This window comes from Canis lupus, chromosome 33 (assembly GCF_011100685.1).
Source record: "Canis lupus familiaris isolate Mischka breed German Shepherd chromosome 33, alternate assembly UU_Cfam_GSD_1.0, whole genome shotgun sequence".
Lineage (NCBI taxonomy): Eukaryota > Metazoa > Chordata > Mammalia > Carnivora > Canidae > Canis > Canis lupus.
In genome coordinates this window covers 17,407,199-17,551,377 of record NC_049254.1, presented here as the reverse complement: position 1 = coordinate 17,551,377, position 144,179 = coordinate 17,407,199, and the positions used below count along the sequence as shown (strand labels likewise).

The window sequence follows — 144,179 nt, the reverse complement described above, 5'->3', positions numbered from 1 at the left end:
AGGCAGAGACACATGGAGAGGGAGAAACAGGCTCCATGCAGGGAGCCCGATGTGGGACTCGATCCCTGGACTCCAGGATCACGTCCTGGGCCAAAGGCAGCCGCTCAACCACTGAACCACCCAGGGTCCCAATAATAATTTTTAAAATGAATTTTAAAACCCCCTAAACTCATAAATTTAGAAAATCAGATTATATTAAGTATTAAACTGCAAATGGGCAAAAATGGGTAACCCTCCCAAATATTTCAGTTAAAATACTTTGTTAACTGTGTTAGTTTCTCTTAAATGTCTTTAATATAAAGAATGCACAAAGCAGTAAAATTATTTTTAAACTTGCTATCTTTGCATAAAAATAAATTTATACCAAAAAAAAGCACCATATCTATTATTTATCATCTCTTTCTCAGGTTGTCAAAGTTATTTAATCAACAGTGGAACAAGACCATTATTTCAGACCCAGTACAGTAACTGAGATTACACACTTGGAGTCGTTGGTCAGAAATTTGACACCAATGCCAAGGACTTGGGGTTCTGTGTCATTGATCAAGGATTTGTAAAACCTGGAAGATGTTAACCAATACAAAGCACACCCCAAAAAGAGTCAGTTTGGGTGTAGAGAGTAAGGACTTGTTTAAGGGTTCTTCTATGTCACTGGAGAACCTACTGGTATGTCAATTAGGTGAATCACATAAGTCTTTGCCTTCTTCCCAGTTTCATCCTTACCCAAACTTTTATCATATTTGCTTACAATCTTTTATCTCTTGATTTGGATAGATAAATACTGTAACATATACTCAGATTTCAATCTCTCTGCCTCTTGATTGGAGCGAGATTGTATATTCTATTGTATCAGCGATCACCATTATTTCAGCTGCGCAAGGCAGCAAGAGAGGCCACAAATGGAGTAAAGTTTAGTGAAACCACAAGTATAGCTTCCCGGGGCCACCATAACAAAGTATCACAACCTGGGTTGCTTTTTGTGTCCCAAAGGCTAGAAGTCCCAAATCAAGGTGTCAGCAGAGCCATACTCTCTCTTCCTGGCGATTCCTCCCGCGCCTCTTCCTGGCTTCTGGTAATTTCCTCGCTATCTCTGGCATTCCCCGACTTGTAGGTGCATCACTCCATGTTCATGTGGCCTTTTCCCCTGTGTCTCTAGATCTCCACATGGCATTCTTTTTATAAAGATACCAGTCATTGGGTGAGAGGCCCAGCCTGCTCCAGCATGAGCCCATCTTAACTAATTATATCTGCAATGACTTAGTCTCCAAATAAGTTTACGTTATGAGGAATCAGGGATTAGGACTTCAATATTTCTTTTTCAAGGACACAATGCAATCCATAAGCCCTAGAAGAATCAATATATTGAGGATCCTGGTCATATTAAGCAGAATACCTCAACCTTGGCACTATTGACAGTCGGGACTGGATAATGTTTTGCTGCGGAGGGCTGTCTTGTGCACTGTAGAATGTCTAGCTGCATCTCTGGCTTCTCCTTCTAGATGCCAAAGGCATCTTCTTAGCATCCAGCTATGACAACCATCCATGTCTCCAGACATTTCCAAGTGTCTCCTGGGGTTGGGGTTGGGGGTCGAAATTGTCTTCCACTGAGAACAACAGATAAAGAATAAAGAAAACCACAGACAGGGATGCCTCGGTGGCTCAGTGGTTAAGCATCTGCCTTCAGCTCAGGGCATGATCCTGATGTCCTGGGATCAAGTCCCGCATCAGGCTTCCCATAAGAACCTGCTTCTCCTTCTGCCTCTGTCTCTGCCCTCTCTCTCTCTCTCTGTCTCTCTGTCTCTCTCTCTATCTCTGTGTCTCTCATGAATAAATACATAAAATCTTTAATCTTTAATCTCTCTCTGTCTCTGTCTCTCTCTCTATCTCTGTGTCTCTCATGAATAAATACATAAAATCTTTAAAAAAGACAAGAAAACTACAAAGTTTAGCTGGAGTTGGGGTAACTGAGGAAGTAAATGGGAAAAAATAGGGTGTGGCCTACAGCAGTAGGAGGTGTGAAAATGGGGTCATGAATGAGTAGCAGTGTCTGTAAGAAACAAGATTAGGACATGAACATAGGAGTGAGTGCCTGAAGGGCGCTGGGGGGCTCAGTCAGTTGAGCATCTGACTCTTGGTTTCAGCTCAGGTAGTGGGATGGAGCCCCACTTCCAGCTCCATGGTCCCCAGGGAGACTCTTGAGACTCTTGAGACGCTTGAGACTCTCTCCCTCTCCCTCTGCCCCTCCCCTCCTCTAAAATAAATAAATAAATAAATCTTAAAAAAAAATGAGTAAGTGCCTGAGGTAGGATAAAGACTGGGGCTCGTTTAGTGGAGGAGAAGAGGGATGGGAATTGAAAAGAACCGTCTATGTACATATAACCAATAATTATGACCGAAGTCATTTTGGAGACAGTAACAGTTAGCCAGGGACTAAGGTTGTCAAGGGATAAGGAGAAGGACCTGGGGAGGTAGGTGACTCTAAGAGGACGGGTTAGTAAATTATTTGACCATTTGAGATTCAAAGAAAGGGCTTTATATGGAATCAGGAAGAAAATGGCCTCAAAGTGTCAGGGAGACAAAAAACACATCTCCCCACACCATTCCCAGGTCCAGCAAAACCCACTGCAGGGGATTCTGGGGGACTCTGTTCTCGAGGGGGCATGGGGTTCAGTTAGTGCAAAAGATGAAAGGAAACATTTAGGAAACTGGTTGAAATAGATAAAGGGGATTAAGAGGTACAAACTTCCAGCTTTTTCCTTTTTGTCCTTCAAAGATTTTATTTATTTATTTGAGAAAGAGAGAGAGAGAGGGCGCCTTGGAGACTCAGTGGCTGAGTGCCTGCCTTCGGCCCAGGACGAGATCTGGAGTCCTGGGACTGGGTCCTGCATGGGGCCCCTCGCAGGGAGCCTGCCTCTCCCTCTGCCTGTGTCTCTGCCTCTCTCTGTGTGTCTCTCATGAATAAATAAATAAAATCTTTAAAAGAGAGAGAGAGAAAGAGAGAGAGCACAAGCAGGGGAGGGGGCAGAGGGACATGGAGCAGCAGACTCCCTGATGAGTGGGGAGCCCGATGTGGGGCTCCATCCCAGGACTCTGGGATCCTGATCTGAGCTGAAGACAGACACTTAACTGACTGAGCCACCCAGGTGCCCCTAAACTTCCAGTTATAAAATCAGAAAGTCACAGAGGTGAAAAGGACAGCATAAAGAATATAGTCAATAACATTGACATAAGGTGATAGGGTGACTACACTTACCTTGGTGAGCATTGAGAAATATATAGAATTGTTGAATCAATATGTTGTGCCCCTGAAACTAATATAAAATGGTATATAGATTATACTCCAATCAGTCCATCAATGCAAAAAATAGAAAGAGTTCCAGGGAACAGAGGTGAAGGATTCCTGGAGCTGGGGATCGGTGGGAGGCAGGGTCAGGAAAGGGGAGCTCAGTGCCTAGAGGAATGAGCACTTTCCTAGGAGTCACTCCTGGGCTTCTTGCAGTGATTGACATAAACAGGGGTAAAGATATGCCAGGCAATGGTGACAAAGATGTGGTTTGAGAAATCGAGGGGGGCAAGGTCTTGTGAGGAGTGTGCAAAAGTTTGAGACTCCCTCTTGATCTCCAAGGTTGGGTTTTCAGTATCGTTTTTCATAATCTGACTGGCAGTTCTCAGAAAAGCTGCTGCTTTCCTGGGAGGTGGTTTCTATTGAAAGATAGAGAAAAAAAAAAAAAAAGAGCTTGGACTTTAGAACCTGCTCACCTGGGTTTGTACCGCAGGTCTGCTACTAAGGAAGAGGGGTGACATTTGTCTTTGTCATTAATCTCAGCCACCATATGTTTATCTGTCAATATTAACCCCCCCAGAAAGTGACTGTGTCTGTAGAATCACTGGGCCCCAGGAGGCTCTCAACACATTATCTGAAATTTCCTGCGGGTAAGGATAGCTGTGTGGGTCAAATATTGACAGGCACACTTGGATTTTTAACCAAAATATTACCAAAATACATGCTAAAATGTCTACTGAGTTTTACAGATATTAAGTACTCAGTCATGATTTAATTCAATGCTTTTCACATTTTCAATTAACCCACAAGAAGAAAGACATCTGCTGTGACCTAGAAATTCAGGCTCCTGAGCCTCCCAGGAATCAACAGTTGTGCCTTTACATGTAATACATTCAACAATTTCCCTTTTCCACCTATTGTTTCAAATAGAAACAAAAAACAAAAAACAAACAAACAAACAAAAAACAAATAGAAACAGCATAAGTTCATTTCATGATCCCAAATTTGAAGCAACTTTAATGTATTCTACAAACATTTACTGAGCACCTCCTATGTGCCCCGGGTTCTGAGGGCCACAGGGGATACTTAGGAAAAAATAAGACATAGATTTTGTTCTCAGGACACTGAAGGAAAAAATTAAGTGCTATATTAAGCACTAAAATATAAATCTGTAAACGTACCATGGGATCTTAACCTGGAAAATCTGAGAACATTCTTCCAGAGGAGTAAACTGTACCTTGAAGGGGAGAGCAGGATTTGTTTAGACAAGGAAAATATTCTGTGGGGGTGTATATTCTGTTCCAAATGGTTGTTTTTTAGAGAAAGCCATATTACAGGGCTTGGGGTTATGTAAACAGCACTTCACCACTTTTCCAAGTCTTGGAATTGTGGAAGAAATCTTTTGTTTATGTAGAATTAGCTTGCTCTTGGCTAACTAATCATAGCCCCACCAGCAATCTTCCAAAGGGAAGCACAGGAGACAGTAGACTTGACCAACGAAATGATAAATTAAAGAACATTCTGGAAATATACCGTAGGATATGCCAGGAGAGGCACCCACTGAGCCCGTGAGACCTACTCTGCTTGGCCAGCTTCGCTCATCATTTTGACGATGCTGGAGCCTGTGGGGAAGTCTGCTTCTCTACAAACGTGGAAAGCATCAGATGAATCCACCTCAGGGATGTGACTGCACGGATGTAAAACCCTGACAGGTATTCCTAAATCTATTTGCCAGTTATGGTCAACATTGGCTTCCTCTGGCCCTGGAAACTAATCTTCCTGTTTGGATCTAACTGTATTATTTTTAAGCCAATCAGAGATCATGGAAAAATGAGGTGAGTAAAATCTGGGGATTTTTGAGGAGTGATTCCAGAAACTATCATCAGAAATATGTAAATCAGAGAAAATAAAAGCATAACCAATTTTAAAAGACTCCCAATTCCAGTCCCTGAACCCGGTCCTCCTGACTAGTCAACCACTAAACCACCACTCCAATTGCCAGAGGCCCATGATTTCATAAGTCATGCCCCTTGCATTCCTGAACAATGCCAATAATCAGTTCAAGTTTTTACTTTTTCTGGGGACTCCTGGGTGGCTCAGTGGTTGAGCGCCTGCCTTTGGCCCAGGGTGTGATCGAGTCCCGGGATCGAGTCCCACGTTGGGCTCCCTGCATGGGGCCTGCTTCTCCCTCTGCTTGTGTCTCTGCCTCTCTGTGTGTATCTCTCATGAATAAATAAATAAATAAAATCTATAAAAAAGAAAAGCAAGTTTTTACTTTTTCTGAACTTGTTCTGGCTCTGTTTTCGGGATCAAAGTGTTACTTTCCTAGGGCTACCATAACAAATTACCACAGATCTGGTGGTTTAAAACAACAGAGACTTCTTCTTTCCCAGTTCTAGAAGCTAGAAGTCCAAAATCAAGGTTGGCCACGTGGCTCACTCCTTCTGACGTCTCTCTGGGCAATCAGTTCTTTACCTTGTCTAGTTTTTGGCGGCTCCAGCCATTCTGGATTAAGGCATGGACCTCATTCTCCCACAAAAGAGTCAAGTGAACTATTTAGTAACACCAAAGGCTGAAATGCCGCGGTGGTGCCTTTGCATAGGGTTGTTGTGCCTGGCAAAATAGCAATGTACTCAATAAGCACTAGCTGTTTTTATTATCATTATTTTATAGTACTTTGAAATTTTCATTGTATAACCAGATGCATCTGATATAATCCTCATAATCTTGCAGTCAGAAAGGTGTTATGCCAGGAAATGCAAACTTGGCAATCGTTACCCGGTATTACCACCATATTATTTTAAGGATTAATTTTTATTTGCCCTTCTTCTTCCCCAAAGTGATTTGAAACACTTTCAAAATACATATACTTAAAAAGTAGTAAATTGGGAAAATCAGAACCGAGTCAGAGGTGAGCTCTCACATCAACCATGATGGTAAGTTCAATTCCATTAACTGGCTGTCATATTTGGGCTCTTACAAAAAATGTTAATGAATTTTCCTGATGATGGGATAATGGGTTAATTCTTTGATGTCTCTCTTTCCCTTGTTTTCGGTCCTTTATAACTTTTCTATAATGAGCATATATTATTTATTATCTTCATAATTGGAAAGTAACTTCTTAATTGGACTTGGCCTTCTTGATAATCAAGGTAAGAAGAGTAAATCAGTCATTTAGATAATTAGAATTAGAGAAGAGGTAGTAGGTCAATTCCCTCAAGAAAGTAAGTTTTTACAGTACTGTCTTTTACTTGAAGCCCTAAACAATATAATGCAGTCTGATCTGAGAATCATTTCTCAGCAAATGCATGGACAGCACCCACAAATGCTTCTTCACTTTTCAAAAACAGCAGAAGTCATAAGTGATTCTATAACAGGCTAGGACCAGATGTCCATTAAATGGATTATGTATCCTTAGTCCACTACTCTGAAAGATTGCTGTGAAATGAGCGCATGCGTGAGTAGATACACATGCTCCCTGGATCTGGTTTGCAAATGTGCTCAGAGCTGGCTATAGTAGCTTGGAGTATCTGAGGATGAGAAATAAAATATGTGTTTAAAGTTTTATAATAATATTGGATTTTCATTGATAAAAGTCTAGAGTAAGGAATTCAAAGTTACTGACTAAAGACAGATTTTATTTGGAAACCACATGAAAAGGCAAGAGAGATGAATAGATAGTGAAAATAGAGGAGAGAATTTTCTTGCTGAGAGAAAGGCCACCCTCAAACACCCAGTTAGTAGCAAAGTCGGAGCTCAGTTCTTTAAACTTTGGATTATGAGATTTTCAAACATTTACAGAAAACTAGAAAGAAGAGGGTAAGGAACCTCAGTGTCAGCACTGATCAACATGTCAGTGTCACATTCCCTATCATCCATATTCAAGACATCACATGCCATCAAAGTATAAACTGAATTATAATCAGCATATTTCTAAATTTTATTTCCCATTCATGACATCACTTCATGATATTTCACAAGTTGTTTTTAAATACATGCAGATAGGGGCAGCCCCAGTCACTCAGTGGTTTAGCGCCACCTTCAGCCCAGGGTGTGATCCTGGAGACCCAGGGTCGAGTCCCACGTGGGGCTCCCTGCATGGAGCCTGCTTCTCCCTCTGCCTGTGTCTCTGCCTCTCTCTCCCTCTCTCTGTGTTTCTCATGAATAAATAAATAAAATCTAAAAAACAAAACAAAACAAAACATGCAGATAGGTTAATTTGCCTGTCATTAAGTGTCAGATTTCTCCAGGAAAATGTTTTTACTAGTGCCTCCCTCTGCAACTATCTCTCAGGACCCAGTACAGTGGGGCAGCTAGAACAGTGCTTGCTATAGATGCTACCCTCCATGAGACACATGCTGATCACCATAAATGCAACTCACAGAAAGATGTAAGATGGTAAAAAGAAATGTCATGTCTCTCTCTAATAATCGTATGGTAAGAAAATTATTATATACTTACTTGTTGTAAAAACCAATCATTACAAACTTCATTGAATGACATCATCACTCTCGTCCATCCCTTTGTTCAATAAGCGAAGCCAAACATGAGCTCCAACTTGTGAAATCATTTCTTTCTATTCATCTTTTGCCACTGTTGAAATGTTCTCTGATATGTTTAGGTTTTGGAACCTGATGAGGGTGAATGGAAACTCATTCAAGTCTGGCTTTATAAGTGTTCACTTCATAGGGTGATTCTTGGTTTTCTTTGTTTTTGTTTTTAAATCTACTTGGAGAAACTTTCCTCTCCCTACCCAAGAATGTGTTTCCGTCCCGCCATAGTCAAGATCCAAGGCAAAAAACATGTTTGCTGAAGATAGTCAAAATTACGACAGCCAAAGAAAAGAATTCTCCAGAATGTAACCTCACATATGTATCAAACCAGATGTTTACCTGTTCACTGTGAGAGGAGCTGGAAGTACATCAAAAACCAGTGATGGGAATAGCTTTGATCCTCATGCAGAGGGAGGAGTTCAGGAAAATTTGGGGTTCCAGTAAAGCTCTGACCTCCTGAGGCTATATTTAAACTTAGGAAATGGTTTTTCTTGGCTGAGTCAATGCCCCTAACCACTTCTATCAGGCCACAGAAGAGTCTTTGAGCTACGTTGGAAATTGCTACTCCCTACTTTTGTCTCTCCTGGTAAAGGAATGAGGCTTGAATGGTTTCAGAGAGTCACTTGACATCTCTAGGACTCAGTTTCCCCATCTGAGATTACTACTAATGCTGACTTTCTGTGATTCCTACTCGGTCCCTTGCATAGAGACTCAAAGGGTGCTGTTCCCTTGGCATACAACAGGAAGTTTCAGCTCACCCAGAAGCATCATACCAATCAGCTCTTGACACATTAGGTCTCAAACTGTTGTTGTCCATGGTTTATACAAGATGGTGGCTGCTGGTAACACTTTGGAGATAGAACCTGGTCAAATCAAATACATCTTGACAGACCTAGAGTTGCCTTGGACAATACATTCTGTCGTTCCACGGGATTTGTAGATTAAAGTTAGTTCTAAGACAGAGGAGAGAGAATTATCTTCTCTGCCCAGCTAGTTCCAGCTATGTCTAGACAGCTGTAGGATTGCCTTGGTTTCTCAGAAAGGACAAATGGAAAAGGAAGATAAAATTCTAGGATCTCTTTAAGCCAAAGGAATTCTCTGGAACATTTCAAGTTCTGGCAAGGTCCTTGGGTCATGACATAGTATCAGATCTGCCAAAACAACATTAAGTCTAGGGAGAGAATCCAGGAATTCAAGGATGTCAATTCTGGCATCGTTTTTAAGGGTTTCGGAGGGCTCTTTGCCATCTCTGATGGTGGGTCGTGGTTGTTAATACTATAGAGCAAGATGGCAAAACCACATTTGGGAAGCCAATGCTACTTTCCCTCCACCACCACTGCCACCTCCTGCTGCTTACATTCCAATGAGTTATTTTGCTCTCACTGTTTAACAACAACAACAACAAAAAAGAGAACAACATAAAGGTTTTTGCGTACCTTGTTCAATTGGAGAATTTTATTGTTTTTCATTTATCACTGTAAAACCAAGGACAATTTTATGGCTTTTTTTTTTTAATAGTTGTTACATGTAGGGCAATCTGTCTGTAAGTAGAGCTAAACTACTCTAAAAGAAATGAATCCTACATGGTTTCCCCCTCAAGTCAAGTGTCTTGTTTAAATAAACTTGGTAAAGAAAAAAAAGAAAGAGAAAGCCAATGCTAAACAGAAAAGACTTTAACTTTTGTATGGTTTATTCCCTTTGTCTCAGCCTCAGAGCAAGGAGAGGCCAAGTCATCCTGGATGGCACACTGGGGCCTCTGCTTCTGTTGGAGACAAGCCCAGCTGGATTTTTCTTTGCCCAGCAAGAGGACGGCTCCCACTGCCAGCAGTCCTCCATCGCCCTCAGCCCCCCACGTCCACTTCTGGACAAAGGTCGGGCTGGCTGTGCAGATGAGGAGGGATTGAAGAACAATTGAGGACAGACATGAGGCCGTGCTATTTCGATGGGAGTTCTGAGATCACCGGGGGCAGACATGCCCCAGCACTTGGGCCTGCTGAGAGACACACGGCTTCTTGAACCCTACAGCCCCTCTGTTAGAGACTCGGTACACACTCCGTTTATAACTGAGGAAATGTAAATTCAGAGAGATGAAGCGACTGGCCCAAGATCACACATTATTAAGTGCCAGGAGTGAAGTTTATTATTATTTTAAATATTTTATTTATTCATGAGAGACACAGAGAGAGACAGAGACATAGGCAGAGGGAGAAGCAGGTTCCCTGTGGGGAGTCCAATGCGGGACTCGATCCCAGGACCCCAGGATCATGACCTGAACTGAAGGCAGACACTCAACCACTGAGCCCCCCAGGTGCTCCCAGGAGTGGAGTTTAAAACCCCCCTTTTGGCTCTAAATCTATTATGTTTGTCCCTATGCCTCATGACCACCAATTTCTAAGAGTCTTCTTCCTACATTCTAGGTCAATCACACTTTCTCATAGAACAGGAAGATGTTCCAGTGCCAAGTTATTTGAACCAGTCCTCCTTCCCAGAATGTATTACCATAACATTAATTTGTCCAAAAAAAAATATTTATTGGCCACCTATACTGGTTGCTGGGAAAAAGCAAGGAAGCAAGCAGATAAGAATCTCTGCTTACTATCTAATGGGAGAAGACACCTAATAAATGAAATAAATAAAGCATAGAGTATGCTAGATGGCAGTGGGTGCAGTGGAGAAAAATAAAGCAGGAGAGAGTATTTGTTGGGGAAAGGGCTTATGTGGCTATGTGGAAGCATATTCCAGGCAGAGAAGAGTAGGTGCCAAGACCCTGGGGTGGAAGCATGTCCAAATGGTGGCAAAATGAAGGAGGCTGGTGTGGTTGGCAGAGCTTGATCAGGAGAAAGAGGGGCAGATGAATTCAGGGAGTTGTCAGGCATAGCCTGATCATGGGCAGCCTTATAGCCCGAGTAAAGACCTTGGCTTCTAAAACAAGATGGGAAGTGTTTGGATATTTTGTGCAGAATGACATGATTTGTATTGACTTAGATTTTTAAAGTTGTGAAAATAGACCAAACAAAGGAGAAACAGCAGGGAGGCTAAATAAAAAGAAAGCTATGGCAACAGCCAAGGAGAAAGATAGCGATGGTTTGGGCCGGGTGGAAGGATGGGGGGGAGGAGTTGGATTCTGAAAGTATAGATAAGAACAAACAAGATATGCAGATAAGTAGGGTGTGAGCTGAATCACAGGACAAGTGGAAGGGACAGAGGGCACTGGGCCAGAAGCCTGTGATTCTCAGTTGGGAGTTTCAACCCATCTCATGTTTACAGTTACCTGAGGAAAATCACTGAAAAATTGGGGCCTCATTTTTCACACATTCCTGATCACACAGCCTCAGATGAATGTGATGTCTGTGCCCAAGTTCATTTGCTCAGAAATGAATCAGTTTTGTGTGACCTCATGCAAATTCATCAGCCTGAGCAATCGTGGCAGGGAGACCGAGGTCAAATCTGGAATGTTTTGGGAGCAAATATAAAAACCAAAACCCAGAAAGGAGCATTATAGCTGTGAGAAATTAATTTAGGGAGGTTTCTTTCTCAAAAAAAAGTTCAATCTCGTTCTTGGTAGGCTAAGAATGAATAGCCACAGAAGAAAATTTGTTTGTAAAAAAGAAAACTGTTTTTGCCAAAGCTTTATGATCTCTAGGTACAATATGTATTTTGTACTCTTTGAACCTGTATTTATAATATGTTACCTAGTTGGAGATTAATACATTTTGACACACTCTCAAAATTATCTTCAGTTTTAGTTTTGTGTGAAAAAGGCTTCTTTTGGTTTCCCTTGACTCTGAGGCAGGTTTATTACCACCTTGGAATTTTTCTAAATTTTTACCAGCAAGAGAGCTGTATGATTGAATTATTCTAAGTGACTTAAATGCTTACAACTTCCCCAATCTTATGTAAACACGCAAAGCCCAAGCTGCCTCTTTCCAATTCACAAATTCAGAGAAAGCACCCCTAATTGTAACATTCTGGATAAGCGTGGAGCAGTTGGTGAGCTCCTCCTAGGGGTGAAGGGGCAGGAGTTAGAGCAAGACAGGTTTCTGGGTTACCCCTTCCTCCTCCTACCTTCATTGGCTAATACCCTCCCCAATTTTTTCCATCACAACCTACTATTCTAATTCCAAGTATCTTGATATCCTCCAAGGTAACTGATAAGCCATTTCTTAAGCCAATTTAATTGAATTTCAAGTGTATCTCACAGAAACTGTGGTTTTTTTTAATAAATTGCAGGTTTGTGGCAATCCTGCCCCTAGCAAGCCTATTGGTGCCATTTTTCCAAAAGCATTTGCTCACCGCATGTCTCTGTGTCATATGTTGGTAATTGTCACAATTTTTCAAACTTCTTCATTACTATTCTATTTGTTAGGTGACCTGTGATCAGTGATTACGAGTCACTGAAAGCTCAGATGATGGTTAGGATTTTTTAGCAATGAAGTATTTTTTTTTTTAAGATTTTATTTATCTGAGAGAGAGTGAGAAAGAGAGAGCATGAGATGGGGGAGGGTGGAGGGAGAAGCAGACTCCCAGCTGAGTGGGGAACCTGATCCTGAGCCTGGGACCCCAGGGTCATGACCTGAGTGAGCTGAAGGCAGATGCTTAACTGACTGGGCCACCCACATACCCCACAATAGAGTATTTTAAAACTAAGGTATGTACATAGGTTTTTTTTTTTTAGACATAACATTAATGCACACTTAATAGACTATAGTATACTGTCAACTTAACACTTTATATGCACTAGGAGGCCAAGAAATTCATCTGAGTCATTTTGTTGTGATATTTGCCTTTTTGCAGAGGTCTGGAACCAAACCCACAATATCTCTGAGACACACCTGTATTAGTGATGAAGAAGGACTAGTCCTAGCTCCCTGCACTGTTCTGATGAAATAATGGAACGCTTAGGCACTGAAAAGATATCTGTTTAATAAGGAGTTTCTTTGGGAGACTCACAAAATCTCCTCATAAGGTGGTCTCCTTCCTTGCATATACTTTAAATCATCCGTCTTTAATATTGTCCCTGAGGCTGTTTCAGAGGGTCTACAAAGTCAAAACTATTGTTGTCATCATGCCAATACATCATTTGCCCTTTTCACTCTCATCTTCTCAGAAGTGTGCTGTGGAACTTGCCAGATGCTACGTGATGGGTAATGTTGACATCACGCTGATGGTGATGCTAACAGGACACATGCTTGTATAGTTTTGTTTTTAAAATTTATAAGCTTTAATTACAAATGTGGTAAATTTGTAGATTTACTTCTCTTTACAAGAAAGCTCCTTGGGGTCCTCAATAATGTGTTTGAGCATGTTCTAAGTTTTTGAGAACTGCTGCTATAGTTATCCCGCCTGATCTGGCAGCTGAGATACCAGGCAGAGTGGAAGGAAGCTCCTATTAGATTTGAAACTGTGTAACCTAATCAGTTTTTCAAAGGTTGGTATCTAAAAGCAAAATCAAAAGACTATATACAAGGAAGTGCCCCCCAAATGACCAGGTTACGTCAAAAGGACACAGTTACCAACTTTATGGAGCTCCCACTGGCCTGACTGGGGATATCTGATTTGTGACTTTGTGACTTATCAGAAATGTTAGTGGCATCTTTTAGCAGGTGAGAGATAGAGGGGAGGGGAGGGTTTCACATACAGCGGGAAAATATAAAGATTATCATTAATGTCCACATTTCCCAAAAAAGTATCACGAACCAAGTATTTAGACTTGACATTTATAATCATTCAGTATCTTAATACAAATATAATAATACAGAATTAAATAACATATGAAAAGCTTACTAAATTAAATATACAAATATCCAATTCAACAGTGAACACAACTTGCGTTTTAGTTCCTAGGTCACTGAGTAGAGACAAAAGGTACTGAAAAAGTCACTAATTTGGTCTTGTGATTAAGAGTTCAAAATTGTAAAAAAAAAAAAAAAGAGTTCAAAATTGTTTCACTAGTTAGAACAATATATTTAGGACAAAGGCATTTGTAAACCCATACATATTTTCTCTGCTATTATGAGAAGTTAACTCATGGGAAAAGAAGCTAGGAGGGAAAAGCGTTTGAATGGACTGTTATTCAGGAAACTTCCTAAATGCTTGTTTTTGTTTTATTATATATTTTCATTATACTAAATTGAATTCACAATGACTAATATAGAACTCGATCATATTATAAGTCAAATGGGACAGGAAATGCTTTTTTTAAAATGTGAGCTGCTGGACCAAGAATACTTCTTCTTCTATATAAGTAGATAAGTCAAGTTAAGGTTGTCAGCGTTATTCTGACTAGTAAGTAATGAATTCAGTTCCATAGTCATTGTGGTCAACATCACAGAAGAACATGAAGAACAGCAGTGAAACCAAGGGTTCTAGAAAGACCTGTGACTAACCAGGCAATGAGTTACCTCATAGAGTGACTACCATCACCAGGTGATGAGGAAACAAGACTCCTGGACCTAAGAACAATATGGAAGAAGAGATGGAACAGCAACAGAAAGGTAAAAGGTGGTTTCAGAAAAGTTCTCTGGTCCTTAACACCTTCTTGTGTTCTCCGTTCTTTTTTTTTTTTTTTTCCATTTCTTTATTTCTTTTTTTCCTGGTATTACATCAGTTTTTAGAGCAGAATGGCAAACTATCAGGTCCAGATTTCTAATTTTCTGGATGCAGCTGTGAAGCTCATTGAGCTACAACGATGAACAAAGGGCCATCAGGTAGAGCCCGAGTCAGCCTCTGAGTTGTGGCTACTGATTCAAAATCCAGTATCCTTTCGACAGCACAACGCTGCATTGCTTCACATAATCAAGTCCTACAACAGACTTGAGAGGTAAAATGACTTCCTTCTGGAACTCCCAGAAGCGCTGGGTAGCTTAGATGGCAGTAGAAAATCTTGAATTCTTAGGTCTTTTACCCCTACCTCTTCTGTTCTTTAGGTCCCTTAGAGAAGACCCTTTTCCTCCTGCCTTCCTCTTAAGTCAGATTCAAGTAGACCAGGGCATAACTTTCTGGGTTCTGAAAACTTTCAGGGTGTGATTCCTCTAGGGCTCTGGATAAAAGAAAGATCAAGATATTAACTTCAAACATTTATAATGCCTATCCTAATACATTTGAGGATAAATAACAGAAAGGTCAGTAAGCATAGAATATACCTGGGCAAAGATAAGGACATTCCTGACCCAATGTGATATGGGAGACTGTGACTGTTTCTAAGGACATAGGTAATTCTAGGAAATAATGTTTTGGAGAATCAAGACTACAAGCAAAAAAAAAAAAAAAAAAAGTCAAAAATATTCCAAATAATCTACACGTGTCTCATTTATAAGACCTTGAGCTTTGTTTCCTGTAGATACGAACTTGCTGGACATTGGGCTGGGAGTGGTCACATAGTGGACATATGGAGGGCCTTTCAGGGCTACCAGATTTCTAGCACATAAACTGAAAGGATGTAGACCTCCCCACAAGGCATGTAGTCAATGAAGGAAAAGACCCGGGATTTTTATCTTGGTGCCACCTCTCATTCTCGGTGTAACCTTAAGTAATTCTTTACCAGAAACTGTAATGTTTTAAACCTCCCAAAATTCCAGTATCCACTAATTGTGGTAAAAGACCCAGAACAGCTCAGGCAAGATTGCCCAGGCCTAAGGTTCTGCTAGTAAGTGACTTTGTAATCAGGTCATGACAGGATATGACGGATGGCATCTGCACCCATTCAAGGGTAAACTCTTGTAGAAAAATATGTTGGAACGCAAGATTTCTTCCAGCAATTTTGGCCTAAGCAGTTCAATAAAGATTGCCTCACACTTTTCTCATCTAAAGCACCACATTTCAGGACACCTAGGTGGCTCAGCAGTTGAACGACCTTCGGCTCAGGGTGTGATCCTGGAGCTCCGGGATCGAGTCCCACATTGGGCTCCCTGCAAGGAGCCTGCTTCTCCCTCTGCCTAAGTCTCTGCCTCTCTCCTTCTGTGTCTCTCATGAATAAATAAATAAAATCTTTTAAAAAATACATTAAATAAGTAAAGCAGGGATCCCTGGGTGGCGCAGCGGTTTGGCGCCTGCCTTTGGCCCAGGGCACGATCCTGGAGACCCGGGATCGAATCCCACGTCGGGCTCCCGGTGCATGGGGCCTGCTTCTCCCTCTGCCTGTGTCTCAGCCTCTCTCCTCTCTCTGTGTGACTATCATAAATAAATAAAAATAAAAAAAAATAAATAAATAAGTAAAGCGCCACATTTCTTCTGCTTGGAGCTATGAGGAAACTGGGTTAGGGGTGCGGGCTGCCACCCATGCAGCTTGCGTCAGGGAGACATAAGTACACTTATTACGCAAAGATTCTTATTATTTTCGAAACAAATAGTCTTTGTATTGTCCTTCCAACTATTACCAATTTCACCATCACAAGCTATTTATTGGGCACTTCTGTTCTTTGTTATAGCACTAAGCTTAAAATAGAAGAAGTGACACGATTCCAACCAGGACATAGAGTTTTAGTAACACCGCCACTGTTACCTCCAAAAGAGCCCATTTCCAGATTACATTATTACAAAGGGAAATTAATGAATTCAGGGTAATTACACAGATGATGAGGATGAGGAAAAAAAACCCCTCTAGACACTTGAAGAAAAAGTGAAGTTTGGCATATGCATTTCATATGAGAGTCTAAATTTTCTATTGTTTGCCAATGCTGCCTTGACTCAATCAAACAAAAGAAAACTGGTACTCAAAATAAAAATTTCAAAAATTGAGGTGGTTAACCATCTACTAAGATCTGCCCCCAAAGTGAGGTTAGTTTCTGAGAAGCAAGTGATCACTGGTGGGTTGATTAATGAGAAATCAAAGGCTATTCTCAATTCCAAACTTAACTTCATTGTAGTCTATGTGGAAGGGACAAATTTATGACATCAACTGGGTTTTAATAGAAAGAACTATTATTATAGAATGGTGGAAAATTTCCCTAGGAAATTTTATTTTATTTTTTCACTTTCTATTTTAGTAATAAAGAACTAGATTCATGAAAGAAAAAGAAAATAGGATGTTCTTTGAAGACGTATCAACCTATTATCTTACTGTTGTTGTCTCATGGGCGGTAACCATGATGATCCCATCAGGAATGGCACAGAGAGAAACTGCCTCTATCTCATCATAACCTTCCTCCAGCATGTACCTTTACTGGTGAAAAGAACACCACCATTCTCTCTGGCATTAAATAGAATCACAATAAAAAGAGAGTCTACTGTTTCTACAAAAATAACATCACCATTACAGATCACTCCTCTATCCCAAAACTACAAACTTGCTTGTGCTTTTGTGAGCAATGACTAAGGGATTTTGTTCTAAAATAGACTTTGTTGTTGCTGTTCTTATTTATTTAACAAAGAGTCGAACCTTATTTAACTAGATTTGTCTTCCCACTGGCTGGCTTTCTGGAGATGATTCTTTTCTACTTCAGTAAATTCAAGACTTAATTCAGCCTCCCTCTCCTCATGTCTCTCCATGAATTTTGAACACAGGCACATACACGTTCACACACATTCAGTTCCCCTTCTTCACTTCCTTATTTCTAAACACAGTGCCATTTTCCCAGTCACCAGGCTCAGAAACTTGGTGTCATTTTTTTTATCATGTTTTCCTGTCCATTCAAAAGTTTTATGTGTTTGGGTGATGATGGAAAGAAAAAGAGAGGGAAAAAAAGAAAACCCAAAGTAAGGTTAGGAAAGATAGGAAGCAAATGTCATAGGACCACCCACTTTCATCACAAATTGATAATCAGAATTTGGTACTTAAAGAACCTTAAGGTGTCAATATCTTCTAGGGAAGGGTTTCCTTCCCTTTCTCCTACTTTTTTGTATAATTTAAGTTTTGTTCTTGAGTGTTTAAGTCTCCAGTATTACTGGCACTTAGTTTTACTAACTATTTAAGTATATGGGACCAAATGATCTGGCTGTTTTTTGTTTTTTTTTTTTTAATTAGCAAATTTTTGAAACTAGCAAAAAACTTCAGTCACCCAAAATATGCCATTGAACATCCAATGTGATTAACTAGGTTAGTCGTATGTCATGAAGATATCACCAATAAATGGCAATCCCAGTGCTTGCAAAATTCTATAGAGGTTCAAGTGCTTATTTCATAAATGAGAAAAGCCTGAGAATAAAGAGAGCTGACTCCCTTTGCTTCAGGAACTGGAAAAGACCTTGAACAATTATATTTCCCAGGAACCCAAGACTTACTTAATGAACAAAGGACAATTATTTTGCAAATGCCCCACTCTAGTGGAATTTACCTTGGACTTGAATAGATTGTATTATTAGATTCTCCTCCAACAGGGACTTTTTAAGATGAATTTGAACACTTCGTGCTTTACTTTTCAAAAGAGTATAGCAGTAGCAGCAAGCAAGGACTAAAATCAATGCAGCCCAATAATGCCTTTCAAGTCAGGACTCCAGGGCATCATAGCTGGAAGAACATTCTGGCAGAGGTCAGCAGACCAAAACCGGGGTTCTAGTCCTAAGCTTCTTGTTAACTAGCTGTGTGACCTTAGGGAAGGAAGTCCATTTCCCTCTCTGGATTCGAATCCTACTTGGAAAAAATGAAATGTTTGGATAAAGTAGAATCAAAGAGCCTTCTGCCTTTGACATTCTGCAGAGCACTAATGAATTCTAGGGCTTATGTTTATATGCAGTAAAATGATCTGATCTGTAATCTTCTCTTCCCACAGAACAGATACTTTTATCTACTTTTACAAAAGGGTTGTTGAAACTGAAGATTTGTCGCCTTTTTTTTTTTTTATAAAATCACAAGAATTAATCTGGTGTTTATATAAGGCTTATATAAGGCAAAATTAAGTGTTCAAAAAACCTAGAACATGAAAGATAGTTGAAGAGACACAAAATAAAAAGGGAAAAAGGGTAGCGGTTGAGTGAAATTTTTCATAGAAACTTAAAATAACACTCTAAACCAACAGGTTTTTTTTTTTTTTTTCTTCTCTACAGGAAAAAACTCTCTTATCAGCCTTTCACCCTTGGAAATCCCCACCACAAACACCATAAACTGCAGGTTTCCATTAACTTTAATAAATTATGCACTGCCTTATGAAAACAAAAACATTAATTCTCTCTCTCTCGCTGACTCCTCTTGTTTTAGAGTGTCTCATTTTATACTATCTCCCAATGTTTCAGACTCTGCATTTATGAGATTCTGAAATTACAAAAAGAAAAGAATTGAGGGACACCTGGGTGGCTCAGCGGTTTAGCGCCGCCTTCAGCCCAGGGTGTGATCCTGGAGTCCTGGGATCGAGTCCCACATCGGGCTCCCTGCATGGAGCCTGCTTCTCCCTCTGCCTGTGTCTCTGCATGAATAAATAAAATCTTTAAAAAAAAAAAAAAAGAATTGAAAGCATCAGTTTGAAAATCCATTCATCCCATGATTCATTCACTATTTTAATTAAACCTTCTTGAACATCTAACATACATGAGACACTGTGATAGACATTGTAGAGACAGAGAAAATCTATAGTCTATAAGGACAGAAATGACATGACATATTTATTTATTTTATTTTATTTTTTATTTTTTTTTAAAACATTTTATTTATTTATTCATGAAAGACACATACACACACACAGAGAGAGAGAGAGAGAAAGAGAGAGAGAGAGAGAGGCAGAGACACAGGCAGAGGCAGAAACACAGGCAGAGGCAGAAGCACGCTCCATGCAGGGAGCCCGATGTGGGACTCGATCCCGGGCCTCCAGGATCACACCCTGGGCTGAAGGCGGCGCTAAACCACTGAGCCACCCGGGGCTGCCCGACATGACATATTTATAAGTACAGATCACCTGTATGCTATCTATAGTGTTTGAGACATAGCGAGAGTATAACAAAGAAAATACTATCTAATTAGTGAATATACTGGACTATCTCAGAGTCTCTTACTGGAGTAGCTGGCCTGAGGAGTGCTATCGATAGAAAAGAGATTGTCCTCGTTAACACGGATTGGAACAAGTGTGTGTACTTGAGACTTCTTTCTCTAGTTTTGCCATCAGCTGCAGTGAGTGGATAAACATTTTCCACATTTCCTCTCATCAACCCTTCCTCTTAATTTAGACATAATTAGCCATGAAATGATCTTAGCAAATGAAAAGCAGAAGCATCCAGCTTAATGTCCAACTACAAGAAAATGACACACATCCCGAAGTGTCCTAAAATACCAGCACACAACAAACAAAACACATTGTTGCCATCCTTACTTACCATCTTCCTGTGTCCCTCCCAAATTGCTATTAAAAAATCATTTGTTTCCTTGTCTGTATGTCCTATAATAACTCACCTCTGTCCTGGTTCCGACGACGTTTCCAGTATAATAAGATTGAGATTAAGACCAGAAGAATTACCAGGGAAACAATACTTAACAACAGCGGAACAGAAAACCAAAAACCTATAGATGGTGAAGGGGGGAGAAAGGAGAAACAAAGTCATAAGTGGAAACTGTGAGGCAAAAAGTGATAAAGCAACTCTTGTGATGAGTTTTTCCTTAAATTGAGCTTTCAATGAAAATTATCCTTGAATATATACCAACTGAGATCTCTGTTAGTGGTTCCACATTATTTCAATAACAACCAGTTAATAATAGTCTAACTACATGTTTTATGTGGTTACTATCTCATAAGAGCTTTGAACATGTAACTTCATTTAATACTCAAGACAGCCCAAGAGTTAGGTATTATCACCTCACATAAAAAAACAACAACAGAACAAAAAAACTGAGGCTCAGAGAAGCTAAGGAAGCCCCAAATCAGCATCTTAAGTGTTAGAACCAAGGCTTGCTCAGGGATCAGTTTGCCTCCAAAGCACACATTCTTTGCCATACAGTCCATTAAAGTAATATATTTATTGAGGAAGCTGTGGAAAATATAGAGAAATATGAAGGAAAAAAACCGTGAATTTCAGGATTCCAACCCCAGGAGTAACTCATCTCAATGTTTTTATTGTATTTCTTCTAATCTATGTCTTTGTTATTAAATCTCTTTCCAACAGTCAATAAATGCAGCTCCTCAGTGTCACTGTGCACTACTAAGGCAGGGGGAGAGTTTCCTGATTCAGGAGTTTCCAGCATCTTCCCCATACTTCTATAAAGGGATTTGCACATCACAATTCAATGGAGCACCTTCAGACAGAGAGATGTGTCTAACTTCCATTCTTCCAGTGCTTAATATGCTTGAAGCATCGAAGACTTTCAGTGATGTTCACAGAACAAACATGGGACACCTGGGTGGCTCAGCGGTTGAACATCTGCCTTCAGCTCTGGGTGTGATCCCAGGGTCCTGGGATCGAGTCCCGCATTGGGCTCTCCAGAGGGAGCCTGCTTCTCCCTCTGCCTGTGTCTCTGCCTCTTTCTTTGTGTCTCTCATGAATGAATGAATGAATGAATGAATGAATGAATAAATAAATAAATAAATAAATAAATAAATAAATAAATAAATAAAATCTTTAAAAAGAATTTACAAACTATGGAAGTTGAGTTTGTCATTCTTGGAAAAGAAGACATGTGCCTTTTCAGGTGTTTGTTTTCTGGGGAGATTTACCCTCTGCCTTGGCTGAAAATGAGGATCTCTTCACAGATGTCCAAATCTAACCCTGCAAATCTCTTGACTAAATTTACCTAAATGTCGACTTTTTGATTAGTCTGTTTTTTTTCAAGGACCCCCCCCCCCCCAAATGATAACCGGAAATGTTCCCTAGAAGCTACACACCAATAAGGCATGCAGGGGAAACCAATAAGGCATACAGGGGAAACTTTTTCTAGGCTTCATTGCTTAAAATGCTCCCTGGGGAAAAAAAAAAAAAAGCACCAATATCTTTTTAGGAGGCTTATTACGGAGAGCCTCACCCAGACCTAGTGCTTCCAAATCACACAGATCAAAACTGTGGCTATTCCAAAAGCATCCTGCCTAAAACTGCCACTCCCTTTAGTTTCCTGCCCACAACACTCATTTCTTGTATCCATGAGGCCCAGAGACAGCAGCTTAAAGAGAAACACAAGAAAGCAAAAGGGGTCTTGCGCAGGAGGCAGTCTGTTTCAAAGGGATGCGGAAGACATCGTCAGGTCAATCCCTTTCTTAAAAGCTCAGTGGCCCCTCTTCCACAGTGTAGATTATGCAAAGCCTTCCTCATAGATGTCACCTCTTCCAGGAAATGCTCGTGGATCCCTCTAGACTGAGCTGATGCTCTCCTCCCAAACCCTCAGTCGTCCCGGGGGTGCACCGGTGTGCACCGTAGCTTTCTTATCGCACACAGTGGTATAACTGCCCATTCTGTGCTCCCATTCTGGGATAGGAGCTTTGTGAGCCTAGGGCCTGAGTCTCGCTTACTGTGCCAGTTCAAGAGTCCCAAAGCTTGCGACAGTAGACACTCTGGAAGTGTCAGCAGCATGGGAAACAACAACAACGACAAAAATGCATGGGTGGATCTCAGCAGAAGTATTTGGTATGTGGCCAACCTACCACACTTACTAAGTAAAACTTTCTCAACTCTGTTTTTCTTTCCTTACTTACTCCATTCTCTCCCTCGAGCTCCTCTGCTAAGTGGCCAAGAGGCTTTGCAGAACATTCAGCACCTTCCAGGTGCTGATGGCAGACGCACCCACAGCCATCTTTGCCCACCTTCTCTTACCTTTATCCACAGTCTGCCTGAGGCTGGTCACTGTCCCCAGGTGCAGAACCTGGCAAACCACTTCCTTCCCCACTTGTCTCTTGGGATCTTTGACGTGGAGGATGCTTATGACTGATGTGGTCCCATTGGGGTGCAAGAGAACCTCAGTACTGTTTTCAATCCCTGACCCAGCGACCTTCCAGGAGATCACAGGTGCTGGGCGGGCATTGGCAAAGCACGTGATATTTAGCTGGTCTTCGAAGAAGTTGTAGTGAAGAAACACTGTGGGCTGTACTGGGACAAAAAAAAATGATGGTCTACCATGAATTAAGCACCACATGCTCCTCAGAGGCTGAAGGAAGATCTTTACAGAAAGACACTGGTGAGGGGGAGGCCTCAAGGGATAAGGTGGCCCATCCAACTTGAACTGGGCCTTCTCGGTTCTTCCTGTGTCTAAGCAATCGCCTGGCCAGAGGGATGGAAACTGGCCTAGTACAACCCTGTAACAAGAAAAATCCTCTCTGTAGTTTGTCTGCAGGGGAATTAGCTCAATGGACAGAGGGGGTCTTCTTTCCCAAACAGTCTAGAGCCTACTTATTCTGTTCTCCTTTTCCATGGGCAAGGCAGCCATCTCTGACTTCTTCTGGGTATCCCTCTCATAGTCTGACAATGGTCAGCGCTTCCAGACAGGTAGCCTGTGCTTCTCGGAAGCCCCAGGGCAGCTTCAGAACAGAGCCCGTGGATGGGCTGCTGCTCAGAAGTGGGCCTTGGTCTGCTTGGAGCTGGACCAGGGAATGAGATGCAATGGAGGAGACTTGAAAAGTCCCCACTCAGAATTATCTATAGAAAATGTAAATTAGAAATTCACTGCTGATAACCAGAAAGTCACAGAATGACAGCTGGAAGGACCTTGGGGATCACCTTATGGAGTTAAGAGGAAAATAATGAGCTTATGAGAAAAGGATATTACGTTAGTTCAGCTGCAACCCTGTTCCCTTTCAAAAGTCCCTTGACTAGCGAAGTCATTATCAGTGTGTACTTTCAATGTGTAGTTTATCTCTGCTAAGCAAATGCAAGCCAGCTTTCCTGTGGTTGCTCTGGAGCCTACAAGATAACTAAAGGGCAGGAGCTAAATGAAAGCCTGGTCTGTGTTTAGAGGTTCAAGAGGCAGGTAGGTGGCAGTGGGCTGGAGGAAATACAGAGCCAAAGGACTGTGGCTTTTTTCCATGAGATTACTAAAGTCACTGGGCTTGAGGGGAAGACAGATAAAAGTGAAGAAAGGCGAGTATGGTTGGCATGGAGACTGGGTGTCAGGGCTCTCTGGTATATCAAGAGATGACTTCCATGAAAGCTCTAAGGTGTGGCTGGAAAGGCTCAGTGTGGAAAAGAACTGGGTTACTAGCCAGAAGACGCAGGGGAACCTGGTTTTCAGGCAAAAAATAATACAAAAGGTTATAAGTAAAGGAGGGGCAGTAGAAAAGAGAAAGATGAGGAGAAAAAAAAGAAGAAAGGAGAAAAGAAAAGGTAACAGATGGGAAGCTAGGGGGGCTAAGTGGTTGAGCACCTGCCTGTGGCTCAGGGGTCCTAGAATGGAGTCCTGCTTCTCCCTCTGCCTATGTCTCTGACTCTCTCTCTGTGTCTCTCATGAATAAGTAAATAAAATCTCAAAAATTTTTAAAAAGTAACAGAAATGAGTAAAACATGACATAAGAAGAAAAAAGAAAAGTGAAGAGGTAGGAGGAAGGATGAAAGGAAAGAAGGGAAGACTGGAAGGGAAGATGGGGAAAGACAAAGAGAGACAAAGTCTCTTTGTCTTCAAAGAGACAAAGAAAACAAAAGAATTAGAGTCAAGAAGAAAACCTGAGGTAATATCCTGCAGAGAGGACTCTTCATAGGCAAAATAAGCAAGGGAAACCTTTTTCCAGTGTTGCCATCCCCCCCTCTGCACTCTTGTCTACTGAGCCTCCTCTTACCCATGTCCAATATTCTTGGTGGGCTCGCACTCTCACTTTCACATTCCTGATAACTCTGTCTACATTTCTCTTTCCCTTCTAAAACACTCACCAGCTGTGCCATGGTCCAAAGTTGCCCCTTACTCCCACTTCTCAGTTCCCAATCTCAGCTATGTGTCAGTTAAAAGTAAAAGAATCTTCTCAAACTAAGCCTCTTGGATTGTAAAAGAATGCTTATTATCCAATTAAATCCCTAGTTGGCATCAGGTTATGAAGAGCCTCTGCCATATGTCCCCTTATCAATCCCGAGAGAATTTTGGTGAGACAAAATGAGAGGGACCACTGTAATTGGCTCCAGGTGAGCCCAATCTGGCCAACATGTTAGATCCAAAAATGGTAAAGCTGTTAGAGATCCCACACATGATCTATCAGATAAATAAACTCTGGTTCAGAGCGGACAGGACTCTTCCAAGGCCACGTGATGGCTAATGGCAACGCTAGGTCTGAATCACATCACATTTACGGAGAACCCATCATCCTCACCATGGTACTTAATTTACTCTTGCTGACAACATGATTTCTCAGAGCAAAGGTCCCTCCACGCAGAGATTCAATGTAGCCCCCGTGAACTTTCCAAAATAACCACAAGCACGGTCATAGCAGACATGAAAGGCTAAGCATCTTCTCATGAACCTTTCTGAGGTTAGGATCCTGAAAAACTAGGCCTACCACCACGTTCCGAACATTGTGGAGCATAACACGTCTAGCCAGAGACAATGTATTCTCGGAGATCCTCACCAGAGAGGGTGAGGCAGGCTGTTCCCGAGATCTTCCCAGAACCAAAAGTGTTGAAGAGGCACTTGTAACACCCTTCATCCTCCAGGGTGGTATTCCAGAAGGTAATGGTTGAGTTCTTGAGCTCCAGCTGGGTGACATTTATCTTGTCCTTGTAGGCAGGCTGGACCACGACCCCATGATTCTTGCTGAAGGTGACCATGTTTTCCAGGCTCACAGGCTTGACTTTTTGCCATGTCACTATCAAGACTTCCTCGGGATTTTGCAGAGAGCATCTTAAGGAAGCGGGTGTATTCAGCAGCCTTTTTTCGTCTTGGGTCACCACTTACATGGAATCATAAAAGAACATTTATATTTTAAAATTTAATACATGACATACGTACTTTTCTGATTAAAAAATGCATGTTCAAAGTTCAACATAGAAAAGATAGCGGATAGTGCAAAAAAAACATTTACCTACATGCCTGATGCTGCTAGAGAAATGTAGGTTCAAATATGTTTAGTCGGTCTTTAAGAGTAACAAAGTAAAAAAACAAAAACAAACAAAGAAAAAAAACAAGAAAGTAAACTCTCAGTGACTAGAAGTTGTGTGAAGAACCCCTGTAAACTGGAAGTAGGTAGAATGAGGTTGGAGATGAAGACTGCCAGAGAGAACAGAAGCATCACCAAGAGGGCTCATGCCCAGAGGGGTAGAAGCAAGAAAGGGCCCATGGACAATTGGCAGAGTGATTAGTTTAAGTGCAGATGTAGCAGCTCTTCACACTCTACACATACACTCTACAGAGGGGGCGTCTGCCTCCAGAGAGCAGTGGTGAACACAGGGACATAAGGAAGAAAAGTGTAACAATAAAATATAAAACTATGGGCAACCCAGGTGGCTCAGCGGTTGAGCATCTGCCTTCAGCTCAGGGCATGATCCTGGAGACCTGGGATCGAGTCTGGAGACCTGGGATCGAGTCCCATGTCGGGCTCCCTGAATGGAGCCTGCTTCTCCCTCTGCCTGTGTCTCTGCCTCTCTCTCTGTGTCTCTCATGAATAAGTAAATAAAATCTTTAAGTATATATATATATATATATATATATATATATATATATATATATGAAAATAATATGCTTTAGGAACCCTGCACAGGACCAGATGGCTTTGACAACCAGTAACAGTCTACCCATTCCCACATTTTTACTTAATGCAGTGAAGAATATAAGGCGTGATAGTAATTTCTTCCCCCTCCAATGCTTGCTGTTCATACTGATACAACAGATGATTCAGTGGGAAATCTTAATATAATTAGGCAGACATTTGAGAAAGCTGACACAACGAAAGAAGAAAAAGCCTCTACAAACCCAAGAATTCCTACCAAATGAATAAAGTTACCATAAATTGATAAACACTTTGATACGAGTAAATGCAATATCTCAAGTGTAAAAAGAAGCCAGCATTGTAAATAGTAGAAAGTAGAGTTGCAGAAAGTGACAAATATAAAATCTTAATGATTTGGCTGACTTAGTAGACTGGACGTCACTGAAGAGTAAACTAAGTAGGAAAAGCAGGTCATGGAATTCTTCCAGAATGTAGCACAAAGAGATAAAGATATGGAAAAAAAATTAAAGAAAAATTCAAAGACCTGGGATGTTCTGGCATCAGACCGTTGAGACTTACAAAAAGGCAAAAGGAAGAATGGGAGACAAAAGCACTGTAAGGGACAAAATGTATTTTTCAAAATAATAAAAGGAGCAATCTAAAATAAGATATATTCATTATAAGCCTTTATGATGGGAAGCCTGGGTGGCTCAGTCAGTTAAGCATCCACCTCTTAATTTTAGCTCAAGTCATGGCCTCAGGGTCATGGGATTGAGCCCCACGTTGGGCTCCAGGCTCAGCGAGGAGTCTGCTTGAGATTTCCTCTCCCTCTCCCTGCCATGTTCTCTCTCACTCTCTCTCTCAAATAAGTAAATAAATCCCTAACAAACAAAGGTTTATGTGTCTAACAACCTAAGTGAAAAATATAAAAGGCCATAGAATTGCAAAGAAAAAATTTTAAATGCACAATGATAATGGGAGAGTGTTTCGATAGTTTGCTCAGGGATTTTCAATTCCGTATATTAGATGCTACATATAAAGCAAAAAAGTCAAATATAAGAATGAGAAGATTTGAAAAGTGAGGATTTATACATAAATCATTACATATATGTTTAGGTTTTATATATGTGTGTGTATATAGGAATGTATTTATAAACTTTTACCCAAAGAGAACATATAATCTTTATAAATATTCCCCTAGATTGAACTTGAAATAGTGTAAGAAAAGCTCTTACCCTATGACCTTGAACACTGTCCGCAACGCAATCAACAAAAAATTTGCATACTTCTTTGAACTCTAACTATACCAGATACCATAGCAAGAATAACCAATTCCATCAATTACTATAAAAGACAAGGAGATATAATGTATTAAAATCCATAGAAATTAATAAAGCCATTTTCAGAGGAAAATATTCAATCCTAAGGAAGCAAGAATGATGGAAAAAATGAATGCACACATATATCCAAACATCTCACTCCCCCAAAAGATAAAAGGAGTGAATTAACATAGATAAAGGCACAAATTAATGAAATGGTACACAACATGTAGACCTAATCAAAAATACCAAAATCTGTTTTTTTTTTAAATGAATAACATAGAGAAAACGTTAGCTAGTGTGATTAGAAAAAAAAAGAAGCACAAACAAATAAACAATATCCTCTCAATGGCGCTTCCACAACGTCAGGGATGAGAAGGTAGGCAGAGCAAGAGATACAAATTGAAGCCACGAGTGCCACGGAAGTATAGTTTTCGGGAGGTGTACTCTTGGTAGATGTGAAAAGTTCTAGAGTCTATACCTGTTGTTGGGGTTTTCTGAAGGTTTGTTGAGATTTTGCAGAGCAGAGATTTGAAGAAATTGCTGCTCTTAGAATGGAGAGTAGAAAAGGAACCAGAGCTAGGGTTTTCACTTCTTAGGTGATTGTCCTACTTGACAATGGAAGAAATAATTTAGTGGAAAGTTTACAATTCTTGGATGCTTCTATGGAATTCCATTTAGATTCCATTCCATTCTCCCCCACCCCTCGCTCCCCACCAGTCGGTTGGTAAAGGCTCTGCCGTGGATGGTGTGAAGCCTGCCCTGTCTCTACCCGTGAAGGCTGACGGAGAGCAACATCACATGCAAGGTGATAAAAGGTCAGTGGCAAAGTGAGGGGTGGCTTCCCCTGGAACAGAGAAAGGCCTGGCACAATTAGGAAACTCAACAGATAAGTGGACAGCACAGGCATATGCTTATATAATAGACCGTGAACCTATGTAACCTCTCTATTTCGTTATTTTCCATTGTTTTCTGCAAAAGAGGGGTACACCCAATTTAAAGGTTTACTGCCAGCTTATCTTCCAAGAAGGGTATGTTCATCCATCCTCCCCAAGCATTTCCAAATCTTTATAAACATAGAGAATTACATTTAGATAATATTTCTTTTTTTTAACTTAAATAATATTTCAAACTTATTTGATTTGACAGGTGAAAGACATCTTAATCGAGAAAGATATCTTAATCGAAATGAATTTTTTCATGTCTGGTTTTAGCTATGGAAACAGTTTCTAAATATTCAAAGTGTTTTTCCACTTTGAAAACAAAAAATGTGGAAAGCAGAAAGAACCACTCCCATTCCTCCAAGCAAATTACATGTTTAAATAATTCACGCAGACAAATGAACTAGCACAGCACAAAACAACAGTAGCCAGATGTCTGTCTCCTCTCCAGAAATTATGCTTTCTGGACTCCAGGCAGGGGAACTGGTATCTTTTTACCTTGCGCCCTGCATAGCATCACTCTTGCCAAGAGCCAAATCAGTCCACAGGTAGACAGTTGACAGAAGAGCCTCCTGAACACCTGAAGACAGAAAGCAAAGCACAGAAATGGGCATTTGCATGTGGATCAGAAGCTAAGGAAGCTTCGGTCTCAGGGCTACTTGAGGGAAATGCTGCAGCTGACGTTTTAACCACCAGATGACTTTGGTTTTGTGGATGCAGAACCAGAGACTATAATGGAAGAAATAAAGGAGTGTGCTCAGGATGTGGGAAGAGAAAAGCATGACTCCTCTGTAATGGCAATCCCTAGCAATTTGAGGTCTTGATTTAGGGCCATTATTGTCTAGGGCAAGGCCTCAAAGATGGGGGATGGCTGGGGGAACAAATTGCCCTAAAAACACGGAGAAAACACAGAGGCTATAAATGCTAAAGAGCACCCACTTCCCAAATAATCCACATCTGTTAACATTAAAGACATAATTCAGGGGCAACCACTTTCCAGAAGATAATGACTGCCTTGACCTTCGCCAAAGTAGATTCTCCTGCAAGTTCTGCAAACTTTATGTGAATCACTCCTTTTAAAAAATAGTAATGTCCAGGGGCACAGCTGGTTAAGCATCCAACCTTTGCTTTCAGCTCAGGTCATGATCTCAAGGTCCAGGGATCAAGCCCTGTCTCAGGCTCCGCACTTAGCACAGAGTCTGCTTGAGATTCTCTCTCCCTCTCCCTCTGTCCCTCCCACTTGTGCTCATTCATTCTCTCTCTCTCTCTCTCAAGTAAATAAATAAATCTTTTTAAAAGTAGTATTTATTTATTTATTTATTTATTTATTTATTTATTTATTTAATTGCTTTATTTTCACGTGTCTGGGCAGAAATCCTTGGTATTCTTACATGGTAACATTTAATGCCTATTCTGGGTATCATTTATTACAAAATGAGAGGATGGGAAGCAGATAAATTAACTTCTCTCTATAGTGGCCCCCATGGATCCATTTACTTGGTCTTCGTGCATGTGTTCATGAGGGTAGAGGCAAGAAATAGAACTTTTCCCTATAGTTCTCTATGATAGAGATGTGGAAGAAATGTGGGTTTCTCTGTATTTTTCTTTAACTGACTTTCATATTGTCATTTCAGCTATAGAGGTAGAGACTTCATTTCAGCCAATATCTCATAATCTCTGTCAGTTGAGCCCCTACCACTTCAGCACCTCATAATTGTCCCAATCTCTGGCACTGCATCTCCAGGCTTAGAGGCTCACACATTGCCAAGCCATCATGGCACAGGGCTACTAACCCTTGGTTGCAACCATCTATCCACAGTAGAAGTCCCTGAGACAGCTGCGTTCCCCTCAATATATCAGTGTTACTATCTTAGGCACTGTATTAAGTGGTTTAAATGCTTAATTCTCATAGTAACCCAATGAAATAACAGTATTTATTTATTTAGCGCTTACTTACGTCACTCACTAGTCTTGGGCACATTTGTGCAATTAAACCTTGGGTTTATACAAAGTGTCTTCTCTTATTCTCTTTTGTTTTGATTCCATGCTCCCAGGTCCTCTCTGTGTTAGGCCAAGGAAAAATCTACAAGCTTTCTCTGCCTAGACCCCCATGTATCTACCCATCTCCAATTTATGCTTTCCTTGTCATGATGAGAAGGCCAGTCTCTTCCCACAGTCGTCCCCCACCCCCCCCCAGGAAAGCAAGGTGCAGGTGTTTTCCATTCTTGGATTTCAACACCTCCTTGTACGTTCTATTTACCAGCCTCCTGAACTCCCTCCCCATTCACAGAGACCGGGCACAGGGCTGCCTTTTCAGAACACAAGATCGTGTCTGAATTCAGATTTTATTTAGTCCCTCTTTGCTCTCCCAGCCTAGAAAATACTTATTTCCCTTAGGATCAAGAAAGCTGGTTTCTCCATTCCCTGCATTCTTCCCCTCTGGAATAATGTATGTCCTTGGGTTTTCCAGCATTTAGGCTTTAAGGCTCAAGTGCTCAGGCTCTTGGCTTCCGAAACTAAAAAGCTTTCTTTGGCACTCGAACTCCATGCCATTTTTTTTTTTTTAACCATATGCCCCTCTCTCACATGGAAACCCAAATCCTAGCAAAGATGATGAGGAATGCAGAACGGATTGGCTCTCATAGTGAAAATCTGTGTTTTAGGATAACAGAGAAAGCAGATGCACACCTAAACACGCTGGGTAGGCGGGGAGCAAAGAATTTTTAAGAAAGAAAAGGAAAACACCGAGGCTCCTTCCACAGTTTGGCTATCGTGGCCATCGCTGCTATAAACATCGGGGTGCAGGTGTCCCGGCGTTTCATTGCATTTGTATCTTTGAGGGTATTATGCTGAGTGAAGTACGTCAGTCGGAGAAGGACAAACATTATATGTTCTCATTCATTTGGGGAATATAAATAATAGTGAAAGGGAATATAAGGGAAGGGAGAAGAAATATGTGGGAAATATCAGAAAGGGAGACAGAACGTAAAGACTGCTAACTCTGGGAAACGAACTAGGGGTGGTAGAAGGGGAGGAGGGCGGGGGGTGGGAGTGAATAGGTGACGGCACTGGGGGTTATTCTGTATGTTAGTAAATTGAACACCAATAAAAAATAAATTAAAAAAATAAATATGCACCTCAAAAAAAAATAAATACCCTCAGTTCCAAAAAAAAAAAAAAAAAAAAAAAGAAAAGGAAAACACAACGATGGTGGAAGGGAATTAGAAGGAAAGCCTTGCTATTAAATATATACATAATTATTGTGGCTGATGAGCCGGAGTTAGCACAAATACCAGATGTGTGGGCTCCGACAAACGACTTCACCTCTCCAAGATGCAGGCAAAAATAAAATCACCAATCCTTCTGTTAAAAAAGACTAAACAAGACAGCACATGATATGCACCCAAGACTAGTGAGTGATGTAAGTAAGCGCTAAATAAATACTATTGTTATTTCATTGGGTTACTATGAGAATCAAGCATTTAACCCACTTAATACAGTGCCTAAGATATAGGAACATTGATATATGTGAGGCAACCTAAAAAAAAAAAAAATTTTTCAAAAAAAAAAAAATACCATTAATCAAATCACGTATAGGGAGTCCAAAATGGAGAAAATGGAGAAATCCAATTCTACCCCTTGCCAAGAGGGCCAGAGTTCCCAGAGGCCTGGTCTTACCTGGCGGCTGGCCCCCTGGCAGGTAACTGCTCCTATCCATGCCTCTTCCCCTGAGTTTCTAGGAGCAAATCCTGATCCCATGGCGCGTAGTCGCATGGATTTGGAAAAATTAACCTCTCTGCTTGTTTTCCTTATTTGTAAAATCACAGAAGCATTCCTCCTCCGAAGGATGGTTGTCAAGATTTAGCAGCATCCAGGGCGCGGAGTAAACACAAGCTCCGAGGCCACCGTTCTCCTTTGTTAAGAAAGATACTGAAATAACTGGCCAAGCGGTCTTGCCAAGAAACCGTACATGAAAAAAGAAAACAAAAGCAAACCCGAGGTATTACTCGTATCTGGATCTTAAGGGTTCCCTGCTACCATCCCAGTGGACCCAGATCCTCGTCCAGTCCGCGGCGCGTAAACAGATCCCGAACACACAAAGTGCCTGTGTCGCCTGGATACCCTGGTCTTTAACCCTGACTCCTCTCGTCCCTTTCTGGGCCCCCCGAGCCCAAGGCCCGGAGGATGGGGGAGGCCGGCGCCCCCCGGGCGGAGCGAGCTCTCCCGGCGCCAGGGAGCGCTGGATTCCGCGGTCCCACCTCCGCGGCGGTGCCCGCGGGGACCCGGCGCTGGACCTGCCAGCCGCCCCCGCCCCCGCCCCCGCCCCCCCAGCCCCAGGACCCCCGGGAGCCCCGCGCCGCCGGCTCCCGCCACGCCCCGCCCCCCCGCCGGCCTCCCGGCGCCCCCCCTGCGCCCCCGCTGCCCTCCCTGCGCCGCCTTGCGCCCTCTCTGCACTCCCTGAGCCCTCCCTGCGGCCCCCCCTGCGCCCCCGCTGACCTCCCTGCGCCCCCTCTGCACTCCCTGAGCCCTCCCTGCGCCCCCGCTGTACCCCCTGCACCCCGTCTGCCCTCCCTGCGCCCCCCGCTGCCCTCCCTGCGCCCCCTCTGCACTCCCTGAGCCCTCCCTGCGCCCCCGCTGTCCCCCCCTGCACCCCGTCTGCCCTCCCTGCGCCCCCCGCTGCCCTCCCTGAGCCCCCGCTGCCCCCCGCTGCCCCCTGTACCCCCGTTGCCCCCCCCGCCCCCGCGCGCTCTGTCCACGCGGCGCCGCGCTCACCCGCATCCCCGCGGTGGCTCGGGCGGCGCCGCACTGCGGCCGGGGCTGGGAGCCCGAGGGAATTTCACGGGGCGGCCCGGGCGCGCGGAGGAGGCCCCTGTCCCCGCCCCAGCCCCGCCGACCGCCTCCCCGCCGCGCCGCAGCCGGCCGCGGGCTCCGCACTTGACTTTCGCACCCCGAAACAGCTGCAGCTCGTAGAGAAACTGAGACCGCGTTGGCAGGAAAATATATACATGTTTTTCCATTTCCACTCGGCGGGACTGAGGGAGGAAATGGTGGGGTGCGGGGGCCGCGGGCGGGGGGAGCGCGGCCGAGCATCAGCGCCCCGTCGGGCCACCTGCGCCGGGAGGCAGGGGGCGCCGAGGGCGGGGGGCGTCTAGGCCGGAGGAGCTGAAACCCAACGGAGGCTTTTTTTTTTTTTTTTTTTAATTTATTTATGATAGTCACAGAGAGAGAGAGAGAGAGAGAGGCAGAGACACAGGCAGAGGGAGAAGCAGGCTCCATGCACCGGGAGCCCGACGTGGGATTCGATCCCGGGTCTCCAGGATCGCGCCCTGGGCCAAAGGCAGGCGCCCAGGGATCCCCCAACGGAGGCTTTTAATAGGGGTCTTGGAAGTGCGATTGGGGAGCGCGGGTGGTGCGTGCGAACCCGGAGCGCTGTGCTCCTGCAGGGAGAGCGAGGGGCTGGGGGGCGGGGGTTGTGATTCCCTGGGGAGGTGCAGGGGGAGGTGCGGGGGGTCAAGAAAGAGGTGCTCCGGGGGCGCTGAGCGGAGCCGGCTGTGGGCCCCCAGTATGTACTGATTAACTACTGTCCTCCTGGGACCCGAATGCCGTCTGCTGCGTTGGGATTGAACCATTTGTGAACTCTGGTCGCTTCTGGCTGCTCCCTGAGTTCGTGAGCTGGGCCGGAGAGTAGCGCGTCCACACGCATTCTCTCTCCAAGTCTATCCAACTCCACACGGGCGTGTAAGAAATGGAGACTTTTGAGAAATGTTATTCAGTTTCTCCACATGTCACCTACGAAAATAAAAAAAGTTTTGAGCCGAATTTAACCAACAGACGCTTGCAAAAAAAAAAAAAAGAAAAAAGAAAAAGAAAAAAAGAAAAACCCAAATGTACGTTTATTCTTATCCAGAATCAACTCTTGTACTCAAGCAATCGGTTCTGTAACGATCTCTTATTTCACGGTGACTGGTTTGGTTTGAATTTTTTCCTTGCTGGGAAGGGTTTCCTTCCACTTGCATTGAGGAAGATGATTCTTCTTATTTTAACAAGTTCCAGAGTTTTTGGCTTTTAGAGAGAGAGGAAAAAAAGAAGCAGATATATGAATTGTTCATCTCCTGAAGTCTTTCTGTTTTCCTACCACCACCTTTGGACAAGGTGATGGGGAAGAGCTTTAAATTAGGCATCCTTGGAGCCATAAATCTGAGGGCTGTAAATTATGGTGTAATGATTGGATCTTTCCAGACAGAAAGGGCTAGCTGGGGGAACAGGGCTAGCTGTTGGGGGAACAGGGCTAGCTGATGGGGGAACAGGGCTAGCTGAGGACAAAGCACAGCTGATAGCCCACAAACAACCCGCACCCAGGATGGGATATGTGTGACATTCCTCAGGAAGCTTCTAGTTGTCTTAATGCCTTGCTAGGGAGAAAAACAATCTTTAACTTGACAATGGCAAGGCCTCCAGTATCTTGTAGGTTCTCTTTAGCATGTGAGAATCCTTTTGAAATCTCCCTTCTCTTTACCTCCCCCAACTCTGCAGGTATATAATCAGCCACCCCTCACAATCCCAACCCCACAATCCCAACCCCCGGGGGCAGCAGCTCTTCCTGCCCACGGGTCCTGTCACCATACTTTAATAAAACCACCATTTTGCACCAAAGACTGCCAAACAATTTTTCTTGGTCATCGGCTCTGGACCTCACCTATGTTCCAAAATGTCATCAACATGACTACACAAGTAATCAGGAAGATTTAATCAAAAGATTAAATGACTTACAGATTGCCCAACAGGATACATAAACATAAATCGATTTACAGACATAGTATAGTGACATTAAGAAGATCAAATTAAGAAAATCAAGGAGAAAATTCTAAAAACTTCAAAAATGAAGAGAGACACAAAGGAAGGAGGATCAAAGTGACATTAACTGTCATAAGACATCGCCAGGTGTAAGACGCAATACGTTAATTTTCATATTGAAGAAAAATAACTTCCACTTTTATAAACATTGCTACATGAGTATATTTAATTTTTTAATCAAATGTATCATTTGTAGAGGAGTATGCAAACATCACAAGTATACAGCTTGAAGTGTCATTGAGTAAACATACTTACGTAGCCAGAAGCACATTAAAAGCTGCACATTACCAGCTCTCCAGAACCTGTCACTGCCACCACCACCAACAGCCACTCACCCCTGGCTCTGCCCACTATCCTACTTTTTTTTTTTTTTTTAAGTTTTATCTATTCCTGAGAGACACACACACAGATAAAGAGAGAGAGGCAGAGACACAGGAAGAGGGAGAAGCAGATTCCATGCGGGGAGCCCGATGTGGGACTCCATCCCCGAACCCCAGGATCATGACCTGAGCCAACGGCAGGTGCTCAACCGTTGGGCACCCAGGCGTTCCTACCTTTCCTTTCCCTAATTCATTCATTACTGCTCAAATCTTTGGTATCTCCTTCTGCCATCTTTGAGATCAGCTTTTTTCTTCTTTTCCTAGCTCCTTAAGGAATAGAGTTGGGTTTTCTTATGCAATGCCTATCAAAGTTCCCGTAGCATTTTTGACAGAAATAAAAAAAAAAAAAACTACAATTCTATATAATTCCCATGGAACACAAAAAAAACATGAATAGTTAAATCAATCTTGAAAAAGAATAATGAAGCTGGAGGCATCATACTTTGTGATTTCAGAATATAGTACAAAGCTACAGTAATCAAAATAGTGCAGAACCGGCATAATGACAGACCTATGGATCTATGGAATAGACTAGAGGGCTCATAAATAAATCCACACATATGTGGTCAACTGATTTTTACAAGGGTGCCAAGAATACATAATGGAGGTAGCATCATCCCTTGAATAAATGATCTTGGAGAAACCAAGATATCCATATTCAAAAGCATGAAATTGGACCCGTCCTTTACAACACCAGAAAAATTAACTCAAAATAGATTAAAGACTTAAACATAAAACCAGAAGCTATAAAACTCCTAGAAGAACACATTGAGAAGAAGTTTCACGAGGTTAGTCCTTGACAATGATTTCATGGCTGTAACAACAAACAGTACAGACAACAAAGGCACAAACAGACAAATGGAACTATATCAAGCTAAAAAGCTACTGCAAGGCAAAGGAAACAACAGACTGAAAGGGCAGCCTACAGAATGGGCGGATCTTTTCAGGAACCCTTCAAGGGCCTAAAAATGCATGACGAGCATGCAAATATTGGTTTCTCACTATTATTAATGAATCTAAGACTGTATCCTATTTGTATGAATTCGAGCAATGGAACAGGAAAGATTACTCAGATCCACGGGCAAGTACCTGCCAGGTAGCCAACGACTTGTGGTTGTTCTCAGGATTCATTTCCATAATCTTAAAGGTTTTGACTCAAACTGGAAGTGCTTGTGTCCCCCCCCCCACCCCCCCCAGCCCTTGCAGATGGTTCATTGTCCTGAGCCTGTGTATGGTACTTCTTTCACTTACAGCCACATCACCTGGCCTAATGAGTAGTTTCTAAAAGTAGCTTTCATTTCTTTTAGGGCATGTTCCCAAGTATGTCTTTACCTTAATCAGTGCTAGTGATAAAAGATAACTTGACCTCTGGTGGAAGAGATTTTTCACAGCTAAAGACATAAACTGAAGTCCCATTGAAAAGGGTAGGAAGGGCAGAGATGCAGCCAGGAGCCAAACTTCCAGCACGGGAAGGGATATCACAGGTGGGGAGTAGTCCCCGAGGAGCAAGGGACCAAGCCTCAAATCAGGCATCCCGGGCTATGATACAGGGAAGGGAAGATGAAGCCTCATAATGATGTGGGAAACAAAGGCAAAAGAATTGTAGCATGGGGCGCCTGGGTGGCTCAGCGATTGAGCGTCTGCCTTTGGCTCAGGGTGTGATCCCAGAGTCCCAGGATGGAGTCCCACGTTGGGCTCCCTGCATGAAGCCCGCTTCTCCCTCTGCCTATGTCTCTGCCTCTTTCTCTGTATGTCTCTCATGAATAAATAAATAAAATCTAAAAAAAAAAAAAAAAAAAAAGAATTGTAGCTTAAATTAGAATCTCCCTATACTTTGCAGCCCACTGATAGATCCCTGAAATATGCAGTGTGACCTTCCTCCAGGAACTCATGGGTGCCTTAGTGGTTTAATATTTAAAAGTAACCTTATCTTGCCAGGAGATGGCCCCTCAAGGTCCTGAAAGCCTTGCTTCCAGATTCCTTGGAGACTTGAGCTATCCCTAACCCCCACTAATTAAAAACAATACAGTCACTTCACACAATCCCGATACAGCTCCTTCTGCCCACAGGTTCTGTCCTGTGAGCAGGCAAGGGGTTAATGTCTAGGCAGGAGAGGCTGGAGGCTGACCCGGCTCCAAAATACATAGCAGGTGGAGACGCTGAGATGGAGCAGAACAAGAGATAAGGGGAAAACCAAGACCGGTACAGGAATCTCAAGGCCACGAGCCTCCCAGTTTTCAACAAAAGATTGCCACTAACAGCCCTCCATGGCAAACCATTCAGATCCCCTCCCACTCTAGAGAGCTTTTTCCTTTCTTTTCTGCTCTCATCTTCACTTAATAAACTTTCACTTCACTTCACGCTTTGGTGTCCATGAGATTCATTCTTCAACTCCATGAGATAAGAACCCTGCAATCTGGCAACAATAACATCTGGCTTTAAAAATCAGCAGGGCAGGGACTCCTGGGTGGCTTAGAACTTGAGCTTCTGCTTTTGGCTCTGGGTGCAATCCAGGTTCTGAGGATCCAGTCCCTTCTTGGGCTCCCTGGAGGGAGCCTGCTTCTCCCTCTGTCTGTGTATCTCATGAATAAATAAATAAAATTTAAAAAAAAAATCAGCAGGGCATAACTCCAGGAGCTTTGAAAATCTGTAGGGCCAGAGAGATATAGGAAATTGAGATTCTTAAAGGGCCAGCACACTCTATCACCCTGTCTGAGACCCAGCATAGAAGCAGCAGTTTGAAAAGCACTTGGGTTATCCATGAAGGAGGTTCACTGGCTAACTTTAGCATGTCTGTGAATTAGTATTGTTAATTGATATGTATATTGATGCATATATGTCAATCACATCATCTTTATTCACTCATAAATGTAATGGAATATATCCATTATAATTTTTTTTAAGATTTTATTTATTTGACAGGGCAAGCAAGAGAACAGCAGAGGGAGAGAGAGAAGCAGGCTCCTTGCTGAGCAGGGAGCTGGATGCAGGTTCCATCTCAAAACTCTGGGATCCTGACCAGAGTTGAAGGCAGATGCTTAACAACTGAGCCACTCCGATGCCTCGATTATTATTTTGTATATATGGAATATTATATATTATTATCATATATGTTATATATATGGAATATTATTATCCATTCATATATGTAATGGAATATTACTCAGCCATAAAACATAGAAAATAATGAAATCGGGATCCCTGGGTGGCGCAGCGGTTTAGTGCCTGCCTTTGGCCCAGGGCGCGATCCTGGAGACCCAGGATTGAATCCCATGTCGGGCTCCCGATGCATGGAGCCTGCTTCTCCCTCTGCCTGTGTCTCTGTCTCTCTCTCTCTCTCTCTCTGTGACTATCATAAATAAATAAAAAATATATATATATAAAAAATAATAATGAAATCTTGCCATTCACAACATGGATGGACCTAGAGGTTATTATTCTAAGTGACATAAGTCAGACAGAGAAAGACAAATACCATATGATTTCAGTTACATGTGGAATCTAAAAAACAAATCAAACCAACAAACGAACCAACCAACAAAACCCAGAAAGATTCATAAATACAGAGATCAAAGTGATGGTACCCGAGGGGAAGGGTGTGGGAGAATGGGCAAAATAAGTGAAGGGGATTAAGAAGTACAAAATTCCAGGTACAAAATAATTAAGTCACAAAGATGAAAAGAAAAGCATAGAGAATAGTCAAGGATATGGTAACTTTATGATGATAGATGGTAGCTACATTTATTGTGGTAAATATATGTAATATATAGAACCGTCAAATCACCACGTTGTACACCTGAAACTAATATATAATATTGTGTGTCAGCTATACTCCGATTCAAAAAAACTTGTTAATAATAGAATAGAAACAAACAAAATAAAACAAACAAGAAACAAAAGACAACATATATTGATGAGGATGTGGAGAAATTGGAACTCTTGTCTGCCATTGGTGGGGGATGCAAAATGGTAAGACCACTGTGGAAAACAGTATGGAGATTTCTTTAAAAAATAAAAATAGAATTATATATGACACAATCCCACTTCTGGATATTTATGGAAAAGAATTGAAATCAAAGAGATATTAGTACTTCCATGTTCATTGCAGCACTATGCACAATAGCCAAGATGTGGAAACAACCTAAATGTCAAATGGATAAAGAAAATGTGGTCTATACGTACAATAGAATACTATTTAGCCTTAAGAAGAAGGCAATTCTGTAATAGGTGGCAATATACATGAAGCTCAAGGGCATTATGCTAAGTGAAATAAGCTAGTCACAGAAAGACAAATGTTTCAAGATTTCACCTATATGGCATATCTAAAATAGTCAACTTCGTAGAATCCAAGAGTGAAGCAATGGTCTCCAGGGACTGAGGAGAGGGAGAAATGGGGAGCTACTAACCAATAGGCAGAAGTTAAGCAATGTGAATAAGTTCTAGAGATCTGCTGTACCACACTGTACCTATAATCAACAATACTATATTGCATTCTTAAAATTTTTGTTAGGAGGGTAGATCTTATACTAAATGTTCTTAGTACAGTAAAATAAAATTGTTTAAAATTAGGAAAAAAAATAACAATTGGCATAAAAATTCATAATTTAATAAGCCAGTAATGTTGAAAGGAACTAAGCTGAAATCAAAGAATTCCCCTGACAAAAACCCCCCAGACCCAGATAATTGTGAAGGAATAGAAATACCCATCTTATATACATGTTTCTAAATGGAGAACTACTAAAAGATTAAGTAATTTCTCTAAGGCTAGTGTCAATTTCAAAACCTTAATTTGAAAATTTTATTTCAGAGCTGGGGAAAGATAATTCAAAGAAATGAAAATTATTATCCTGTTTTATTTAAAATATAAGCAAGAAAATAGTCCCAAAATAGTCTGTCAATGTAGTTTATCATATTAATGGACTACTATGGAAACTTCATATGACTATCTTAACAGATAGAAAAATATTACTTCTTAAGTTCAACAGTCTGTATATGATAAATGATAGAAAATAGAAATATTAAAACATTTTCTAAACTCGACAATATGCTTAATAGCCAAATACCACAGAAAATATTATACTTAGTTAAATTTTAAACACCGTCTTTCATTTCAGAAAAGCAAGACAGAGGTAATTGGTGCTATTGAATATAAACAAGACATATAAGGATTAGAAAGAAAGAAGCAAAAATGTCACTGAGTGTACAAGAGATGATTGTCTACATGGAAAAGTTTTAGATAAACAGAAAAACTTTGAATTAATAAAGAGTTTGGCAAGGTTTCCAAATATAGGTTAACCTAAAAAAATCCAGAACTGTTCCTAAATCACTAATAACAACCTAGAAAATTTCATTAAAAAATAAAATCCCATTCATTATAGTGAACAAAGTAAAAGTACCAAGGAATTAATTTAACAGAAAGTACACAAAACCTACCGAGACAAAATTTTAAAATTTTTGAATAAATGGAGTAAACTACACTGTAAAGATATCAATGCTCTCTAAATTAAATTAATATATTAATTTCAATGTAAGATGAATTAAAATTCCAGCTGTATTTTTTTTAAAAGCATAAACCTATTTCATGGTGTGTATGTGCATGTGTGTGAATCCCTGAATAGATACACCTTTAAAAAACACAAAAGGAGATCTCTCCCTACCACATTTTAACATAACAAAAGACATAACAATAACTATACACAATCATGAATAAATAAAAAATTAAATAGTGGGACAAAACTCTCCTTGACAGAGCTGAAAAACAGAGCTCATCAATAAGGAAAGGACAGATTGTATAGTAGCCTATGTTAGGAAATCTGGCTCTTTGTATGATGAAATGACAATACATGTCATTCCTGCAATATGTTCAAAGGTTAAAAGACCTAAATATGAAATATAAAAATATGAAACTAATAGATATTATTATATTTTTGTGAACTTACATGGATGATGACTTCTTAAAAAGGTCCCCAAACTCAAACTGTTAGGTGAAAAATGGATGGGTTTAACAACATTAAAGCATTAAAGATTTCTTTCTTTTTTTTTCTTTTTTGCATTAAAGATTTCTGTTCTTTTGATGATATAACTGAGAAATTTAATAGAGTGGTGCCAAATGGGGAGGAGCAATCACTATCTAGTACTGCATAAAGAATCTAGAATATAGGGGCACCTGGGTGGCTAAGTGGTTGAGCGCCTGCCTTTGGCTCAGGGCATGATCCCAGGGTTCTAGAATCAAGTCCACATCAGGCTCCCTACAGGGAGCCTGCTTCTCCCTCTATTGCTGAACCTCTCTCTCTCTGTGTGTCTCTCATGAATAAATAAAATCTTTTTAAAAATCTAGACTATAAAGAATTTCTGTAAATACAGACAACCAATCAGAAATTACATGAAGATATAGACAGGAACCCCACAAAGGGGAAGCCCGAATGGCTAAGAAATATATGAAGACATGCTCATACTTATTAATACTCAGAAAACAAACAAACAAAAATAACCCAATTCAGGAGGCGTCCTGGATTAGGGAATGAATAGAAACATTCAAAGTCATTAATATTAATACAACTTCACTTGAACCTACTAGTTCATGAAACTGAATTACATAAACAAATCCTTGTTTCCATTTATTTTTAAAATGGTAATTGCTGCTACCAAATTGATAATTTAACATGGAAGGTTTAGTCTTAAATTTGAAGTATGTGCAATGTAAGCAAAAGTCACATACCTGCCAATTACAAGTGTACAGAAACAGAGTGTCTCATTAAGGATTGCTCTGCAGGCTGTCTCAGCGGAGGTGTACTTTCAAGAGCATTCTCTGACCTACAGCTATGAAGACATTGACAGATCCATACAATTAAGACAGACCAAACACTCCCCCTAATGGCAGTAGATTTTAAAAGTATGCTATGAATAAAAAATTGGGAGATTCAGATCTCTTTAGAGATTGATCAAAATATCTTTTCAATGCTTAGTTCAGCATAAAAATACTCCACTAACAGAACTTGCAGGTTATTTCTACCCTATAATAGTGAAAGTCATAATTTATGATTTGTCTTGTTGAAGAACATATCCACTGCACTCTCAAATTTGTACCTCTGCTCTCCTCTGCTCTATACATTCCAGATTCAAATATAATTGACATATTCTCTTGGATGTCAAATAGGCATTTAAAAATTAACATGTTCAAAATAGAACGCTTGATCTTCCCTCAAAATTTGTTCTAATTTTCCCCATTTATAAAAGGTTTCTTTAATCTATGCCAAAGTGTTTAGAATCACCAAGATAATTTCCCTCTTATCCCCTTTATCCACATGTATCCAGTACAAATCTTGTCACCTATCCCTAATCCCTCAATTCCCACTGCTACCACCCTAGTCCAGGCCTACTAATGATTCCCATCTTGACTATGGCAATCACCTCTTTAAAACGCTCCTTTCATTCATTCTTGAATTCTAAGAAACTTTGTTCACATTCCAGTGAGAGAGATCTTTTTAAAGTATAAATAAAAAAAAAAAAAGTGTAAATTAGGTATTTACACCTCCTTGGTCTAAATACTTCGATGGATTAGTACTGCACATGCCTTTCAAGGTCCAAGGGCCTTAGCCATTCTAAACCCCATCTCTATTTTTTAATCATTGCTCTATGTACACTGACTTCATTTTGTCTTGGGACACATCAAGCTCTTTCCCACCCCAGGACCTATAATAACTCTTCTTTTTTTTTGTCTGGAATACTCTTCGTTGAGAACTTCAGATTCCAATTTAAAATGTCAACTCTTCAGAGAGATCATTCAATATAAACTAGTCCCATAGCCTCTTTCAATTAGATCACTCTGCCTTATTTTCTAAATCTATTTTATAAATTTTCTATTATTTTCTAAATAAATAGTGCATATCACCACCCAGTGTTCTCTTGTTTCCTTTTAACTTTTCATTGATTACCTCTCCCTACTGAAGCATAAGCTTCTAAAACTTGTCTGTTTTAGTTGCGTCTCTGTTGCCCTCACTGAGAATTATGAAGAGCAATATATAGGCACTCAAGAAGTATTTATCAAATAAAGAGGTATTTTACTATATTAGTCCTATAAAGTATGACCACTTTCATCTTACTGTGGTTTTGTGAGGTTGATTTATCTCAAGCTTCCAATCTCAGGCTTTTTTACCACCCAGCGGATCACCTCCCACCAGTCATCTGAAGTCCATATGCTCTGTTCTTCAAAATCTGTTCTAAAAAAAGAATCTTGAGCTCAATTTACCATAAGAATAAATTACTAATAGCCCAAGTAGGGTATCATTTGAACAAAGAGAAACCCTTGACTGCAAAAATTACTAAGTACACAGAAAAGAGTTTTCCATCATCATCCTTTCCATGATGAATTTTGCCAAAGCCCTTGAAATTTCTTTTCTTATATTTAAAACTAACCCTATTTGACCCACCTTCCCTATCATAGATAGTAATACAACTTATTTTTTTATTTCTCTGAACAAGATGGAAAATGATAAACAAAATACATAGCAAAATGATGAATGTACCAACTATCCACAACCAAATATACGAACCAGAAGTACCTGAAAGACACAAACCAGAAACATGGTCTTTGTGACTATACTTCATTTCCATACATTGGACTGTCATTCTGGTACTTTAAATCTGCAATGCTCTTTTTTTTTCCTAAGATTTTATTTATTTATTCATGAGAGACATAGACTGAGAGAGAGAGGCAGAGACACAGGCAGAGGGAGAAACAGACTCCACTCAGGAGCCCTGATGTGGGACTCAATCCTGGATCCTGGGATCATGCCCTGGGACCAAAGGTAGACACTCAACCGCTGAGCCATCCAGGTGTCCCTGCAATGCTCTTTTGATTTGCCATTGCTTGTTGACTTTCAAATTGATACTATGAGATTATTTGCCATAGTCAATTTTATAAAAGACTGTACTAATGTATATTTAAATTGAAGACAGATAATATTTAATACCATTTTACCACACTCAAAAATAAGAAAAAAAAGATATAAAAAAATAAAAAATAAAAAAGATATAACCACTCAAATATTCAATGCAAGATAATGTTTAAGAAAAATGTAATGTAGTCAGGATGAAATATTACTCAATTACTAAAATGGAATTTTCAAAGTATCTGCAAAAAACTCAAAATAAATTGGTAATGATAAGTTAGTAGTTAAGATTAATGTGTTAAGCAATGTGATAAGCATCTTATAAGGGTTATTTATATCAGCTAAGTGAGTATGATTATTAGGTACAGATGAAAAAACAAAGACTGATTTTAAGAAAATTGCCCAAAGATACATAGTGATTAAGTGGCAAAATTGGGAAGCAAATTCAGTTCTGTCTGGTTCTAGAGCCTGCAGTCTTTTTTTCTTTCTTTCTTTTTTTTTCTATTATTTATTCATGAGAGACAGACAGAGAGAGAGAGAGAGAATGAGGCAGAGACACAGGCAGAGGGAGAAGCAGGCCCTATGCAGGGAGCCGACATGGGACTGGATCCCGGGTCTCCAGGAACACACCCCGGTCCGAAGGCAGTGCTAAACCGCTGAGCCACCCAGGCTGCCCCTAGAGCCTGCAGTCTTATGGAAAGAAACATATTATGTCAACACTGTATAGTAGGTATTTTGACCACAGTGTTCCTAAATTGTATTACAAATCCACTTCTTTCCTGCATAATCTTCCGAATATAATTTCCATTTTTCATTGTAACATAAGTTTAACCAAAGGTCATCGTGATCATCGATGCTGGTTCTTAGGTATAACATAAAAGTGAAACACTACACTTTGTGAATGGACCTTAAGGAAATTTGCACTTATATTAAATAGCATGAATTATTGTGCATTTTATATTCTTAGGTCTGTTTGTGGTAGATTTTGGGGTCCTCTATCTGATTGAGGTTATTTTTCTGCTCATTGTACCAGCTTACCTCTTTTTAATTCGCAGCTTTGAATTTTTCATTACCACTGAAGAGAAATTCTTGCTAGCAATTATTTCTTTCCTGATGCTATTAGGGAAATCCATGTGAGAAACTTTGTGCTATTTATTTTTGACTGCTCAGATAACACCTTGCTGCAGTTTTTAATTTTAACTATGTTCTTTTTCAGTGGGATATTACATAGCTTATTCAAAATGGGCAAAGGAGGCTGAATGGGCCTAAAATGTGAACAGAGCCCTAAGTCAGCAATAATAAAGCATGGGAATTAAGGCTGTGTAGAAGATTTCAGTAGTGGGGCGCCTGGGTGGTTCAGTGGTTGACCTTCTGCCTCTGGCCCAGGTAGTGATCCCAGGGTCCTGGGATCAAGTCTCACATCAGGTTCCCTGCAGGGCATCTCCTTCTGCCTATGTCTCTGCCTCCCTTTCTGTGTCTCTCATGAATAAGTAAATAAAATCTTAAAAAATAAAAAAGATTTCAGAATCAGGAATCTATATCCCTAATATTTGTTGCAAAGCTAAGCAAGGAAGAATTATCTTCTAAATTCATAAGTTACTTCTTTATAGACATTTGTAGCTCAATAAGAAGTGAAATTAACCATAATAATTCAGCCAATAGACTGATGGGAGATACAATGGGCATGTTCCAATCACATGATTTGGGGAATTTTTCCAGGAAAAAGAAGCTGATTAAAAAAAAAAAAAAAAAAAAAAAGAAGCTGATTAATTTCACTTTCAAGAAACACAAGAATATTTACCTCTACTCCTTTCTAAGACTTCATTAAAATGATAGTAACAAAGGTAAAATGATTAAGTGAAAAACAGCAAACAAAAAAGTGATCTTTACTGGCAAGAGATTTTAAACAAATTTACAAAAGATGTATAGTGGATAGAGGAATGGCTTATGAAGGTGTAGGATGAGAGAAGCTGCAGGTTTCATGTATGCACAAAGAGGCCTACACCTGCAGGGACAGCTCTGCAGAACCTGGAGAGCATTGGAACTCAGATGACAAAAGAAGGAGGGGTGAGAATGAAACTTACAGTCAAAAGCACCCATTTCCATATCTGAAGTCACAATGCTGGAGAGCCAGGTGTGCTTACCCCTCAGCCAAGAAAAAGAGAGAGAGAGAGAGAAGAAAGGGGCAGTTAAGGAATTTAACAAATATACTGGAAATAACTAGAGTAGGAGGTCAGAAGCCCAAAGTACAGTCCTCTACATTCTGGCTTTTGGAGTCTCCTGAGTAACAGCTGCCTGCTTTCTACAACCAAAAATCTTTCTTTACAAAATGCAATAAACCAAATAATATTCTGTAATTCTCCAGTCAGGGCTCACTAGGCTTTGAATAAAGCATGAAATCAAAGTGAGAAAGACTAAGTAAAAGAAACATAAAATTAAAATGGTGGGGAGCACCTGGCTGGCTCAGTCAGTAAAGCATGTGACTCTCAATCTCAGGGTTGTGAGTTCAAGCCCTTGTTGGGCATGGAACCTACTTAAATCAATCAATCAATCAATCAATCAATCAATAAGGTGGTAGTGAGTTGGCAAGGGGGGGGTGGGAGGATAGGAGATAATTAAAGAAACAGAAGATAATTACAACGCTTCTATTTTTTTAATTTTTTTAATTTATTAATGAGAGACAGAGAGAGAGAGAGGCAGAGACACAGGAAGAGGGAGAAGCAGGCTCCCTGCAAGGAGCCTGTTGCAGGACTTGATCCCAGACCCCAGGCTCACACCCTGAGCTAAAGGCAGATGCTCAACTGCTGAGCCACCAAGGCATCTCAATTACAACTACTTCTAAATTATTATTCTCAGATAGATTTGACAAGATAATTGCTTTTTTTTTTAAGTAGGAAAAACAGGGCATGAAAAAAATTAAATGAACTTTAATTTGTAAAATTAATCTTAAATTGTAAAAGCAGTTCAAAATTATAAACCTGATTGTCAAAAGAAGGAAAAATCGAATGAAAGCAGTTAAAGATAACTTTTTAAAATCTCTCTGATACTTTGAAAAAAGAGGTATATTTCTTAAAAGAAGAAAATAAAATTCAATTGAAATGTATTAATGCCCACTTAATTGAGGTTTATATATTTTTATGTATATTTTTTAGTGGAGTTCAATTTGCCAACATATAGTATAACACCCAGTGCTCATCCTGTCAAGTGCCCCCTCAGTGCCCGTCACCCATTCACACCCCCCCCCCCCCGCCCTCCTCCCCTTCCACCACCCCTAGTTCGTTTCCCAGAGTTAGGAGTCTTTACGTTCTGTCTCCCTTTCTGATATTTCCCACACATTTCTTCTCCCTTCCCTTATATTCCCTTTCACTATTATTTATATTCCCCAAATGAATGAGAACATATAATGTTTGTCCTTCTCCGATTGACTCATTTCACTCAGCATAATACCCTCCAGTTCCATCCACCTCGAAGCAAATGGTGGGTATTTGTCGTTTCTAATGGCTGAGTAATATTCCACTGTATACATAGACCACATCTTCTTTATCCATCATCTTTCGATGGACACCGAGGCTCCTTCCACAGTTTGGCTATTGTGGACATTGCTGCTGGAAACATCGGGGTGCAGGTGTCTCGGTGTTTCATTGAGTCTGTATCTTTGGGGTAAATCCCCAGCAGTGCAATTGCTGGGTCGTAGGGCAGATCTATTTTTAACTCTTTGAGGAACCTCCACAGTTTTCCAGAGTGGCTGCACCAGTTCACATTCCCACCAACAGTGCAAGAGGGGGGGATCCCTGGGTGGCGCAGCGGTTTGGCGCCTGCCTTTGGCCCAGGGCGCGATCCTGGAGACCGGGGATCGAATCCCACGTCGGGCTCCTGGTGCATGGAGCCTGCTTCTCCCTCTGCCTATGTCTCTGCCTCTCTCTCTCTCTCTCTCTCTCTCTCTGACTATCATAAATAAAAAACAAAACAAAACAAAACAAAAAAAACAGTGCAAGAGGGTTCCCCTTTCTCCGCATTCTCTCCAACATTTGTTGTTTCCTCATTGGTGTCAGGTGGTATCTCCTTGTGGTTTTGATTTGTATTTCCCTGATGGCAAGTGATCGGAGCATTTTTTCATGTGCTTGTTGGCCACATGTATCTTTTCTTTCTTTTCTTTTCTTTCTTTTCTTTTCTTTTCTTTTCTTTTCTTTTCTTTTCTTTTCTTTTCTTTCTTTTCTTTTCTTTTTAAAGATTTATTTATTTATTTATTCATGAGAGAGAGAGAGAGAGAAAGAGGCAGAGACACAGGAGGAGGGAGAAGCAGGCTCCATGCCAGGAGCCCGACGTGGGACTCGATCCCGGGACTCCAGGATCGTGCCCTGGGGCAAAGGCAAGCGCTAAACCGCTGAGCCACCCAGGGATCCCCACGTGCATGTTTTCTTTGGTGAAATTTCTGTTCATGTCTATTGCCAATTTCATGATTGGATTGTTATGTTTCTTTGCTGTTGAGTTTAATAAGTTCTTTATAGATCTTGGATACTAGCCCTTTATCTGATAGGTCATTTGCAAATCTCTTCTCCCATTCTGTAGGTTGTCTTTTAGTTTTGTTGACTGTTTCTTTTGCTGCCCAGAAGCTTTTTATCTTGATTAAGTTCCAATAGTTCTTTTTTGCTTTTGTTTCCCTTGCCTTTATAGATGTTATCTTGCAAGAAGTTGCTGTGGCTGAGTTCAAAAAGGGTGTTGCCTGTGTTCTCCTCTAGGATTTTTTTAAAGATTTTATTTATTTATTCATGAACACACAGAGAGAGAGGAACAGACATAGGCAGAGGGAGAAGCAGGCTTCCATGCAGGGAGCCCAACGCGGGACTCGATCCCAGGACTCCAGGATCACATCCTGGGCTGAGGGCAGTGCTAAACCACTGAGCCACCCGGGATGCTCACTCCTCTAGGATTTTGATGGGTTCATGTCTCACATTTAGATCTTTCATCCATTTTGAGTTTATCTTTGTGTCTGGTGTAAGAGAATGGTGTAGTTTCATTCTTCTGCAAGTGGATGTCCAATTTTCCCAGCACCATTTATTGAATAGACTGTCCTTTTTCCAGTGGATAGTTTTTCCTGCTTTGTCGAATATTAGTTGACCATAGAGTTGAGGGCCCATTTCTGGATTCTCTATTCTGTTGCATGGAACTATGTGTCTGTTTTTGTGCCAGGACCACACTGTCTTGATGACCACAGCTTTGTACTACAACTTGAAATCCACCATTGTGATGCTCCCAGCTCTGGTTTTCTTTTTCAATATTCCCCTGGCTATTCAGGGTCTTTTCTGATTTGACACAAATCTTAAGATGATTTGTTCCAACTCTCTGAAGAAAGTCCATGGTATGTTGATAGGGATTGCATTGAATGTGTAAATTGCCCTGGGTAGCATAGACATGTTCACAATATTAATTCTTCCATTCCATAAACATGGAATATTTTTCCATCTCTTTGCATCTTCCTCAATTTCTTTCAGAAATGGTCTGTAGTTTTTAGGGTATAGATCCTTTACCCCTTTGGTTAGGTTTATTCCTAGGTAACTTATGCTTCTGGGTGCAATTGTACATGGGATTGACTCCTTAATTTCTCTTTCTTCAGTCTCATTGTTAGTGTATAGAAATGCCACTGACTTCTGGGCACTGATTTTGTATCCTGCCACATTGCCGAATTGCTGTATGAGTTCTAGCAATCTGTTCAGTTTTTCTATTTCTTCCTGTTCCAGTTTTGGCAATTTGTGATTTTCCAGAAATGCATCCATTTCTTCTAGATTGCCTAATTTATTGGTGAATAGCTGCTCATAATATATTTTTAAATCGTTTGTATTTCCCTGGTATTGTTTATCTCTCCTCTTTCATTTATGATTTTATTAATTTGAATTTTTTTCTTTTTAATAAGGCTTGCTAATGGTTTATCTATCTTATTAATTCTTTCAAAGAACCAATTCCTGTTTCAGTTGATGTGTTCTACAGTTCTGGTCTCTGTTTCATTGAGTTCTGCTCGGATCTTTATTATCTTTCTTCTTCTGCTTGGTATAGGTTTTATTTGGTATTCTTTCTCCAGTTCCTTTAGGTGTGAGGTTAGCTTGTGTATTTGAGTTTTTTCCAATTTTTTGAGGGATGCTTGTATTGCGATGTATTTTCCTCTTAGGACTGCCTTTCCTGTATCCCAAAGATTTTGAACGGTTGTATCTTCCTTTTCATTAGTTTCCATGAATCTTTTTAATTCTTCTCTAATTTCCTGGTTGACCCATTCATCTTTTAGTAGGATGCTCTTTAACCTCCACATGTTTGAGTTTCTTCCAAATTTCTTCTTGGGATTGAGTTCTAGTTTCAAAGCATTGTGGCCTGAGAATATGCAGGGGACAATCCCAATCGTTTGGTATTGGTTGAGACCTGATTTGTGACCCAGTATGTTGTCTATTCTGGAGAAAGTTCCATGTGCACTTGAGAAGAGTGTGTATTCAGTTGTGTTTGGATGGAAAGTTCTGTAAATATCTGTGAGATCCATCTGGTCCAGTGTATCATTTAAAGTCCTTGTTTCTTTGTTGATGTTGTGCTTAGAAAATCTGTCATTTGCAGAAAGTGCCATGTTGAAGTCTCCTACTACTAGTGGAGACTAATATGGAGATATGCCTCCTACATATCTCTTTACTTTGGTTATTAATTGATTGATATACTTGGCAGCTCCCACATTAGGGACATATATATTCATGATTGTTAGGTCTTCTTGTTGGATAGACCCTTTAAGTATGATATAGTGTCCCTCTTCATCTCTTACTACAGTCTTTGGGATAAACTTTATCTGATATGAGGATTGCTACCCCAGCTGTCTTTTGAGGACCATTTGAATGGTAAATGGTTCTCCACTCCCTCAATTTCAATCTGAAGGTGTCCTTAGGTCTGAAATGAGTCTCTTGTAGACAGAAAATAGATGGGTCTTGTTTTTTAATCCAGGCTGAAACCCGGGGTCTTTCAATGGCATCATTTAGCCCATTCACATTCAGAGTAACTATTGAAAGATATGAATTTAGTGTCATTGTAGCACCTATTCAGTCCCTGTTTTTGTGGATTGTTTCTTTGGACTTCCTCTTTCTTTTACAGGGTCTCCCTTAATATTTCTTGCAGAGCTGGTTTGGTGGTCATATATTCTTTCAGTTTCTGCCTATCTTTGAAGCTCTTTCTCTCTCCTTCTATTCTGAATGAGAACCTTGCTGGATAAAGTATTCTTGACATCATGTTCTTCTCACTTAGGACCCTGAATATATCCTGCCAGCCCTTTCTGGCCTGCCAGATCTCTGTGGAGAGGTCTGCTGTTAATCTAATATTTCTCCCCATATAAGTTAGGGATCTCTTGTCTCTTGCCGCTTTAAGGATTTTTTTCTTTATCTTTGGAATTTACAAGTTTCACTATTAAATATTGAGGTGTCGAATGGTTTTTCTTGATTTGGGGGGGACCTCTCTATCTGGATCTGAATGTCTGTTTCCCTCCCCAAATTAGGGAATTTCTCAGCTATGATTTGTTCAAATATGCTTTCTGGCCCTCTCTCCCTCTCGGTGTTTTCTGAAACCCCAATTATACATAGATTCTTCCTTCTGAGGCTATCATTTATTTCCCTTAACCTTTCCTCATCGTCCCTTAATTGCTTTTCTCGTTTTTCCTCAGCTTCCTTCCTTGCCATCAACTTGTCTTTTATGTCTCTCACTCTTTCTCCCACCTCATTAACCCTCATCATTAGGACCTCCAGTTTGGATTGCATCTCTTTTAATTGATTTTTAATTTCGGCCTGATTAGGTCTAAATTCTGCAGTCATGAAGTCTCTAGAATCCTTTATAATTTTTTCCAGAACCACCAATAACTTTATAATTGTGCTTCTGAATTGGTTTTCTGATACTGAATTGTAGTCCAAATTCTGTAACTCTGTGGCAGAGAGTACTGCTTCTGCTTGTTTCTTTTGTGGTGAATTCTTCATTCTAGTCATTTATCTCAGTGCAGAGTGGCTGTATGAGCAGGTTGAGTCAAGAATATCAACCACGACCCAAGTAAACTTCACCCTAGAGAATTCTTGCTAGAAGCGAAAACCCTTCTTTCTATAGCATTCCGGCTGTTCTTTCTTTAAATCTCAGGTCGAATTTGTGTATTTTGAAAGTTATCTCAGTAAGTTGGTGGACCAGGTGAGTTGAGGACCCCTACTCTTCCGCCATCTTGCCCCGCCCCCCTTAACTGAGGTTTATAAAAAAGAGTAAGTTAAGTGAGCAGGTGGAAAATTCTTAAAGAAATGAGAAAATATTCAAATTGAGGGATTTGAGTTTCCAAACCAAGGGAACTCACCAAATGCCAACTGCATTGAAGTATTAAAAATAAAATACCCTAAAAATAGCACTAGGAAGTTTCAGAACTCTAAGGATAAAGAGAAGATACTACATTATCGAAGAGAAGATACAGTAATATTTACTATTATAATTATTGGATCGACATTTGACTTCTCAGCAATAACAATGATCAAAGACAATAGAGGAGTATTTTACAAGTTCTAAGGGTGGGTAGGTAATTAAATCAAAGTTGTGTAACAAGCAAATTATCAATCACATGAAACAACATTGTAAGACCATAGGATAGATTCCGTGGCCTGTTTGCCTGACTACCAAAATCACTAGGGAAACTGCTCACTCTTCTAATTCTGCAGCAGAGTTGACTCTACTTGAACCAGGTTGTGCTAACCTGGGTTGGCTGAAAATGATGCAAGGATAATTTATGTTGGCCTAAGTGTATTATGCTTTATAGTAGTTTCATTTTGTGCTGGTCATTTTTTTTGTGCTTTATTTAGGTTAGTTCACAGGTTGTTTAGTTAAGAGATTAATGATATGTCCCAGGTTTAAATGAGGTTATGTTTATCGCATCCGGACTGTGTACTAGGCTATTTATTTCAATAGACCCATAAAATGTTATGCAGAAAAACTGTTAAACTTCCAAAAGATGTGATATCTCCTTCATTCATTCAAACTTTATGATTCAATATCATCGATGGCTAGTGATGCTTTTTGGCTCTTGGATGATTGTAACAAATTATGGAGAAATGTTATCCTCATCATTTTCCTGAGTTCACACATTTTCCAAAAGTGATGAAAGACATTAACCCACAGACTCAAAAAGCTTAGGGAAATGCAAACAAGATAAGTACACAAAGAATGTGACACCAAAACACTAATAATAAAACTAATATAAAACAAATACTAGGATAAAATTTTAAAAACATCCAGGGTGAAGGGGAGATACATTCCTTTCAAAGGACCAGCCATAAAACTGACACATACCTTTTCAAAAGAAATAATGAAATAAAATGAAGTGAATTAAATTAAATCATACCTTGTTTAACTATGGCTTTGGAACAGAGTGTACAATTGACAGAGCTTGGGTGGAAGATAGGCAAGGAAAAATGAGCAACTAAGAGAGCCTTTTTATGGTGAATGTCACAAAATTAGTTTTACTGTACTGCTGAAGGTTGTAGAAGTAATCAGCAAAAGAACTATATTGGGAAGAAAGGAACTATATTGGGAAGAGGAAAAGTTGAAGGAGATGTAAATGAACCTGGTCTTCACTGACCATGGCAGAAATTCAGTGGAAACCAGGTAAGGGAGATCAATTAAAAATTTGCCATTTAAGAACAGTTACCTTTGGAGGCAGAACTGAATCAGACAAAGTTTTCATTACTTGATTCTTTTAACCAACCATGTGCATCAGGATGACTTAACATTTCCAAAAATAGATGAGTACAAAAATACTTCTGAAATGAATTTTTAAAGCATTTCCCCTTGTTGACTATTACTTCTACTTACATTTTTGTTTAACTGACAAAGGAACAATCTTCTCTTCATTCCTTAGAGGATGATCCATGTACACAGTCAGATGTTGGAGACCTAGGGACCTCACAGTCTTCAAGGAGATATTGTACATTTTAGTGATAGTCACCGTGCCATTTGGGTTCTGGGCAAAGTATTCTTCTGGTGGATTGATTAAGACTTGTGATGGGAAAAGAGATATTTGAGGAACAGGTTTTCCCACAGCTGAGTAAATAAATGTAAGAAAATCTTCAGAGTCAAGACTGGACTGGAGTTCAGATTTTAATTCAGATACAGCTGGGACAAAAAAGGAGACACAAAATTAAATATAAAAATATACCATACTAGATTTCTGAGAGATAGACTCCCTCAAATATTTATATGATGACAAAATGTTGAAACATGTCCATTTCAGATACCTCTTCTCACATTTTTCAAAACTTCACAATTCCATCTCTCATACCTACTATCCTCCAACTTAAGAGAAATGATTCATATCTCCACTTTCATCCAACCTTAAAATTAGCTTATATAAACATCCAATACTTTAAATTTACTGCAATATAATGAGGGGACACTATGACACTATCACTATTCCTTCAACATTTTGTTAATTTGTTAGGAAATTCTTATTCTCTAAGTCTTTCCTCTTTCATTTTCTCTACTCTCTTTTTCTTTTAAAAAAATGTTTTATTTATTTATTCATGAGAACCACAGAGAGAGAGAGGCAGAGGGAGAAGCAGGCTCCCTACTGGGAGCCATGCTGGACTCCATGCTGGGACTCTGGGATCACACCCTGAACTGAAGGCAGATGCTCAACCACTGAGCCCCCCCAGGAATCTCTCTATTCTCCTTTTCTTTTCCTCTCTTTCCCAGTGAAAATTCTGATGCCATTCACAAAATTTATTCACCAGAATAAAATCAGTGTGGTATAAAAAGTTAGATGAGAGGTCAGAAGACCCAAATGTTATACCTGCCCTTCATTGTGTGAAGACAGAAAAGTTATGTAACTATCACTGACTTCCATTTTTTTTCCTCTGTCTAACAAAAGACCTGCCATGGGTGACCTCTATTATGATCTTTCCTTCTCTAACATTCTTTCTCTGGACCTTAACTTTTAAAGACCATATCACCACAATTTTGACTGTACATAAAACATTTATATACCTATAATGTTAAGGCAGATTTGTCCAACATGGCTGCCATGTGGGAACACATTAAATAGACATTTGTAGCAGGCTTCATCTTCAAATGTTACTTCACGGATAGTTATGAATGAGGAATTGGATTCGATGACCTCACAGTGCAGCTGATCTCTGTATGGTGGGAAAATCTTTTCTCCATATATACTGCTATATGTGCCAATATTTTGTGTCAAAGAACCTTGAATCTTCTGCCAAGTAACTTGCACAACATCTGCTGAAGTTGTTAAATTGCAGAAGATGGTCACATTTTCTCCAGATACAGCTGTCTCATTATTTTTGTATTTTATTCTGTGCCTAGAATCTGAAAATAAAACCCAGTACTAATTAAGAGAAATGTACTTTCATACTACCCTGGACTTACCCCTATCCTAACTCTTATCTCTTTGTTTTATAATTATCAATTTATTTGTGTCTCTTCCCTACTAGAAAATGAACTTTCCAATATTCTACATCATTGATAAGTAGTTTCTAAAAGTGTCTCTGGCATATACTACCTAATCAATAAATATTTATTGAGTACAAAAATTGAAACATAAATTAACAAACACAAGTAATGGTAATTTTGATGCACTTCTGGAGGATGAGTATGAATTCACTTGAGGGTGACAAACTCCTCAGGGCTCTAGTCTTAGAGAGGACCTAAAATTCTATAGGTTTCACCAGCATGAACACCTCCAGATTCTCATAGTGAAGAACTGAGAACAATCACCTCATATCTTTGGCAAAAAAAGGGAAACATCATAGTGAAATAAACCCAGGCCATTTTCCATAAAAAGACCTACTCTCCAGGGAAAAGACCTTACCAGATCCTTATTACATAGGTAGAGGACAAAGACCTTACTCTGGTTCCCTTTAGCTTCCCTGTCTTATCTAAGGTGGAGAAGGAGGAGAAAAAAGTAAGAAACATGTGAGGGTCACAGCCAAGGGTCATAGGCCCACCAAAAGAGTGAAATATAAACATAAGATTTTAAAATACTTCCCTCTCCAACTTTTCATCACCACATCAATAGAGCTCAAACATAATGACAGTGGCAGTACTACTACAGTTGTATTTTGACCCACTGATTATCTCCTAGATATATACATCCAAGAGAAATGAATTAATATGTGCATCAAAAGACATACAAAAATGTAACAGAAGCCTTATGTGTGGTAGCCAAAACTAAAAACAATTTAAATGGCATCAACTCTAGAAAGGATAAGTAAATTATAGTAATCTTCATAAAATTAGATGCTACATAGCAATTAAAAAAGAAAAACTATGTCGTGGATGATCTCATGAAATAATAATGAGTGGAAGAAGTCAGAATACATATTATTTGGTACCATTTATAGGAAATGTAAGAAATAGGTAAAATATCCAAGGGTAACAGAAATCCAAATAAAGATAATTCTGGGAAAGGGATACTGACTGGAAAGAGGTACAAGAAATATTCTGGGTTGTTGAAAATATTCTGTATTTTTCTATAGGCTGCTTTCACAGGTTGATATATATGTGAAAATTAATTGAGTTGAAAACCTACTACATGTGTGTATGTGTGTCTGTAAAACTTAATTAAAAAAAGCTTTTAAGGATTTTCTTCCATTTCACTTTGTAATACATTCTAGTGGCCGTACACTGGACATCCTTGGAATCCAAATCATTGAGCTTTTGAGATATTTTTTCTTTTTTAACTACACCTTCCTCAACTCCCTGGTCTTTCTTTCTTTCTTTCTTTCTTTCTTTCTTTCTTTCTTTCTTTCTTTCTTTCTTTCAGATTTTATTTATTTATTCATGAGAGACACAGAGACAGAGAGAGAGAGGCAGAGACACAGGCAGAGGGAGAAGCAGGCTCCAAGCAGGGAGCCCGACGACGTGGGACTCCATCCGGGCCCTCCAGGATCACATCCTGGGCTGAAGGCGGCACTAAACCTCTGAGCCACCTGGGCTGCCCCACCCTGGTCTTTCTAACTTAATTTCCATTGTATTTACTATTTACTATTTAACTTCCTTAAGAAGAGTCTTCTATCTCTCTATTAAGACCAATGATATTACTCCAATACTCACTACAGTAAACGATGGAGAATATCCCAAGCACATAACGTATTTCAAAAAAATCTGTGTATATGTAAGCTTAGTTTATCTATCAAAATATGCTAAGATATTACCTCATTTATACCAATCTCTAATTGGTATAAATATAAAATATAAATATAAACTTCTAGGAATCTGCACCCACCTGCCAGAGTCCTAGAAGTTTATATATAGAGAGAGGGCTTACCTGTGTTCCATCACACATACTGTTCAGATAGTTTCAAGATGCATTGCTCTCTTAGGGCTGCATTCTTGAAAATGAGTCCCACTGTGGGAACAGTGGGTAGAATGTACACCTCAAGGACAGGGGAGGAAGTGAGGAGCCTGGATCCAGCTTAAGGGTCAACCAGTGGCCACTTCCTCTTAGTGACTGACTCCAGCAATGACTAACACAACTGCCTTTAGTATACCCATTGACTGGAGAAAAAGAACAAAGGCCAGACTTTGCTTACTCTCCAGGTCTCCAGGCAGGATTCCTGAGGCATATGGATTACAATAGTCCTACTGTTCCCTCAAAGAACTTCCTTTAATATATTACCACTATAATTTTGCTCTTGATAATGCTGCTTTCCTCTCATAACTGTAAGAATGCCCATTACCCAAGATACATGTTAGCAATCACCTTTCACATGTATAGCCCACTGATAATACATTTGAAGTGTCTCATAACTAATGTTTTACTAGACAACAATAAAACCAATCTTATCTTAACAATAGCTAGCCCACCAAGATCTTGCAGACCTTGCTTTTAATATGCACGAAGTCCTGGAGACTTGTGCTATCCCTAACCCCAACTAAGAGGTATACAATGAGTCACTCTTCATAATTCAGGGCAGCTCTTTCTGCCCACTGGTTCTGTCCTCCAGCTATCATAAAAGCATTTTTTTGTACCAAAAAGTTTCAAGAATTCTCCCAGTGGAGAGGCTGCTTCTCCCTCTCCCTCTGCCCCACTCCACTGCTCATGCTCTCCCTTGCTACTCTCTCTGTCTCTCAAATAAATGAATAAATAAATAAATACGCAAATAAGAATGGAGAGGAAATCACTTACAGTAGATATTATAGAAACAAATAATGACTAATCATTTATTTTCCATTGAATTCACCCAAATGAATCAGAGAAAATAAAGGGGAAAATATAGTTCCTCTTCCTTGTAGTTACTGGGGTGGAATTAAGTATGCCTGGAGAAAGAGATGAAACACAAAGAATGGAAAATAAATCTTTAAAGTAAATGTTTATATGTCTCTCATGAGAGTATAGATATCGTGATTGCTTCATCTGCTAATCTAATTTTAACTCCAATAGAAGATAACTTGCATGTCTCTCATAAGCAATCTTGACTTTCATGTCCTTCAAATGTTACATACACTTTATCACTTTTGAAAGCCTTTCTTAGTTTCCTTGTATGACCACCCCCAAAATGGATTTCCATTGCTAACTTTGTGAAAATAATTTTCTTCAGCAACGTCTATTGTTTTATAGCCACTACAAGACCACCTATGAAGTCTGTGAAAGATTCTCTGCAGGCCGGGAGGATAATTTAATCAGCCATTATTCAGCATTTACGTCTGTCTTTGGTGGCTTCACCTTTAGCTTCCCTCACTCTATGACCTCTCTTCCCTGCACAAACCTTTTTGTAGGCATTTAAATAACTTCACAAAGGTTTTGTGTGAGTAAAATTATGAAGATATCACATGTGCCAAGTAAGTATCTAAATTTCAAAATCATTACAAAATGTCTCCTAAAATATTTCATGATGATAGTAGAAATATGAAAATTGGCTTTATGGTACTATAAGTAAGTAATTTCAATTAAAATATCCTTTATATAGTATGTTTAGGAACAAGAAATGAGTGTATCAGGAATGCTTGGGTGGCTCAGAGATTGAGCGTCTGCCTTCTGCCCAGGGCGTGATCCTGGGGTCCTGGAATCAGGTCCCACATGGGGCTCCCTGCATGGAGCCTGCTTCCTCTTCTCCCTGTATCTCTGCCTCTGTGTGTGTGTGTGTGTGTCTCTCATGAATAAATAAATAAAATCTTAAAAAAAAAGAAATGAGTATATCATTATTCCTAAAAATTCCACACATAAATGTTCCAGAAGTGAAAGTCCACCAAGCCTGTCCATTCTCCTACCTGTCCCAAATAGCCTTTCTCTCTCTCTTTTTTCTTACCCAGCAACCTGCCTCCTCATTTTTCAAAATCTATGCCACCCTGTCTTTCCCAGGAAACCCACTTCTTCTAGAATTTTAGGAAAACAGTGTCCATCGGCTCTTTGCCAGAAATCCATTGTTTAAAACTTTAAGTTAACATAGCAGTAAAATCCGTGGGGTTCCTTTTCACCTTTATTTGTCTATTTATGATTACTATTTTAAATAACCACGGCCTTAAGACTTCCAAGGTTGCCTTGGCAGGAAAGGGGCAATGATGCTGAAGAGCATCTTCAGGTGTATTTCATCAGCCAATCAAGTCAGGAGTTATGAAGCTGAAGCCAATGGGTGCAGAGCAGGGGCGGGGCTTGGAGCAAGTAACTGCCAGCGAGGATGCAGTTGACTGTGGCTCTTCTGGGGTGAACAGAATCGCTCGCCTCCACTTCTCATTTACTCCCTCAGGATATTCCTCCTGAGGCTCTGGACGGTGAGCCAGCCCAGTTTCCCCTTCGAGAAGTTGCCCTTCCTCTCTGGTGCTTTCCCCCTCGGCCTTCCCTCCTGGAGGATCAAATGCTCCCAAGAGGTCCAGCTACCCATTCGGCCAGCCATTCCCTCCTGGAGTTTGCATCCTTCCTCATGGCAGCCAAAGCCAGGCAGAGGAGCCTCTCAGTTGGCCTTTCTGACCCTCAGCCCCTGCCCTTCCTCCCTGACTCTTCCTCTATCACCCCTCCCAACTATTTATCTGGCTTGTGTTGGCTCCCTTTGCCTTGCTGAGGCCCTGAGAGGGAAGCACCCTGACGCCCTGGTCCATCTCCTCAGGTGATGGAGCTGAGCTGAGAAGGAGGAAGGGCCCCGTGGGAGTGAAGAGGCATTAGGAGGGCACCTGACGGCCCACCTCAGAGTCCGTGAGTATGGGCTGCTGTGTAGTGTGGCAGGACCCCAGGCGTGGGTCTGTCACAAACCATTAGGCCAGAGTTTGCACATGTGAAGATTACTGGGATGCCACCGTGCCCTCATCAGGGTGCTTTGTCAGCTACTTCCTGGAAACTGTGGTGATCATAGGAAAGAACTCCCCTTTTCAGGGGCAGGGAACTAGTCTGACTTCTACTTTTCCATGGCAGAGAATTTCTTAAGGGTGACTGACTGTTGAGGACAAAGATACATGCCCTTTTTGAGTGAGCAATCATTAACTCCACACACAGTGCGCGAACGGAGGCATTTTCTTTCTTTCTTTTTTTTAAAGATTTTATTTATTGATTCATGAGATACATACAGAGAGAGGCAGAGACATAGGCAGAGGGAGAAGCAGGCTCCCTGTGGAGAGAGCCTGGTGTGGGACTCGATCCCAGGACCCCAGGATCATGACCTGAGCCGAAGGCAGACGCTCAACCACTGAGCCACCCAGGCACCTTAAGATTTTATTTTTAAGTAATCTCTATACCCAACATGGGGCTCATGTGTACAACCCCAAATCCAGAGTCCCATTCTCTACCAACTGAGCCAGTCAGGCTCCCCTATCTTTATTTTTAAAACTGTCTAAGTGATTCCAGTGCAGAGCCAAGGTTGAGAATCTCTGTCTTAGAGGGATGGCAGGCTTGCTTTGCTTTTCAACTTGTATGGCTATCAAGATCCCCTGGTTTACCTTCAGCTCTTGATGTGATAAAGTCAGGTTAAGGAATTTAGAAATCCTTTGGGGCAAAACAAAAAACAAAAAACAAACAAACAAACAAAAAGGAGTCCCTGACATCAGAGAGCTGGTCAAGATGTCACTCAGTGTCACTACCAGCAGGTCTGTTGCTCATACATAGTCTATGTTATTCTCTTGTTGGACACAGTCTCACAGAACATCAGCATCAGATGAGGTCACTCAATACCATAATAAAGTGAAACAAAAAGTCACCAGGTAACCCATAGATCCCAAATATCCCCTCTCTTGGCTAAAATGAGTGACGGCTGCTTCTTTCCCCATGACAGCTTTATCCTTATTCCAGCCTGCCTTCCCTACAGGTATCTTAAGATACCCAGCCACAGAATTATCCTTGCTTTCTGACAACATCAATTTATAGTAAACCCTCGCTTTTCTAGAATTCTAAGAAAATTTTCTAGGATTTCTTTTTTTTTTTTAATTTTTATTTATTTATGATAGTCACACACACAGAGAGAGAGAGGCAGAGACACAGGCAGAGGGAGAAGCAGGCTCCATGCACCGGGAGCCCGACGTGGGATTCGATCCCGGGTCTCCAGGATCGCGCCCTGGGCCAAAGGCAGGCGCCAAACCGCTGCGCCACCCAGGGATCCCCTTCTAGGATTTCTAAATCTGCTCCAGAATTACCCAGCCAGAGCCCAGATCCACAATAATTTCAACATCCTGCTGCTAAAACACCCCCACAGTTCCCCAGGGTAAATGTTCTCCCTTATCGTGACAAACAATGAACCCAACTTACCAACCTCAGATGTGGTTTTGGTGGTCTTTGCCCAAAGGGCATTGATACTCTTTCTCACAAAACCTGACTCAAGAATATTAAAAAGAAACTGGATTTGAGACTAAAAATTGAACAATTTTGCCTTTGAATTGGGTGAACCCTGGTGGTTCCATGCAACCATGGTGGTTGCTGACCTTAACTACACATTAAATTTGTTCGTGGAGCCCCACTGCAAGCCAGACTAATTTAAATAGAAATCCCTGGGGATAGGAGCCAGGGACCAGTATCATCATAACACCACAGGTGATGCCAAATAAATATAATAAACACAGATAAGTTACATGGACTATGGACCTGTACAGATGGGAAAGCTGAGGCCAACAGCCGTGAAGGAAGCTACCCAGAGTCTTTCACCCAGCAAACCGCAGCCCCTCAGGCCTTCACTTACAGGCAGCCTGACCGCAGTCAGCACGTTTGCATTGGTGCTAATAGGATACAAGCTTTATAAATGGTGTTTGCAAGGCTCTTTGATGCTAGTGATACATACCAAGTGGAAAGCAGCATAAAGTATAATTTTTTAAGGATGAGCCCAACTGTGTAAATAAAACACACAAGAGCCATAAGACGGCATGACTGTGGTTGATTTTTTTCCTGTTTTTTGAAATGTTTGTTTACATATTTATTTCAAAAGTGTTCAATAAACATCTATTCATTTAATTTTCTCTTTCAAAACACTTTTTATAATCAGAAAAGGGCCTATAATAAAACATACATGTTTGAAATTTAAAAAGACATTGAAATTTGCATTTTAAAAGGACATTTTTTGGGGGGTGCCTGGGTGACTCAGTTAAGTGTCTGCCTTCAGCTCAAGTTATGATCCCAGGGTCCTGGGATCGAGCCCCATGTTGGGCCCCCTACTAGCGGAGAAGCTGCTTTTCCCTCTGCCCTCCCCCTGCTTGTGCTTTCTCTCTCTCTCTCTCAAGGAAAGAAAGAAGAAAGAAAGAAAGAAAGAAAGAAAGAAAGAAAGAAAGAAAGAAAGAAAGAAAGAAAGAGAAAGAAAGAAAGAGAAAATTATGGGATTATGAGGGGAAGTTTAGTAAAATAATTGATTAAGCACAACAGCCAGATAAGATGGTAATAGTAGGCACTAGAAAATGTTAAGTCACTACTATGACTTGGAATTGGAGAATTCCCGGGCATGACTTTCAAGACCCTGATATAAAACTTTCCTTAGCATGGGAAGCAGATGAGATTAGCAGACTGTAGCTATTACCTACTTCTTCAAACAAGACACATCCCAGGACACATTGGGGCCCTCGTGATTCCTCTTTCAGGAAGTAACAATAAGATACAACATGTAACAATTCCCCTTGTCTTAAATTCTTTTGATTTTAACATTTTTCTCCTATTCTTGGTCACTATATATGAATATATAAGAATCAGAGAAAACCTAGCTTATCACTCCCAGATGAGATAAAAGGCTGTGATGAGAGATCACCATGGTTTATTAATTATTCTGTTTGGAGAGAACAACAAAAGAGATCAGAATATTCTGACCCCATCCCATTTCCCACTTTGGAATAGCTACCAGAACATGCTTCCAGAGGCTCAGATATGCTGAAGACAGACCCCTCAGTTGTCTATGCCAGCTTGTGGTCCCAGTAACTGATTAGATGAAAACTCCTTTCAAACGGTTGGGTAGATGTGGAACAACTAACAGCTGAGTAGTCCTTGGCTTATAAGTGAACACAGGGTGACACTGGCTAGTGTCTATCACTTGGGGTTGTACCTTTTCTATCTCATTTAAATTGTAAGCATCATAGAAGGTAGAGGGTTCTCTAAATTTGGTGGACCCTAAGATATCACCAAAAAGAATTATGGAGAAATATGACCTTCTTTCTTCTCCTCCTCCTCCTCCTCCTCCTCCTTCTTCTTTCTTCTTCTTCTTCTTCTTCTTCTTCTTCTTCTTCTTCTTCTTCTTCTTCTTCTTCTTCTTCTTCTTTTCTTTCTTCTTCTTCTTTCTTCTTCTTTCTTCTTCTTCTTCTTTTTAAAGAAAAGCACTAGAAGGCCAGGACGAAAGCAAATTTTACAATCCTTTGATCCTGTGAGAGTTTTGCTGTGTCTGAAGAGTTGAATTCAGATGGTCTGTGAGAAACAACAGAATGGATTTGAATTACACTATGTCTAATTTCACTCTACTTACCAAAGGATTTCCTAGCATATGGTTGGAATTTTTAAGAAATACGTTTATTAATGCTTCTGATGATCTCCCTAAAATCATTCTAGTATTGTCCTTGATCTGCACAGTTGGAGGTAGGTGTAACTCTCTTTATTTGAGTTTATTCTATGGATATATCTAGTAAATGTCACCATATAGAATTGAGGAAAGTAGCAGTAGTAGAAAATCAGAATTTTATTCCTAAATTCATACTTTTAACCCAAGATTATCAGCTAAATGAATTCAATGATAATCTGCCCCTGAAAAGAAACATGTAGAGTCTGATTCATATCCTTCAACTTTTTTTTGAATTCAAAGTAGTCACACCATTTTACTTGATAGATAGATCCTAGTTAGACTTAAATGATAAGAAGAATTGAAGCAGATGAGCCAAGAATCAAGGGTTGGGGGATTTTGATTGTTATCTGTATTATCACAAACTATAGTTTCATTTATATATTAAAGCTAATTATGTATGTCTTTTTTTGTTTGGGCAAACAATTTTCAAAATGATATGTCTTCTGAGTGGGTGAGTTATTTTTAACCACATGGTGGAATGTCCCATAGGTTTTGTTCAAAAGATAAATTATGCCTAGCTTTCATGAGAAGAAAAGAATACTGTAGAAATCAAAAGAAAGCACCTTTTTTTGCATTATTTGATTGATTAGAAATTATGTTACAAAGAAGCAGAAAACATTACACTGAAGGAAATGCTTATTGGATTTTGATAATTCATTATAGGCTTTCTAATGTGTAGTAGGTAACCAGTTGTAGGATGCTAGTTTTTCTCATTGGGCAAATTCTTATACCTATTTCCTCATTGTTATTTTGGGAATCAGCCAGGAGATTTCATTAAAGTTTAGTTATTTATTGACCTCTTATTGGAAAATTGCTAAATAAATTAATATCTGATTTATAGCATGTACAAAAAGTTGCTATACATATTTTAGTAATAACCCAAGAGCCAGTGATTTCTAGCAATATTTACTAAAGATTCTACAGCAATGAAATACTTCATAGAAGAGGTAACTACAGGGATCCCTGGGTGGCGCAGCGGTTTGGCGCCTGCCTTTGGCCCAGGGCGCGATCCTGAAGACCCGGGATCGAATCCCACGTCGGGCTCCCGGTGCATGGAGCCTGCTTCTCCTTCTGCCTATGTCTCTGCCTCTCTCTCTCTCTCTGTGTGTGACTATCATAAATAAATAAAAATTAAAAAAAAAAAAAAGAAGAGGTAACTACAGAGTCTAGCAGATTAATAGTTACACTGATTCGGTGTGCTTAAGTATGAGGAAGGGTTTCAATTACAGGAATTAAGTGAAAAGTGGAACGGTATTTCATTATCCTCAGTATTAAGAAATCATATCAAAGTTCTATGAGTCATATTAATCATATGAAAGTTCTATAAATGTGGTATTTATTTCTCCTGCCTTTCAGTAAAGATGTATTTTTTTGCAGCATTTTTGAACCTACACTTAAAAGACTTTCCAATTCCTCTACCTGTGATATTATTTTTAATTGGATGCAGTTTTGAAATATTAAGTTTTACATCTGAACAGGTGTGTATAGTAAATATGAGTATTTTGTACTATATCTCAAATTCATACAAATACAAAGATGGCTTAAGGAAATTTGTAAAAATACTTGCCAATTCACTGCTCTGCCAGTTGATGGATGCTTGTGATCTGGATAAATCAGGCCAAATGTGTGAAAAAAGGAACCAGGCAAGACAGAGCTGAGGTCCAGCTAAACGTCATCAAGACAGAGCCTCCATCTGAAAGGAGACGGACGACTCAGAGAATGAGTTCACGTACACCCACCAAGAGTGTGAGCAACTAATGACAGTTTAAGCAGAATTCAAAAGCTTAGATAAGAATTGGTTGATAAGATAGAAGCCCAGAGACACTGGGCTGCTGGTACTGGACTCTAGTAGCAAGAGAATTCTGACATTAAACCAATCTATTCCCTCAGTTAGGAATGTTTTAGAGGGTTCCTATTAGAATAGAGGCTAGTCTTTAAGTGTGCTTGGCTTATAAGATCTCAAGGAACAGAAGTTGAACCTCTTGCCTGGAGTTGTACGTGAGGACGAAGGCAAACTACAGATGTAGTCAAGGCAGCTACAGTGTTGTAAATAGTTGAGAACGGCTGGAGTCAGGTAAGAGGAGACTATCTTTACTATAAGGGAGATAGAATGCATCATTGACACATTAAATAGTTCTCTAACCCCGGGGTTGGGGTTTTTTCTATGAAAGGTCATATAGTCAATATTTTCAATTATACAGGCCACATGCACTCTGTCACAATTACTCAACTCTGCCATTATAGTTCAAAAGCAACCAGAGGCAATATATAATTGAAGTGGCAGCGCTGTGTTCCAAAGACTTTATTTACAAAAACAGACATTGAGTTAGATGTGGCCCAGGGCCATAATTCACCAACACCTGCTCTAATCAATCAGACTGTAAATGAGAACATGTAGGAAAAGGATTGACTTTCCCAAACAAATGTAACCAGTGATATTAACAAACATTATGAAAAACATGTATCCATATAAGAACCAGAAGCCGATTACTACTTCATTTGTCATCAACAGGCTTTGTAATAGTAGAGTCTTAACTTTTATGCAACTTTAAGTACTTGTATAAACTTAATGTTTCTATTTGTCAAGGATCTTTTAAAAGAAGAGAACATAGGTCTAGAATTGTGAAGGGTCTAAGATTTTACTCTATTTGCAAGAAATAAGTTAGCCTGCCCTAGTCTCATGGTCTTAGCAAAAGACACGGGGCCCCTGGGCCCAAGACAAAGGACTTTAGTACTCACAGCAATAGCAGAAGCCAGAGTATCAGCATCTTCTTGTGCCTGTTCTATGAGCCCTTACACCCACATGAAGAAGCAAAGAAGGCCTGATGAAGCCTGCATCACAATGGATTGCATTATAAGAGAATAAACCCGAGTTTAGAGAACTTGAATATTTTCCTTTCTTTCTTTCTTTTTTTCTTTCTTTCTTTCTTTCTTTCTTTCTTTCTTTCTTTCTTTCTTTCTTCTTCTTCTTTCTTTCTTTCTTCTTTCTTTCTTTCTTTCTTTCTTTCTTTCTTTCTTTCTTCTTTCTTTCTTTTTTATTGGTGTTCAATTTGAACTTGGATATTTTCTGATGGGCAGTAAGCTCATCTGACCTCTTGCCCTAGAGGGAGACATTATCCTAATTACACTATACAGGATAGTAAACCACCTCTTTTTTTTTTTTTTTTTTTTTTTTTTTGATGGAGGGCACTTGGCTCTATCTTCCAAAGCTGTTAGCAGAACAAATATTTTTGAAAAATAGTCTGGAAGAAAAGCAATCATCTCTCTACTCATAAGATGTGGAGAAACACAAGAGACCCACAGAAAATCATCTCCCCAAAGCAAAGATACCACCTAACATTAGCAAGCAATCAGTGTTTCCTTCATGAACAAATGTTGAGTGGATGCCTATAACAGGATTTACAAGTATCAAGTAGAGACTTTTTGATAAACACCATTGATTAGTCATTTCATTTATAGCATTAACTTCCCGGTTTTTGTTCCTGATATTCTTCTCCATGCATCTTCTATGTAAGCCATGGTTAATTATTTGTAATTTCTGAGATTTGATATGACTCCTTTGTGGATGTTGTGCATGAAAATCCATCTACCTTAAACCTGTATGCCTGAAAATCTCCTCATAATCTCTTTTACACACATCAATGTACTTTTTAAAAAAAAAATTTTTATTTATTTATTCATGAGAGACCCAGAAGAGAGGCACAGAAAGAAGCAGAGAGAAAAGTAGGCTCCCTGTGGGGAGGTTGATGCGGGACTTGATCCCAGGATCCCGGGATCACACCTTGAGCCAAAGGCAGACACTCAACCACTGAGCCACCCAGGCACCCTCAATGTACTTTCTATGTTTGTTGTTTAAAAAATAAAATGGGCATGGAGCTGTGTATTAACTTTCCACTGTAACTGGTAATTTGATGGAGAATTATGAAAATCTGGGGCATGCAGTTGGTTAAGTGTCCGACTCTTGGTTTTGGCTCAGGTCATGATCTCAGGGTGGTGTGATGGAGACCACATGGGGGCTTAAGACTCTCTCTCTCCCCTATACACATCTCATTCCCTCCCTCTAAAATAAATAAATAAATCTTCAAAAAAAGAAGGAAAATTATGAAAATCAATGAGTTAAGATTTGAACACCTATTACATAGGTGATATATCTTTTTCTCTTTTGCTAGAGATAAGAGCGACTGGCATGTCTTCTATGCTAATAGAAGGATGGAAAATGAGAAAATGACATATTTTTATATTATTAGGTCCAAGCATATGCAGATGCCATACAATGGATGAGTCCAAAATTAGTTTTTGATATGTTTACACCAATAATTATCTTTAATGTTGCATTTGACATGGATGTTTACATGCTGCAGAAGTTATTTTGGCAGGTAAGAAACACTCCTTTTCAATAATACAATTCATTTATGAACTACTAGTTTATGTTATCTATGTTCAGATTTTTTTTAATTTCTCGAAATTAGAAAACAAGACAAGGAAAAAATATAATGTGTGGGAAGTAAATTCAGCTTTATATTTTAGTGAATAAACTGTATCTTAGCAATTGTCCAGCATATTGAAGGCTCAGAAAAAAAAATTATGGGAAAAAAGGTAATTCTGAAAATTTGACTGGGAGAGCTTAATTCCAGTTAGAATTTTAACTCTGAGATGTGATTAGAGAGCTACTATGAAATATATTTGGTCTATATATAGACCAAAAACTATATATAGTTTTTTTTAATTTTTCATAAAATTCGTGTTTTAAATACTGACCTTCTAAATCCTTAAATCAAGGAAATACCTCAAGGGAAAAATACTCCAGATCTTAAGCAAGGTATACATTTCTTTCAAAGTAATTAAAACAGCTTTGTAAATGTAAGGCCATTACCTAAACTACTTTGGAAACAAAACTATTAAAATAACTTACATTCTCACTTGAGTCTAGGCAAATGGGAGTTCAGACAAATGACCAAAAAAAAAAAAAAAAGAAAGAAGAAAGAAAGAAGAAAGAAGAAAGAAAGAAAGAAAGAAAGAAAGAAAGAAAGAAAGAAAGAAAGAAAGAAAGAAGAAAGAAAGAAAGAAAGAAAGAAAGAAAGAAAGAAAGAAAGAAATTGAAAAGAATAAAGATATAAAAGTACTTCGGGCTGGTTTGGGTGATCTCTGCAGAGCCATGTCTTGCATCTCTGTACAACTGTAGACTCAGCTGAAGTGGGATGGCCTGGATGGCCCCGTGTGTGTGTGTCTGTTGGTTGTTACAGTCAGCATTGGCTGTAGGCAATGGGTGTCACTACCATGAAGGTTATTCCAGACTTCTTCCCATGATGGTTGCAGAGTCTCAGGCACCAGCAGAAGAGGGCAAGCTTGAATTTGCTAGTACTTTTTAGGCCTGTACTTCTATCCTGTTTGCTCTTGTACCTTTTAGTCAAAGCAAACGACATGACTGACCAAGTCAGTGCTGGAGATAACTTTCGAGTGGTGTGAATTCAGGGAGCAGAATTACTGCAGCCACTTTTACCAACAACATGCTATGTGACCTGTTAGGAGTGTTGACAGCTATTTGGTGGGAGAACAAGAATTTGGGCCTCCTGACCCTCAGTCTTCTTGTCTCAGAGCCCCATTTTAATTTTTTCTTTGAACAAGAGTTAGTAATACAACTCTCCAGATCAAAACCTTAAAATGAGAACCCAGCCACCCTAGAGGTAGGTTATGTAGGAGGCCTTGATTTTCTCCCACCATCACAATGCTATCATCAAGATTTATCCACCAAAGACTCCCGCTCAGGAGCTCGAGGGCTCAACGGTGCCGTGTGAACACTTCATCCCAGTTCTCCCATTTCTAAGATTCATTAAGAGATTTATGATTAAGTGACGTAATCAAATCACTTAGCACTAGCTCACCCTAGGGTCCTGAATTAGAGTGCAGTGCTGGACTCATCATGCATGCAACTCATCATGCATGACTGTGCCTGTACAACTGAAGAAGAAATAATCAGAAGGAGGATAGCTTTTAATATTTTAGTTCTTCTGAATGTGCCTCTTTAGGTCTTATCGCAATGCGTCATCGCCTAGCAGATGGCGAATAAACATGCAATGAATGTTTCACCCCTTTCACCAACCTCCTCACCCCACCCCCTACTTCTGGCAATCACCTATCTTTTTTCTGTGTCTCAGGCTTTTTTTTTTTTTTTTAAGATCCCACATGTAAGTGAGATTATACAGTATTTCTCTTTTTCTATCTGACTTATTTCACTTAGCATAATGCCTTTAAGTTTCATCCATGTTGTCACAAATGGCAAGATTTCCTTCTCTTTTATGGCTTAATAATATTCCATTGTATATATAATACCTATTCTTTATCAACTCCATCTATCAATGAACACTTGCTTCCATGTCTTATTATTGTACATCATTATTGTAAATAATTGTAAATAGTGTAAATTTACATTATTGCTCTATAAGTAATGCTTCAATGAACATGGAGATGCATTTCTGAATTCTTATAAGTAGCTTCAGACACAATTACATCTTCTAAGTCCATCTGGGAATGCAATCTTGCTACATAGCGGCCACTGATACAATAAGGTATAGGAAGCAGAAGGCAATGGTGGGGAAGCAGAAGGCCAGCTTCTAGTTCTAGAACAACAGAAATTTTCTTCCCATCTTTTCTATAGTCCTCTGTTATTTCTCTACATCCTTTCTATTATCTTATTTTCTCCTTCTTTTCTTCTTTTGCAACTTCTTTCAAATTTGTGTTCTTTTTTCCTATGTTAATAGGCAGTGTTTCAGTTCTATGAATAGTTAAATGTGTATATATATATGTGTGTGTGTGTATATGGTGTGTGCATATACCTTTACACATACATACCTATATTCAACAACCGTATCAAAAAATTAAAAGTTCCTTTTTTAATTACAATGTGGTATTTCCTACAACTGATATGTCCTAAGAATCTCTCGCAATATTTGCCTCTAATTTACAGAGTTGCAAGCACATATTTGTTAAATAAGATTACTTCAAACTTCCCTTTGAGGAATTCAGTGTAGTTCTGTATCCCCAATAATCCTGAATGTCTGCTTTTTAAAATAGGATACAAAGGCAATTTGATTTTTCTATCTATAAAATTTCTTTGCAGATACTCTTAATTACAATTCCTGGCTTTTTGATGAATTATACATTTATTCTTTGGTATCTGGCATCTGCGAATAAATTATTTTTGAAAAACACTCCATGGTTATTATTTTCAGCTATCCTTGTGAGTTCAGACCCCATGCTGACGGCAGCTGCTATAAGAGACCTTGGTGGGTATATTTTTTCACTTTTTCTACATTTAAAATATCATATTATATACTTAATGTAGCTAGTTTTTTTTTTTTAAGAATTTATTTATTCATGAGAGACACGGACAGAGGCAGAGACACAGACAGAGGCAGAGACACAGATAGAGGGAGAAGCAGATTCCTCGCAGGGAGCCTGACATGGGGCTCGATCCCTAGACCCGGGATCACACCCAGAGCCGAAGGCAGACACTCAACCACTGAGCTACCCAGGAGTCCCATGATATATCTAGTTTTAAGATCTTTTGTTCACTGCAGCTTTTGACTATGTGAATAAGGTTCTGTGACATTGCGGATTGAGTATGGAGATTTGGGTTAGTGATGTTTAGAACAAAACAAAATGCCAGTAATAGGCTTACTTAGCACATATATTTTTAAAGTCTTTTATCCAACTGTGGAATAAAACAGGGTTATTTGGGATGCTTTTGCCTTAAGCCAACAGTTCTGGAGCAAATAATTTGCATATACATTTTGGTGACATTTCTATTGTCCAATACTGTTTTCCCTTTGACAATACTGTCATCAGGATAATGCCATTTGTTTTTTTAAAAAAATTGCCTTTATAGTCATAGGACCAAGAAACTTGAAAAGTCAAAAACAATAAAATCACATATTCAAACAGTGTTTTCAGTGTATACTATTCTAGGAGAAATAAATATTTAAAAATAAAATACCAAGTCAATGTAACCCATACAAACATACACACACACAAACCTAAGAGCCTTATTTAAGAAAAATGATAACCTAATTTGTTTTCCTCCAGTCAGCTTTTAGTAACAAGAATTACAACATCTGTTTTGAAGTGGACTTTTAATATGGCATGTGTACATGTGTACACACAAACACACACATAAAAATAAAAAATAAAGTATTTTTCTCTTGGTAACATTTTTGTCTGAGTTTTCAAAGCAAGATATTTATATTTGTTTTATTTTACTTTCACACACACACACACACACACACACAAAGTCTTCCCAGGCTATGCGTACATGAATACATTCACATGGTCTTGAGCTTTTGATGGTCCGTTGACTCCTTTTATGCCTACATGTCAGTTGTCTATTTTCAAATTTTTACATTTTGTTATAGTTCCATTTTCCAAATTGGAATAGTTATACAACAGTACCAGTTAGGTTTTTCTCAGTAAGGAACAACTCTGAGTTTCAACAACAGCATTAAAAAACACAGTGGCTTGGGCAACCCAGGTGGCTCAGGGGTTTAGCACTGCCTTCAACCCAGGTTGCGATCCTGGAGACCTGAGATTGAGTCCCACATCGGGTTCCCTGCATGGAGCCTACTCCCTTTGCCTGTGTCTCTGCCTCTCTCTCTGTGTGTGTGTGTCTCTCATTAATAAATAAATAAAATCTTTAAAAAAAAACACAGAGTGGCTTAAAACAATAGTTATTTATTATTTTTCAAGAGTCTAGCAGTTATGATGGTATGGCTGGACTCTGCTGATCTTGGCCGGGCTCATTAATGAGTCTACAGTCAGCTGGAGGGTCACCTGAGGGCCAAGTGATCTGGGATGGCCCCACTTGGGAAGATCCACCTTTCTTCCATGTATTTCTCACAATCTTCTAGTAGTGCAGCCAGGGAACACTATCATGATGGTGGCAGAGACTCAAGAGATAGGAAGCAAAAATCTTTCTTAAGTCTCTGTTTGCATCATGTCGCATAACAAAACAGACTGGATCTCTTAGGTGAAGAAAGTGCACTTTTAGAGAAACGGGCATGGATGCATAAGGAGGCGAACAATTGGACCATTAAGGTACTTGAGCTTCCACAAGAGCAAAATGCCTTGGCTTTTCTTCTCTGGCAACAGCATACTTACTGTATTAGTTGTAATCATAGAGTGGTTCGGGGATGTAATAACATTTCCTTCTGTGGACATACAGAAAATCATTAAGATGGTCAAAGTTATAGTTTTGCCACTACAATTATATTTAATAGAAAAAAATGATAATTGATAGATATCTAAACTTAGAATATCATCATATATGGAGGGAAATTAGGATGGGAGTACATAATATCTGGGTGCTCTCCACTTCATAGAGCTTGATTTCAAACTCCTTGAATGTATGGGAAAGTCAAGCCAATTTCTAATCATACAGAGATTATCTTGACAATTGCCCTAATACTTTACTTTACATGCTCTAAGCTTGGCTTATGAATTTCCTTTATTCCTCCATCATTGTTTTTTGTCTTCCTAAAATACATAATATTGGCTAAATCACCAAATTTATCAAAAATTAGTGAATTTCATGTTTTCATCTGGACTTTAAAACAAAGAATGACAGCTCACTGATCTTACATATTACTTGTATAAACCGTAGTCAACCACAATTAATTTCATTCCTAATTATGGGAGTCTAAACTTAACTTACAGCTGATACATAATTAAATTTCCTTAAAGGGAGTTTTCAAACATGACTACAGTTTATTTAAGTACATGGGGAAGTATGTGACATTAATCTATAGCTAAGAACATATTCCTACTTGCTAATAAAATTTTATTATTTTTTTAAAGATTTTATTTATTTATTCATAGAAACACAGAGAGAGAATGAGGCAGAGACACAGGCAGAGGGAGAAGCAGGCTCCAATGCAGAGAGCCTGACATGGGACTTGATCCAGGATCTCCAGGATCATGCCCTGGGCTGCAGGCGGCGCTAAACTGCTGCGCCACCGGGGCTGCCCAAAATTTTATTCTTTAATGTTGATGATTTTCCCACCTCAAATAAAATATTTTCTCTTCCATAGGTCTTTCTAGAAGCCTCGTCAATTTAATTAATGGAGAAAGTCTGATGACCTCTATAATGTCTTTGATTATATTCAGTGGTATTGAGGAGATTAATGTCAACCTGCAAAAGAAGAACCATTCTATAAGTAAGTACTTGTTTTTTCTGAATTTCTTAAAATCAGAATGCTGTATTTTCTAAAAGCTGATACGGATTTTATATTTTCTCATTAAGTTATGCTTATACAACTATAATTGTATTAGTATAATGATCTACCCTTTACAAAGAACTACTACACATCCCTTTATTTAATAGTTGTGGTTTTATTGTGAAGCTGGGTAGGGACTTTCATGAGGATGCTTATAGGGCCAACATTCCACAGACCTAGGCTGAGTTGAATGCTTGACAAGAATGAGAAATGTTGTTTTGTAAGGGTTGAAGATGAACTCAGAAGATAGGCCAGGTAGTGCGCCTGCCAGTGGTGAGAGGATGCAGCAATTGCCCTTCCCTTCACTGGAGCTATCTCCCCATGGGAACATCAAGTGGAATTATATGGCCATCTTCAGGGTCTGGGAGCAGTGCTTGTAAACAGAAAGATTGCAAGGTGTTCATGAGCTTGTTTACCTATTCAGAGAGCCCTGAACATAAGTATCTTTCATTACTTTATCGTAGGTCTACACATATATACATATATAATAAATGATATATGTACACTATAATGAATGATTATAAAATATACAGGTGTGTAATTAGCATTCGAGACAAGAAATATGTCATCAGCAGTCCCAGAAGCATCTTATGTGTCTCTCCCTGATCAAAATTCCATACTCTCCTCCTGCAGCAGTGGTTCTCAGAGTATAGTCACTACATTGGATGTGGTGGGAGGCTTTACACACGACCTTTTAAGGATGTCCATGAAATCAAATATTTTCAAAGTAATATTTAGAAATTATTTGCTTTTTTTTTTACTGTGTTACTACTGCACTGGTCTTGGAAAAGTAATGATTATAGGTTTCTTGAGAAAATTGTTGGCATATGGTATTCCATATAATATCCAGGTGCTCTCTATTTCATAGAGCTTGATTTCTAAATCTTATTTACATAAACCATAGTCAACCACAATTAATTTGGTTCTTAATTATGAGAATCTAGATTTGACTTACAGTTGATATATAGTTCATTGTGGGGCAGCAGGGATCCTACTTGCCTCTATTCTGACCCATGTATGCCTTACATATTTATAATCAATGTCTAAAGCTAAGAACTAAAGACTCTTCTTTCCCAAGAATACCCATTCTGGGTATCATCACTCTTCTCATGTCTTCCTCAAGGGAGCTGGTCCAGAGGGTGGACAGTTACCCGACTCACCCTCAGTCTTATTCCATATCCAATTAGTTTATCCAGACCATGGCAGCTTGGAATATCTGTGGTGAGCCTAGAACCCCAATTTAGCACAGGAAGGTACATCTTCTTTAAGTACTTCATATATTCCATCTGTGGTATGTGAGGAAATCAAATCACCACATATATTCAACCTTTTCCAAAATCCATATTTTGCCACCCAGAGAGCTTTCACCATTAAACTGCAGATAGGGCCTTCTAAAAATGATGAAAGTAAGCAACAAAGAGATATATTCAGGAGCTTCTTAAAACTCAAGGACCACTCTTTCAGAAAACCAAAAAATACAAGGATATAGTCACAAGTGCTGATTGGACAGATAAATGTCCAGCCTCCAAACCTGGTCCAGTATTCTACTAGGCTCCATTTAAGGCAGTAAATATTGACCACAGAATTTCAGGGAACCTTATCAGAGCTTACATCTACATTTAAACAAGAGAACTTGATTTACTGGTAAACAAAAGAGAGAGAGAGAGGTAGGAGATGGGTACTGATATGGAGATTAATTAATTAATTTGTTAATACAACAATTATTTATTGATATGTACTATGTGATAGCTCCTATTCTAGGCCTTGTGCTTAACCATGAACATAATAGTCCTTGTTTTCACAGAGCTGGCTTCATAATTTTGATAAAATTAATTGAATAGAATTTTGTGTTAAAATTTCAGAAAAGTAAAAACTGTAAGTAATCACTCTATTTAAATAATAATAGTAAGAACTAATATTCTTACTATTCTCATTATTTGTACCAAGAATATACTACTACTATACTTCTATATATTCTCACTATTTATACAAATTCTTACTATTTATAAAAAATAAAAACTCTCCTGAAGGATGAAGAGAACAGTAAACTTAATTCCTCAGCTACAAGGGATTTCTCTGGATTTTTAAAGCTTTGAAAGAAAAATTTCTTTTAAGAAAAAAAGAGGCTTGATAAGCTTTACTGATAGTTCATTTATAACAAATGACATAATAGTGATCAATTATCTTCATAGTAATTATTATTTTTAAAACTCATGTAATTATTTAAATAATGTTGTTCAATCTTTGAAATCAGCACGTATTTCATAAAGAGGAAAACTAAGAGGAGTTACCACACTCACAGGTCTGTCTTTTCCAACTTGCATGCTAGGAGTTTAAAAACATTGTAAGAAATAATGGATTTCCAGGATGCCTGGGTGGCTTAGCGATTGAGCTTCTGCCTTCAGCTCAGAGCATGATCCCGGGGTCCTGGGATCCAGTCCCGCATCAGGCTCCCTGCAGGGAGCTTGCTTCTGCCTCTGCCTATGTCTCTGCCTCTCTTTCTGTGTCTCTCATGAATAGATGAGTGGAATCAGAAAGAAAAAGAAAGAAAGAAAGAGAAAGAAAAGAAAGAAAGAAAGAAAGAAAGAAAGAAAGAAAGAAAGAAAGAAAGAAAGAAAGAAAGAAAGAAGAAAGAAAGAAAGAAAGAAAGAAAGAAAAGGAAGGAAAATAATGGGTTTTCTTTGAGGCTTCTCCTGGCCTAATAATTCCATGCAGTAAATATTTTACTGATTAAAAACTATTTTCCTTTCTTAAAAAAAGAAAGCAACTTTCAAATGGGGTCTTTGTAACTCCAGTTCCCTACCTCTTTCTGAAATCAGAGTCAATCTCTGTTCTGTTTCAGTTGCAGGAGGTGCTAGACTCCCCAAATTACCAGGATGGCTTAACTCATGGCTTAACATGCCTAGAGCAGGGCGTGACCTAAAGAAATCAATCAGTTCATTTGGCAAGCCAAAAGAACCCAAGAGGTTCACTCCAATGGGACTCAAGAGGCATTCCTTTCTCTGTATTTCCTGTGAGGATCTTTCTAGATAATAGAATATAAATTCCAAGAGTTTGAGGACTTTCTACTTCTTTTTCATTACTGCATCTCCAAGAATTATTGCACGGTTTGGCCCTGAATGCATGTGTATTTCTTTTTTGTTGTTGTTTTTTTAGATTTTATTTATTTATTCATGAGACACACAGAGAGAGGCAGAGACATAGGCAGAGAGAGAAGCAGGCTTCTCATGTGAGTCCAATACGGGACTAGATCCCAGGACTCCAGATCATGACCTGAGCCAAAGGCAGACCACTGACCCACCCACGTGCCCCTACATGTGTATTTCTTAATGGGCACTGAGAGAAGCTCTTAAATTAAACTGACTGAATTTTGCAAACTTGTATATGGCTTTCAGCATTTGAATAGAAACTTTCAATTTAGGAATAAGAAATTACCATACATACCAATGGCAATGAGCTATTTTTAAAGGTAAGGACAAAAAGAAAAGCTGACCCAGAGTATTGCTTAAAATTAAGTTCAAGTAATTTCTATTAACCATTTTCTGTTTACTCTCCTGTCTTGCAGCCCTTGACATCCTGCTTGAACTTTGGTTTTATTTTCTAGCAAGTTTCTTATTTGGAATTCTAAGTTCAAAACTGATTCAATTGTGGATGTCTACTGTTTTTGGAGAGGATGTCAATCACATAAGTCTCAGCTCTTCAATTCTGTACTTCATCTTTTTTATTTGTAAGTCTGGGGCCTATGCCTAAAACTAAATAACAGAAAAATTTAAAACAAACATATGGGAAAATACACACCAGGCAAAATTTGTAAAAAAAAAAAAAAAAAAAAAAAAAAAAATTCAACTTCTCTAGGAGGAATGCTTTTGTTAAAATAACCTATCAAAGGATAAAAATATTAGTATCTATACAACAGAAATCAATGTCTCAAGATATATAAAGCAAATATCACTATAAAATATCACTATATAATTGTGATTTTGACAAAATCACAATTAAAATAAGATACTTCAGTTTGCCTTTCCCAGATAATTTCATAACCAGTTGGACAAAAAATAATGATGTCTATAAAAAGATATAAATAAAAACTTAAATGTTTGGTTTATAGAATATATAGTTTCATCTCCCCAAATAGAATATATATTCTTTACATATACTAGTAGAAAAGTATATGACTAGTAATTCATTTAAAGAAATGAACTAGACTTGAAGAACATTTTAATAAATCCCAAACACTGTTCAATCACAATACAATCACAATTTACCAATTACAGAAGTAGAGTCTTTAAAAATAGTCATTCTGGGATGCCCAGGTGGCTCAGTGGTTGAGTGTTTGCCTTCAGCTCAGGGCATGATCCTGGGGTCCCAGGATCGAGTCCCATATTGGACTCCATGTGGGGAGCCTGCTTCTCCCTCTGCCTGTGTCTCTGTCTCTCTTTCTGTGTCTCTCATGAATAAATAAATAAATAAAATCTTTAAAAAAATAGTCATTCTAATAGCTTGAAATTAAATATATTTTTCTTGGTAAATTTTAGATCAAAAAGGAAATCAAAATAGAAGTTACAGATCAAGTAAGACTAAATATTAGGAAATCTATCAATGTTATTAATCCATTTCCTACCACTTCCTCCTCACAGAAGCATGGCAGATATTAGTAATTCACCATATTATTGTTTTCTGATGCAGCCTCAGAAAGTTGTTCAACTCAGCTCTTCAAGACAGCCCTATAAATGACTTGGAGTTAGCATGTGCAGTAAATAATACCTAGTTACCAACTTACACTATGCCCTTCCATCTACATATAGGAGCAAAGCAATGTTTTCTATTCTGATATCCATGATTTCTCTGGAAGCTTTAGCTAGTGCAATAAGAGAGACAGAGAGAGAAACAAAAAAAGAAAGACATATATCCTTAATTTTGAAAGAGAAAATGATTGCATTAGTGACCATGTTTTAGACTTCAGAGAAAAACCAAAAGAGTTAATTAATAAACTAAGCCTAAAAGGCTTTTTAATAGCTCAATTTAAGATAAGTATACAAAAAGATAGTGTCTTATAAGCCAGCAGTAGCTAGGTAGAAAATATAATGAGAATTTGATTCTCTTTACATTGGCAAAACATTATAAAATATAAAGGGGTAAATTGAACAAGAAGATTGAGGCTAAACATGGAAAAGTATAAAAGTTTACTAAGAAATATAAAATTTGAATAAATCAAGACAGAAAACATCTTCTTAGAAATGCAAGAGTAACAACATTCATTATTTTCATGTCTGGGACAGAAAGGCGAAATATAGGATCTTGAGGCTTCCTAACTCTAATCGGTAGATTAAAGCCTGTTATAATCAAGTGAATTTACAGAATCAAGTTTATGAATTAATGGATAGCAAGAGAGCAGTCAGTACAGATACATTCTTACATACTACTTTAATTGTGGATACCTAAATTTCTACAAAAAAACATATTCTAGTGAATAGAATTTCTTCTACCACATTTAGTAAGTGAACATAGCCTCAAGATTAAGGGTTATACCCCCTTAAATAATTATAAACCTTTAAAGTTAAAATGTCTCTATAAACGTTTTTTTAAATGATTTTATTTATTTATTCATGAGAGACATAGAGAGAGAGGGAGGCAGAGACACAGGCAGAGGGAGAAGCAGGCTCCATGCGGGGAACCTGATGTGGGACTTGATCCCAGGTCTCCAGGATCACGCTCTGGACTGAAGGCACCAATAAACCGCTGAGCCACAGGGGCTGCCCTATAAACATTTTAGAAAGGAAACTTCTAGAACAGAATATCATGAAAATGAGGTACAGAGTAAATATAAATCTAATGTAAAAGAACTTCCATTCATTTTAAGATAAATTAGTTGTGCTAAGCCAGGAGGCTGGCTTAATGTTTATATTATTGGTATTTTCAAGATATTCACCATAAATATTTTCCAAGTTTCACTATTACCTAATAAATGACTATGACTACCAAGGAGTTAATCTCCTCAAAGTGCCTATATCCACACTTCCCTCTTACTTTATAATTCAAAACTAACTAACCAAAGCATTAGTTTATGGCTTAGGTAGCATTTCTAGCCAGGATTAAAATAAAGAATATAAAACTTGTAATTTTCCATCTCTGGAAGGGAAGATTCAGTAGTATGCTAAGGTCACTAATTTTGTAAAATTGAAATGTATCACAATCTGAATCAAACAATAACTGTTTGAGGGTGTTGAAATTTTACCAATTTAAAATATCATCTGGAAATACTGATTGTAAAAACAGACAATATAACCTTTAAAAAAGTGAAGAGCTTTCTCTACTAGGTAGGTAAGAAACATTTAACAAGCCACCAGTAAAAAAACAAACAAACAAACAAAAAAGCAAGCCACCAGTAATTAAAATACTGATTATTGTAACAAAGTAATGTAAAGTAAGCCAAAGAAATGGAGGGGCAAAGAAGCGATCCAAATATGCCTGGCAAACAAAACAAACAAAACAAAACAAAACAAAACAAAAAAACAAATATGCCTGGCAATCGATAAATATGGCAACGTTATAAAAGTAGTATACGCACAATATTCTTTACTATTAAAAGTTTTCATTTTTATTTATTAACCAGAACAATGTCTGCTAAACAATAAGTGGAAAAAAGCTTATTACAAAACCCTATTGCTGTATAATCTCATTATAGCTTTTTTTAATGTGTGGCTTTGTGTGCATGTCGTATATATGCCATCATGAGGAGTTCATTGGGTACTCCACTCTTCTTAAAGATCTTGATCCAATTATCTTGAATTCCCAATTCTATAGCTTATGAGCACCCAAAGATCTCATGCTCTCTGAAAATTGCTGGTTTAGTTCCTCATGATCCCTGCTACCTCCTTTTAAATATACAGAAGTTTTTGGTTCTTAGCAAATTTTACTGACGATGAGCACAAGGGAGCTCACAAGGGAAGTTAAATTATTTAATTCGTGGTTCTATGAGATCTGAAAGCTCCCTTTAATTCCTCACTTTTCCATGCTTCCTGTTTAATTCTTACTGCTTGTATCTAGTATATAAATTCAACAAGTACCTTTTTTTTCTTTAAACTGTTTCTTTTTCTTTTCTTTTCTTTTCTTTCTTTCTTTCTTTCTTTCTTTCTTTCTTTCTTTCTTTCTTTTTTTTTTTTTATTCATGAGAGACACAGAGAGAGAGGCAGAAACATAGGCAGAGGGAGAAGCCTGCTCCTTCCTGGCAGGGAACCCGATGTGGGACTCGATCCCTGGAACCCAGGATCATGACCCGAGTGGAAGGCAGACACTCAATCACTGAGCCACCCAGGCGTCCCAACGTATCTTTTAATGTTTAAAGCTGCCCTTTGGGTCTCATTCTCTATTCTTAACTAATTTATCAAATTATTTCTTCCAAACAAATACAGTCCTTTACATGATAAAAATTCTAATATATTTTTTTTAGAATTATACCGATCTTCCTTGACTCACAATGGGGTCATATCTCAATACACCCCACTGTATGTTGAAAATATCGTAAGTCAAAAATGCATTTAGCACACTTCACTTACCAAAAATCGTCGCTTAGCCTAGCCTACCTTAAACATGCCTAGAATACTTACATTAGCCTACAGTTGGGCAAATCATCTCACACAAAGTCTATTTTATGATAAGGTGTTGGATATCTCATGTAATTTATTGAGTCCTGGCTGTACTGAAAGTGAAAAACAGAATGGCTGTAGGGGTGCAGAATGACTGCAAATGTATCAGCTGTCCACCTCAGGACGGCCTGGCAGACTGGGAGCTGTGGCTTGCTGCTACTGCCCAGCATCATGAGAGAGCATCTTACTGCAAATTGCTAGCCTGAGAAAAGATCAATATTCAAAATTCGAAGTTCTGTTTCTATTGGCTTCACACTGCTTGTGCACCATTGTAAAGCTGAAAAATTGCCATGTCAAATCTTCGTAAGTTGGGGATGGTCTGTACTTAAAGTCTTGGTAGTTCGATTATAGCTCCTCTTTTAAAAAATGATACCATACCATATTATTTGAATTTCTTTAAAGATTTTATTTATTTATTCATGAGAGACACAGAGAAAGGCAGAGACATAGGCAGAGGGAGAAGCAGGCTCCATGCAGGGAGCCCGATGTGGGACTCGATCCCGGGACCCCAGGATCACGCCCTGAGCCGAAGGCAGACTCTCAATGGCTGAGCCACCCAGGCGTCCCAATTATTTGAATTTTTTACAGTGATAATATACTACTTTCATAAGCAAGGGGGAATATAACTCTAATACAACTACTTTTAAGAATAGTCCAGTTTTATATGCTTTTCAGTCCTGCAGAGTAAATGTACCCAAACAAAATTAAGCTGGAGAAGTATATCCATATGGGGTTTCTACTGGCTTGATTGCCTGAGTCCTGCCACAAAGTCAAGCCATTTCTATCTCCTACTGTCTCCTAAGAAGAAAGCACAGGAACTGGACTAGTCCATAAAGAACTCATTGGCTCACTTCCATGTCATTCCTCCAAGAGCCCCTCTGAAAAAATTAGACCTGTAGAGGGGGCTCAATCCACACTGGGGCACAAGGAGTTTGCGAGCTTCATATCATTGGCAAGGATCTGAAACCAGAGCAGTGCAAGGATGCTCAGTACAGACTTGACAACACAGTTGGGTGCAAATCTGAAAAAGAAGACAGATGATGGGTGGTGGTAAGAATCCGCCGCATAATCAAGTTGAAACCAAGTAAGGTAGCTTCTCTATAAAGTTACTGTACTATCAATATCAAGATGATAGTTTCATCTCAGGCAAAATTTGTGCCATTGTTGATGTTAGAGTAATACTTTATTTCTTTTAAAATAGGTGAGATAGTTGGAATGTCTGGAATATTTACCTTGGCCATTATGGGACTTTTTTTAAATTCCACAAGTTTTAAACCAGGAGTTGAAGTGCTTCTTCTTGAGTGAGTAGCTAGCATATTTTAGAAGCTATAATATTGTACTGGTGACTATATCTACATCTACATTGGTCAAAGTAAGATGCTGACTCCAAACTACCCAACTAAAATCCTTTATTAAAAACTCTATTCTTAAAAAATAAAAAAAAATTTAAAAATTAAAAAAATAAAAACTCTATTCTTGTGTCTTCTAGTCCTCTAATTTTAGGCAAAATTTGGAACCTTATCTTGAGTTCATGTGGGCTCCCTTTTCCTTCTAATTTTCTCCATTCTCTGCCCATCTACTTAATAATTTCCAGTAGAATTCACTAGACAGGGCCAGGATTAAGGTAAGGCATGTGAAGCCACTCATCTCAGGCACAAAATTTAAGAAGGTATAAAAAAAAAAAAACAGTAATCAAGATAAATAATATTTTAGCACAATATTTTTAAAAAAATAGAATTAATGCAGAAACTCCATGGTGAAAACACAAAAATTTTAAATAAAGATGAGACCAATATTACTGATTAGTTCCTTTTGCCTCAGGCTCCAATATGGCTCAGATGGCACTGCTACTAGAATAGAAAACCAATGTTTTAAGGACAATGAAGAGGTGGCATGAAAAACAAAAAATTAAGCTAGGGCATTTGAAGAGCATTGGCAATGCTATAAGAGAAAATATGGCCACACCATTATTCTATCACCACACAGTTGATCCTTCTACTCCACCTTTCAGTTCCCTGGACCTCCTCTCTTCCTATGAGCATGTTTGCCATCCCGCTTAAAACACCCACTAAATGATCACTTCATAATCTCAATTTCAAGAATCTTACTGTCTAACATATGACATGTACCAGCTCCTACTCACCAAGATAGTAGAAATCTGGGGTAACAATGGTAAACCCTCCTATATCCTACAACATCTGCAGCAGGTCCTTGCCACTGTCTCATGTGCATCACCTCTCATGTTTTCAGCTTAAAGTCTCTAGGACCCCATTTCAAACAATTCTGCAATCACACTGAGACTACACTGTGTCAATCTTATGATTTTCCTCACCGGCCTCACTTCCTCCTTACTGAGATCATGCCTTTTGTTTAAAAACCATCTAATAACTTCTCATCCCTTCTGGCTACAGGTCAAAGTTGTTTTAATGGCAAATAAAGTCCTATGTCCCCCTGATTTCCACCACTCTCACCCTCACTGACCCTGCCCTAGCCACACTGATCACTCTGCTGCTCCTCAGACATGCCAGTCATGCTCCCTGTTTGTGCTTCTGTCCTTGTGTTTCTGCTCCTAAAATGTGCTTCCCCTGCATGCTGGTATAGTGGCTGCCTTACTTCTTTCATGCTTCTCTTCTATATTTATTTTGTTATAACACTATGACATTAAGCAGGAAATATATAGAAAGATAATAAGAAGTAAATTTTAAATAGCCTCCTATGGCACCAGCACCAAAATATGATCAATATTGGTAATTGAGTTTCCTTTTCCAAATTGCTTTGCCTGTAGCAGATGAGAACACGCACCTTGGAGTGATGTAGAGTTTTCCTGGGCTCTAGGGCACTTGAATATACATATGCTCACAAATCCCAAATGGAGAATCTACAAAGGACATTCATTTGAATAAAGGATTAATTCACATCTAAATGCTAGCTAGATTTTAGGATAAGCCTTAATTCTATCACTATGTAAGGCAGACTAGCAGTTCAGCATTTCTTTTAAAGACAAATAATTTTAGCTCTTCCTAATGATATAAGGAGTTCACAATTAGGATTCTCAAGTATATGAATCATGATGCCTGAATGAACCAAAACATATTTTCAGAATCCGTGCCAAAAAAACACACTCATTTACATGTAGTTGCTCTAGAATTATTTACTTGTCTTAGTGCTCCTTCCCCTCCAGTTAAATTATAAGCCCTTTGTGTGTAGGCAAATGCCTTATTCATATTTTCTTGATTAAACCTAGTACAATGCCTCACATGGATAACTTTGTGATAAATATATTAGATTAGTTAACTGTAACTAACTACATTTATTTCTTCTGTAAATGCAGATTCTGGAATTGTCTCTCATTTGTTGCGTTTCTTATGGTGTTTACCTTCATTGGACTTCTAATTCCTGCGCATACGTATTTATATGTATCATTTTATGACATATATTATTCATTAAATATCTATTTCACACTTATTGTTTTAAGGTAAGAATGTCATTTGTATTTTTTTTATTTATAGGGCATTGACTAAGTCCAAAGATATTGTTTAAATAGAAATGATTCATCCCTTAGAATGAAAATAAAGAATTGCCTCTTAAACTTGCCAAGGAATCATTAGCAAATTGCTGTTTTAGTGGGGTGGTTTTTCTTTTTTTCCAGTTTTTAACTGCATTTCAGAGCAATCCAAGCTCTTTATACAATTTTTGATAATTGAAAGAAAAAAATTTTTCATAATTTTCCTACCTAGAGGCAACTGCTGTTAACATTTGCTATTGTTTCATCCAGTGTTACTTTTTTTCTATGAGGTTTCATAAAGTTCAGCACCAATCATAAATAAGAGTTTTATGTTGCTTTTGTTTGCCCAACATTGTATAACAAATAATTTCCTTCTGATTAAATTATAGTTACAAAGAGCTTTTTAAAAATCATTAGGAAGTCCTCTTTGTAAATGTCCTTTTTCCTTAAATAATTTTGTAGCCCCCTTTTCAACGGTAAGAGGCAGAAGAGGGCAGCCCGGGTGGCTCAGTGGTTTAGCGCCTGTCTTCCAACCAGGATGTGATCCTGGAGACCCGGGATCAAGTCCAACGTCGGGCTCCCTGCATGGAACCTGCTTCTGTCTCTGCCTCTCTTTCTCTCATGAATAAATAAATAAAATGTTAAAAGAAAAAAAAAAGGGGGGCGGGCAGAAGAGAGTCTGCCCGTGTAAGTAAAAAGGACATGACACAGAGGAGGAAAACTCTCTGGATTCTATTCCTCACCTTGCTAGCATTCTACTTCCATCTAGGAAAACTAATTAGGCGTCGACATCAGTTGGCTAGTGCCAATTAATGGAAATTAGTTCCATTCGTGTAAAATGTAGGAAATGTGTGATTAAAAGAAAAAATAGAAATGAATCGGCCAATATTGGATAGATTCAGCAAGGTTAAAATCTACAAAGAGAAAGGGAAGACATTCCACCTCCCCTTCAGTTCTTATTCATTAGATTTGCTTTTATTTATTTTTGGGATCCAGAAGAGAATATATCTACAAACATCTCTTTTTCTTTTCTGCCTAAGAAATGTGGAATTACCTGACTACAAACCTAATAGGAGGAAATAAAGAGAATAATGTCATCCTCTTGTCATCTCTCTCTAGGAAATGCCCTTTTGCCTTTTTTTGGTGCCATCCATGCTAACGATGTGTGAAAGATGACTCCTTCATCTGAGAGTTGGCAATTCCACAGGGAATAGATTGGAATAGAGTAGAATGAAATGGAAAAAAAAATGTCTATGGCAAGAATACATTTTAAAATCTCTTTTGTCTTTTAGACTCCTGGTCTTTCTATTATTGAGCCCTCTTCTGTCTCGATTTGGACATGGGTTCAGCTGGCGCTGGGCATTCATAATGGTCTGGAGTGAAATGAAAGGAACACCTAATATAAACATGGCTCTTCTGCTTGCCTACTCTGACCTTTCTTTTGGCTCTGAGAGGGAAAAATCTCAAGTAAAGATAAATTAATTCTTTTATTTGAACATTTAATGAATACTATTACCGTGTACTTTATATGTTTTTGTCCTGAGGTAGCTCAACCCTACTTGGACTGTGGGAGTGATTTAGCTATGATGGCATGACTGGAGAGAAGAAAAACAACTGACAACTTTTTCTCTTCCTGGAGGCTCAAGGGATTTCTAAATCCTTTCCTTATATTGCAATCATATTTTTCATTACAAGAGCCACGTCAAATAAGAAAGAAATAAGAAAATAAGAAAAGAGAGATGAACACACCCATTCCTTCTCTTACCTATCACCTGATTGAATCATTTGGGTTTATCTTTTCTGGCTTCTTTTTTCTTAAAAAAGATTTTTTTTTTTGTTTCTTTGAGAAAGAGAGAGAACATGCTGGAGAGAGCACTAGCAAGAGAGCACAAGCAGGGTGAGTGGCAGAAGGAGAGGGCAAATCAGACTCCCTGATGAACAGAGAGTCCAACATGAGACTCAATCCCAGGACCTGGGATCATGATCTGAGTAGAAGGCAGACACTTAACCAACTGAGACACCCAGGCATCCCTTTTCATTACACTCTTAAAATAAATTTATTATGAAGGTTAAAGGAGTTAAAATTTATAAATAATTTAAAATAGTACCTGATTACAGCACCTGGATAGCTCAATCAGTTAAGCATCAAAATCTTGTTTTTGGCTCAGATCATGATTTCAGGGTCATGAGATGGAGCCTTGTATTGGGCTCCATGCTGGGCAAGGAGTCTGCTTGAGATTCTCTCTCTCTCTCTCCCTCTGCCTTCCTTTTGTGTTCTCTCGCTGTGCCAAATAAACAAATAAATAAAATAGCACCTAATACAGGGTACGAACTCAATAAGTGTTTTTTTTTTTTACTTACTCCTAATACTCACTCAAGAAAAGCAGAAACTGCTTATGATTGGCTATCGCTTTCTGTAATTTTGTGCAGTGACATTTAATAATGCTAGGAACCAGAACATTTTAATTGTCAAGTGAAGTTGCCTCTTCACTGATACTAGCCCCCAGTTCTGCCTAACAGAACACTATGGGCATAACTCTCCCTCCTTGTCATCTCCAGGTAAGAACATTACAACATTACAAGGAGCTTTGCAAGAAATTTCCTGTGCAGATATCACAATGCATGTAACACTTCCATTGTGGGTTTTTTTTTTTTTTTTTAACAAAAACTCCAAATGTAAAGGGAAGGACAGCAAGGGAATCATTGCATGTTCAACTGGATAATAGCGTAATCATTAAACAATTAAACACTGCTTTAAAACCAAAGTATCTAATATTACATGATCTCCCCCTTCTTTTTAACTATCTCCACATGCCTGAATAATCAAGGTCCATTCAGCACCACACATCCTGACCAGTGTAATGGTAGACACTGCACATGGATCTGGATTCTGAATTTCTAGTTGGCTGCTATTTGCTGTGTGGCCATCAGCAAGTTATTTAACTCTCATCCCATCACACATGTCTGTTTCCTCATTTCAAAAGGGCTTGCTAGAAAATGTTTAATAAGTCACTTTATTAGGAGTCAAAGGGAGCCCTAATTCATAGCATTTGCCAATAGGTGTTGCCTAATCACTCTAACAGAATAACAGTCGACTCAATAACTTCCTGAAAATTTAATGATCAGCTCTCTTGAATTGGCAAATTTCACACAATTTCAAAGGGTTATGATGAGAAATAGAAAACGTACATGAAATGCTTAACACATTGTTTAGCAAGTAGTGTGAATGTATAAGAAATATGAGCTATAGTGATGAGGATAATGATGCCATGTAGACCTGATATGAGATAAAACTCTAGCAAATAAAATCTTGTAATGAAATGCCCTCACTAGTAGTAATTAGTTGAGAAGGAAGTCACACTTCTACCTTAATTTAACTTGGCTGAATCCTACAGCTAACTTTCTAATACTTATGAAGCAGCACTACAGGAAAAGGTTGAAAGTGAGTTAATCTTGTCTCCACAACTCCCAAGTTAAATGACCTTGGGTGAGTGACAGTACCTGAGTTTCCCACCCATGTAATTGGACAATATTGGTATTTACTTCATAGAATTGTGAGGATTAAATACTCCTCATATATTGTGCTCTGTGCTTCCTACAGAGATGTTAGCTTGCATTACTATTACCTAATTTGGTGGTTCTCAACTTTGAATGCACATTAGAATGCTTCAGGAACTTATAGCAAATTGCCGATGCCTGTGGAATTCTGACGCTGGCCATAATAAATAATGGGTATCAGAACTATTTCCTATAGTAAACAACTATTAAACTAGTTAAAATATATGAAGCACCTGAATATATTCTTCAAATTTTCTACAACTTATAATAAAGGAAAAACAATCTAATTTTTAAAATAGGCATAAGAATTGAACAGACACTTCACAAAGAAGGATATATAACACTAAGTACATTAAAAATGTTCGACATAGTTACTTTAGGAAAATGCAAACTAAAACCACAATGGGAAACATAATGTTCAATTTACCGGAAGGTTTTAGAATTGGCAGTTCTTATCTATAGACATAGAAATCAGAACTGTAGTTGCCTCTCCTGGGGTACAGGATTGATTGTGAAGGGGTACTTGAGATATTGTGGGGGAATATAAAAATATTGTACTTCTAGATGGGGTTGAGGGTTATGTGAATGTATGCAATGTCAAAAATTTATCAAAGGGAACACAAGTGCATTTCAAGTATGTACATTATACCTCGGTTTTTCTAATTACTAATGCTTGGGCTCCACCCTTGAGTAAATCAGAATATTCAGTGGGAGCATCCTGGGCACTATTATGTTAAAGTTTCCCAATGATTCTAATGTGCAGCCTGGAAGGCTTCTGTTGTGGTTTCATGCTCTGTCTCTAACCTCCATCTGTAGCCAAAAAACAGAGGACTGGCTAAGGGTATAGCATAAATTCTAGAAGTTGGAGTTATGTAAATCAATAGAAGTGTGCAGTCTTAGATTGAAAACTATTGTTTCAACTTGGAATACAAGTAGGAAAAAAAAGAATCAAGTGGCACCAAAGACATAATTGCTCCTCCTTCCTGACAATGAAGGGATGCAGAGAGGCAAAATATGAGGTGAAGCCAACCTATCAAGAACGCTGATGGGTTCTCTTTTCTCAGATGATAATTATTTGCTATGGATGGTAATGTTGAACACAGAATGGCTATGCACATGGTGGTGTGTATAGTGAATAAGAATTGATAAAGTACAGGCATATTCCCAAGATCTAAGAAGTACAGCAATGGAATTTAAGGAAAAGCCTTTTTTTTTTCAGTGTCTATAAATGTATGTTTACTTGTCAAATCATGTTTCCTGAGTTTTGATTTGGTTCCAAAAAGATGGATAAAACATATTCAGGAAAATTGAGAATCCCCAGAGCACTTTAACATGACTGATGTTCAAATTCTTTCCTACTATGAGGACTTTTTGACTTAGTACAATTTAGCTGAATTTAAATATAGAATATGTTATAAGAAATTGTCATGAATACTTACTTTGTATTTTTCTTTCTATTCTAGATACTATTTCATGGAGTTTCAGTATGCTTAGTTACGTTGATTGTCAATAGATTTATTTTGCCAATTGCAGTTAGTAAATTAGGTAAGCCCTACTAATTACTAACACTGAGTGAAGAAACAGACATTCTAAATATGCCAAAGAATTACTAATGATGAAGAAAGCATCTGCATAAGTAAAAATCAACAGTATATCTAATTGAAGAGAAAATTGGATCTCTGTATAAAAGTATATGAACAGTTTAGGCCAATAAGCTTGTATAAAAAGATACTTGTTTACATTGGTCTAATTTAAATAAGTAATACAATAAGTTTATTTAATTATTCAACAAACTTTTATTGAAAGCCTCCTATCTGCCAGGCACTATTCTAACTGACAATGATGCATTATGGTCTTGTGTGCATCAAAGTAAACAAATCACACATAAATAAGATAGAAAATAAAATGAGTGCTAGGTTCCTGAGGAAGCTAGAAGCTGAATGTGTTTAAGGAAAGAGAGTTTGACCTTTTGAGAACAAGGCAGGTAGTAGAGAAAGTACAGATGGAGAGGTAGGAAGGAATTACGTAGTGAAGGGCCTTGGATGTTAAGATTTTTATTCTAAGGGCAAAAAGAGTTCCTTGACCAGTTTTAAACAAGTAAATATAATTATATGGTTAACTTGAGTTCTGTGGATAACTGATTGCTGGGTATGAGGAGCATAGAAGCAGAAATAGCAGTCGTAGGAGGCAGTTGGATTGTGCAATATGCCTGTTTTCATCCTCTACTTGTTAACAAGGGAAAAATGGAGATCTAGAGAGTAAAAAGTTCCTCCCCAAGATCATGCAACAAGGTAATGGCAGTTGAGGAACTAGAAGCAAATGGCCCTCATGTTTTGTTTGTTTGTTTTGTTTTTTTAAGATTTTATTTATTTATGAGAGACAGAGAGAGAGAGGCAGAGACACAGGCAGAGGGAGAAGCAGGCTCCATGCAGATCCTGGGACCCCAGGATCACACCCTGGGCTGAAGGCAGCGCTAAACCGCTGAGCCACCTGGGCTGCCTGGCCCTGATGCTTTTAATTCATTATACTCCCAACTGCTCTATCACCCTTTCTTTTACACAGAGCTTTCATCCCAATGCCACTTTTAATCAGTGTGAGACTTTATCTTTATGGATGACATTGCATGCCCCAATCTATCTTCATTCCTTGTATTTGCAAAAAATCTTTTTTCTTTTCTTTTTTTTTCAAATTCTCTGAGCTTTAACATAGTAAATTGGGAAGAAAAGATTAAAGAGGGGAGGTTTCACAAAGAGTACATTTGTTCTACTTAGTAGCTAAATAAGCTTAAAATTCTTATTGTGGAGCATTTGTTTACTTGCACTGAGAGCAGAGAAAATTTGCTCACTGAACATTATTGCTTTCCAAGGAAACTTCTATGGCTCATAAAAAGAAATTTGTGTCTGATACAAAGAGTCTTTCAAACCTTAATGAGATCTGGAGATAAATATATATCGCATATATTTATCACATATATACACAGTATTACATTTAGATAGGATATGTATATGCATATATCTATATCAATACCTCCTACATATGTATCCTACATACATTCTGTATATTTATACATATATAGGGGATACATATACCAGGGATGTATATGTAAGAAGTATAAATATACACAGATATATATCTCCTCCATGGATATCTCCTATATATTTATGTATCATCTACTCTGTGTATGTATGTATATATATATGTGACCTTATTATAAGAAATCGGCTTACGTGATTATGAAAGCTGAGAAGTCCCAAGATCTATAGTCCAGAAGTCTGAGAACCAGGAAAGCCAAAAGTGTAAGTTCCTGTCCAAATGCAAAGGCAGGAGAGGACTGATGTCCCAACTCAAAGACCATGAGGCAGAGAGAGTGGTTTGGATGAGGGCTGCCCACGACGAGGAGAGCAATCTGCTTTACCCAGTCTACCCATGTAAATGTTATTCTTATCCAGAAACCCCTTCACAAACACACCTAGAATAATGTTACCAAATATCTGGGTATCGTGTAGCCCAGTCAAGTTGACACATAAAATTAATCATCACACCTCTATTCTTCTGTCCCCTCATCTATCAAACTGGGAAAAGGGTCTTTTAAAAGGTGGGTAAAGTAATGAAAGACTTAATATGTTCAAGATGCAAGGTGCTGAGATGTGATTTCTTGGCATATTGTAAGCACTCAATAAATATTAACTATTACTGTTATTTTCATGTACCTCGGTCTTTTTGAGGAGTATGAAAATAGAAAAGCTTGAAATTGTTAATGTTTCTATTATTAGACAATTTATGCTGAGTCTCTAACTTAAATAAAACACACTTGGTGGCAGTAAGAACAAAAGGAAACTTTATAATCCATATCAAAATGGTGGTGTCTTTATTATTGATAAAACACACTCTTTGTACCAAAGGTCTTCATGATGTCACGTCAACAAAATATAAATCACTTCACTGTACATTTCAACACTTTCAAGAGCTAACCAAATCTGCAGCCTCTGCACTCAAATTTGACAAAGATCTTGCTAATGCAGATTGGAATATGGTTGAGAAGGCAATTAGACTTCAAAACCCATATGCGGTAAGCAAGTCCTATCTTTTATTTACTCCTTCAAAGTGGATATCACTTACCTCGAGTAAGTCTAAATGTTATAAATATTAATTCAAAATTTCTAATACTAGTAATTGACAGAGAAGTTGTATCGGTAACCCACTGTCATAACGGCAAGGAGGGAATCTTAGTGTTGTAAATTCAAAAGAAGGAGCAATGCATTGGAGCTCCCTACAAAAGATGTCATAAGACAGGAGAGTGAGCCTTAGATAATGGCTGTTTTTTTACCAGATTGACAGTGGACAGGTGCTTTTGTTCAGTGTTTATTTAGCATTTGTTTATACTAGTATATATGCCAAGCACTTGCTAGCCCCTCACTTATGATGAATATTATATTTTGATATGATATAGAATTCAAAGCCAATATCGTGAGATGTTACCTCCTGCTTCTGTGACATACTCTAGAAACTCTGTGGTCAGACTTCTCATTCATTGAAGGGCATGTAACTCCCCAGTCATCTCATAGCTGCCATAAAGAGAAATAATAAAAGCTGTTCTGGAATTTTCTCAAATGCTACTGCTTCTTTGCTATCTCCTACGTTAGGTCCAGTTTTCAATGTAATGTTGTTGTTGTTTTTAAGGTTTTATTTATTTATTTGACAGAGAGAGAGACAGAGCACAAGCAGCGGGAGCAGCAGGCAGAGGGAGAGGGAGAAGCAGGCTCCCCACTGAGCTAAGAGCCCAGCCTTGACCCCCGGACTCCATCTCAGGACTGAGCCACCCAGGCGCCCTCAATGTAATAATATTTCAATGCATACTGTATGTTGCAGTTTTTGCAATGTTTTGCTGCATCATACAATATGAGGAATCAACTTCTAGGAGTGGAGACATAAGATAATTGGTTTCTATAAAATAGGATTCCCCCAAATCCACTTTATGCCCACTAACCAGTGATTGAAGCTCCAGATGGGGACTCGGAACCAAGCCCTATGCCTACAGGAATACTGCCAGGATTTCTGGATATGACAAGTACCAAGTCAAATCCAATTATTTTCTGTAGTAGCTCCCAATTGCTGACTGTGGCCTTTTGCCAACCTAGAAAGCTTATTAAAATATGACTTTATTCCCCAGTCCCCAATCAGGAGATTCTAATGCAGATAGTCTGAGGTAGTCCCAGGCATATATTTTTTTATTCCATTTACCCAGCTGATTCTAGTGCAAAATCAAGATTGAGGCCCTCCCTCTGATGCTTGATCTGTTTTGGAAAACAGATGATCAAACATGGGGGATATTATGGTGTTACAAATAGATTGCTTAATAGATTGGATTTGGATTCAGAAAATCTGGGTTTGTGTCCTAGCTTTGTAAACTTAATAAATAGCTTTGGGATCTTGAGCAAATCTTTTATTTTCTCTAAACTTCAGCTTTTTTTTATCTGTTAAATGAATTTATCCATAATCCCCAACTCCCAATGCTAAGTTCACTTTCTACTTTACCTTAAGTTATTAGGTTAAGGCAGTGATTGTCAAATTTTAGTGGCAACAAGAATCACGGAATGGATTTGTACAAAACACAGATTGCTGCCCTCTGTCCCAGACTCTCTGATTCAGCAAGTCTGAGTTGGGGTCTGAGAATGTACATCTCTAACAATTTCCAGGTGATGCTGAGGCTGCTGGGGACCACACTTTCTGAACCATTGGTTTAAAGTGGGATCCCATATATGGTAGCTTTTATAAATTGTTAGAGACACCATGTAAAGGTAAAAATACAAGTCTCTTCCCTCAACACTAGCAATTAGTTTACCTCCTAGATAACTGTGAAATGAGGAAACTCACCTGAACACTTTTTCTGTATCTAGAAGATTTTCTATCATTTTTCAAACCAAATTTTTACATGAATTACTTGAGGGTTATGCTAAAAATATGTTAATATTTGTGTGTTTTGTTTTGCTTTTATTTCTGTTTCACTTAGTTGAGTCAAGGAGACACAACAGAACATCAAAAGGTGAAATGTCTAGACTGTAACAGGGAAATAGATGAGACCCTTAACATTGAAGCAATGGAACTGGCCAACAGGCGTCTCTTGTCGGCACAAATCGTTAGTACTGATCATGCACTTTTAAAATAATATTTTGTTTCAAATTATACTGAAAAATTTCTCCTTTGCTAACAACATCTTGATTATGCTTACCTGCATAACTTAATAGATTGCTACAAAGGTACAGGGAAGTTTGGCATTGTCTTAGGAATCTGTTTGACTGCCAAAAAAAAGGAAAAGAAAAATAGATCCATCCAAAATAGCCTGAGTAAAAGGTATTTTATTAAGAGGATTTGGGAATTTCACAGATTCCAATGTCAGGAATTACAGCTGAACTCACCCTTCAGGTGTGTTACGCAGCCATTTCTACGACACTGCCCATCTCTGGGTCCACGTCATTTCTTCATGAAAGATACCACCAACTCTGCTAATAACTGTAAGCAGAGAGTAGTATTTATCATATCAAATCTTGGACAAAAGTTAGAGAAATTCTGTGGCACCACAGCATAGTAGATTCTGTGCGAAATTGCTATTAGCTTAGTTGCCATTTACTATCCAGGTCAAGATCACGACTCATTGCCATGACTCCTGCTTTCAAAATGTTCATGTTGAGCTTTCCTCATTGCATATGGAGCTCTCATCCATGTCTTGGCTATTCCAGTCATACAGGATTTCAAGCATTCTACGTGTTCAATCTAACTTGGGAAATGGAAAGTCTATAGGGTACAATTGTTCTCTCTTCAGCATTAAGACGTGGCAAAGAGGTTGGCTCTCAAAGGCACCTTTTCCAAGGACCTAAATAATTTCTCTAAGCAAATGAGGCAGTGCCATGAAGGATGAACCTATATGATGCTTTGTTCCACCAGCAAATTTTATGATATTATATCTTTGAGTTACTTCCAGAGTTTTAATTTAACTCAGGAAGATACGGTATTCAAGAACTCTCAAAACCAATACAGAAGCCTCCATTTTGAGTCTTGCTTTCATTAATTATATGATTCATGAATTATTCTTTTTAGTCTTTATTCTCCCCATTTGCAAAAGAGGAAAATGCTAATCGCAAGACCTCTTATATTTTTCTCTGCTTGTGATATTCTGTTTTCTGCAATATGCATTCCACATACCTTTTTTTTATTTTTTGCCCTAAATATTTGTTTTCTACCATTATATCTTTTTTGATTTTGTGCTCTGTATTGGGTCTTAACAAGGAAATCCTTTTTTTTTTTTTTTTTTAAGTAGGTTGGATCTTTCTGCTCTGCTCTCCAGCTCTTTATCTCATCTTGCATCTTTTAAGCCCTTCTTTGTTCTAGAAGTATTTTCATGTTTACCTTGGTTTGTTGATTTTGGTTTTTTGTTTGTTTGTTTTTTAAATTTTATTTTGGAGTTCAATTTGCCAACATATAGCATAACACCCAGTGCTCATCCCGCCAAATGCCCCCCTCAGTGCCCATCACCCAGTCACCCCAACCCCCGCCCACCTCCCTTTCCACTACTCCTTGTTCGTTTCCCAGTTAGGTGTCTCTCATGTTTTGTCTCCCTCACTGATATTTTCACTCATTTTCTCTCCTTTCCCTTTATTCCCTTTCACTAATTCTTATATTCCCCAAATGAATGAGACCATATAATGTTTGTCCTTCTCCGATTGACTTACTTCACTCAGCATAATACCCTCCAGTTCCATCCACGTAAAAGCAAAAGGAAGGTATTTGTCATTTCTAATGGCTGAGGAATATTCCATTGTATACATAGACCACAACTTCTTTATCTATTCATCTTTCGATGGACACTGAGGCTCATTCCACAGTGGACATTGCTGCTATAAACATTGGGGTGCAGTTGTTTCAGTGTTTCACTGCATCTGTATCTTTGGGGTAAATCCCCAGCAGTGCAATTGTTAGGTTGTAAGGCAGATCTATTTAACTCTTTGAGGAACCTCCACACAGTTTTCCAGAGTGGCTGCACCAGTTCACCTTCCCACCAACAGTGCAAGAGGGTTCCCCTTTCTCCACATCCTCTCCAAAATTTGTTGTTTCCCATCTTGTTAATTTTTACCATTCTCACTGGTGTGAGGTGGTATCTCATTGTGGGTTTTTTTTTTCCTGAGGATTCTTTATTTTGATACAAAAAATAAACCCTTTAACCTATAGAGTGTCACTTGTTTTCATATTACAGAGCAAATTTACAGAATAGGAATCTATTACCAGTTCCAAGAATATCACATATACTTTAGAAGTCATTGCTATTTGGATTCAAACAAACATCAGTGTGGAAGGAGTAACTAATTGTTTCCCTCTCCTGATTTTTTCATAATTTTACAAAATCATCACTAGGAAAGCTAATAGTTGGCATGTCACACAATTATGCCAGAATCTGGAAAGGGCAGTGAAACCAACCATGTTAATCCAGTTGAACTATAAAAACATGACCTTGTATTGTCCTTCTCTCCTGCTTCTGGAGTAGAAAAGCTCTACTTAAAAGCCCCATGGGCCAGCAATATGCTTGGGTTATTATTTTTTTTTTAATGCTTGAGTTATAATGTGTAGGTTCCCTCTCATTAAACTTGCAAAAGAAGCCACGGAATTCTTCAGAGTCTGATATGTAGAAAGGAGCAAGCCAGGAGGCAGACTGGATTTACTTGGATGGAAAACATTTATGTGAGCAGTCCAGCTGATAGGCTTTTAACATTGAAATAACCAAGGCTTGGGGCACGTGGGTGGCTCTGTCGGTTAAGCATCCAACTCTTGATTTCGGCTCAGGTCATGATCTCAGGATTGTGAAATGAAGCCCGCTTAAATCAGGCTTAGTGTGGGGCATGGATCCCGCTTAAGATTCTCTCTCTCCCTCTGCCCTTCCCCGCCTCCAAAGATATAATCAAGCCTGTACAGGTCAACAAGTTCAATCAGCTGATTGGAATACCATCCCTAGACCTTTAAGTGACACATTTGAAGTTCTCACAGTAAAGTTGTGGCTCCATCAGCTGTGATTATCTTCTTTGATTTTAATGTCCATCAGTCTTTACCAGCTGTAGCAGCCACTGCTTGGTAAAACTTTGTCACGAAGTCTGGCTCACTGACCTCCAGCTGCCTGACAAATTCATTGCACTCCTGCTCAGCCCAACCTCGAAACCACTGATCCCAAAGACGTAGCTGGCACTCAAAGATACAAGGTGGTCGGTTTGCTCTGGACACACTAAGCTGCTCCAGCCCTTCCAGCAATGGCTGTAATTTTCCTGGCACTGCCATAGCTACCAGGTCCTGTAGGAAACGTTCATCCTGGGGACCTGACCAACTGGCAAACCAGTGAAGAATACACTTCATCTCCTGGGAAGTGATGTAAGACATTGGGGGTGGGGAAGAGTCAGTAATACTATCTGGTCCTGAGGGTAAGGGAGGAGGGAAGGATAGTGGCATTGAAGAGGAAGATGATTCCAGCAGCATCCTCCCCTTTCCTCTCACAGGGAACCCAGAGACCGTCACAAAAATGCTTAAATTCCAACTGTCACCGCTGCTTCCATGTTTCCTGAAAACCCCTCCTCATTGTGGTTTTGATTTGTATTTCCCTGATGGCCAGTGATGCGGAGCATTTTCTCATGTGCTGGTTGGCCATGTCTATGTCTTCCTCTGTGAGATTTCTGTTCATGTCTTTTGCCCATTTCATGATTGGATTGTTTGTTTCTTTGGTGTTGAGTTTAATAAGTTCTTTATAGATCTTGGATACTAGACTTTTATCTGATAGGTCATTTGCAAATATCTTCTCCCATTCTGGAGGTTGTCTTTTAGTTTTGTTGACTGTTTCTTTTGCTATGCAGAAGATTTTTATCTTGACTAAGTCCCAATAATTCATTTTTGCTTTTGTTTCTCTTACCTTTATGGATGTATCTTGCAAGAAATTGCTGTGGCCAAGTTCAAAAAGGGTGTTGCCTGTGTTCTCTTCTAGGATTTTGATGGAATCTTGTCTCACATTTAGATCTTTCATCCATTTTGAGTTTATCTTTGTGTGTGGTATAAGAGAATGACCTAGTTTTATTCTTCTGCATGTGGATGTCCAATTTTCCCAGCACCATTTATTGAAGGGACTTTTTTTTTCCAGTGGATAGTCTTTCCTGCTTTGTCGAATATTAGTTGACCATAAAGTTGAGGGTCCACTTCTGGATTCTCTATTCTGTTCCATGGATCCATGTGTCTGTTTTTGTGCCAGTACCACACTGTCTTGATGACCACAGCTTTGTAGTACAACCTGAAATCTGGCATTGTGATGCCCCCAGCTCTGGTTTTCTTTTTTAATATTTCCCTGGCTATTTGGGGTCTTTTCTGATTCCACACAAATCTTAAGATGATTTGTTCCAACTCTCTAAAGAAAGTCCATGATATTTTGATAGGGATTGCATTAAGTGTAACATTGACAGTTTCACAATATTAATTCTTCCAATCCATAAGCATGGAATATTTTTCCATCTCTTTGTGTCTTCCTCAATTTCTTTCAGAAGTGTTCTGTAGTTTACACTAACAATGAGACTGAAGAAAGAGAAATTAAGGAGTCAATCCCATTTACAATTGCACCCAAAAGCATACGATACCTAGGAATAAACCTAACCAAAGAGGTAAAGGATCTATACCCTAAAAACTACAGAACACTTCTGAAAGAAATTGAGGTTTGTTGATTTTTTTTCTGTAACCTCAATTCTAATGCTCACTGCTCCAACTGTTACTAGTTACAGCTTTCAAAGCTTTGAGAGCTTTTACTTAAATCTCAGCCATTTATTGTTATCTGGGGCGATATCCTCTGTATTATTGTACATTAGGAGAGGAAGCACAACATGATGAGATGGTGGTATAGGAGACACAATATCCCCCAACCATCTTGGGGGCCTGGCCGAGGGAAGGGGAGACAGTCTTTAAATTCAGAGAGAACTGAGTAATGTGATCTTGGGAAAAATACTTAATTCTTTGAGCCTCAGCTTTCTCATTATGAAATAGAGATTAGAATATCTTCCCCATAGATTCTCTGCAAGAATTAAATAATTCTGTGTAATATACACATAAATCAGCTAATTTTATAGTATGGCAAAGAGCTCAATAAATGGCAGTTATTTGAAGGAATCAACCATTCTCTAAATTCTTCTTATATTTGGGTGTGAATGATCATTTTGGAATTAACATTTTTCTAGGACCTGTTTTGTCATTTCTGTTGCTAAGCTTTCATGAGTTCCATATTTACTTGCAGCTTCCTTATTTTTCTACAAACTATGGTGTTTACCTTAGAGGATATTGAAAAAAATAGACTCCTAACTCTGGGAAACGGACTAGGGGTAGTGGAAGGGGAGGAGGGCGGGGGATGGGGGTGACTGGGTGGTGGGCACTGAGGGGGGCACTTGATGGGATGAGCACTGGGTGTTATTCTGTATGTTGGCAAATTGAACACCAATAAAAAATAAATTTATTATTAAAAAAGGAAAATATGTTAATCTCATGTTATTTCATAAATATTGCAATGAAGTTTAAGAAGAAGAATGTTACTCTGTTGAATCACTGTATTATGGCAAATAATCTTTTGTTCCCTCATTCTTAAAATTAAATTTATCCTTTTCTGGTATCCCTCAAGAGCAAAACTGCGTTTTAATATCCATAAATGATCCTGCAGACAGGATGTGTTCTATGGAAGCAAAAGTCTTTTGTTACATCATACATTTCAATTTAGGAAGTTGGTCTGTACAGTGATTTTTAACAGTGTGCAGCACACTGAGGCAGGGCAGTGTCAGATAGTGGTTTCTCCGGTACCAGACATAGTGCCTGAAGCAAAGTGAGCTCTCAGGATATGGACCAAATGAACAAATGACTGTTTTCTGTACAACAGTGACAACTCATTTAATGCTTATACCAGACTGGAGAAAATAGAGTAGCATTGTCGAAATATTTAGAAAAATGAAGTGAAAGATATAAACCAGGATTCTCTACTACAGGATTTTTCAGAGCCTTGAATTTTCTAGTATGCACTATAAAGTGTTAAAATAGGGATATACTTGGATCAGGAACTTCCCACATTTTTTTGGCCATAGAACTCCACTTATTTTTGAAGGCCTTATTAAGGAACCTAGTCGCCTACAGAGCCAGTTTGATTTTACCCAAAGCTGAGACAGACCTTCTGCACTGATCTCAAGGTCTGGATTCCATAAAAACATTTTTTTTTATAAAGGTACTAGATTATTTAAGGACTTCGACTTCTCTCTCACAGACTGCTTTTCCATAAAGGGAATACTAAGTTGTTTTTGTTATCCATCCTATATAATAATTTGACTGCACATTTCTTTTAGGCAAGCTACCAGAGACAATACAGGAACGAGACTCTATCCCAGAGTGCAGCCCAGGTGCTGGTGGGTGCAGCAGGAAGTTTTGGAGAGAAGAAGGAAAAGTAAGTATATGGCAAGAGTAATGCTTTCATCCTAAGCCCCTGCCTTTAGGGAATTATGCAAGTGAGTTATCTTGCTCTTTCTGGTAACTTGGTATCATCCAGTATTATGTGTGTGAGTCACTGCCTGCCCTGCACCCCCAAATCAGGCCGAAATCACTTACTTTCAGTTTCTTAGCTTGTTCTGCTTATTCAGACTTCTGTGCATTTGAACATGCTGCTTCTTTCCAATTGAGATGCTCTTTCCTTTTTCCTTTTGCCCTCAAAGCTGACCTGTGGTAAAATACTTTTCCTTTTAGACTACTTGAATGCCTCACTAAGGTCAAAGACTCCCTTAATTCCTCCAGGCGCATCTTCCCAATGCATAGTCTCTCTTAATACCCAGCATATTTTTGTAATAGCTTCTTTTGCTGTAAGCCTCTGCAGTACACAAGTGAGTTCCTTGAAGTCCACATATTAAACAGTAGCCCCAGATCCCCTTGGAAGGATGAAGGATATAAGAGTAAGCTAGAGAAAGAGTTAAACTGCCATGCAGGTACAATGATGTCTACCCAAAGCCCCAACATAACATACATTCTTGTTCTAGACTACGCTTCTGAACTAAAGACACCAAAATTCCCTGCTGAAATGGTCCCAAAGCTCCTTTGCAAGGCGTTCTTGGACATTTTCCCTGGGCCACTATTTCACAAGCAAACTGGGCCTTTGGTGTGCATACCCTGAAAGCTAGGAGAAATGCCAGCATGGTGTCTACTCACAAGTACTGGCTTGTGGCAGAGAGGAGGGATAAAGTCTGAAGGGGGAAGAAAAGCAGTCAGACGCTGGAGCACAGTCTCACTGCAGTTCAAGTATAAATTTCAAAGAGTATAAGAAATTCCATTTCAAGCCTAGCCATACAAATCATTATGACATACCTGTCAAGGTAGGAAGATAGACTACACCTTACTTAAATTTTATTTTCTTGATTAATGAGGGTAAAGACAAGAGCCTCTATTTGCCTCTTTGCTCTAGGCCATTCAAATGCTTATGGGAAAAAGACTGGGAAAAGGGCTGAGCAAATGCGATCACTTAAAAACAACATGATGCACACTTTAAAGAAGACATATGCACAGTGTACAGCGGAAGTTTTTAAATGGATAAGTAAATAACATGCTGAAAAACATTATCACTGTGTTGTTCAGGAGAAGCTAATATTTTAAAAAAGCAGTGTAGAGCAATTCAGCCCATTTCTTTTATTTTTCTTCTTTAAATCTTCCAAGAAGGCAGAAGCAATTATGTCTATGAAGACCTAGAGCAAGGAGGTCAACAGTGGGGAGAAGGGAGTTCAAGTGTTGAAAGGATTCCTGATAAGGCAAATTTTAGAATACATTATTTTTTAGTCCTACATAAAAGAGATAATATGACACACTAATATGTGCAAAAGTATATGGCAGGCACTGTGGGATAAGTATCACTTATCCTAATAGGATAAGTGGAATGGTGTTCCAATCCCCAGAGAACTTCCTGTTAATGACAGTTATATTCAGTACTTGCTCTTTGCTGGGCTGCTTTGGAGTTGACTTTGCCATTTGCTGGCCATTCCTATCAGTAGCCACATGCATTGGCGTGTCCTGTGGCAAGAAAACAAGTCTAAAGAAAGAAAGAGTTGGGGGATTGGACCTCTGCTAACTGCCTGTGTAATTGCCTGAGAAAGGATTCTTTGCATAGAAAGCTTATATTTATTAAGTGCAGTGCCAAGCACAGTTCTAAACATGTTGTATTACCAATCTAACGCTATAAAAGTCTTGTGAGTTAAGTGTATTATCTTCATCTTGCTGTTGAGAAATGTGAAGCCCAAAGAGATGAAAACAGTTGACCCAAAGTCACTTGACGAATACATTACAGAGCTCGCATTCAAAGTTTAAGCAGCCTCACTATCCAGTTAAAGAGATCACAAATGTCTTCCCAAGTCAGGTCTAAAAGTGAATGTGATGATAAAAAATAGAAATTCAGGAGCCTAGATTACTGATATCACAGAACCTTAGGATTCATATCAACTACTGAAATGACCAGATCTTAGTTAGGACATTAATTCCTTCAGGAAGGTTTCCTGATTCCCCAACACTACATTAAATGTCCCCCACTTAATGGATCCAGAGTGCTCTGTTGCTTATTATCTCCGTATCTCCTTCACTACAGTTTATTGCAATTGTTATTTGCATGTTTTACTACTCTAGGCTGCTGGACTCTTGGGAGCAGATCTGTATTTGTTTATGGTTTCTCCCCAGCTTTTAGCAAGCATAATATGTTCATTAGATATTTTTAACATTCGAAACAAATCAAGTCCTATGTAATTACTATATTATTCTATTGAATCAGAATTGAATGACTTCCTTCTTTTCAATTACATCTGTTCATAGCAGAGAAATTGCTCAAATTTCAGAGTAAAAACAGTATAGTCAATAGGAAGGACAAGGTCTACTTTTGCCCCCCCATTAAGCCATACTGTAAAAGTAGGGCCTCAGACCCAAGGATAACACCCTATCCCCCTGCTGATGAAGATAATGAAAATCAAGGTATTTAGCTAAGCAAGACCAAATTATAGCACATAAATATGAGCTACCTTGATAGAAATGCCAGCAGAAACCTAGAGACAATAGGATGTGTGCTATCAAACTCTTTTGGGGTTTTAGAACCACTGACTTCTCCAAGTAACCACTAATTCTTTACTTACCACTTGTATTTTCCCCCATAAATTCCTCAACTACCTGCCCAAAAGGATAAAATCAAAGAGATAAGAGGATATGTGAGATGGCCTGGATGCTTCCTATTTACTTTCTTATTTAATTATCCCCAAAGGGCATGGATACTGTCAGGTCTATTTTGTAGAGCAAACACTTTAATGAGGTAATTTGTTCATTGCCTCATCAGATAATGGGGAGTCCAACATGAAAAGCTGGATGTTTTTGAATTCCAAATAGTTGAGTCATGTTATTCTTTTCCTCCCTGAACCTTGACCTCTCTATTTAAATCATGTATCTCAATTTTTTATACTATCTCTTTAATGAGTGAGCCCCAGAATCTAAATTGATAATTACATATCTACTTGTATCTACAACTTTGTGACTTGCACCTATGCTCATGAAAGTATCCTATTCCCAGTTAAGAATGAACAAAACCATCTTCCTGCTTTTTGACAATACTGTATTAAATCTATCCCTCAAATTTTAAAGCACGTTTAATGATTGCTTCTTTTTTTTCAGATATATGAGTCCTGAGACAATAAAGCATTATTCTGAAAGCAAAAAACTGCTTGCCTTTATTAGAAAAGTATTGCTCAATTGGGTGTATAACACTAAAAAAGAAAAAGGGATTCCATCAAGGTAAGTGATTTTGAACCTTACTAGAGATGCTATTATGCTGATTTTACTTTTTAAAAATTTTTTATTATACTGATTTTAAATTCCCTTTTTATTTTTAAAATTTATATCCTGGGAGTTCTTGGCTGGCTCAGTTGGTAGAGCATGAGACTCTTGGTCTCAGGGTTGTAAGTTGAAGGCCCATGAAAAAATTAAAAATAAATTCATATCCTGAATGTTTTAGAAAATATTTTGGGGTAGTTTACAATTAAATTACTCATGTACATACAAAAAGTTACTTGAAGAAAAAAAGAGTACAATAACTTTTTTTATTATTGAAGTAAATTTCACATAACAAGATTAACCATTTTTAAGTGTGTTATTCTGTTTTATCTAGTACATTCACAATGTTGGGCAACCATCATCTCTATCAAAATCCACAACATTTTTATTATCCCCAATATAAATCCAGCACCCAAGTCACTCCCTATTACCGCCAACCCCTGCAGTGCACTAGTCTACTTTGTCTCTATGAATTTACCCAATCTGAATATTTCATATAACTAGAATCATACTATACTCAGTGTTTTGTTTCTGGCTTCTTTCACTCAGCATTATATATTATCCACATGGTAGATGTATAAGTAACATAATTTTCAACCACTTTGTAGCATGTATGTAGACTTTGTTCCTTCTTATGGCTGAATAATAGTTCATAGTACAGATATATCATATTTTGTTTACCAACTCATCAGTTGATGGTCATTCGCATTGTTTCCACCTTTTGGCTATTTCACAGTGCTGCTATGAGCATCTATGTACAAGCATTTGAATACCTTTTGAGTATGCACCTAAGAGTGAAATTGTTGGATCATACACTATAATTTTATGTTTAACTTATTAAGGAACCACCAAATGGTTTTCCACAGCTGCTAGACAATTTTGAAATCAGGAAATATAAGTTTATCAACTTTGCTTTCTTTATCAAGATCTGATTAATTATTGAAAACTACATCTGAAACTAATGAGGTATTCTATGTTGGCAAATTGAATTTGAATTTAAAAAATGTAATCCCGTATAAATTTTAGGATTTGCTTAGTTTTAAAAAAAAAATGTCATTGAGACTTTCATAGGGATTGCACTGAATCTGCAGTATTGCCATCTTAACAATATTAAGCTTTCCAGTTCATGAACACGAGATGACTTTCGCTTATTTAGATCTGGCTTTAATTTCTTTCAGGAATGTCTTGTAGTTTTCAGCATACAAGTCTTCGATTAAAGTGAATCTTACATACTTTTGCTTTTTGATGCTATTATAAATGAAACTGTTTTCTTAATTTCATTTTTGGACTGTTCATTCCTAGTGTATAATTTTTGCATATTGACTTTGTATTCTGCAGCTTTGCTGAATTCATTGACTAGCTCTCCTGTTTTTGTGAATTTGCTAGGATTTTCTGTATATAAGATCATGTCATCTATGAATAGAGATAATTTTACATTCTCCTCTCCAACTTATTTCTTAGATTCAAGAGGAGGAAATATAAACCCCTCTTCTTAATAAAAGCATGAAAGATTATGTGGCTATCTTTAATCTACCAAACTCAATAAATACCAGAAAGATATTTTCATAGTACTTTTTTTAAAGCCTTCAATACTGACCAAAGCTACAACATTCTAATTATTTTTGTTGATACAACTTAATGAAAGGGAGATTTTAAAAACTATAATTGATAGTGTACCCTGTAGGCTATCTCTAAATATTATTCATCTCAAAGTGAGTAGTGGAGATTCTTGCTTGGTTTAGAATCTCAGTCTCTATCATTTACTATCTGAATGAGATTTTCAGTTCTCAACATCTGATGTATATAAGGCCTGTGACAAAGTGACACATAGTGGGCACCCAAATATGATAGTTGGGTTCTCCTCCGTTTCTTCATGGGACTATGGGAAAGAATACATAAAGAGTTTGTGTAAGGGATCCCTGGGTGGCTCAGCGGTTTGGCGCCTGCCTTTGGCCCAGGGCGCGATCCTGGTGACCCCGGATCGAATCCCATGGCTCTCGGTCCATGGAGCCTGCTTCTCCCTCTGCCTGTGTCTCTGCCTCTCTCTCTCTCTCCCTCTGTTACTATCATAAATAAATAAAAATTAAAAAAAAAAAAGAGTTTGTGTAGAAGCACCTAGTCCAGGGATGAGCACTGGGTAAGCACTTAACAAATGTAAGCATTTATTACTAAGTGCTGAATTCCAAAAATAAAAGTATTGTTAAAATATTGAAATTAAGAAGTGATAGAATCACCTAAAGAAACTTAATAGAAAAACACACATAATTCTTAAAATTAAAAATTCAACTTAAATTATTCAGAATTGAATAAAAAAGTCAACATATTCCATCTATTTTGAGGGAATGCATCTAGAGCTGCACACAAAAAGAATAAATGCCTAGCACTGACAGGGTTTCCATATCAGTGTCAGGGCTCTGAGAGAAAACGATCACGATCCTGAGATCTAAAGTGGTAACACTTGGGTGGATAAATGGAGGATCCTGAACCCTCACATTTCTCATGAACACTGTAGCCTGGCAGAGGGCAGCCACCTCTTTCTTGCTAGAGAATAATAGCCTATCACCATCAGATGCTACAAAGACATCACAAGATATAGCTTGTCTTTGTTTCATGGTTATTCTCTACCACCTTTTATTGCTTCCGAGGTAACTACCCATGTCAGATCTCAATACAATGAGAGGGGGGAGGTACAGTGCCTTATTTAGAAGACTACAACTTATCTACTGAAGGAATTACAGGACCTGACTAATACTAGCAAATACTGGTAGACATATAAAGGAATAGTTCTTGAGGGTATTGGACCACAGGGTTACAGCATAAGGCCAGATTGGGGAGGATATATTGGTATGGTGGTCTTACCCATGATTCAAGGTTCAATATTCTGTCAAAGACACTTGAGGCTGGTACTATTATACCCTTGGTATGGTTCTTTGATGCTTGACCAGGTCAATAACCGACAGTGAATTAAGTGCAGATGATAAAAACTGGAATATTTAACTATTATATGAGAATGAAGGACCCACCACATAACTTTTTCTTCCTGGGAATGACCAGAAGACATTTACTTTCATAAAGCAACAGTGAGAAACTTTTTGATAGTTGTCGTCTGCAGGATATGGTTGACAGTAGTTGAGGCTGCCATGGAATTAGTGTTACTAGTATCAAAAGGACTTGGGAATGGCAGAAGACCGATGGCAGCACCTTAAATGTCAAAAGCAAGGTGGGCATACACTATTTTGTGGACAGTAAACCTAGAGTAGCAGTCAGAGTACCTTGACCGAGGAATGGCTAACAAATAATTTGTGTCAAAGGTCAATGTAGACAAACAGTTAACTACATTTTACTTGTGACTTTTCTAAAAATAGAGAACTGGTGAGCAAAGGGATGAGATCAATGGAAGGAAGGAAGGAAGGAAGGAAGGAAGGAAGGAAGGAAGGAAGTTCATGACTCCACACTCTTTCTTTTTATTTAAGTCAGTTCTCAGAACCAGAACCCTTGAGAAAAGTCTACAATAAAAACACAAGTACATAAGACAAATATTCCCTCAATCTTTTCTCAGATGGAGCTTTAGGTACTTTACTAGAGTTACTTTTCATTGGGAAAAAAGAATACTCAGACTTTTAAAAAGACTTTGGGGGAAATATTAATAAACAAACCAAAGGCTTTAAGATATAGCATTTAAAATGATACTGATACCAAAGGCTTGAAATTCTAGCATAACTCTCAAGTTAGAGAGGAAGCTTCTAGGCTAGATGATATATGGAGTCTCTGACCCAGTATGCTTCATAATAATCTAGCAAGTCCACTGTGTGGTTATTTCCATGAATCTTCAAGCGTATAGTTGGGATGAATATAGTTAGTGTGTGACTGAGGATTCACATTTTCTTGCTGACTCATAGAATAAGAATTATTATGGCAAGAAGGTCCAAGTGACCAAGTGGAACCCTGGCCAAAATAGTGTTTCAGAAGGAGTAAAGAAATTACACTAACATTAAAGCCTTAAAGGAATTGTGAGTAATCTCCATTATATCCCTTTCAATTCATCTATCTGGCATAAACAAGTCAAAGTATAGTCAATTATAAATTTAAGCAAAAGGTAACATCAAGTGCAACACTCTGCCAGATATGATTTTATTGCTGGAAGAAGTCAAGAAAATCAGGCTGTATTCTAGTCCAAGATAGTGACATAGGAGGCTCCTGAACTCAACTCCTTTCATGAACACACCAAATCTACAGCCACATATAGATTACTTCCCTCTGAAAGAAATCCAGAAACTAGCTGAGTGACTCCTACAACATAGGGCTAATGAGAAAATACCTACATTGAAACAGGAAAGACTCATAAAACTCACCCTCTGACATCAAAGCTTGTGATCAGAGGGCAATTCATGGCTTCTGGCTTCTCCATGAGAAGTAAAGGGCTTGGATCCAACATCTAGTGCCCCAACTTCTAAGACTTAAGGCATCCACTTGAGAGATGGGTCCCCCAAACAGCTAGCTCTAAGAGCCAATTGGGCTTATGTCCACAAGATCCAGAAGACTAGAGAAGACAATAAAACAGTTCTTATTGAGCTTGGAAAGACAGTGCCTCCCTGAAGTGAACTTCTGCAAGAGTTTGGCACCCTGATTTTTGTGATTGCCATTCAGAAATACATCTCTTATTAGTAACAGAAAAACATATGAAAGAATAAATCTCACTGTTAAAGATAAATATATAATAAAATTCAGATTATTCTAATATTTTAACAACAGTGGGTAAATCACATAAAAATCTAGCATAAAGATTAGAAGTCAGGGGCAAGCCCAGGTAGCTCAGCGATTTAGCGCCACCTTCAGCCCAGCGCGTGATCCCGGAGACCCAGGATCGAGTCCCACGTCAGGCTCCCTGCATGGAGCCTGCTTCTCCCTCTGCCTGTGTCTCTGCCTCTCTCTCTCTCTCTCTCTCTCTCTCTCTGTCTCTCATGAATAAATAAAATCTTAAAAAAATAAAAGAGCATTTGAAAAAAAGAGTAGAAGTCAAAAGTATCAAAAAACAACTATAGATACAATAATGGATACACAAGATAAAAGGAAGGAAATATAAATTATGACTCTCAAGAAACTGGGTAAAGAAAGAGTGTATCTCAACAAAGACCATAGATGACAGCCACACAGCTAACATCATATCCAACAGTGAAAAGCTGAAAGCTTTACCTCTAAGATCAGAAACAAGATAAGGAGACCCACTCTCATAATTTTTATTAAACATAGTAGTGGAAGTCATAGCTAGAGTAATTAGGCAAGAAAAGAAAAGTCATCCAAATCAGACAGAAATGAGTAAAACTGACATCTTTTACAGATGTCATGATATATACAGAAACACCTAAGAACGCCACCAAAAAAATATTAGAACTAATAAACAAATTCAGTAAAGTTACTGGAAACAAAATCAATATGCAAATATCAGTAGTATTTCTATACACTAATAACAAGAGAGAAATTAAGAAAATAATCCCATTCATAATTGCACCAATGAATAAAATACCTAGGAATAAGTTTAACAAACAAGCGAAAAGACCCATGTACTGATTACTATAAGACATTGATGAAAGAAATTGAAGAAGATACAAATAAATGGAAAGATATTTTGTGCTCATGAATTGGAAGAAGTAATATTGTTAAGATGGCCATACTACCCAAAGCAATGTATGGTTTCAATGCAATCCTTACCAAAATTCCAATAGCATTGTTTACAAAAATTTTTTAAAATATTTGTGTGGAATCACAAAAGACCCTAAATAGCCAAAACAATCTTGAGAACAAAGAATAAAACTGGAGGTATCACACTTCCTGACTTCAAACTATATTAAAAAAAAAACTATATTAAAAAGTTGTAGTAAACAAATAGTATGGTATTGGCATAAAAACAGACGTATTAAAAAAAAAAAGAAAACAACAGACATATAGATCAATGGGACATAAGAGACAGTCCAGGAATAAAACCATGAGCATATAGTCAATTAATTTATGACAAAGGAGTTAATGATATACAATGGAGAAAGGATACTCTCTTCAGTAAATGATGTTGGGAAAACTTGACAGCCATGTGCAAAATAATGAAACTAGACCACTATCTTACTCCAAACACAAAAATCAGTAAATAAGACCTGAAATCATAAGACTCCCAGAAGAAAACATGGAGGATAAACTTCACGATTGCATTCTTGGCAATGACTTTTTGGATTTGATATCAAAAGCAAAGGCAACAAAAGTAAAAATTTAAAAAGTTGGAACTGCATCAAACTGAAAAGCTTCTTCACAGGAAAAAAAAATCAAAAAAAAGACAAGGCAAGCTATGGAGCAGGAGAAAATATTTGCAAATCATATATCTGGTAAGGTAAGGATTAATATCCTATATGTGTAAAGAACTCATAGAACTCAATAGTAAAAAAACAAAACAAAAACAAATAATGGTCAGAGAAAGCAAATAGACACTTCCTCAAAGAAAACATACAAATGGCCAAAAAAAAAAAAAAAAAAAATGCCTGAAAAGGTGCTTAAAGTCACTAATATCAAGGAAATGCAAATCAAAACACAATGAAATATCACCTGACACCTATTAGAATGCCTATCGACAAAAAGACAAGAGATAATACCTGTTGGTAAGGATATGGAAAAAAAGGGAACCCTTGTGCACTGTTGGTAGGTATTTAAATTGGTACAGCTCCTATGGAAAGCAATTTGGAAACTGTTCAAAAAAATAAAAATAAATCTACTATGTGATTTAGCAATCCCACTTCTAGGTATACACCCAAAGGAAATGAAAACAGGATATCAAGGAGCTATCTACACTCCCATGTTCAATGCAACATTATTCACAGTAACTAATATATGAAAAAAAACCCTAATTGTCCATCAACAGATAAAATGAATAAAGAAATATGATGAATACATATACAAAAGAGTATTATTCTCTGCTAGGAAGAAGGAAATCCTGCCATTTGCAACAATGTGGATGGATGTCGAGGGCATTATGCTAAGTGAAATAAGCCAGAGAAAGACAAATACTGAAAGATATTACTAACATGTTGAATCTCTAAAAAAGAAAAAAAAAAGTCAACTCGTAGAAACAGAAAATAGCAAAGTGGTTACCTGGTTACCAGCTGAGGGGGTTGCGGGGGAAAAAAGAAAGGATGGTAAAGGTTACAAACAAACATGTAGTTATAGAATGCACCAGGTCTGAGGACCTGATGTAAGACATGGTGACTATAATCGATAATTTGTTAAGAGAGTAGAACTTAAAAGGTCTCACCCCCCACACACACACAAAAGGTAATCATGTGAGGTGATGGATGTATTAATTAATTAGTGTAGAGACTCCTTTTACAATGTGTGCATATATTAAATCACCATGATGTACACTTTAATATCTATGATTTTACATGTTAATTATACCTCGATACAGCTGAAACTTTTTTTAAAAGGGAAAGAAAGCGTTCTGGAGATAAATTAACTGAAATGGACAGAATTTTACAAGGCTTTCTCTGGGGCTCTTTCCTAACACGGTCACTGCCAGAGGCCATAGAGGACCCTGAAATATCATACAGGATCATAAATTTATTCCTAATTTCTTCTTTTTCTTAAATAAGGTCCCAAATTGTCAAAGTTTCAGGTCCTGAAACTGAAGTTCATCTACCTCTGAGAATAGGGAAATGACCCAGTCCTTATCTAATCTTCAGTCAGCAACTGCTTAATCATTTCAGTTGGGTTTTAACAATAATAATGCATTATTATATTATTTAAAAATTAAAAAATGAAAATACATAAGTAAATCCTTTCATGCCCAGTTCTACTCACTGGCATACGTGGTATGGAAACTATTTGGCAAAGCATATACATTAATTTAAATTTTTTTCTCCTTCAAGTTTTTATTTAAATTCTAGTTAATTAACATGTATGGCAAGTTGGTTTCAGGTATAGAATTTAGTTATTCATCATTCACATATAACACCCAGTACTCATCACAAGTGCCCCCCCAATACCCATCACCCATTTAGCCCTTCCCCTACCCCTCTCCCTCCATCAACCCTGTTTTTCTTAAATATAAAGAGTCTTTTATGGCTTGCCTCCCTGTTTTTTTCCTTTCCTCTGTGTTCATCTGTTTAGTTTCACATATGAGTGAAATCGTATGGTATTTGTCTTTCTATGACTTAAATATCACATATGAGTGAAATCGTATGGTATTTGTCTTTCTATGACTGACTTACTTCGCTTAGCATAATACCCTCTAGCTCCATCCATGTCATTGCAAATGGTGAGATCTCCTTCTTTTGATGGCTGAGTAATATTTCACTGTGTCTATATATACCACATCTTCTTTATCCTTACTGGACAAACGGGGTCTTTCCATAGTTTGGTTATTGTTGATGCTGTTGTTATAAACATCAGGGTGCATGTGCCCCTTCAAGTCTTGTATTTTTGTATCTTTTGGGCAAATACCTAGTAATGCAATTGCTGGATTGTAGGGTAGTTCTATTTTCAGCTTTCTGAGGAAACTCCATACTGTTTTCCAGAGTGGCTACACCAGTTTGCATTTCCACCAACACTGTCTACTCATCCTTGCCAACAATTGTTGTTTCCTGAGTTGTACATTTTAGTCATTCTGACAGGTGTGAGGTGGTATCTCATCGTGGTTTTGATTTGTATTTCCCTGATGATGACTGATGTTGAGTATCTTCTCATGTGTCTGTTAGCTATAGGGATGTCTTCTTTGGAAAAAAGTTCATGTCTTCTGCCCATTTCTTAACTGGATTATTTATTTTAGGGGCAATGAGTTTGATACGTTTTCTATAGATTTTGGGTACTAACTCTTTATCAGATGCATCATTTGCAAATATCTTCTCCTATTCCCTTGGTGCCTTTTAGTTTTATTGACTGTTTTCTTTGCTATGCAGCAGCAGCTTTTTCTTTGGATGAAGTCCCAGTAGTTCATTTTTGCTTTTGTTTCCCCTGCCTTCAGAGAAGCATCTATTAAGAAGCTGCTATGGCCAAGGTCAAAGAGGTTGCTGCCTGTGTTCTCTAGGATTTTGATGGTTTCCTGTTTCATATTTGGGTCTTCTATTCTATTTGATTTTTTTTTGTTTTTTGATAAAATGTAGATGCGTACTGTTCCATTACCATACATCCTAGGATTATTAATTTTATTTTACAGATTTTATGCCTTGACAAGGAAAGATGCTCAAGATACATTTGTTAAGAGAAAGAAAAAAGTTTACAGAAAAATATGTATGGCATAATTTCTTTTGTGTTTATAGATAATGATTACATAAACAAAGATTGGAATAATATTCATCTTGTTAGTAGTAATCATATCTGGAAGGTGGAAGAGATTCCCTTTGTTTTATTATTTTCTAAAATATTTTCAATTTGAATTATCCCCATCTATGACCAATAGTATTTCTATTAAAACTAAAAATGGATAAGAGTTGAGGAAGGTAAGGGGGAAAGGGGGAAATAAGCCTCAATACATTCAGCACAGGAGGAAATTAAAAACAATATCTGAAGTGGGATGCCAGAAAATGTGAGATAGTGATTATTCCTGCTCAGAACTAAGCTGGGCTCTGTACTGTGGATGATTAGAACAGAAGTGAGCATATAATGAAAATAATTCAGTGTAACTATTTTATCAGATAAAACTCTTTTTTTTTTTAGATATTACTTTCTTCGTGTATGCCATAAAATTGTATTTACTGATGAATTTGAGTATGTTGGATATCTTGTGACACTAATGAATATGTTTCCTATTATAATTTCTTGGATACCTAAGTTAAGTGATATCTATGAGCATGAATTAAGACATTCGAACTACTCTTTTCTTGTACTTTATATCATGGAGGCCCTACTTAAGGTAATCCAAAATTGTGTGTGTGTGTGTGTGTGTGTGTGTATGTGTATCTGTGTATGTGTGAACATGTTACATGTCTCACAGAGAGAATCCCTAGCTTCATCTTTTAATACTATACACAGTTTTCTAAAGGACTGTATGAAATTCTCTCTCACTTTGTAAACAAACTTAAAATTTTAAAGGTAAATTTTTAAGGCAACTCAGTAGAAAATATCCATATTTTAAGAACCAATTTTGTATTTGCAAAAATTTTAAATGGTGTGTGTCAAAGGGAATTTCAAAGGTGTTGACAGTGTTCATAAACTTAGAGTAGTGTTCAGTTTATTTTTTTAATAATAGAGTGATAGAGTGGTAGAGATCCCTTTATTTTTTTAATAACAAATTTATTTTTTATTGGTGTTTAATTTGCCAACATACAGAATAACACCCAGTGCTCATCCCGTCAAGTGCCCTCCTTATACTTGAAAAACATTTCATGATTTGATTTTTAAATCTATTATAAAGAGGTAGTTGTAGAATGAGGAAATGTACCCCCACAAACTGATATTATTGTGTTATATGGATCAAAAAGTGAAGAGTGAGTATGTGGGTATATAACATGATGGACAAAAACAAGAGAAAACTTAGAAGCAACACTATGACACCCTCAAGGAACATCATTCCCAATGACTGGAGGAGCTTAGGGATGGATGGGTCAGCATGGATATTGGAGAAATGTTAGATTTGCGTGGGTAATATGGAAAATGAGACAAGACATGGATGTAAAGAATAAAGAGCTTCCTAAGCCATGCTAGCTCATGAACTTCCCTGGCATTAACTACCATTTATTGTCTAATAACTTACAAATTCATGTTCCCAGCTCAGATCTTATCAAGAACCTCAGATCATACAGACAACTGATGAACGGATCTCTCCAATAAAATACTATACAGACATCTCAAACAGCACACTATGCACAAATTCATCTTCTCTAAACCTACTAATTCCATCAAAATTCCACTGGAAACCCAATTTCCCAGACAAGCATCTTTAATACTTTAATCATCTTTAATACTTCCCACTCTCTTAGCTATAGTAGGCTTTCAATAAAATTTTCTGAACTAAAGAAGGAATGAATGAATGAATGAACTGTCATAAAACAGTACAAAATTTTGAATATTTTCTCCCATGGAATGGATGCTTCAATATTTCAACCATTTTAATTTTAAATTGATATGATTACTTACTAGTATTTCAGACAAGTAGTCTTAAGGTATATCAGAGAAAAATTTAACTAGTGATGTTTCAGTTGTTGCAGAAAATGGTGCAGTAAAAGCAAAAACAAACAAGATAATGTAATTTTTTTAATCAACAGATGGCTGCAATGAGGAAGGAATATTTTTTACATGCCTGGAATGTATTTGAGTTAGTGATTACATTAGTTGGCATCATAGATATAATTCTTATTGAGACAAATTCCATTACTTATACTTTTGATTTTATTCTAACAGTAGTCTTTATAAAAATTGTTCGATTTCTTCGCATACTACGTATTTTGAAGGTAAAGAACTATTAAATCTTTCAATTTCAAGTTTTCACTGACTGCTTCTTGAAATATGGACTAAAATCAGCTTAGTCGTTTTATGACTTCTACTTTCTATTGGGATAATGTTTATATTTTAAACTTCATAACCCTTTCACAAATTTAATGTTACTTTATGAATATCCAAATTACATTTGTAATTCATTTAGCACATGAAAGTATAGAAATATTCAACATAGATTTTTATTTGAATAGAGAGAACATAAAAATTCCACTTTAATATATGTATAAATTAACCCCAAAGTAATGTTTATTTTTATAGATACCTCGTATAAAAGTTAGAAATCAACAAAACAACCATGTAAACCATTCATGTGACAAATCAAATAGTATAAATTCATTTACATCAAAAAACAAAAAATACACATTTCATGTTATATAAATTCGTAGTAATATAAAATTATACATCAAAAATCACCTTTGATTGTCTAACACATCTTTCTATAACAAGTATTTATTTTCTCTATGAGTAGTTCAATGACATGAAACTCCATCACAGGGCATATGATGTGTATATATACTCTCCCTCTCTCTCACTGGCTCTCTGTCTTTTCATACACAAACAAGATACATAAACACTTAAGCCCTGACAGGGATACAAACCTAAGTAAGACACAGTTCATCTAGAGATAAAACTAACAGATTAGAATCTGTACATTTAGAGCTTTCTTACATATGCTTAAAAAATAGTTTTGTTACCAAGATGGAATAAATGAACTAGATCTAAAAGTATGCAACTAGTAGCTTTTCTTATCTTAGTACTAAATGAGACTGTAAGTAATACTAGTGTGCAATTTGACCTGAGAAAAAGGCAAGCAAAGTGTTTTCCAGTGACTGGTTAAGACCGGTTAATGGTTTCTGATAGGAGTATATACAAGGTCTATCAAATATTTTAAGTGAAGAAACTGGTAAAACACCTAAGAAAAGTTTGTATATATATACATATATATGTGAATATATTGATAATTGATATTATATATTATCAATATATTGATGTATTGAATATATATATATTCTTGAATATATATATATATTCAAGAAACTCTGAACCCTTAATCTTATGTCAAATGGTAGGCCCTTGAATATGAAGATGAATTAGATACACTCTCTACCCCTAGAGAGTTTCCATTGTAGAAGGAAAATGACAAGTCATCTAGATGTTCCAATGTTTTATTGTTGGATAAGTGAGAAACAGAGTATGTACAGAATGCTAACGAGATTTTTTTTTAAAAAAGACAATCTTTTATTAGGTGATACTTAAACTGAATCTTGAAGGATGAGCCTAAGCTAGCACTTTGAGGATTGATGGCAGGCAGCTGGTTGGAGGACAGGATATGGAGATTGTGGAACAGAGATAGGAAAACATGGGAAACCGTCAACTCTTCTGAAGTTAGGGGACTGCACAGTGGTAACAGATAATCTGGAAAATTAAATCCTCAGCAAAGAAACAATAAAAAGTTAATGCTGGGGTCAAACAAAAGTATAATTGTGGTGGGTTCTAACCCCTGAATAAACCTTTTAGTGAGGTTAGTAGGAGATTTCATAGGTAAAAGTGACAGTACTTTATAGATATTTTAAGACTTAAGCCCAGAAAATTAATTGCATAGTTTCCCAAGAATTTAAACCATTTAAAAGCAGCATCCAATTCTCTCTAAGGGACATAAGTAAAGAGTAAAGTTAAACTTCACACAGGTGCCCAACATTCTTAATTATAAGGAAATAACTTTAGTCATGAAGTTATAAAATCAGAAGAATAAAATAAGAACTTTGACAGGTTACTATAGTTACTGTTGAAAGCATGTCATTTCTTATTATTATCTACTTCAGTTAAACATGTAATTAACTAAATATATATGATTTATATTAAATAGTAATGTTTTTCAGCTCATAACTCCAAAGTTGCTGCAAATAATAGATCAAAAGATGAGTCACCAACAATCCTTTCAGTATGCTATACTAAAGGGTTATGTCCAAGGTGAAGCAGACATAATGACCATAATTGATCAGATTTCAACTTCTAAGCACGTTAAACAAGTAAGAAAAACTTTAAATACTTGGGAAAGGGTTGTTTTCCTCCAATCACTCAGTTGCCCCCACCCATTATGTCTCTGTCTATATGTGTAGATATGGTCTTTGACTCAATTTGCTAAGTAACTACTGTAAAAACTTAAACTAGGCTACATGTGTATGACTCGAAAACCTCCTTATCAAAATGTCTGTGCCATAGTAGGAGAAAATAAAAAAAAGAAGAAGCTTTCACAACCCACTTTTTGCTTCTTGTGGAGGCTCTCCAAAACATGTGCAGTGGCCATCAGTTCCTTCCTGATATAAGTTCCAGGATCTGAACAAGAAATATCAGAGGATGAGACCATGATGGCAGAGTTAAGAAAATGGAGTTTCCTCATAATTCTCAAAGGCTCCCTTCCTCTCTCCCTGCCTGATTTCCCCACAGTAAATAGTAAAATAAGCAAAGGATGGGGATCTGGTGAATGAAAAAAGTAAGAATAACTCATATAGAAGGAAACTTTGTCGAATTCCTTCATTACACAGATAAAGAAGGAAAAAAAGAAAAGAAAAACAGAAAGGTTGAATGATTATGCTCAGTCATATGGCTAGTAAACAGTAAAGTGATTCTAAGGCCTAAGTTCTAGATTTTATTTTTCACTTTTTTGACTCAGGCGAAATAACACCATGTTCTCACACAAGTTTGTCAATTATGTGAAATATTTACCTTCCAAGGCAACCGTAGAACATCTGAATGCATGTAATATGCCCAAAGCTCAGTAGTTGAGAAAATTGAACATATGATACATAGTAGAACACAAAAAGCACTATTTTCCTTTCTTTACCACCTGTAATTTTAAAACTGTTTTCCTGAATTTTGCTACCTTGTCCAACCTGGAAAGGGATATTTAGCTTTGGAGTTTGAGAATACACAGTAAAAAATACAAAAGGACCCGAATCTCTAAGATGTTGTGCAGTGTTAGACCCCATTTCTGATCACATACAGTTTATTCAAACTTTGTACTTCATTAAGATTTAAAACTTTCTCTCTGTCCCCAATTTGGAGGCTTTGAAAAGTTTAAGAGTAAAATATCTACCATGCTTGTATTTTTCAGAATCAATACTATCCTAAAGCAAGTTACGTTAAGGAAAAAAATAAGCCTTCAGGCTTCTCAAAGTCAACCTGGTAATGCCACTTTTTATTCTCTCCACCAATCTTGCTGGAGCAAAATAAAATTTATTGCACAAAATTCAATTCTAATCCCTGAAAAGCTCCGTATCATATTTTTTCTTTAAAGTTAGGTAAAAAATCCATCAGTTGCAAATGTAAAGGTATAGCAGCTTACTTTCCAGTAGGGATAACTCTTCTTTTCTTTTGTAGGTGCTATTAAGGAGGATAACGAAGAATACAGGAAATGCTATGAAAGAGCTAGGTAGGTTACCCCTTGTTCTAAAGATTTAGCACAACCATCTCTTTTTAACGTTACTTTAGAGAGGAAGTTATTTTGATAACTAAACTGATGTTTGAGGAAACCTATTTATTACTAATAATAAAGTGTATAATTTCAACAATTGAAATGATCATATCTTTGGCTGGATGGGCTTAATGTAATATTACCTCTCCACACTTGTTCTTCCTGCCTTATACCTCAGGGAAACCTTTTAATTTCCCTTTAAAGGAAACAAATTAGCATTGCATGTTTATACATGCTATTATCACCTTTTAAAATCTATTTTCTTCCAAACCAAAGGTACACATACCTTCCTGAGCAATACAAAGAAAACGTTATTTTTTCTCTTCACTTACCACAGAACTAGCATCTGAGGATTTAGGCTTTATAAGATGAAATCAGGAGAATTTCATAGATCTCTGATATGACTGCTGGAAGCTTCTATGCCTAAACATGACAACAGCTTATTCTGAGTCATGTCATGTCATGTCATGCTCCTAGTACGGGATAAATCCTGGGAGTGTGACAGACACATTTCTACAGTATGCGTTCATGTGTGAGGTGAAGAAGGGAGTTTGGTACCATGTGGTGGGCAGCAAAATGGCACAGCAAGCCTGAAAACCAAACAAGACTTGAGAGATTTTGCATGGCGATAGTTGTCAAACCAGAAAAGAAGCTATCACCAAGAAGCCTAAACATAGAGATTAAGTGAATGCAACTCTCATGAGCATTCAGGAATTCAGATAAGAAGGCAGAAAAGCATAGATGGATGAGTCATCTCAATGCACAGGGATGTTGGGCGGGCAACGACCCAGAATGAATGAGAGGACTTAATCAGAAGCTATATTTAAGCGCACAGTTTGTAGTCCAAAATCCTAATTCAAGCAGAATAGAAAGTAGGACATAAACTTCAGACCTAGAGCCTAGAAGAGCTTCTCAGTGTCCCATGCAGGTGTATCAGCATAATTGTTAATCCTAGGGCTAGGGCTGTCTGTCCTTCCTCATGGGCTTAGGTATAAGGTGACAAGAAAATGCCAAGCAGAACTCTGTAACTACCAGTGAATTATGATTGGTTGCAGAGGCCTCATCAGTGAAAAATACATTTCTCTATGTTGAGAGTTGTATTCTATGGATTGAGAGTGGAAATATTAGCTTATTGCCCACATGAAATATTTAAATAATGTTCTTATTTTATCTGAACATATTATTTTTCAGGTTACTTAGAGTATGATCACCCAGAAATCGCTGTTACTATGAAAACAAAGGAGGAGATTAATGTCATGCTCAATTTGGCTAGAGAAATAGTCAGGGTTTTTAAGTCAAAAGGAATTATTCATAAAATTGAAAGTACTGAAATTAATAAGGTAAGGTAGCATGTTTTTAAAGCAAATATATTTAGTTGATATATAGTCATCCATGATCTTCAAATTCACTTTTGATTTTCCAATATAGGTCATCTCAGAGATAGATGAATATCTAACCTAAAATAACGGTCTAAAAAATAAAACACCTACGGTAGAGCATTTCCTTCCTGAGCTCCAATACTCAATTTCTCTTCCTCTTTCTTGCCATAGTGAGGGACCATCTCTTTCTATGCTTTGCTCCCAAACCAACCGTATGATGAAACTATTTCTCATCCTAGGCTACAACAGGTATCAGAATTTTTCTAGGAATTATCTGGGTCCTGAAACAACTTTTCCTATAGAATCTCATGATTTATAAGAACATTCAATTATAGGATAAAAATTAACTTAAATTTCCTTTCCCCAAGTTATTTAAAAGGTACCATGACATATTAAAAAAATAGTCTCAACTAATTCTGTAGGTACAAAATTAATTCCCCAATTTGGGAATAGTATAAGAAAAAAAAGAAAAGCTATAATGCATGTGAATAAATATGCAAAACTTTTAAACACAATGACAGCTAACTGAATTTGGTAGTTTATTAGAAGTTTAATATATTATGACTAAGAATGTCTTAGCCCCCAAAATAGCTATATAATTTATTAAAATATTAAAAAAAATTTATTAAAATATTAAAAAGGAAGAAAAAATTTGACAAAATTTATTATTCAAAATATTTTAAAAATTCTTACAAGGCTAATAGAAGTAGCATCCTTAACTGAAGAAAGAATTTCTATTAAAAATTTAAAACAAACATTGTATTAGATGTCAAAACATTTATAAGTATTCCCGTTAAAGTCAGGAACAAAAGAAGAATGAACGGTGCCACTCCAAGTATTGAGAAAGTAGATTAAGTAGAGCAAATGAAATGAAAGTGGGCACAGCCATTATGGAGGGCGATTTAGCAAATAAGAACTTTAAAAATCCATACCCTTTAAACCAAAAATTCTACATGTTGAAATATACAGATATTCAAAAGTAAACAAAGATATGTATTCAAACACATGTTAGAAACAACCTATGTGTTCATCAACTGGAGAATGCTTATGTAAATTGTGATGAATCCTTGCAAATAAACCTCATATATAAATTAATAAGAATATGAAAAATCCATATATATTAATGTGAAAAAATTCACCTCAATACATTTTTAGTAGGAAAAAAGTAATTTGTAAAACTATATATAATATGATCAACTTAGTTGTTTTCAAGTTTATTTATTTAAGTACATTTTTAGTAGGAAAAAAGTAATTTGTAAAACTATATATAATATGATCAACTTAGTTGTTTTTAAGTTTATTTATTTAAGTAATCTCTACACCCATCATGGGGTGTAATCTCCTATACCCATGACATCAAGATCAGTAGTTAGATGTTTTTCTGACTGACTCAGCCAGGTGCCCCCAGTGTAATATATTTTTTTAAATTCTGGATGTATATGTATCTATATACTATTTTGAAAAAAAAAGCTAGACAAAATATATGAAATTCTTAACACGGGACTCACCTGGAGGAGAGAGTGGCAAGGAGAATGGAAGATAAAGGGAGCCTTAGCTATTTATTATTTTTATATTTTTCATAATTCTTGACATTTGGATACTACTGTTCCTACTTTGTAAGAGAGAAAACTGAGAAACAGAAGGGCTAAGCCCCAACGCCAGACAAGTAGTCAATATGGAGAGAATATTTGAATGCAGAAATTCTGATTCCAGAGCCCGTGCTTTTAAACACAGCACTATCAAAAAACAAAAATAGAAAGAGATGGGCGCATTTCCAGCTAAACAGACTAGGAATTTTCAGTTTCAAAAACCGAGAGTGATTTACCTGATTACGGTAAAAGTTGACTCTTTTAAAAGTAGAAAATAGAAATAATTAACAAAAGCAATGCTGTTTAGAATGCCTTACATAACAATAGTAGGTTAAAGTTAACATTTTTTTCCCTATATAGGTGACCAACTGACCCAAAATAATTTCTAGAAAAGATTATCCTACCCTATTGTACTGCAGTGGAGTACTTCATGAATTAAATGACTGTGTATGTGTGAATGAGTTTCTGGGCTCTTTTGTTTCATTGTTTTATTTATCTGTCATTGAGCCGTTCTCAGTGTGTATTGCACCATCTTATACCGAAACTTAATAAATCTTCATTCTGATGGCATGTATCTTCCAGCTTTTGCTCTTTTCTTTACGAGTATTTTGACAAGTTTTGGCATTTTGTATTTTCAAATAAATTCTAGAATCAGCTTGTCAATTTCCATTGAATAGCCTAATGGAATTTCCACTGGGATTCCAACAAGCCTGTATGTCAATTTAAAGAGTACTGACATCTTTGTAATATTGAGTCAATCTTTTAGCGTATCTCTCCACTTAAGTCTTACCTTTGTTTCAATAGTTCTTGTGTTTTTCTGTTCTTATTCTTATTTCACTCCTGAATCTGAACTCTTATTTCATACCACACAAAAAAAAATCAACTTCAGATGGATGTACATAACTGTAAACGGTAAAACAATAGGCTTCTAGAAGATAACAGAAGATAATTTTTATGATATTGGCATAGGTAAAGATTTCTTAAACAGGACAGAAAATTGGATTTAAATAACATAAAAAGTGAGAACTTCTCTGTATTAAAAGAATAAGAGAATTAAAAGACAACCCACAAAAAGGTAAGGGATATTTTCAAAGTAAATATATCCAACAAAGGGCTTATGTCTAGAACACATAAAAATCTCTTACCCTCCAAAAACTTTCTTATAAATCAAAAAGAACAATACAGAAAACCCATTTTTAATGGACAAAAGATTTGAGTAGACACCTCATAACAGATGATATTCAAATGACTAATACATAACAGAAGTTACCAAATTTTCATTGTCATAAGCTTAACACAAATTAAAGCCAAATGAAATACCAATACACAACCATCAGAATACTTGTTTTTTTACCTGACAATACCAATCGTAGGCAATGATGTGGAACAATGGGTACATCAGAGTGAGAGTGTAAATTAATGCAATCACTTTGGAAAATTGTTAGGCAAAATCTACTAAATTTGAACGTACACATATGGCAAGGCAATTAGATTTCAGAACCATACACTCACAGCGAACAAATACAGCAGTATTACAAAAGGCCAAAACTGGAGTGCCCCAAATGTTGATTAATGGTAGACAGAACTGTGGTATATTCTACAACATAATCCTCTTTGACAATGAAAATGATGGGAATGAACTTTTGCTCCCTGCAGTATTAGAGACGGATCTCAGAAACATAATGTTGATCAAATGAAACCAGACAAAAACAAGTTCATACTCGTTGATTTCATGCAGATAAACCTCAGAACCAAACAAAGCTAAACTCTGACGATAGAAGAGAGGTTATCTTTAGATAGAAGAAATGACTAGAAGAGAATATGAGAGGATTTTAGGTGCAGTAAATGTTTTATTTCTTAATCGGAGTGATCGTTACCCAGAGGTTTTCACACTGTCAATGTTCTTTGAGAGGACATTTATAATTTGTGTGCTTTTTATTTATCTGCTATAATTCAGTAAAAAAGTTTACTTTTAAAAGTTTAATCTATGACTTCAGAATGATGATAAGAGAAAAATGTTGTAAGTGGGGAGAGGTTGAATGTTTCCATAGAAGAAGAAAAATCTCAGAAGAGCAAGTAAAGGAAATAGTACAAAGCCATATTTTTATAAACATTCTGTGAACACCTAGTTTTGTTCATCTTCTTTCTTAAATTGTGTGATTTTAGTTAATAATGGCCAAAAAGAAAGAGATACTTGATTTTCAACCTGTTATCAAGCCTCTTACTGTTGTAGAAGCACTCCACCATATTCCATGGCTAGATAAAGACAAAGAATATATAACCTTCATTCAGGTAATATTTTTATTCTCTGGTAATACCGTTTGTAATGTACCAACAAATTATGTTTTTTAAATGAAGACTGTGATACTCTCCAGCTCAAAACTCGAAATGTCTTTTACTGTCTACAGGATAAAATCAAAATCCCTTTAAATGACATGTAAAGTTCTTCCCCAATCTGCCTCCTGTCTACTTTTCCATCTTCATTTTCTGTTGCCCTTTCATCATATCATCATATACCTCATACTCTATACTCAACCTTGCATGGTGCCCCAAATCCTTTACACTGTATTCTAATTCCCTTCCTCTTGGGGTGCTGTTTATATCTCTTAAAACACCCTTTGTTTTTACTTTTTTTTCAACTTGCTTCTCTGGAAACATCCCCACCAAAGTAATTCAGAAAAGTCAGCTTTAGGGGCAAACATTCACCAGTAGAAGACCATCCTGTGGTCCATACAGAGTTTGGAGGACCAAAGGTGTTGCCATTGTATCCATTATACAGTTTCATTATAGCATTAGGTATATAACATTACAATTACCTTTCCATCCCTCTTCTGTACTATATCCTTTAGCTCATCCATCTTTTGAATGCCCAGCCCCCAACACTTTGCATATTACATAGAGGGTGCTCAAAGAGTGTTTGTGGAATAAACAATAGGTCTAACTTGTTCTGCTAACCTTATTTTTCTATGTCTACATGGTGCCAAAGGACCAATTACATTTTTCCACCTGCTTAAAATACTTTGAATGATTGAATTTCCAATTTACTTCATCAGCTGTTTAGAGCATAACTATGTATGAGACGTATATATGCCATTAGCCTGCATCTGTTCTGATTATTTTTAATACAGGTGAAATATTTTATCCTTCCATTACATTCTTATTCCTATATTAGATTATTTATTTTCTAATCCTTGTATAAATACTCATCTGAAGTTACAAAAATCAATGAATATCCACCTTTCTCTCTTCCTCTTATTTTCTCTTACAAATTTATCACTCACACAATAAGTCAGATCTTACTGAATGATATTTTAAAATGTAAAAACTTTTAATAAGATGTAAACTTCAACATCCCCAACCACTGCTAATATAGTGTTTATATCTTCTATATTTGGTGATATTTTTAAGAAAAGAGCCAGAATTGTAACATTTGATTGTGGAAATGACATATTTGAAGAAGGTGATGAGCCCAAAGGAATTTATATAATAATATCAGGTATGGTAAAGGTAAGTCCGTATTATTCATAAATGCCTTGTGAACATTAGTTAAAAACTCTATAAAATTGAGAATTCATAGTTTTTCATGTTAAGAACTGCATTGTTCATCTTTTAGGACAACAGCTACCATCTAATTTTATTGTTCAAACACAATGGTTAACATTACCTACCACCTTTTAAGTGTTACTTTCCCATAGAGAACAAGAAACCATCCAAGGGATCATCTTTAAGATGGGGTATTATAAGTTGTTTTCATGTTATGTTTATCTGAATTGGGCATTTAGCCATTCTAAAGCAGGTATAAGTTGGTTGAGTAGAAGGAATCAGAAAGATTGCAGTATCTAAGAACACTTTGGCTAATTTAATAAATTCACTTCAAAAGGTACAGGTAATAACTGTCCTCAAAACAACATCTGCATATTAACATTGTTAAAATCAAAGGAAAAATAAATAATTACAGAGTTTTGGTAATTAACTGACGTATGCTTTTGCCTTTCATTGTTCCTGAACAGCTTCAAAGATCAAAACCTAGTTTTGGAATTGACCAAATGGAGTCAGAGGAGAAAGATTATCAGATGAATTACACAGACTTTTTAATCAGTGGGGAAATAATAGGAGAGCTAAACTGCTTAACTAATAAACCCATGACATATTCTGCTACCTGCAAGACTGTAGTGGAGGTCAGAAAACATCACCTTATATCCTACTGCTGTATCTTATTAAATGTCTGGTATAAAATTTAAGGTTATTTCTGTACTTAGCATATGTTTAGAGTCTAGTGATAATTTTTTTTAAATAGGAATAATAAAGGAACATAACTTGTTACCAAAGTATACTTACCCAGTATACTGTCTTGGCAAAATGGCTTGCAGAAGTTAACCTATCAAATTGAAAGAAAGATTTAACCAGAAAAACTGATTAAGTGAGGTCTCTCATGGAGAAATTAGAGGACATATTTGAACTATTAATACCATAATTTGAGAGGTGAGGAAGGAAAATGTCAGAGAACTAATATCTTTAACCAAAAAGTTGAACAGAGTGGATGGAAATTTCCCTAGACACAATAAGGACAAAATTCCCAAAGCAACATGGGCTTCCACTGGCTTAATTTGAACTCAAAAGAACAATAACTGCAAACAATTGAACCCCATGATGTATAAAAATCCGTAAGTTGTTAATGATACCAAAAGTTGTTTAATTTGTAATAATGTCAGGATATCAACTTACTACGCTAAAAATGGATTTAAAAATAGAAAGAATTCAACATTTATCCTGCCTTCCCTCTACAAACTCTTTCAAGAAAAGAAGATGAAAAAATATTCTTCTATACAGAATTTCAGCTAACAAATCTAGAAGGAGAGAATTAGAATATCTTTATTTTGCTATCTCAAATGAAGTAATGGATCTAGGCAATAGCCATCAATTGATGCTAAAACTACTATGTGCAATGTTAATGGGAAACTTTATAATGAAAGGACCAGGCTGGCACCACCTAAAAACAACTGTAGAATCACTAAAAGTTGGACAACTGGGCATCATGTAACCTCATGCTATGATGCAGCAGAAGTACTGGTACCACCCATGATGAAGTGCTCTTGAATAAGAAAAAAGTAAAAGCCTATTTATCGAACCAGTTAATAGAAAATGCAGAGGGGAGAGAAACAGGTTAATTGACATCAGAAGGGAAAAACTCGGTAAATCTGAAATATGAGAGATCCACAGAATGAATAATCTGTTTTTTCTTTTTCTTTTTCTAGCAAATTAATGACATATAAAGTGGGAAGGGAGAAGGAAGAAGGCAAGGGAAAACTTTATGTCTTTATTATTCAGTGATGCATATTATAATATTTCCAAGTTAAAATTATGCCTGAGATTTGCATAAAAATGCTTTAGTCTTCTGTTTCTGGTTACAGAACACCAATCATGAATTACTAAACAAGCAAAGAAATATGATGTCACCTACAGTGTGAAAAAAGGGGGCAATGAATAGAGACCAACATTGAGATGGCCCAAAATATGGATGAGGCAAAGACACTAAAGAGTCATTAAGAATACATTCAGGGCAGGCTGAGTGGCTCAGCGGTTTAGCGCCGCCTTCAGCCCAGGGCGTGATCCTGGAGCCCTGGAATCGAGTCCCACGTTGGGCTCCCTGTGTAGAGCCTGCTTGTCCCTCTGCCTGTGTCTCTGCCTCTCTCTCCCTGTGTGTGTGTCTCTCATGAATAAATAAGTAAAATCTTTTAAAAAAATGTATATATATATATATATTCAAAGAACTCAGGGGAAATATGTTCAAAAAATGAAAGGAAAATATAACCATAATGAGAAAAGTGATAATAAATACCAGTATATTGTAAAAATATAAAAAAGAGTTAAATGGAAATTTTAGAACTAAAAAGAGCTGATTAGAGATGGTAGTAAAAAGTCAATAACTGGAAGACAAATGATAAAAATAATAGTTTGAAAAACAAAGAGAACAATGATTTTTTTTAATGTACAGACACTCTAGAGATCTATGGTGTAACATTAAACAATGTAATAGTGTATAATACAATTTGCAGTAGGAGAAGAGAACAAGAATGGGCAGGAAAAATATTTTCTAAATGATTACTAAAATGTTCCCAAGTTGATGAAAAGCCTTGACTCACAGTTTTAAGAAAGAAACTCAAATAGAACAAACAAATGCATGCACCACACACACGTGTGTGCTGAAAAACAGAAAGAGAAAGTCTAGAAAGTAGTCAGAATAAAAAGAAAATGTATTTGGGGGAACATAAAAGAATAATCACTGACTTCTTACTGGAAACAATGAAGATGAGAGAACAATAATAGAACAACATCTTAAATTGTGGAAAAGAATAAAAATGGGATAAATGAAAGCTGAGGCAATTCTTCCTTCTCAGACCTGCACTACAACAAATACTAAACAATATTCTTCAAGATGTAGTAAGTGCCATTAGAGGGGACAAATTCAGATCTACAGGTAAGGAAAAACACCAGAAACGGTAAATCGGTAAGTAAATATAAATAACTAGGTTTTTTCTTCTTGCAATTTTCTTAAAATAGAACCATTTAAAGAAAAAATAAAAATAACATTGTAAGGGGGTTATAATACATGCAGAGTGAAAATATGAAAATAACAGAGAGAAGGGTGATGGGTAAGCGGAATTATTCTCTAGTAAAGTATTGAAGTGTGATGCAGGAGTGGGGATGGTGAAAGGTCGCGTATGAGGGTAAGAACTTGGAAGTGTAAAAGTGGGAAATATCAGAAAGGGAGACAGAACATGAGAGACTCCTAACTCTGGGAAACGAACAAGGGGTAGTGGAAAGGGTGGTGGGCAAGGGGTTGGGGTGACTGGGTAATGGGCACTTGGCAGGATGAGCACTGGGTGTTATGCTATATGTTGGCAAATTGAACTCCAATAAAAAAAATAAAAATAAATACCTGTTCTTCTCAAACTATTCCAAAAACTCAGAGAGGAAGGAGAGCTTCCAAATTCATTCTATGAGGCCTGCATTACCCTGATACCAAAACCAGGTAAAGACACTACAAAAAAGAGAGCTATAGGCCAGTATCTCTGATGAACAGATACCTATCCATAGATGCAAAAATCCTCAACAAAATATTAGCAAACTGAATCCAACAATACATTAAACAAAATTCACTCACTATGATCAATTGGGATTTATTCCTGGGATGCAAGGGTGGTTCAATATTTGCAAATCAATTAGTGTGACACATCACAAAGGATTAGAACCATATGATCATTTCAACAGATGCAGAAAAAGCATTTGATAAAATACTACATCCACTCATGTAAAAACCTCAACAAATTAGATTTAGAGGGTATATGCCCCAACAAAATAAAGGCCATATGTGAAAAATCTAGAGCTTACATCATACTCAATGGTGAAAGGCTGAAAGCTTTTCCACTAAGGTCAAGAACAAGAAAAGGATGCTCACTTTCACTTTTATTCAACTTTTATTCACTTTTATTCAACATAGTATTGCAAATCCCACTCAGAGTGATCAGACAAGAAAAATAAATAAAACTCATCCAAATTGGTAAGAAGTAAAACTTTCACTCTCTGACATGATACTGTATATAGGAAACCCTAAAGACCACCAAAAAACTACTAGAACTGATAAATTAATTCAGTAAGGTTGCAGCATACAAAAATCAATGTACAGAAAACAATTGCATTTCTATATATTAATAATGAAGCAGCAGAAAGAAATTAAGAAAGCAATTTCATTTCCAATTGCACCAAAAATAATAAAATACCTAGGAATAAACTGAAGCAAGGAAGTGAAAGATCTGTACTCTGAAAACTATAAAACATTGATGAAAGAAATGAAGATACTTCATGCTCATGGGATGGAAGAACAAAAATTGTTAAGTATCCATACTACCCAGAATAATCTACAGATGTCATGTTATCCCTATGTAAATTCCAACAGCATTTTTCACAGAACTAGAACAAACAATCCTAAAATATCTATAGAACCACAAAAGACCCAGTATAGCCAAAGCAATGTTGAAAAAGAAAAAACAAAGCTGTAAGTATCACAATTCCCAATTTCACATTATATTACAAAGCTGTAATAATTAAAACAGTACGACACAAAAATAGAAACATAGATCAATGGAACATAATGGAAAATCCAGAAATAAACCCACAATTATATGGCCAATTAATCTTTGACAAAGGAGGCAAGAATATGCAATGGGATAAAAGCAGTCTTTTCAACAAATGGTGTTGGGAAAATAGGGCAACTATGTGCAAAAAGTGAAAAATGGACTACTTTTTTACACTATACACACACACAAAAAAACCCTCAAAATGGATTAAGGATTTAAATGAGAGACCTGAAACTATAAAAAAAAAAACCTAGAATAAGGATGCCTGGATGGCTTTGTCAGTAGAGCATGTGACTCTTGATCTTGGGATCATGAGTGCAAGCCCCATGTTGAATGTAGAGCTTACTTAAAAAATAAAGGAATAAAAAATGAAAATCCTGGAACAAAAAACAAGTGGTAATTTCTCTGACATTCAGCCATAACAACATCTTTCTAATCATGTTTCCTGAGGCAAGGGAAACAAAAAACAACAATAACCTTTGGGACCACATCAAAATAAAAAGCTTCTGCACAGCAAAGGAAACAACCAACAAAACTAAAAGATAACCTACTGAATGGGAGAAGATAGTTGCAAATGATGGATTTGATAAAGGATTAGTATCCAAAATATATAAAGAATTTACACAACTCAACACCAAAAATAATAATAACAAAATAATCCAATTTTTAAAATGGTCAGAAGACATAAACAGACATTCCTCCAAAGAAGACATACATACAGGCGACCAGCAGACACATGAAATAATGCTCATCATCACTTATCATCAGGGAAATGCAAATCAAAACTACAATTAGACATCACCTCACACCCGTCAGAATGGTTAAAATAAAAAAACTCAAGAAACAAGTGTTGGCAAGGATGTGGAAAAACAGGAACTCCCGTGCACTATTGATGAGACTATAAACCAGTGCAGCCACTGTGGAAGACAGTATAGAGATTCCTCAAAAAATTAAGAATAGAACTACCCTAAGACCCAGTAATCATGCTAGTGGGTATTTACCTAAAGAATTTGAAAACGGTAATTTAAAGTGATATATGCACCATATGTTTATGGCAGTATTACTTACAATAGTCAAATTATGGGAAGCAACCCAAGTGTTCATCAATAAATGAATGGAGAAAGAAGATGTGGTATATATACCTATATACAATGGAATATTATTCGGCCATAAAAAAGAATGAAATCTTGTCACTTGCAACAACGTAGATGGCTCTAGAGAATATATTGCTAGGTGAAAATAAGTCCGAGAAAGACAAATACCATATCATTCCACTCATATCTGGAATTTAAGAAACAAACAAATGAACAAAGGAAAAAAAGAGACAAACTGAACACAGACTCTAAACTATAGAGAATAAACAGATGGTTACCAGAGGGGAAGAGGGTGGGGTGATGGGTGAAATAGGTGAAGAGAATTAAGAGTTACACTTATCTTTTTTTTTTTAAGAGTACACTTATCTTGATGAGTACTAATATATAGAATTGCTGAATCACTATACTGTACACTTAAAATCAATGTAACACTGTGTGTTAACTACACTGGAATTAAAATATATATATTATATATAATTTATATACATAAAATATATAATATATAATTTTTAAAAATAAATCATCATTTATTATAATCAGCACCATATGTTATTAGCCGAACATAATATAGATCAGTGGAACAGGGAAGAGAATCCAGAAATAGATTCAATATACACAATCTTTAACAATAATGGTATTTTCAACAATTGATCCCGAAAATCCCAAATATCTATATGGAAGCTATGAGCCTCAGATTCCTACATTACGCACAAAAATTGAGTTGGAATGATGATAGACCTAAACATAAAAATCAGAGCTATAAAAATTTGAAAAGGAAACACAGATCTCGAGATAGGCAAAGATTTCTAAGCCAGGACATACAAAGCACTAACCATGAAACAAAATATTGATAAATTGAATGCCACTGAAATTAAAATCTGCTGCTTTTTAAAAAAAGACATCATGAAGAATATGGAAAAAAGCAACCCACAGACTGTGGGGAGCTTTTCACAATAGCTTGATCTGAAGAATTACTTGACAATGGAACCTATAAAGAATAGAAGACAAATCACTGAATTAAAAACTGGGCAAAGGATTTGAACAAACCTTTCACAAAAGAATATACAAGTGGGCGATAAGCACATAAAGAAGATTCTTGATATCATTAGCTCTCAGAGAAATGCAAATTAAAATCATGATGAGGTATCACTACACACCTACTGCATTGGCTAAACATAAAAATAATGAGCAGCAGGTAATGGCAAGGATGTGAAGCAACTGAAATGTCCATCATGGCTGATGAGAGTCTAAAATGTTACAACCCCTTCCAAAATCAGATTGACAGTTTTCTTATAAAATTAAACACACACTTACCTATTACCCAGCAATCACACTCATACATCCTTACCCATAAGAAATAAAAACCGACATACACAACATCTTGTATATTCGCAGCAGCTTATTCCTGATAGCCAATAGTCTGCTCATTAGCACTGGCATTTTATTGTTATCTAAAAAGTTTGCTCCCCTAAAATTATGTGTTTTTATTTTTATTAAAGATTCTATTTATTTGAGTAACACGTGGAGAGTGCATACAAGCAGGGGGTGGGAGAGGGAGAAGCTTGGCAGGGAGCTCAAAGCTGGGCTCAATCCCAGGACCCTGGAATCATGACCTGAGCTGAAGGCAGACACTTAAACACCTGAGCCATCCAGGCACCCCAAAATAATGTATTTTTAGAAATATTCATATCTTTAAAAAAAGAAATATTTATATCTTTAGTTTAAAAGTTTAAATGATTTTCGATACCTTGTTTTCTACTTTTTTAGAATCTGTAAGAATAATAACATCTCATTGGAGCATGTGGCCTTTTAATAATTTATGATAAGGATCACACAAATATTTATTACTATACACATTTTAGTAAGTCTCCAGGCAACAACATGAATCTTAAATAATTTAAATTCTTAGCTTTAATGTAAATGAGAAAAACCTGATCTCCTTAGACTATGGGTATGCAGAATGAGATATTAAATTTAGATTTTCCTTTTTTCAGACATGTTTTATTCCTAAAAATTACTTGTATGAAGCTTTTGAACAATGTAGTCCTCACATTGAATATAAAATGTGGCTAAAACTTGGACTTTCTATTACTGCCAAAAAAATCAGGGAACATCTATCTTATGAGGTAAGAGGTGTTTATATAAGCTCATTCTTCACTCTGAATGGAATTGTATTAAAATATGGTTAATAATGAACTACTTAGGAATTTATATTAAATTTTATCAACAGTAGACTACGAAATTGTGCTTTCCTTGTAGGATTGGAACTACAAGATGCAATTAAAACTCTGTAATGTGTCTGTAAAAGATATACCAAAGAACATCAAAACTGGTATCTATGATGAAACTGTGATTTATGTCATCCTCATCCATGGAGCTGTAGAAGATTGTCAGTTACGGAAAGCTTATAAGGCACCTTCTTTAATTCCTATAACATGCTATCAGGTAAAGGAATGTTGATTCATACCTTCCAGTCAATCCGCCATATGTCTGACAATGTATGAACATTAGAAAAATTGTCACTTTCCACCTTCCCATCTCCCGCCTTTCCCCTACCACTCCATAAGCACAAACACCACACACACCCAGTTCACGGATTGCCTTGACACTGGGTAGCCCAAACACCAACATATTCCTATTCAATGTCGATGAGGCAGGCCGAGCTGTACATTTTGGCCATAGTTAGATTTTGGTGCAGCTGTAAATAGAAAAAGGGGGCCTAGTAAGTTCATATACAACATTGCAGAAGGACCACTTTCTCTGGACTGTCTTAACAGTACTCTGGAGAATTTCTGCCAAACCCATGCTAAACTGAGCAACAGAGGTATTTGCTCAGATACTTTGAAAGATACTTCCCACATTTAGGCTACTGAGTTTTCCTGGCCCTCAAAATGAGATGCTCTGCGTATGAAGAAGGAAAGAATGCAAACCCTGTGTGTGTACGTGTGTGTGTTGGGGTAGAAAAAGAGAGGCACATGTCAGGAGAAATCAGGTGACATACAAAATACAGCTACAGAAAGTACATTGAAAGAGGGACCTAGAGTTGATCGAATTAGACATATATTTTTTAAGTAATTAATATATGGCAGCAACAGTGCTAAATGCTAGAGTGACCAAGACAAGTGAGATTTGCAACTTGCCCTCATACGATCTCTCAACCAAGTGAAAAGAAAAATATGTAAACATATTAATGAAACGTGTACAGCTATGATAGAAGTATTTACGAGGTAGATTTGGGACACAAGAAGAACGTGAGGTGGGGGTAAGAGGGAATACTAAGGTGGGAAAGGATCACAAGAAAAAATTTCTGAGTGGATGCCTCCAGCACCAATGTGATACACCCACTGGGAGGAAGTGAGACATTACTCTTAACTATGGTGCTGCAGACTTCTATTCTTGAATACATAATAACAGAGCTCTGCTGTGGGTGCTGATTGGGAATTTAGATGGCCAAGCAAGAGGTTCTCAAGGCAGCCTAAAACCTACGCAACTCTGTCTACTTTCTCAGGCAGACAGCCCTGTCTATTGTAGATCTGGGTACTCATGTGATTCAAAGCATATCGAAAACAACATATCTGATATAGACATGTTTACCTTTCATCCCAGATATTTAGAGAGGTCCTGAGATAGTAGCTTACCAGAGAAACACGTAATTGTATGGTAAGTACTCAGGAATTAACTTAAATTCTATTGAACATCAGGTACAAGGCACTGAAGATTTTACAAAGGTAATGATTGTTCAAACTTCGGTTGATCTGAAAAACTTCAGATGGAACACTAGAAAATATGTACCTTCACGTAAACCATCTCTTCCAACATGTAAGTTAGATTTCTTTGAGTAATTGAGAACTTTCCATTTATAAAATAGCCATATATGTATTTGGAAACTACTGAATGCATTCTACCTAGAGTATTCAGAAATCATTTTAATTGCCGTATTTGATATCTGATGTGTGAATTCAGACTGAGAAGATCCATGTTCACTCTATTTTTCATCTATAAGGATAAATATGCATAATTACCAAAATACTATGGGAAAAGGTTAATGAGTAAATTTTTATTTTTAAAAAATTTTATTTATTTATTTTAGAAAGAGAGCCAGAGTGGTATGGAGAGAGGGGTTTGGGGGAGAAGAAGAGAGAATCTCAAGCAGACTCCCAGCTGAGCGTGGAGCCCAACTCAGGGTACGATCTCATGACCTTGAGATCATGACCTGAGCCAAAACCACAATTTGAAAACTTAGTTAACTGAGCCACCCAGATACCCCAATGAGGGTATTTTTAGTTCTTCCCCAATTAAAATATTTTATACAACAGTAATAATGAAAATACTGTTACACTGTCTGTTCCAATTACCCATGGGCCTGGCATTCATTCTCAACATGGCTTAACATAAATGTATTTGGGATTATGGGAAAATAGATTATTTTTTCTCTCTTTCCAAAATTCCTGCACATTTTTTACATAATCCTTATAATAAAAGGCTTTTTAAGCCTTTTTTTTTAATGTGACCCTTCTTCCCACCAATTGAGATTACCACCAATTTCAGATCACAGGCCCAGGTGTGAATGATTTGAATCTGGTCTAATGTGATAGGTGAACTGATAGGAATGGTCGTTTGTTCCATTGTTTATACTAACACAGTCTTTCTTGAACCAGCTACAACCAGACTGTATAAAGAAGGCCTTCAATTTGAGACCAATATTGAGGTAAATTTAAAGCAGTTTTTTAAAAGTTTTATTTTGGAGAAAAGAAAGTCTGGTATTTATGGAAATTGTCAATGTATTTTTCTTAATCTGAAAGAGTTTACCTGCTAATCAGTTTGTCAATTTCTTAGTCCAGGGTACAGTGGAAATTGAATTTATATTTTTAAGTAAATATTAGATAAATGATAAAGAAAAGCAAAGTTCAGAAGATCCCAGAATATTTGTTTTAAATCACATTAGCCACCACACACTATTGGAGTAGCTAGGGTTGTCATGTATGTGAGCTGCTACCACTTCTCTGCCTTGGGCTAAAATTTTGACTGGTCTGAAGACTTCATGGCCACGTCAACTATCCATCTGGGATCTTCCAACTTGAAGGCAGTTTGCTCAACTAACCACAATACCTGTCACAAAACAGGAGCTCCATAGTGAAGGTGCTAATCTAATCTGCCCCAAGCTCACCAAAGTTATCCAGAAAATCCCATAAACATTGGTTAATTTCACACCACTATGAACTTGGATAGGTCACTTAGGGATCTTGGGCTCTTCAAAACCCTAGGCCAACTTTGCAGCAAGATCCCAAGTTATGAAACACTGTAGGGCGCTGGAAATGAAAGTGGGCCACAGAGAAATACAGTGGCAGCACCTCACAACATCTACGCCAGCTTGCCTGTAGACTGAATCCTGGGGAATTCCAGATGACGTAGGGAATATGTTTTTAATTCTACTTGGTGCCAAACTGGTTGCATTATTCTAGGAGATGCTGATTATAATCCCCAGACTCTGAGAGAGATCTGCTACAAATACACAAACCAGAAAATTGTGTATTTGGTTGTTAAAAATATATTTTACATCAAGTCCATTTGCTCCATTAGCCCTAGGCATAAAACTTGGAGACACATGTGCCTTCTCCCCCTGAACCTCTCCTCACAAGCATACGTTGAGTGAAAGAATGTATGTTCTGTGGTGGAAGTTGAAGGTGTTTTTCTCATGTCTGTCCGGTCTTCAAGAGGCCAACACTTTTTTAAAATACACAGTTCCTGTCCAGCATGAAAGCAAGAAGTTCACACCCTCCCTAAATATTTTGGAGTCTTTCTGGGGAAGCTATTCTTCAAACCTTCCCTAGTGGCTGCTGGTTGCCTGGAACTACTGACCCAATAACATAGGGGCTGGGAGTATGGGCTCTGGCATGAGACTCCAGGTTTGCTCCCTGGTTCCATCGCTTCTTAGCCACGTCACCTTGGACAGATTTCTTAACCTGTTTAAGCATCACTTTCAGCATCTATAAAACAGAGACAGTGACCATATGTACTTCGTACAGTGCTGCTGTGCAGATTAAAGAAATGGAAAGTATGCTGCATAGTGTTTGGCACATAACAAGCAATCCAAACAAATAATTTCTATTTTTCTCTGCTAACCCCTTAATCACACTGAAAACTACTTCTCCAAACTTCTTGTGCTCTCCAGATACTAATTTTCTAAAAAATATGGATACAGGTCCCTCCTCTAAATCTCCCAAACACGGTTGCTGCTGAAGACTAGGAAGTAGCAAAGGGAACTTACAATTTTAAAAAAGGAAGAAGATGAGGAAAACACTTAAGATAAAATATTAGATGGCTCCTAGAGTCTTCTAGAGTAGTTTATCTTTCTCCTTAGCCTGGGCTGGCTGCCAAGCTTGTAGGATTCAGCATAATAGCTTATTTTGGAGAATGAGGATGCAGGGAAGCTAATGCTCTCCCTCTACCTATTTCCCCGAAGTGCTGCTTTTTCATAATTAAAAAAACACCTGATTGCATGAGGTTGTTAATATAGAGAAAGTAGTGTGGAAGTGAGAGATAATTCTTTAAATGGTAGAAACAACAGCTAGTGAGTCTTATAAAGGCAATTGTCAAATTGTGTTATTTAGTAAATGTTTTTTGTCCTTGATGTTAGATCCTGCCTCTGTTTCTGGGCCAGCTCCCTTCATGCTCTCCCAACCCCTCCTCATACTGCCTCCCCCACCAGAACTGTGGCTTTACCATCACATAGTAAAAAGGCCCATGACAACATCCAGCAGCTCCTTACAAACTGTTCTGATCCCCAGAATGGAGCATATAGCACTGCCATTGCCAGAAGCCCTGGTCCTTAGTCCCCTGCTCCATAGACCAGATTCATATATCTGCCCTACTTTATAAATCTAACCTTTATTAATAGTCTGCAAATTTGACTCCTATCTCCTGTCTCAATTTCTAGATTCAACAGCCTAGTGGGTTACTTGATAGTATCAAGGAGGAAATGGACTTCTATACCGTTACCTAGAATAAAACTAAATGAAAATCTGGTAAGCTGCCTTAGTTTGCTCAACATGATCTGGATCACAACTGTCCCTGGAGATACAGGCTGAAGCCAGAATTGCATGTGCCCTTTTGTGTGACAGTGTGAAGGATACCACGTACCACTATTTATTACTTGCAAAATGATCACTCACCACTAACAGCTGATTCTTCTAAAGACACTATTTCTAAATTCCACTTTGGAAAATTAACTCTAAAATAATATTCCTTTATCTAGATTTCTGAAAGCCTTATAGACTCACGGTTTCCTCTATATATTTTGCTACTTAATCTCACATGCAGCATGGTCATTTTTCAGGCCGCCATGTACTGTGCAAGATATAAACAAGTAATAAAGATATAAATAGGTAATAAGCAATTACTTCAATTGTCAAGAGTTTCTGTTCTAGTTAAGGAGGTAAAACAGATCAGAGGGCAGTTAAATAGCAATACGAGATACACAGTGGATAGTGCCAACTGAAGCTACAGGAATTCAAAACTGAAACAACTGCTGTTGAACATAAACAAAGCCTTTATGGAGGAGGGAAGAGGATGTTTGGAATAGGGAACACAAAAGAGCAAGATTTTGGGAAACAATGAGTAGACCAGTCTGGCTGTTGGTTGCTCAAAATGTAGAGTCAACGGGGAAGTGCGTGTGGGTGTGGATGTGGATGTGGGGGTGTGTGTGTTTTATGACTCTAGGTTACATAAAGCTACCACTGAACTAAAAGATAATCGTCCAGTAAGTCTTTATACTGTTTTAAAATGTTTTTAAAATGTTTTAAAAATGTTAAAATGATTTAAAATGTTAACTCTTGCGTGCTACTTCCTATGACAATGATCATATTTAAAAATAGATTTAAAGGGTAACAATACACTATGAATAAGTGTTTATAAGAATTACTTGTAATACGACCAATATCTTCACATGGGAAAAAATGTATACAAAATGATAAGGAAAACTCCATGACTCCAGTAGGCAAATTTAAGAACAGCCAATTCAGGAAAAAGACAATACCCAGAATATGGGGAAAAGAAAAGTGCCAAATTAAACAACAATGAAGTATTAACATAAGCTCCTTAAAATTAACAATTTTTATTCCACGGTAACATCTACTCCCTTTGAAATAGATGAAACTAGAGTGATACTTGTTTTCGTATATTTTGCTGCTGGATGAGCAAAAGGAATTTGAAACAAAAGTCATAAAAATGCTCATCTACTTTGATTCCATGAATTTGCTTCTGGAAACCAATCCAAAAAGAGTAATCCAAAGTGATAAAGTAGACATCTGTACAAACTATCCAGTGCACCACTATTTTTAATGGCAAAAAATTAAAATGAGTCCAAGTGTCCAATAGTAAGAAAGTTTATAATTTCACTACAGACCATCTGTTAGAGGAAATACCATACAACCATTAAAACAATTGGTTGTATAGTCCAATGTAAAATATAAAAAGAAAGGCAAAACTGCACATACAATTTTCTTAACATGAAAAGAGGTCATGAGCACCTGGATGACTCAGTGAGTTAAACTTCTGCCTTTGACTAAGGTCATGATCCCAGGGTACTGGGATCAAGCCCCATGTCCAACTACCTGCTTAGTAGGGAGCCTGCCTCCTTCTCTCTCTACCCCTCCCCTCTCCCATGCTCTCTAGCTCATGTTCTCTCTCTCTCTCTCTCTCAAATAAATAAAATCTTAAAAAAAAAAAAGAGAGAGAGAGACCGAAAAAGATAAACTCAAATGATTCATTCAGGTGTTAGAAAGGTAAAAGAAGGGACAAGTGTGGTGTGTTCACCTCTCATGTTGTTTTATTGCTCTTGTAATGAAGAATATAATTGTAAAATTCCTACGCCTTATTCAAATATAAATTGTCTCGAAGTTGTCTGTTCCTTTCTGCCCCTCTTTATACTCAGCCATCCCAGTGCGGTGAAAAGGAGTGGGAACAGTCAGTGCTGAGACCCAGTCCATGAACTACCCCTGTCTCTTTCAGCAGAACCCAGGGGGTTTCTCAGACTCTGACTGGCAGTTTAAATCCGGCCACCACCACTTTGTGAATGCTAAGTGACTCACATTCCCCCACCCAGCGTCCTTCCTCAGCCTCAGCAATAATGACCAGGAGGTTATTTCCTGTGGGAGTGAAACTGATCCTCTAGTACATCCTGTTTGGGGTTGTAAGTCAATTTTGAAAGATTCCAAAGCTCTGTTTGCATTTTTTTTTCCCCTCCCTACTTCTGTTAGGAATGGTTGACAACACTGTTTTGAAGACTGACACACGTATGGGCACTGCTGTCACAAGACGCCTCCTGTTTTTCGAACATATTTCCCTGCATCAAAAGGGAGCAACTTCAAGCTAGATCCTGTATGGATGATCCTGGTGCCACAAGAAAAGGTGTTTGAACCTTCCAACCATTCCATCTAAAATATGTTTCTTGGAACATTTTCTTGATTTAAAATAGCTTTTATTTTAAATATCTAAAACATCTCAAAAATCGTAGAGTAAGGTTTAGTTTTAGAACCACCTGGAGTCATTTGCATAATGCTCTCAAAGCAAAAATGGTTCGATTCATTTTGTGAAAACCAAACTGCTATTAAAATGTAGTTTAAATGTTGATCTTAGTCCGCGTAATTATTTTTGTCATTCATTGTACTTCACTCATCTTGGAAGTGCTCAGTGAATTAAAATAGTAAAGAGTGGAACCTGATTTACACCTAAACAGTGTAACTCAGTCCAAATTGAAACTTTCAGTGTCCATTTCATTCATCATCTCATTAAAAAAAGAGCCTGATGCCTGGCCCATCTTTTTTTTTTTTTTTTTTTTTTTTGAGAGAGAGAGAGAGAATCCCAAGAAGCTCCACACCCAGCACAGAGCCCAACATGGGTCTTTTTTTATTTTTATTTTTATTTTTTTATTTTTTATTTTTTTTTCCAACATGGGTCTTAATCTCACAACCCTGAGATCATGAACTAAGCTGAAATCAAAAGTCAGATGCTCAACTGGCTGAGCCACTCAAGTGCCCCTGGCACATCATTTTTAAAAATAGTCTTAACGAGGGGCATCTAGGTGGCTCCTTCGGTTCAGCATCCAACTCTTGATTTCAGCTCAGGTCATGATTTTATGGTTATGGGATCAAGCCCTACATTGGGCTCTGCACTAAACAGGGAGTCTGCTTGAGACTTTTCTCTCCTCTCTCTCATAAATAAATAAATAAATAAATAAATAAATAAATAAATAAATCTTTAAAAAAAAAGCCTTAACCAGTTGTTACTGCACGCTTTCTACATGCTAGGTGTCTAACAAACACTACACACTTATGAACTTATTTAATCTCCACAATAAGCATATAAGACAGATACTTTCATTTCCAATTTACAAATGTGTAAACTGAAAGAATTAGTGTAATTTGCTAAAAATCTCACAGCTAGTAATAAGCAGAGTAGATATTTAAACACAAGTCTGTATTTAACTATTATACCATATGACTCTCTAGTATGGTAAGTCCTGAAGAAATACCCGAAGAATTAATAAAATTTTAAATATATGTCTTCAGGACCATGCTTCCACCAGGGGTTGGAAATCTGAATCCTTAAGTTTGTCTTCTACAACTGGTAGTAGGCACATTTTCAGAAGCCAGGTGTAAAGACTCCATTCCCAAAAGGTTCTTGCAGAGAAGACAATTTGGTTTGTTTCTGTTGGGAAAGTCAAGTCAAACTACTATCACTTCTGTCCAAAACTGAACTCAATCAGTTTTTGATTCCAATGATAAGTGACTAGCAACTGTATTAGTGTTTGAGGGAACCCTGTTAAGGAGTACCCTTTTTCTCCTGGCTGGTGAACCAAATGAAAATTAAAACAAAGGATTAAAGAAGGTAGAGACTAAACCACACACACACATACACACACACACACACACACACACTCATGCACAAGCCTTTATTAGTGACTGAACTGACATAAGGAACAGGATTGCCTTCTGACCCCCAGAATTGGATGTACTGACCATCCTAGGCATTTATCATTACTTACTGCCTTAGCTGAGAACAACAATGCCAGATTTATAAAGTCAAATTTACTCTCAGAAGAAACCAGGAAGGAAGGACTGGACAAAGAATGTCCAGATTCTGCTTCCAAATTCATCAATCTGATAAGCCACTCCACCTCAGCAGAATGAATGAGCTGGTGACAAGCCATGAGTATAGGAGCAATGGAGAGTAGAGCTCTCAATCCAGGACAAGACGCGAGGTGGGAAAGAGCTCTCCACCACTAGCTTGTCACAGTGAGCTCAGTATGCACTAGACTCTCTTCTGAGGGCTTTGCCTTCATTAGCTCAGGCCATCATCACAGGAACTTTAGGAAGTGGGTACTCTCATTGCCTCATTTTTACAGAGGAAATAGTGGGACTTAGGGAATTCAGATAAATTACTCAAAGTCACAGCTAGACATAATGACACCAGGACTCAAATCCTCTAAGCACATTCAGTTATATT

At 37.8% G+C, this 144,179-nt stretch overlaps 3 protein-coding genes across 8 annotated transcripts; 1 reads left to right on the top strand and 2 right to left on the bottom strand.

The window, feature by feature from the left end:
* Positions 1-7,410: 7,410 nt before the first annotated feature.
* CD200 (CD200 molecule) lies at positions 7,411-33,461 on the bottom strand. 2 transcript variants are annotated; one of them, XR_005383317.1, is made up of 8 exons: positions 33,331-33,461; positions 32,236-32,509; positions 29,056-29,137; positions 25,221-25,541; positions 22,492-22,764; positions 20,150-20,257; positions 7,745-7,914; positions 7,411-7,462 (listed from the first exon to the last, which is right to left on the bottom strand). XR_005383317.1 is itself a non-coding variant. In XM_038582808.1 (7 exons), the coding sequence occupies exons 2-7, from the start codon at positions 32,329-32,331 to the stop codon at positions 14,868-14,870; spliced, it is 888 nt and encodes a 295-aa protein (XP_038438736.1). In that variant the 5' UTR covers positions 32,332-32,509; positions 33,331-33,461; the 3' UTR covers positions 13,540-14,867. The 2 variants fall into 2 exon arrangements, 1 of the variants encoding a protein (XP_038438736.1); XM_038582808.1 differs by lacking the exons at positions 7,411-7,462; positions 7,745-7,914 and adding an exon at positions 13,540-14,875.
* Positions 33,462-60,306: 26,845 nt separating this feature from the next.
* On the top strand, positions 60,307-142,302 carry SLC9C1 (solute carrier family 9 member C1). Of its 5 annotated transcripts, none has more exons than XM_038582803.1 (30): positions 60,307-60,445; positions 60,778-60,863; positions 64,435-64,694; positions 66,055-66,155; positions 68,925-69,053; positions 71,795-71,960; positions 74,757-74,882; positions 78,547-78,669; positions 83,790-83,889; positions 85,920-86,063; positions 87,386-87,560; positions 91,115-91,196; positions 93,554-93,720; positions 95,662-95,787; positions 102,038-102,135; positions 105,372-105,491; positions 115,221-115,416; positions 116,768-116,953; positions 118,880-119,029; positions 120,381-120,432; positions 121,666-121,814; positions 125,609-125,734; positions 126,851-126,949; positions 127,453-127,620; positions 134,669-134,800; positions 134,934-135,119; positions 136,376-136,493; positions 137,333-137,382; positions 139,612-139,699; positions 141,932-142,302. In XM_038582803.1, the coding sequence occupies exons 3-29, from the start codon at positions 64,544-64,546 to the stop codon at positions 139,675-139,677; spliced, it is 3,486 nt and encodes a 1,161-aa protein (XP_038438731.1). In that variant the 5' UTR covers positions 60,307-60,445; positions 60,778-60,863; positions 64,435-64,543; the 3' UTR covers positions 139,678-139,699; positions 141,932-142,302. The 5 variants fall into 5 exon arrangements, with proteins under 5 accessions (XP_038438731.1, XP_038438730.1, XP_038438733.1 ...); XM_038582802.1 differs by having other exon boundaries at positions 78,508-78,669; XM_038582805.1 differs by lacking the exon at positions 116,768-116,953 and having other exon boundaries at positions 78,508-78,669.
* Positions 98,550-99,178, bottom strand: LOC607014 (uncharacterized protein C14orf119 homolog). Its single transcript, XM_038582807.1, has one exon. The coding sequence runs from the start codon at positions 99,162-99,164 to the stop codon at positions 98,736-98,738; it is 429 nt and encodes a 142-aa protein (XP_038438735.1). The 5' UTR covers positions 99,165-99,178; the 3' UTR covers positions 98,550-98,735.
* Positions 142,303-144,179: the final 1,877 nt, after the last annotated feature.

Excerpts from the sequence above, each read along its gene's own strand:
- LOC607014 (XM_038582807.1), bottom strand. The coding sequence starts at position 99,164 with ATGCTGCTGGAATCATCTTCCTCTTCAATGCCACTATCCTTCCCTCCT.
- CD200 (XM_038582808.1), bottom strand. The coding sequence starts at position 32,331 with ATGCGACTACGCGCCATGGGATCAGGATTTGCTCCTAGAAACTCAGGG. Across the intron at positions 25,542-29,055 it reads GATGCTATGCAGGGCGCAAG|TGGTGACCCAAGACGAAAAA; the intron begins GTAAAAAGATAC and ends ATTCCATGTAAG. Across the intron at positions 22,765-25,220 it reads AGCCTGCCTCACCCTCTCTG|TACAGCCCACAGTGTTTCTT; the intron begins GTGAGGATCTCC and ends TTTTTGTCCCAG.
- SLC9C1 (XM_038582802.1), top strand. The coding sequence starts at position 64,544 with ATGGATTTGAATTACACTATGTCTAATTTCACTCTACTTACCAAAGGA. Across the intron at positions 71,961-74,756 it reads AGCTGCTATAAGAGACCTTG|GTCTTTCTAGAAGCCTCGTC; the intron begins GTGGGTATATTT and ends TCTCTTCCATAG. Across the intron at positions 116,954-118,879 it reads GCATACTACGTATTTTGAAG|CTCATAACTCCAAAGTTGCT; the intron begins GTAAAGAACTAT and ends AATGTTTTTCAG.